Source organism: Apis cerana, linkage group LG13 (assembly GCF_029169275.1).
Source record: "Apis cerana isolate GH-2021 linkage group LG13, AcerK_1.0, whole genome shotgun sequence".
NCBI lineage: Eukaryota > Metazoa > Arthropoda > Insecta > Hymenoptera > Apidae > Apis > Apis cerana.
In genome coordinates, this window is record NC_083864.1 from 7,096,583 (window position 1) to 7,240,761 (window position 144,179).

General features: G+C 44.0%; 1 protein-coding gene and 1 long non-coding RNA gene across 4 annotated transcripts; both read right to left on the bottom strand.

Annotated features, from left to right (window-relative positions):
- Positions 1 to 49,565: 49,565 nt before the first annotated feature.
- On the bottom strand, positions 49,566 to 99,169 carry LOC107996183 (uncharacterized). 2 transcript variants are annotated; one of them, XR_009832417.1, is made up of 5 exons: positions 97,016 to 99,169; positions 60,582 to 61,076; positions 59,011 to 59,150; positions 58,485 to 58,795; positions 49,566 to 51,257 (listed from the first exon to the last, which is right to left on the bottom strand). It is a non-coding gene; the product is annotated as an uncharacterized LOC107996183 (long non-coding RNA). The 2 variants fall into 2 exon arrangements; XR_001765743.3 differs by lacking the exon at positions 49,566 to 51,257 and having other exon boundaries at positions 55,283 to 58,795; positions 97,016 to 99,167.
- A 4,147-nt stretch (positions 99,170 to 103,316) lies between these two features.
- LOC107996178 (protein escargot-like) lies at positions 103,317 to 110,385 on the bottom strand. 2 transcript variants are annotated; one of them, XM_017054101.3, is made up of 2 exons: positions 109,424 to 110,385; positions 103,317 to 109,212 (listed from the first exon to the last, which is right to left on the bottom strand). In XM_017054101.3, the coding sequence occupies exons 1-2, from the start codon at positions 109,536 to 109,538 to the stop codon at positions 107,801 to 107,803; spliced, it is 1,527 nt and encodes a 508-aa protein (XP_016909590.1). In that variant the 5' UTR covers positions 109,539 to 110,385; the 3' UTR covers positions 103,317 to 107,800. The 2 variants fall into 2 exon arrangements, with proteins under 2 accessions (XP_016909590.1, XP_016909589.1); XM_017054100.3 differs by having other exon boundaries at positions 103,317 to 109,215; positions 109,424 to 110,370.
- Positions 110,386 to 144,179: the final 33,794 nt, after the last annotated feature.

Consider the following 144,179-nt stretch of genomic DNA (forward strand, 5'->3'; position numbering starts at 1 on the left):
ATAGAAAAGTCTTACCGAGAAACGTTATGGGAGAAAAATCGATACGATCCCCAATTATACTTCAAATTTTTGTATTCCTCGTCTCGTAACAACTCGTGATCCGTGCGATCGACTGTGATCGAATCGAAATAACCGCGTTCGATACAGAGGATTCCTTCAAGAGGAATCGGATTCTTGATCTCAGAACAAATGTAATTACACGCGATGAACACGCTCCCGATGTTCACACGGGGATCCACACCGCTAGAGAGAGAGACTTGGTTTCCCAAGCACCCATTCCTTCGAATTCAGGCCGGCATGGCGCAGCTTCGACCAGAAATAAATTCGACCTCGATCACCTTGCATGTAATCTCAATTGCAAATGCTCAAAAACGAGCCGGCTCTACGCCGCTTCGCGGTTACCCTAACGGGGCAACGCGTCGATCGCGCCGCTGCATCGATTCGATTCAAGGTGGAGGGGGCTCGATCTTTCGTCCTCGATTACGGATTCGTAGCGCGCGTGACCCGCGTGACGCGTATTTTCGGCTCGTCAAAAGAGACTCGATAATCCCCCTTCCTTCCTCGCGGTCCCGTTTCACGGAATAACAAGCACTCGTAATCGCACGAGTGAATTTTTCCCCGTTGCGGTGACCGGCGATAAATCTTCCGCGGGCGCATTACCGTGTACATTTTTCAACGCCGTCGTTTTCGTTCCCTTTTCTCGCCGCCCGTGAGAGGGAGGGGAGGAGGAGGAAGGAAAAAAGGAAGGAAAAGAAAAGAAAAAGGGGAGAGAGGAGGTGGCCGACCGAGAGAGAGAGGAGAGATGCCGTCCGGAAGGGGGAGGAGGACGGGTACGTGTACGCACGCGCGTAGAGCTGGCTCCGTCTCTTTGAGATTCAGCGTATCTGCTCGCGGGCCGGTGCCTCGCGCAAGAAAAACGCCACGGAGACGGTAAATTTCGCGAGAGCCGGTGAACACGTCACAATTCAAGATTAGGGAGCAGGGCGAGATGAGGAGAGCGGAGGAGAGGGGCCAGTGTCGTATCAGTGGCGCGCGAGTGCCCTGGGACCGCTCGACCTCTCCGCTATCGGTTCCCGTTAAAGAGGAACGAGAGAGAGAGAGAGAGAGAAGGAAGAAAAAGATCTAGGGTTACAATCGTCCAGAACGAATGTCCGTGATAATACGAGAGGCCGACTACTACCCATCCCATGGCTCGCATTCCCTTTTCTTTTTTCCTCTGTGATAACGCGGGGAGCGTACGCAGAAAACGTAGAAACTAGGGTCGGCTCGTGCTCGAATCGAGCGTTCCCGACTCGAGTCGGGAATTCTTCTCGATAAAATCGAATCTTATTTGCGGGATCGACGCCCTTGACTCGTTACCCAGGGTGTGCTGAATGCGGGAACTCGTTCGTTTACCTTTTCTTTTCCTTTATCGTATTTTAATGCCGGCCGGTGAATTTGAAATGTTGGGTCTTGAACGAGGACATTCCGATTTGACGGCATCTGATTCTTTCTTATTTGAACGGAAGAAGAGGAAAGAGGAGAGATCGTGTGGCGATCGAACACGTGGCTACGCTGTTTCGTCGTGGCTACCTGTCGTCGTGAAACACAGTAAAATGGGATCTAGAAGGTTATGGTACTATTCTCACTCTTGCTAACCTATTAGACTTTATCTTCGTGTGAGGTAAAAATGGCGAGGGACGTAAAATTTAAATCGCTAGGGTTTAAGAAAAAATTCGTGTCCATATCTCAGAGTGGTCAATTACAGTCAAGTAGAGCTCCTCGAGGGACAACATTTTCTTCGCATCGACACCTCCGCCAAGCTTGTTCCTTGTTGTCGCTTTTGGTAATCGTGTAAAAACAATTAAGAGAAGGGAGGCCATTAAAAATGTGATTTCGGAGCGCGACGAATCCTCTTAAGTCTCGTTCCCCCCGCCGATTTCACCGGGGACGTTGCCTTTCCCCGGGCCAAAGCCACGATGCAGAGGTGTTCTCGCGCTTTTGTGCAGCTGCGCTGCGTGCCGCCTTGTAACGACATTATCGAATTTACGAGAGGAATTCGACGACACGGGCGTTAGGCGTAAGAGGGCTTTAATTGTAATTAATTTACAGCCGCGTCCACACCGATTCACGACTCTAAAACGACGCTAAAAACCGTGTTTCGTGACGCCAAATACGCCGGATAAATCACTCGTGAAGCGCGGCCGGCGTTAATTGGAAAGTATTAAATTATACTCCTCGCCGATCCTCCTCGCCTCTTCCCCTTTCCTTTTTCGTTTCGTTTCGTTTCGTTTCGTTTCACGCGCCGACGCACAAAGTTGCGGACCTGCTTCCTGTTCGCAGTTGTTTAAGACCCTTTCTTAAAAATCGCTTTCTGGAAATCGTGATCCACGCATTTATTTTCCGTCTCACCTTCTCCTCAGGAATTAATTCTTAACCTGTTCGTTTTATCCGAATCACGTATTAATAAAATTGTAATGGGGTATAAATTGTAATTACCACACAAGAGCGTAACAACACGTAGAGTCGAAAGTATCATTGTTATTAAATATATCGCGTTATATTTCACAATTGTACAGATTGAAATTACGTCAGTTATTCACAAGTACGTGTAGCAGAATGTTGCAAGTATTACGTCTCGTTCGTTTTTATTCTCGGGTAGCGCGATTAAAACACCGAAAACTTTCTCAATAAATATCTTTTTTACTTTATAATCGCCTTTCTCTCGAGCTTGATACTTTTAAAAAAGCACACGCGCTTCCGAGAATTGCTTGACTTTTACAAGCGAATGGACGAAAGTTACTGCCCGGCTCGAATGGTTCTTTAACTTCACGCTGTTTTTATACGACGATACGTCAAATACGAAGTTGACTCGCCTCGTGAAACTCGACTCACGATCCGCCGCCAGTGTTCGTCTCGCGAAAATTCATCTCTCTGACCCGATTTCCACTCATTTCTCCTCTTCCTTTCTCTATAATTAAAAAAAATATATATATATATATTCAGAATAACTTTTCAACGAACTTGTCGCTTTCAATCTTGTCACGACGATCCAGCTCCATTTTCGAAATTATCCATATTTCCAGCGATCGGGAAACGAACTTTTTTTTAATCTCTAAATTCTTCTATTCGGACGAGTAAGGATATTAATAGCATCAGCTTCGACTCCATACCCCATAAATCTCGACAATCCTCGACTACCTTCTTTTAATCCACTATTAAAACAAGAGTAACCAGAAATCCCCCTCCCCTCCCTCGACCCCGCACACGTACAACGTACCAACACGCTGATCCCCCGTTCCAGTTTTAGTCATTGTTATTACCGTCGCAGCTTCCTCGACGTTCCTCTTGAACTCGTCGAGGAACAATGTTTTACATACCCGGTTCCGTAGCGGGAGGAAGCCGCGGGGAAGGCCTTGGTCCACGGATTCCCCACGGTTGCACCGTGGACTGGTCCAAGAAAGGCGGACCACACGAGCGTGTTTGGGTTCCAGAGCACGAAATCGAGAGTGGCCGGTGATCCGGTGGCGTGCGCTGGAACGCCGTCCGGAATTCCAAGAAGCCGCGTGCTGCACTGATAAAGAGTAAAAAGAGGAGCGAAGAAAAGGAAAAAGAGAGGAACTGGGAGAGGGAGGGGGAAAGAAGAGAGAGGAGAGAAGTGGAATAAGGAAACGATTCGTCTGGGCGATTCGATTGCGGCGGTGGTCTCTCGCCAACGTAGAGAAAGAAAAAGAAAGAGAGAGAGAGAGAGAGAGAGAGAGAGAACCGAAAGGGAAGTGTTTATTAACTGGAAAGCGAATTGGCCGAGTAAGAGCGAGTAAGAGCGGGAAAGAGAGGACTGCAACGGACTCGCGTGGTTGGGAACGAAGGCGACACCGATGACGTAGCTGGACCCACCGCGTTTATGATACGCACAACTGCAAATTGTACGCGCTATTTCACCCGAACCGAGCCGGTCCAACAGTTTATGATCGTACTCGCCATATTTGCGTTGAATAGGCCGATAAATACACGGTCCACGAGACAATAGACTTATAGTTATTGTCACCCGCGTACACGCAACCCGTTGCCTCTGTTACTTAAGCGTTCGAGGGAGAAAGATGGAGAGAGAGAGAGAGAGAGAGACACCAACGCGAACTGGTTCTCTAGCGTACATTGTGGTCCACGAGCTTTTAATTTAATGCTCGAATTTGTATTTGTGAAAAAATGCGCATGCGGTGAAGGCGGCCTCGTTATTCTACTACTTACAGACGCGTATCGTTTCGAATGGAAATCGTAAACGATCGCGATCAATAGGCACGGTTGGTGACCTGGTTCCCGTGGACAGTACAGCCTCGTGTAATCGTAAAACTTTCCCCCCCTTCTTTATTTTTCTTATCGTTTCTTTTTTTTTTTTTCGGAAACGCGCACGCGTGATTAATCGTAGCCACGCAGATAAGACCGCGAAATTAAACGAGAACCGACGAGGATTGCGCGATCCGAGGATAATGTCCGAGGATCTTTCTTTCTCCTTCTTCGAGGGAGATAAAATTTTATTCGATCGGTGGCCATGATCGGTCCCAGGACGATGCAACGATCCGTTTATAATCCTCCGATTTCGAAATGCCGTTTTGCGTCTGTCCGGACTGCGTGACTTACGTCTTCTGCGAAAGATTGAGTGGCCATTGACGAGGAATATCGGTTTCGGTTTGATTAGGGATTACGTATGGCCAGGTATTTCGATACAAATTCGTAATTAAATATTTCAAAATAACGTCGACCGTTCGTCTCGAGGGATCTCCACGATCAATTCATCGAGTCAAGTTTCGCGTCTCCTCCATTCGCATCACTCATTCCATTCATTTTCTCGCAACGTTAATAAGCTTATCTCACATTTTCTACAGGATCTAACAATTTCCATAATCGCTCCACGTCTCTCAAAGATGATCCACTAATTGATCCAGCCTTGATCTCCTCTCGCATTTCCATTCGGACAATCACCGTTCAAATTTCTTTTACAACGCCTCCTTCCCCTAGCATCTAACGCTATAACCGAAGCTTCGATAGGAATCGGTCGGATCGGTTCGAGGCGCAGGAACGGTTTCGTGCGTCCATTTCCACGATGGGGCCGAGATACGCCTGTTATCGACAGTCGTCGAGCAACGGGCCGATAATTAACTGCTAATTAATAGCCAGCGTTTAAAGTTACGCCCACGTTTTTCCCCTTTCTCGTGTACGTGTACGTTTTCGTGGGCCTCCGAAAACCTTGTTGGCTCATCGGCCTTCGGAATCGTTCTTCGACCCGTTTTTCGATAAGATCGCAACGCCCGAGTTCCAGATCGACGAGAGACGGTTTTGTCGAAAAATATACAGAGATTCTTATCCGCACGATTTTGCCGGGCCACGGAGCTGGTCCTCCCCCTACCTCCCCCGTCCCAACCCCGTATAAGGTCATTTCTGTAACGCGCGACGGTAGCTCGATGGCGTCACACCAGATTCGGCACGCCCATGATCCGTCTTATTTATGCACCTGTTTATATCTGGGACAAGAAGCTCGGGAATTCTAATAAATTCCCCATCTCCATCCCCGATGTAATTGCATCAGAATCCAGTTTGGTTGGGAAAAGATACGAGGTATTGCACGATATTGATCGCGTTCGTAGAGGCGTTCGTTTCATTATCTTGTTATGTTATAGTTGTTCGAGAGTCGAATCGAAGATAGATACCGTGAGCAGGTAATATCTGCATACTTTACGATGTCATTAATCCACGTAATGATCTGGTTTATAAGGGAACAGTCGGGTAGCAACTGTTCGTGATAGAACGGTTCATCGTTACCTTTCAATTCGAAAATTGTGAAAGGAAGGAACGATAAGGATTCGATTTCCAAGGATCGAATTCCTGGGATTATTCTGGAGTTTTTTTTTCAGCCGACGAATATACAATTTTTCTAACGGATTTAAGTTTTCTTTAAGAAGAGAAAAAATATTGTATACTCACGTAAGTTGTTATTGTTGTCGCAATTCGTAAAAAGAATCGAGGAATATCAAATTGAATTCTAAAACCATGGGCAATTCTAACGGATTTAAATTTTCTTTGACGAGAAAAAATTGTATACTTGTATAAGTTGTGATTGTTATAGCAATTCGAAGATAGAAAGAATCGAGGAATATCGTGATTGAATTCTTAAATCGAATAATATATGGATCTAGCGAAACGGAACAGGATTTTTACCAACACGAATTATCCCAACACTCGTGACAGATCAATTTCTTTTAAAAGTGGTATACATCTTCAGAAAAACTGTTACCATCCATATACCATCGTGGATGGTATGTTATTACGTTGCCGAAGATACTCGTTCGATCGAACATCCATACTCGAGACTTTTCTCCGTGCCCGTTGAAGCGAGACGGACAATGACAGCTGGAGCCTCGAGCCTCTTAATGACCGTGGAATACATAATTACTCGCAAAAAAAAGCGCATTGGACGCGAGATCTTATCGTTCGGCCGGGATTACTTTGACCCGAGCGATGAAAACAACAAATTTACCGTGCCCATTAATCCATAAATATTAACAGGAAGTGAGAGGGGATAAAGGGACGAGCAGAAGGAAGAAATGGATTAAAAATACGCGGTAGATTTTACCTCGCAAACCTCGAATCGAAGAAAGTCGAAGATCCGGATCGAGGAGGGGTCGCCGCGGGAATTTATGCCAATTTGTTTGGACTCGTCGCACGAGAGGCAGCCGGGGCTACACGCTCGGCTCTTGCTTTTGATTTGTGCCCTCGTTATACGCTCGGCGTGCGTGGCTGGATCGCCTAATTTCGTATTCCCGGGCCACGAGCGCGTAATTCCACGTTAACGAATCTCGCGAGCGGTAGAGAGAGAGAAAGAACAAATCAACGAGGGGGAAGAGAAACAAAAGAGAGAAAGAAGGGAGAAGGAGGAACCTTGGGTAGGTAGCACGGACAACAACGGTATCGACGTCTGAGGAAGGAGGCCTGTAACAGCGCCAACAGAAGAAGAAGAGGAGGAAGAAGAAGAAGAGGAAGAAGAAGACAAAGAAGAAGGAGAAGAGGAGGAGAAGGAGCGCGTAACAAGAAGCGAAGCACGGGGAGAAGAAAGGGAGGAGAAAGAGAGGATGGAAAGAAAAAGTCGTGGCAAAAAAGAAGCCAGAGGGGGTGGGCGGAGGAGAGGAGGAGGAGGCGGTGGAGGAGGTAAAAGGAGCTTCCTGTTCGGAGGCTCGTTAAATCCCGTCCCGGCCATCCCAAGAGGCGAGCGTTAACTCTGGCCCAATTAGCATACACAGCGCAGGCTACATCGCGGAATACACCTGCTTCTTGCCTCGTCTCCGCTTCTTCCTCTCCGTCTTTCTCGCGGCCCCTAGCCCGTTCCACGGCTCGCTCGCAGGTTGCCGCGGTCTGGGCGCGCAGGTGCCCCACCTGTTTCGTCTCGCCGCGTATGCGGCGAAGCGCGATGGGCCACCGATTTACGTGGTTCGAGGAACAGCGAGGCCGCCGTTCCGCAACCTGTCATCATTATATGCAGATATCAACGACTCCGGGAGGAAAAAAGCTTATGAAGTTGTCGGGATCGCAGCTGAGAATTCGCAGCCGATCGAGAAACAACGTAAGAGGAAACGGCGCGTTCCTCGGAGTTACTGTTCCGCTGTCTTCCCTCTCTTTTCTTCTCTTTTTTTCTCTTTTTCTACGTACACGGTCGCAGGTGATTATTATTCTCGGCTGAATTCCTCGAGCGACTCGCAGGTGAATGCGAAGGTCGGGGCGCGTATATAGGCCGAGTTAAATTGGAGCAACGGAGGAACCAGATTGCAGGTTACCGCGATCGCAGCAGGTGCATCGGCTCGATGCGTTTCGCCTCGTGCCCGCACTGACGGGATCCACGGTTTGCGTAATTGCGTCGGGAGAAAATCTTGAGCACGTTCGTTCGTGATTTCACTTATTCGAAATCGTATTATTATCGAATAGATCGAGTAGAAAAATAGAAAGAGAGAAAGGAAAAAGGGGTGGAAAAGTAATAATCGATGAAAGTATCACGATGGGACAAGAGCCTCGTCGTCTATGATGGAAGGAAGGAAGGAAGGAAGAAGAGAAAGAGCGGAGAAGACTGGTGATGCCCGAGCGGAGCAAAGTTGAACTCGCTTGACCCCGGTGTGTTCACCCACACCGACGGTGCCCCAGGCCCCGTGTCCACTTCTCCTCTCGTCCCCGTTCCCTCTTTCTTTCTTTCTTTCTTTCTTTCTTTCTTTCTCCGCGTCCTGTTGGGCCGCGTTCGCCAAAGAGAGTCCCTCCTTGGCCCCCTTCTTGTTCCTATTTCTTTTTCTCGGCCGCGGTTTCAGACACGTTGGTTCGTTTGCTCACTTTTCATTCGCCTTTAATTCTTCGTTTTCCTCCTACTCTTTTCTTTCCTTTCCTTTCGTTTTTTTCTCCCCTCCTTTCTATCCGTTTCGGTCACCGCGAGCACTACAGGTGTCTGCCGCGCCTACTATGGCAGAAGAAGAAAAGGCGGGAAGAGGAGAGGAAGATAGGAGGAAGGGGTCGGGGAGATCGACACTGGGAAGCACTGGTGGGACGGTGGACGCGAGGGAGGTTGAAAAAAGGGCGAAATAGAAGCGGAGAACCGGACTCTGCCCACAAAGGGACCTAATAATGAATCATAATGAGCGCGCGACCACGGCACCGTGGGTTTTGCACCGTCTCTACGGCGAGGGGCGTCACTTTCATATGCAAAACGCGTAGAGGTGAGGCGCGCGTCGCGCGTTAAGCTCATTACACGATGAAGAAACTCGAGACGTGAATTTTAGTTGTAGAGTCGAGGAATGGAAGGAATGGAATTTGGTTTGAAGAAACTGGTGGAATGTAGTTTAAGGATGGCCGCGCGTTAAATATATTTATGATTATTAATTCCAGACCAATTATTGACGATTTTAAAATTGATTAAGCTTCGCATCAAGTATAATTATTTAAACGTTATCCTTATATTTTTTCTTATTGATTTATTTAACCTTATATAACAATAATTGATTACCTTGTGCATAAAAATTAATAACATCTTTAAGTTACATCTTTCCACGTGTAATCTCAACAACGTTTACTTATTATTTTAAATGAAACGACTCGAGGCGACTCGAGCGAACGACTCGCGATAAGTGGCCGCAATTTCTTCTACCTCGGTTAGTGCACTTTTCGAACGAATTACACGGAAATATAACCCGTTCCAAGAATTTCGTGAAAGCCTCGAGTCTCTGATTATGCGTCCCCTGTCAGCAGAGAAAACGGTCGAATTGTTCGGAAGCCATGTCGCGTCTCGAATTAAACGGCGAGCTTAATCATTCGATCTACATCTCACGTTGAAGAAAGAAAAAAAAAGAAGAAAAATTCAATGACAACAGCCATCATCGATAGCATCGTGAAATTGAGGCAGCAATGATTTCCTAGATCCTCTAGGAACGGGAGGAGGACCGGCGTGAGATAAGATCGACGAATTTATTCAACGTTTCCACGGTCGAGTTCTTCCACTGAATCGGAGAGGGAAGATACACACGCTAGATTACATTCCGACCTGTGTAATGAGCGGATTTAAAATCATCCGTGTATCGTTTACGCGGCGTGTTTTCGTGACACAGTCGAAAACTGGCGGATCGAGAGGAAGAGAAAAAGAGAGAGAGAGAACGAAAGAGAGTGAGAACGGATCGTTTCGGTTATTCTCTCGGTAACGATAATGCCGATGATGCATGGTTTAATACGTGCTGTGGGCGATTATCGATTGGCCACGCGTCTCGATACCGCCCTCGAACCGATCCGCCAGAAACAATTCGGCCGTAAGCCCATAAAAATTGAGAGAGAGGAAGATAAAGTATACCGAGGAAATTGAAGGAGAGGAAAAGAAAACAGGGGGTTGATAAACGGGATGGGAAGAGGAGAGAGCGACGAAGACGGATAGGTAGACGAGGGAGAGAAAGTAACCGGTGATGAGCAATAGGAGAATGAAAGAGGAAGAAAATATTCGAGTCTCCTAGAGATCTTACGTTGTGTTTCTGGGATTTACCTTGGATATCGTTCTATCGATATCGAATAAACTGATCGAAGGAGATAGAAATTTTCTCGATTACAAAAATGGGAATGTTACGGGAGAAAGATTTATAGATCGGATAAAGCGTGTTCGTTCGAGAGGAATTGTTTAGATAAAGTGGTGTTCAAAAATGGAGAACATCTGCCACCCCTATACTCGAGTAACGCGATCGTGTGATTAAGATGTTACAGGTACAGCTGATGTACGCACAGGTGACACGGAATGATACGTATTTCGTTCACGAAAGCGCGCGTGACAGATCTCTATCTTTATTTATTCATTTATCCTTTTTAAAAATTAAAAAATCGAGAGAATTCTTGGGAAGCGATGGATTTTATCGTCGAACCAAGTTTAAGGTAAGGTGCACGATCCCATACCCCACTGACGAGAGTTTATTATTCCCGACGGAATACACGTTGTCGGTTACACCGATCTAAAATATCGTCCAATTAGTCTTCCTCGATGGGTGAAAGGATTTCTCGCGTCGCAATAAAGAAGAAAAATCTCGTTATCGCCATCACCGTCCCAAAAATAAGAACGGTCAGGCGAGCGAATTGCGCAATCGGACGAAACTCGGTTTAAGGATCGGGGCTAAAAACGGTAGCGGACAAGTCGGGATAACCTCGAAAAATCGCGTGGTCGTCCGCTTTCCCTGAGCCGGTAATTGGGGCCCTGGCAACGCTATGGTTTCGTGGTGGCCGTGTGTTGGCCGGCTCACGCCGTGCCAAACTCTACCTCCGGGCCACACTTAGCACCTTATCCACTTAGCCGCTTCTCACGGGCTGTTCCTCCTCGTCTCGTTGCGCTTCTCCACGCCGTGTCTCGTTTTATAAGGATTTTTGCTCCGGGGGACGTGACACTGTCATGCCTCGGCGAGGAAGGAGGGAGAAAAGAGGAGCGAAAGAGAGGAGAATAGAGCCGTGAGCCGAAAGTTGGAAGGAGACGAGGCGAGGGCACGAGGAAACGGGGAGGAAGAGAAAAGGGTTCGACGAGAGATCCTCGTGATTGCTGGCGTGCTCTCTCGACCGTCTCGAAACGAGCGCGGCAAAACCGGGAAAGATCCGGCCGACAAAAATTTCTCGAATTAATTCTCTGCCCGCCTTTAACTCCCTCGCTTATATCACCCCCTCCACGCCCCCCTCACTTGGCGCTTCTCTCTTTTTATTATTATTATTTCCATTTCGCTTCTTTTTTACACGTTATCTTTCACCGCATTTCCTGCGCTCGAGAATCGGAGAGGAAAGAAATCTCCTCGACTCGCTGTCCAGCGATCGCCCCCGGGACACCCTGTAAGTAATTTTACTTACTAACGTTTTAAGCACCGTGCACACCGAAATTGTTATTTAATTTTAAACGAGCCCAACGTTCGGCAAACTCTCGTCCCTCTCCCTCTCTCTCTCTTTCTCTCTGCTCGTCCGACAAAACTCGAAGCATCGAGGGAGGAGAAGGTATACAAAGCGGAATCGAAAGGAGCGAGCGTTGGTTAACGAGTTAAGAAGCGGTATTCGAGTTTCGTCGAACGGAGAGGCGAGTTGCGCTCGTGTTCGAGAACCGCACGAGGGAATCCATTACGGCTGTGGATCTCTCTGCGGGAATAAATTTCCATAATATTTGGCAGGTTGACACGCCTCGCGAAGGCTGAGTGACCCCGCTCGAGGCGATCGGTCGATCGTTCCTTCTCTCGTAGGGGCAGCCAAGGGGCCACGATCGCACCACGATGCCTCGATGATCGTTATCGAGAAATCGCTGGCCCTTACTCCTCTCTCTCTCCCTCCCTCCCTCCCTCTTTCTCTCTCTCAACCGAATCCTTTCGTTACTCGAAACGATATAACCGTGTGAGTCGTAGCGGTGTGGTCTCGCATGCGAGGATTCATCGAGGTCCGGGGAATCTCGAGGCGCGGATAGAGAAGGAGCGTATGATTACAGCCGGCCAGATATTCATAATCATGTTGGTTGGGTGGCGGGAGGAGGGGGAAGATCGGCCAGGGGGTGAATTAATAAGCAGAAAAGAGAGCCGCGAGCGGCGTTTGACCGGCTGGTACCCCTAATTATCCGTGGGGCACGGTCGCACGCGGGGCCCACTTAATGCACGTTCCGTGGGCACACAAAGCGTGTAAGAGCGTGTTGGGGCTGGCGAGCGCGCGCGTGGGCAGGACGTGGCGGGCACGAGGAGGACGACTCTGAAGGGCCCCTCGGTCCCTTGTGTTCGGATGTTAATAATGTTAATGGGCCGGAGGTTAAGCTTATCTGTCATGCGGGGCCTCAATAGAGAGACGAGACGCGCGCCCTCGCCCGCTTCTTCTTTGCGTGCCCGGCGAACAACGGGCTCCGTGGTGGAACGCCAATCCGAAACACTCGGTGGATGGTATTAATCTTGGCCGGCATTCGCGTGGACCACGAGCCCATTAAGTGGACACGAGTTTCGCGTTAGGGGTGTGTTTTGTGTTGCCGGAGCGAGAGATTAATAAGCGTGGTTTTTCTCTTTTTTTTTTTTGCAGGTCAACTGGATCCTCCACCGAGGGGGTGGCTCTCGTTGAGCGATCGATAAGGCTCGCGGCCTTTTATCGGGAGAGCGTTCTCGTGGGATGAATGTTTCGCGAATTGAGGAGGTTAATTATTTCGTAAATAGGATTAGATGTGCTCGTCCCAATTCCGAGAAACGAGGACGTAACAGTTTCTCGCTGTATATTAGTTAGCTACGTTCGTTTGCGTTTATGTTTATAGATACGCGCGTAGATGAATGCACAGTTTTGATATTAATTTGCGTACATATAAATATTTCGCTTCCTGGCAAACATACCGATCCCAACCCAAGCACGCATTTTATCTCTCGTTCTATCATCCGTTGAATCGTTTCTGGCATAAATCGCGATAAAATCTTAACGGTGTGAATCCGAAATGCACCGCGGCGAGGCCCCGTTCCCTGGTTAACGAAATATCGATGTTTTCCGCCGAAGCCTGGGGGAGTGTGTGGTCATCGTCGATCGTCGAGTTCCGGTGATTCGGCGATTCGGCGATGGGCTCTTTGATCGTGCGTACCTCGCTCGGCTCGTTTCGCCCTCGAGGCGTCCTCGTCGCAACCTCTGAGACCTCGTGGGCCCATCAACGACCAAGGCGAAAGGGTTGCACGGCCCGTTCCAATCGTTCCACGATGCACGATGGACTCGTGGATTCACCCGGAATTCGCAACGATTGAAAAATCGTGCTTACGACCTTGCCTCGTGGCCGGCCGTGAATCAGCAACCCCGGCACCGTGCGCAAAGCTGAAGATGTATCAGTCTTTGCGTTCCAACGAGATCGCTTAATAGTGGCCATTATTTATGTGCGGGCCGCGTTAATGTTATACGAAATCGGCGTGACCGTCGACTTGCTGCGATCTTCATACCGATCGTTCCGGGCAATCGTGGTTTAATAACCACGCGTGTTGTTCTTTTTCATCCCGAGGAATTCACGTTTCCAAGAGAAATAATTCTTTCCATTTTATTATCAACTGAATTGAAGTCGAATTGAAATGGAAGAATTTGAATTTAATTCGGGATAAATAAGGAGAAAGAGAAGGAAATAAAGAGTAAATTGCCCTATATCTGGAATAAAATAAATTATTGCGCATGGACTTAGCTCGGATCTTACCTAGATAAGAAAGCAGCAGTAAGAACAAAGAGATTGTCGTCGAGGAACACCTGCAAGAGCGGTAGAGATTTTTTAAGAGAGATAAAGGAGGGGGCGGTTACCGATTTCTTCCCGAACTGTGGCGGTAGCCAACCGGTGCATTAGTCTTGCATGTGTCTCGATACTGTGTTACAGTTACAGCGGTTCGCGTATAATCGAACGGTTAGCGCGAGTCGAGTGCATAAATCGAGAGCTAACGGTAGAGCGGCTGTTCTCAAAGCTTCTCGACGGAGAAACACCTTTTACGCTTCGCTATTATTTCCAATTTCTCGTTTACTCTATTTACCAACCTATAACTAGAATATCATTCCCATAAATGTTTAATTAGAAATAACTGTGTTCCACTGCTGTAACGATAACTATCGCAAGATCGAAAGGTTATTTTATTTTCTCGATTACTTTCAACACCGCTATATTTTTCTCTTCGAAATTCTCTTTCCATTATTCTTCACCACCTCCTCGATCACGTACAAATACTCCACATTTAACTCCTAATTAGTCCAGCTTCCGAAAAAACAAATCTTTCTCCCGAGTCGTGAACGGATCTGCGTAACCTCTTCGCCTCCTCACCGCATGCTAATACGAATAATTCCGAGCCGCACGCTTGGCAGGTAATTAGAATGGCGAAGGATGTCCACGAGCCACGTCCAGCCGTTAATCGTCGCCATCGCCGGACGACTAGATCACGCGCGTCCCTGGAACCTTGTTTTAATCTGGTCTCCATCTTGTGGACGTTGGAGCGGCGTTGAACGTAATTCCAACCGGTGCACAAAGAGGCGACGGGTTGCGGGGCGCGTTTTAAGAATGGCTCGTAAAAGGAAAAAAAGGCGAGGAAGATCCCCGAAGCGGAGGAGGCGTACGGCGCTAAAAACTCTGCTAAAAGGCTCGCCAGGTTGTACGAATTCATTCGGTAAATATATCTTTTGCCGAAGAACGCGTACACGTACTTGTCCCCTTTTTGGTCAGCCTTTCGAAAAGGCAGAGGGGATATTTTACACGTTCGGTGAAGGAAGACCATGCTAAACGCATTCCTCCTTGAGACATTCTTCCTCTCACCTTGTAAACGTTTCTTTACCTTCTTTGAGAAAGATTTTTCTCTCGACGAATTCGACCAAATTTTCAGGTACTCGCTACTGTTCGCGTTTCGTTCGTCTTCTCGGAAAATTGTACGTCTTTCCCCCTAATCTCAGTTTCTAAAGCAACGAACGATATTTTCTTTTTCCTCGAAATCTTATTTCCTACACGAATATAATGCAATTGTCATTTCATCGACGCTATCAAAAATCTTCTTACAATAAACAAAAAAGATTCGTACGGAAAATAATAATTTCATTCGCTCTTTTATATTAAATGAAATTCTGAGAAAATTTGCCTCGATCGAAAACAGATCGTTAAGAAACCTTTTTTCTTGCTTCAAAGATCACCCAAAAAAGAAAAAAAATTAAAATAACCAACACAATCGTACAAACGCTTCAACCATCCTCTCTCTCTCTCACCTTCATCTCTTGCATTGGTTTCGCGAAAGGGAGCTCAGGTGCGAACGTGGAGCGTCGTAGATCAAAGGTGGACAGCTTAAAGGACATCCGCGGCGATCGATTATCTTGGTGGGTCGCGCGCGACCGTGCCGTTGGCGGGTGGAGGGGGAGGAGGGGGCGAAACACGGGGTCCCGTCATCCGTGGAATGTATAATCAAGATTCCGCGGGGCAAGGCACACACTTGTTCCCCGGCTGCCTGTTTTGTCTCGTGCCCCGATGATTTTAAATTACGCCGGTATCGCCGCCCGATCAGTGCCACGGCCACGGAGGTACCTGCTGGACCCGGGCTAAGAAGCCCGGGTATACGGCTCTTTCCAGGCCGGGATACCACGGCCCGCGATACCAGCGACGTGTTTAGAGCCCCGTGGAGCCCTTCCAATGACGCATCTCGTTTGTCCGCAAGCGGACTTTGATCGAGCGTGCTGTCCACCCGCACGAGGATCCAAGGAAACGTTGGCTCCGCGCTGGCATCGCGGATTTTCGAGCCGTCCTCTTGGTCCTTTGATCGATCGTTTGGAATGTTGGGCCGGTCCAAGAATGTGTTCGTTTCTCGCCTCTTTCTTTCTTCGACGTTCTGATGTACGGGGTGTCTAAGCGTACTAGGCGCCCAGCGGCATTGAAATATCGTTGCGAAATTGATTAGATGCGCGCAACAATTCTTCTGTCTCGATTTGATGAATTCCAGAGGCACATTGCGATGGATCTCCTAGATGTGAATTTTTTCCCGATCCCTCCTTTCCCGCTATTGGTTCTGGAAAAAATGTTGAATATTCGAATCTTCTTGCTCGAAGAATTTCTTTAAGAAACCAAGAAAACTGTAGTGTGAAATTGTGTGCAATATCGATTAGAGGAGGAATAAGATAATAGATTTTCATGTAAAATCTTAATATTCCCTTTAAGCTTATATTTTTTTACGTTCTCTTTTTTTCACATTTTTAAATTATTATTTTTCCCTCGTCATCGACCGGTGTTGGAAGAGATCCACGGAGAGAAGGGTAGGTACGCTCCTGAAAAAGGATGGCTGGTACTCTCGGATCGCGGTGGTGGGGGGCGGGGGAGTCGCGAGTAAGAGAGGCAAGCGAGTTAGGTATGTTGTTTAAATAAGAGCAACGCGAGTCGCCCAAGGGCGAAAGTTGTTGCAGCTCGGCCAGCCGGTGCATACCGCGTGGCACGCTCTTACGGCCTAGCAAATATAAATGCGGCTGCTATCGGGAACAAGTGGAATTTTCGGTTTCGAAGGATGTCCCGTTCAAGGGAACATCGTCCAAGGGGAGATCTGATTCATCGCTTGGATAAGCGTCCACTTCGCGTTCCGACGAGTCGTTCAACGTTGATTCTCTTATTCCTCGAAGTCACTCGCCAATTGACTTGCTACTATATACGCGTAATATTACAACTTTATACCGCGCGTAAGTCGTTCGAGTAATTGAGAAAAATGTGAGAAAATTTTATGCGCGTCTCATCTTCGATAATGACCGATGTCGGGATGAAAAACATGATCACCTTCGGATCACCAGGCTCGCAATCAAGGAAGGTCAGGTTGCGATCGTTAGTCGTCTCATGGGTAATGATTTTCCCGTTCTTCTAATAACCCTGTGTTGACTTAGATGAGATTCGTGAATAATTATAATAGCATACCTGTTGCGAGCTTCGGTGAAATACCGTGTAAAATTCAACTTTGCTATTAAATCACTAACCCCCTACTTCGTCCGCTATTTCTCGATATATCGATCGTCTTTTACTCCATGCCTCGTCTCGAAAGAGACACTCGAAGAAATTTTATAATCTTGACCGAGCCTTGACGCTCGAGCTCGACTCGACTCGAATCGAGCCACCAGGCCGACCAGTCAGCTAATTAACGCTCGACGATATACAATCGCCGGTAAAGCACGCCAACCCGTGACTTTCAGTACGAAAGTAAGATTTCATTATTCGTTATATGCCCTCGGAGTGGTTGCCCCGAGGTTTCGTGAGCCGGCCGTCGCCGTTTCCGTGCTTTGGCCGGGATGATAAAACATTATGACCGTTTTATAGGCGGCCACGACAGTGCGGCGATAAATCATTCGGCCACGAGTAACGCGAGGCAGGGGGAGGAGGAAGAGGAGGAGGAGGCGTCCGATCTTTAACGACGATGTCGCACCCGCGACGTCTTCGCTTCTCTCGTCCCGAAACTGGCGAAGAAAATCAGGGAGCATATTCGGAGAGATATTCGGCGAGAAGGGAAGAGGGGGTTTCTCACGGTGTACGTGGTTCGTGTGCAGGACCGGTCAAGTAATTGCGGCGGAATCGGGGAGAGATCGCAAACGAGGCAGCAACGAGGCAATTCTGGGCATAACTATGTCCGAGAGCCGCGTAATAGAGTGGGCAACCGCTCTCCACTTTATCGGGCATACCGTGCGTGCCTGGATTATTATACGTCATGGCCGAGGATGGGGCTCAAATTACCTCGTACGCGGAGGATAATTAGCGTGCACGACTCGATCACCGACTGTCGTCCCAACCTACTAATGACTTTATCAATAAAACGACAGGGCCAGTGTGTCCTCGCGTATCGTGGAAGCCACTCGTGTAATTGCCCGGATGGAAATTCTTCACGTGGCTCGAGTTCTTTCTTCGAGTTTTATATATATATATATTGGTGTTCGATTTTAATAGCTAGGGGAGGTTTACAAGAATCTTTCGCGCCGGTCATTGAATCGTACGATCTATATCAATAAGAATCTATTATAGATTATAGATTTAAACAATTTGAATCTAAAAGTACAAAAAGAAAAGGGAGAAAGGAAAAGAAAGAAGTCGTGGATAAATTTTTATCATTTTAACGTCGGAACGATCCCCGCGGAATGTCTCGATTTAAACGAGACATTAAATATCTCCACCAGTTTTCCCCACACGACCTTCGACGTATCGCTTCTTTATTGTCACGCGAATCATTAAGCAGGGATTAGAGGATGGTCGTAGGACCTGTTCCCTTAAGTACGCGCGTTCAGGTGTACGTTATACTGGTCCCTACCCCCTATCAACAATATCACCTAGCCGCATTCCCAATCGCTTTATCGCGCGATCCCAACGTCCGATAACGCGACTGGGTGGACGGCGGCAGAACCGATCGCGACGCCGCTAGTTAACCACGGGATAACTTACTTACTTCTTCCTCCAATTACCCTTGTACGGGGTTTGGACGGCCCATTTTTGCATGACGTATCGGCCCATTCCTAACACCGATACTCGCCATTGCTTTTAGTATCTCCGGTTCTCCACGGTTTCTCGGGTCACAGTGGTCCCTGCCGCGGGAGGTAGTCGTTCAGATATTAAAATTAGCAAGATAAAATCTGCGGATGGATAGAGTGGTTCAATTGAGCGGAGTGGTTTAATGGTGCCGGGCGGCACCGGTCGCAGTTGCGACTCAATAAGGAACGGGCGAATCGTGCTCTTGTGTTCTTGCGAGAGAAACGAGGAAGGAGCGTCTTTGTTCGTAAATCTGGGAAAATTATTGAACTGTTGTTAATTAAGTGCCGGGTTTACGACTGCGGAAGAATTATTCTTTTTCGGTCTGCGGTTATTTAACATTGTGGGAAGTGTGCAACCAGTGTACGTTAAAACGGAATTACACAAGACCGATAATTATCGATGGCAGGCGGATTCTCTGCGAAGATTCTCGTTAGTTAAATCCGCGTAACAATTCTCAAGTTTATAATCGAAATAATAAACGACGAGAAGAATATTTCCATTTATCATCCGTGCATTTACACGGAATTGGATTACCCATTCTTATCTTCGAAACCTACGAAATCGAGCGATTTGTTAAAAGATCTTTCACGTATTTTATCCAACAAGCATCCTGATCCGTGAAAGCATAATCGGGACGATCGATCAAACGACACAAAGACGTCGTGTCTCTTTAATTCGCGCAACATTGTGTGGTCCACATAAATCAGGACCCATTTTTCGAGGCGTAGAGAGACCTAGGACGAGGGTCAACCTAGAGGACTCGCGGACGCTTCGTATTCCTCCTCTGTCCAACCTCCCCTCCAGTGTCGTGGCACTGTTCTCGCGGTTATGATCGGACCGCAGACCACGACCATTGTTCGAAAGGCAGCCGGGGTCGGTTCGTCTCGTTATATGAGCGCAATGCTGGCATAGTCGAGAGATAAACAGCGCTATGGGGGCTCTCTCCGCCACTATACGGAGAGAGGAGCGAAGATATCCATATAGCGGGCCGTGAGAGGTGCATCTAATGGGGCGACAATCGCATATCGTTAGGGATACAGTCCCTGGCAAAATCTTCGCCACGTCGGAGGTCCGACACAGAGTCCATTGATTTCCATCTTCGACTTTTTTCCTCTCACTGGGAATTTTTGGTAGTTTTTTAATTGCAATTTCGGATTTATTATTTTTTCTTTTTTTTGCGAGGTCGATATGGGAGTGCAATCATTCTTTTTTTTTGAAGCTAGAAGAACGTTTATGTTCGAAACAGGATCACTAGAACGTACATTGTTTTACGGTATTTTATTAAATAAAATATCGAAGTTGTAATTATTTCAATTTTCTTTTTTAGCTACTTTTTTAAAACTGCGTTTAAATAAACTTATCGATAGCATCTGAATAATAAAAATTTTTCTAATTCCTCTCTACGCCATTCGATTAAACGATAATAAAATATATTTTCCAAGCAAGTGGAATGATACTCGGGACAGGAGTAGGATAGGAAAGTTCAGATAATGAGATGCTAATGAATACAAATAAAGTTACACAGTTCGTTAAGATTGACAAATAATTCGATCTTTATTAAATTGTTTCCCGTTTCTACAAATGTTTACGATTACAAAATGTCTTACAAAGGAAATATAATTCTTACATAATATACGATACATTTCCAAAGTTTCGCGTGGAAAAGTGGAAATGGGGGAAATTCCAATCGATCTCGGTCCGTGTTGGAACACGCGCATTCCACGATCGCGCACAATTATCCGTTCTCTCCTCCCAATTGGCAAGCCGCGTCAGGCATATTAAAATCGCGGTATCGTTTTTCGAGAAGGGTCGAATGCCGATCGCCGGCCCCTCCCTCGCTCCTCTCATTAAATCACATCCGCATCGTCCACGGGGTTTACATAAGTCAGGCGAAGTGGCTCCGCTAACGATCCGGAAGAAGGACCGCATCAGCGAAATTGCAGTTAATGGCACGGTTCAACGCCCACCGGCCAGCGTTTTTGCCCCGGCGAAGGTGAAAAAGACGGTGAAGAAATATGAGACTTTATTCCCCACCCCGCGCCCCGGTGTAACTTACAATTTAATGAACCTCTCACCGTGGAATAAAAGGGAACGTTACTTTAATAATAGGGGAAAATGCTAATGTTATTAAATCCACTTTCCGTGTACACGACGAATTTACAAGATAATTGATACGAGGATGGAAAAGAAAAGGAAGGAGAGGAGGAAAAAGAAGAAGAAGAAGAGGAAGGAGAAGAAGAAGGAGAAACCGTTCGTCGAACGCGAGTAGATACTTCTCGCGATCCTCGCTGGCCGGAGGGAAGAAGAGGATGGGGCGAAGGTGGGAATGGTTTTTATGAAAAAGAGAAGGAAGGGCGGGAAGGAAAAAGAAGGGGAAACGAAAACGAGTTAGCGAGGGAACTCCGTCGAAATCACGGTGATCGTTAATCACGCCGCTTATCGATGCACACGTGTCGGCACAATAAGCGGCTATCGAGAACCTTTTCTCGATCTACCGATGCTCGCCAAGGTGGGAACAATGGTGTTGTCCAATTATTAAGAGAAACGGGGCCCCCATCAGCCGCAAAAACGCCGGCGGAGGTCGATCAAGTTTTGATAAACCGTGTAATTTCGCGGTGTATCGCGCGAACAAAGACGTGCACTTATCGTTACCAACAAGGAAACTTGCACCTCCCGCGATTCCCCTCTACCTGTCTATCCGTCTAATTTTTCTCAACCGCGTGCATACACCCTTCGATCCTTCACCTTCGTCGCCCCATTATTCAACGATTTCTCAAATCTTTCGAGCAATCGACCGCTTAATTAGAAACCCGCGAAAGAGTCGAGCGAGTCCTGCTGGCGCGGCAGCGTGCAAGAGCGCGGCCAAGAGCGCATCGCCTGGCTGTGGTTCCGCCCAAGAGTTACAGCAAGAGGCAGCGAGTCGAGCAAGTCGGCCGGGTCCCCTTTTGGCGGGGAAACACGATCCAAAAGCAGCGTGCAGGAGCAACTAATGACCGTCGTAATCGTGAATCGCGCGGGAAGCACTCGCCGCGGTTAGGAGCGCGCACCACTCGACACTTTCTATTATCACATCGACAAATCCAGAGTAGGTCTACGGTGGCAGGGGGTTGTGCGGTTGCAGCGGCGTGTAAACGTAACGCTAGATAAGTTACGATCGGTTTTGCACGAAGCGGCTTCGCGCGGCCCGCGGCGAGGATAGAGGCGAGCCAGCTCGCTTCTTAAAAGAGGCGGCACGGCCACCATGTACGGAATATCTGTATGGCCGCCGCTTACCTTCTTCCTCGTTGGGTGAAGTGGCCCCACGTGGGAAAAAATGTCACATTATTCTCCTATATGGTGATGCAGCACGCCGCTCACTTAGAAATTTATCCTCTCGGAGGTACGTGGCTCGTCCAGGAGCGAAACAGAGGGGGAGGGAGGAACGATGCTTATACGGTCTTGTGGGAGTTACGGGACCCATTGCTACCGGCCTCGCCACGGACGGATCGTGGAGATCGCCGAGAGATCGTTTCCCTCCTCGATATATTCGTTCCACTCGCGAGCAATACGCTTCCTGACACTTGGACGAGAGCTTTCTTCTATTTCGAGCGCTATTTCGAGAACTGTTTCGAGATGTTCCTTTCATGTTTTTCTTCTGGATTAAATATGAGAAATATTTTTATTATTTTTTCGGATGGCGAACGATAATAGCAAGGATTGTGAATCAGCGAATACATAATTTTTTTATTTTTTCTTTTTGGAGAGTTTAATTTGTCAGAAAGATGACAGGTTGTGATAGAATTTTAATAGAGTCAATATGTTTTGGCTACAATTAGAATTGTAAATGAGAATGTAATTCAATTTATATGTAGAATTTCTTCTTTTAGGAGGTGTACGATTTCTAGATTGAATTTTGTGCTAAAGTTTTGATAAGAATCTCGGTACTAAATAGGAGGAGTAATTTCTAGGAAGAGAAACGTGACGTGAAAGTCAATGTGAAAATAGTTTAGACTGTTTCTCGCTACGATTGGGGAGTGACAGATCGGATTGCAGTCGTCCCATATCATGTACTTACGTCTCGATACAATCGAATCACAGACAATGTACATCCTATATCTACAAGATAGATATGATATTATATGGTATTTCTTATCCCGTACTGATGTACCAAAAAATACAAAATGTATTTGTACTCTTATTTTTTTATGTATTTTTATATAAAATATTCTTACTTTAAATATAGAATATTTTATTTGGAATTATTATTTCGATTTACTCGTTTAAAAAGTGTTCCAGATAAAAATTAAATATTTTCGAAAAAAGTTACATAAAATTTCGTACATATAATTTCTCTTTAATAACACTTAATTTTCTTTTGTTTCCTGAAAAGATGACAGTTAAAATAGCTAAGCTTGTAAGTGATAACTATTAAATAGAAAAGTATAAGTAGATTTAAGTAAAATGATGATACAATTTTTCCTTTGTTCTTGCTGTTAAAATAAGTAAATATAGAGGTAAGTATAAAAATAAGTATTATATCTTTAGAATACTTACGTGTTATATATAATAGAAACTTGCAAGAAAAATTTTTTCAAAAATTTGGTAGTTCTTAAAAATGATTAAATTTATAAAATTTCTACTTGAAGAAACGAAATTTTCAACCAACTTTTCGATTTTGTTTCAGGAAAACATAAGTTAGAAAAAGAATTGCTTAAACAGATTCAACTACTTGGAGAACAAAATCGACCACCAACAGGATTTTCAAGATTCATTTGTCAGCAACCCTTATTTAGCTGCCATCATTTCAACGCGAATTCAGTATCTCTAAGTTGAAACTGAATCACTGGAATCAAGACAACGTAAAATTGGGACCATTCCAGCATATATGATATATAGTTATACAATTATGAATTATGTAATGTATATGTAACACAACTTTAATATTTAATAAACATAATATTGAATATATATTTTTTATCTTCTTTTTATTTCTTACCTTGTTTCCCCTTTCCTAAAAATATAATAACCTAAAAACCATAATTTAAAAGAGGTAACTAAAATATAGTAATTAAGTAAATAAAAAAGTAACTTAAATTTTATAATTAGTTTTATGTAAAAAAAAATAAAAAAAATCTATTACTAGAAGCTATATCTAAAGAGTAAGTATAAAAAAATAATTATATAAATTGAAAAATTAAAATTCCATCAATTCATGGAAATGATGTCAAATTCTTGGAATTTTCGAAATAGCGAACTCGAGCAAAATTTTTGGTCGAAAATGCGATTTTTTATTAGGAGAACATAAGTTGAAAGGAGATCGTTCCAGGAATTTTTCCAACAATTTTAATTTTTGGCCAATTTTTCGATTTTGCATTAGGAGAACATAAATTGGAAAGAAGTCGTCCGAGGAATTTTATTTATTCTGTAATGTTTATTTAAAAAAATTTTTGAAAATTTGAAGAATTCCGGGCCAGGGAGTTAAATTTTCGGTTTGTTTACAAACATTGGTTTGTTTATTTACATTTTCAATGTTTATTTACATTCTGGGTTTGTTTATTTACATTTTCAATGTTTATTTACAAAAATTTTCGAAAATTTAAAGAATTCCGGGCCCGGGAGTTAAATTTTCGGTTTGTTTACAAACATTGGTTTGTTTATTTACATTTTCAATGTTTATTTACATTCTAGGTTTGTTTATTTACATTTTCAATGTTTATTTACAAAAATTTTCGAAAATTTAAAGAATTCCGGGCCCGGGAGTTAAATTTTCGGTTTGTTTACAAACATTGGTTTGTTTATTTACATTTTCAATGTTTATTTACATTCTAGGTTTGTTTATTTACATTCTGCAATGTTTATTTACAAAAATTTTCGAAAATTTAAAGAATTCTGGGCCCGGGAGTTAAATTTTCGGTTTGTTTACAAACATTGGTTTGTTTATTTATATTTTCAATGTTTATTTACATTCTGGGTTTGTTTATTTACATTTTCAATGTTTATTTACAAAAATTTTCGAAAATTTAAAGAATTCTGGGCCCGGGAGTTAAATTTTCGGTTTGTTTACAAACATTGGTTTGTTTATTTACATTTTCAATGTTTATTTACATTCTGGGTTTGTTTATTTACATTCTGCAATGTTTATTTACAAAAATTTTCGAAAATTTAAAGAATTCTGGGCCCGAGAGTTAAATTTTCGGTTTGTTTACAAACATTGGTTTGTTTATTTACATTTTCAATGTTTATTTACATTCTGGGTTTGTTTATTTACATTCTGCAATGTTTATTTACAAAAATTTTCGAAAATTTAAAGAATTCGGGGCCCGGCAGTTAAATTTTCGGTTTGTTTACAAACATTGGTTTGTTTATTTATATTTTCAATGTTTATTTACATTCTGGGTTTGTTTATTTACATTTTCAATGTTTATTTACAAAAATTTTCGAAAATTTAAAGAATTCCGGGCCCGGGAGTTAAATTTTCGGTTTGTTTACAAACATTGGTTTGTTTATTTACATTTTCAATGTTTATTTACATTCTGGGTTTGTTTATTTACATTCTGCAATGTTTATTTACAAAAATTTTCGAAAATTTAAAGAATTCCGGGCCCGGGAGTTAAATTTTCGGTTTGTTTACAAACATTGGTTTGTTTATTTACATTTTCAATGTTTATTTACATTCTGGGTTTGTTTATTTACATTCTGCAATGTTTATTTACAAAAATTTTCGAAAATTTAAAGAATTCCGGGCCCGGGAGTTAAATTTTCGGTTTGTTTACAAACATTGGTTTGTTTATTTACATTTTCAATGTTTATTTACATTCTGGGTTTGTTTATTTACATTCTGCAATGTTTATTTACAAAAATTTTCGAAAATTTAAAGAATTCCGGGCCCGGGAGTTAAATTTTCGGTTTGTTTACAAACATTGGTTTGTTTATTTACATTTTCAATGTTTATTTACATTCTGGGTTTGTTTATTTACATTTTCAATGTTTATTTACAAAAATTTTCGAAAATTTAAAGAATTCCGGGCCCGGGAGTTAAATTTTCGGTTTGTTTACAAACATTGGTTTGTTTATTTACATTTTCAATGTTTATTTACATTCTAGGTTTGTTTATTTACATTTTCAATGTTTATTTACAAAAATTTTCGAATTTTTCAAAAACTGTTTATAAAGTACCTTTACTATATACTTACCATTACTATACTTACCTTTAATTACTTACCTTTTTACAGCTAATATTTTTTGTGGTATTATATTTTTTTCAACAGTTTTCTTAATTCTAAAAATACTTATCACTACTTACCTTTTATTTATTCTTATGATTATTTACAATTTATGTGAATTTTGTATTAGGAGAACATGAGTTGGAAGGAGGTCGTTCGAGGAATTTTTCCAAGAATTTTAATTTTTGCCAATTTTTCGACTTTGTATTAGGAGAATATAAGTCGGAAGGAGGTGGCACGAGAAATTTTGCCAGAATTTTAATTTTTGCCAATTTTTCGACTTTGTATTAGGAGAATATAAGTCGGAAGGAGGTGGCACGTGAAATTTTGCAAGAATTTTAATTTTTGCCAATTTTTCGACTTTGTATTAGGAGAATATAAGTCGGAAGGAGGTGGCACGAGAAATTTTGCCAGAATTTTAATTTTTGCCAATTTTTCGACTTTGTATTAGGAGAATATAAGTCGGAAGGAGGTGGCACGAGAAATTTTGCAAGAATTTTAATTTTTGCCAATTTTTCGACTTTGTATTAGGAGAATATAAGTCGGAAGGAGGTGGCACGAGAAATTTTGCAAGAATTTTAATTTTTGCCAATTTTTCGACTTTGTATTAGGAGAAAATAAGTCGGAAGGAGGTGGCACGTGAAATTTTGCAAGAATTTTAATTTTTGCCAATTTTTCGACTTTGTATTAGGAGAATATAAGTCGGAAGGAGGTGGCACGTGAAATTTTGCCAGAATTTTAATTTTTGCCAATTTTTCGACTTTGTATTAGGAGAATATAAGTCGGAAGGAGGTGGCACGAGAAATTTTGCAAGAATTTTAATTTTTGCCAATTTTTCGACTTTGTATTAGGAGAATATAAGTCGGAAGGAGGTGGCACGTGAAATTTTGCAGGAATTTTAATTTTTGCCAATTTTTCGACTTTGTATTAGGAGAATATAAGTCGGAAGGAGGTGGCACGTGAAATTTTGCAAGAATTTTAATTTTTGCCAATTTTTCGACTTTGTATTAGGAGAAAATAAGTCGGAAGGAGGTGGCACGAGAAATTTTGCCAGAATTTTAATTTTTGCCAATTTTTCGACTTTGTATTAGGAGAATATAAGTCGGAAGGAGGTGGCACGTGAAATTTTGCCAGAATTTTAATTTTTGCCAATTTTTCGACTTTGTATTAGGAGAATATAAGTCGGAAGGAGGTGGCACGTGAAATTTTGCAGGAATTTTAATTTTTGCCAATTTTTCGACTTTGTATTAGGAGAATATAAGTCGGAAGGAGGTGGCACGTGAAATTTTGCAAGAATTTTAATTTTTGCCAATTTTTCGACTTTGTATTAGGAGAATATAAGTCGGAAGGAGGTGGCACGTGAAATTTTGCCAGAATTTTAATTTTTGCCAATTTTTCAACTTTGTATTAGGAGAATATAAGTCGGAAGGAGGTGGCACGAGAAACTTTTCAAGAATTTTAATTTTTGCCAATTTTTCGACTTTGTATTAGGAGAAAATAAGTCGGAAGGAGGTGGCACGAGAAATTTTGCCAGAATTTTAATTTTTGCCAATTTTTCGACTTTGTATTAGGAGAATATAAGTCGGAAGGAGGTGGCACGTGAAATTTTGCCAGAATTTTAATTTTTGCCAATTTTTCGACTTTGTATTAGGAGAATATAAGTCGGAAGGAGGTGGCACGTGAAATTTTGCAAGAATTTTAATTTTTGCCAATTTTTCGACTTTGTATTAGGAGAATATAAGTCGGAAGGAGGTGGCACGTGAAATTTTGCCAGAATTTTAATTTTTGCCAATTTTTCGACTTTGTATTAGGAGAATATAAGTCGGAAGGAGGTGGCACGAGAAATTTTGCAAGAATTTTAATTTTTGCCAATTTTTCGACTTTGTATTAGGAGAATATAAGTCGGAAGGAGGTGGCACGTGAAATTTTGCAGGAATTTTAATTTTTGCCAATTTTTCGACTTTGTATTAGGAGAATATAAGTCGGAAGGAGGTGGCACGTGAAATTTTGCAAGAATTTTAATTTTTGCCAATTTTTCGACTTTGTATTAGGAGAAAATAAGTCGGAAGGAGGTGGCACGAGAAATTTTGCCAGAATTTTAATTTTTGCCAATTTTTCGACTTTGTATTAGGAGAATATAAGTCGGAAGGAGGTGGCACGTGAAATTTTGCCAGAATTTTAATTTTTGCCAATTTTTCGACTTTGTATTAGGAGAATATAAGTCGGAAGGAGGTGGCACGTGAAATTTTGCAGGAATTTTAATTTTTGCCAATTTTTCGACTTTGTATTAGGAGAATATAAGTCGGAAGGAGGTGGCACGTGAAATTTTGCAAGAATTTTAATTTTTGCCAATTTTTCGACTTTGTATTAGGAGAATATAAGTCGGAAGGAGGTGGCACGTGAAATTTTGCCAGAATTTTAATTTTTGCCAATTTTTCAACTTTGTATTAGGAGAATATAAGTCGGAAGGAGGTGGCACGAGAAACTTTTCAAGAATTTTAATTTTTGCCAATTTTTCGACTTTGTATTAGGAGAAAATAAGTCGGAAGGAGGTGGCACGAGAAATTTTGCCAGAATTTTAATTTTTGCCAATTTTTCGACTTTGTATTAGGAGAATATAAGTCGGAAGGAGGTGGCACGTGAAATTTTGCAGGAATTTTAATTTTTGCCAATTTTTCGACTTTGTATTAGGAGAAAATAAGTCGGAAGGAGGTGGCACGAGAAATTTTGCCAGAATTTTAATTTTTGCCAATTTTTCGACTTTGTATTAGGAGAATATAAGTCGGAAGGAGGTGGCACGTGAAATTTTGCCAGAATTTTAATTTTTGCCAATTTTTCGACTTTGTATTAGGAGAATATAAGTCGGAAGGAGGTGGCACGAGAAATTTTGCAAGAATTTTAATTTTTGCCAATTTTTCGACTTTGTATTAGGAGAATATAAGTCGGAAGGAGGTGGCACGTGAAATTTTGCAGGAATTTTAATTTTTGCCAATTTTTCGACTTTGTATTAGGAGAATATAAGTCGGAAGGAGGTGGCACGTGAAATTTTGCAAGAATTTTAATTTTTGCCAATTTTTCGACTTTGTATTAGGAGAATATAAGTCGGAAGGAGGTGGCACGTGAAATTTTGCCAGAATTTTAATTTTTGCCAATTTTTCGACTTTGTATTAGGAGAATATAAGTCGGAAGGAGGTGGCACGAGAAATTTTGCAAGAATTTTAATTTTTGCCAATTTTTCGACTTTGTATTAGGAGAATATAAGTCGGAAGGAGGTGGCACGAGAAATTTTGCCAGAATTTTAATTTTTGCCAATTTTAGACTTTGTATTAGGAGAATATAAGTTGGAAGGAGGTCGTTCAAAAGATTTTTCACGAATTTCACATAAATGTATCATTATTAAAAATTCTGAGTTTCACAGTTAAAATTTTGGTTTAATTACAAATATTGGAGTGTTTATTTACATGCTGCAGTGTTTATTTTCAAAAATTTTCGCTGTTTTCAAAAACTGTTTAAAATACTTACCTATACTTACCTTCATTTACTTACCTTTTTATAGCTAATATTATTTCTATTTTTTCAACAGTTTTCTTAATTCTAAAAATACTTACCACTACTTACCTTTTTTGTATCATTATGATTATTTAGAATTTTTGTGAATTTTGTATTAGGAGAACATAAGTTGGAAGGAGGTCGTTCGAGGAATTTTTCCAAGAATTTTAATTTTTGCCAATTTTTCGACTTTGTATTAGGAGAATATAAGTCGGAAGGAGGTGGCACGAGAAATTTTGCCAGAATTTTAATTTTTGCCAATTTTTCGACTTTGTATTAGGAGAATATAAGTCGGAAGGAGGTGGCACGAGAAATTTTGCAAGAATTTTAATTTTTGCCAATTTTTCGACTTTGTATTAGGAGAATATAAGTCGGAAGGAAGTGGCACGAGAAATTTTTCCAAGAATTTTAGCAGTTTTTGAAAATGACGTTAAATTCTATGAATTATCAAAACTCTTGAGCGAACGAAAATTTCGGCAATTTTTCGACTTTCTATTGGGAGAACATAAGTTGATAAGAGGTTGCTCGAGAAATTTTAGCAATTTTTGAAAATAATATCATATTCCTGAAATTTGAAAATTTCACAAATTTTGGGAATGGGGAAATAAATAAAAACTTCGGTTTGTTGATAAAATATAATATGTTTATTTAAATTTTTAATTTTTACATTTATATTATTTTACATTTATTTTATATTATTTTTTAGTGTATTTACATTTTCAATTTTTGGACGTCAATTTTTTAGAATTGTCGAAGCTCTTGTGCAGATGAAAAATTTTCCCAATTTTTCGACTTTATATTAAGAGAATACAAGTTGACAGAAGATCCCTCGAAAAATACTTCCATGAATTTCGCCAGTTCTTGGAAATGATGTCATATTCTTGAAATTTCTGAAATTCGAAAAATTTACTTATGTATAATTATGTATTAATTTTCTTTATTTATTATTTTACTTACTTACCCTTTTACTGCTATTTTTGAGACATTAAATGTTTTTCCACAGTTATGTACCAGATAATCATTTTTTTTTACTGCAATTGATGTAAATCCATCAATAGTAATAATAATAAATCATTCTTTGTAAAAGAATATTGAAATATATGTAAAAATTATATTATATAAAAATTAAAGAATTATTAAAATTAAGAAATTAATACTTTAAGAAATAACTAAATATTTTCTAAATCGTAAGAAATAATGAAAGATATGATATGACATGTACAAATTAAATATTTGTATATAAGAATTTATAAAAAGAATATGTACTGTAATATTAAATATAATATATAAAAAAATATAAAGTAAAGCTATCATGTATATGTACAAACATAAAAATATATACTTAAAATTAACTAATTTAATAAAAATTAGATAAATTAAATTCGTTTAAAAAAATTTTAATCAACTAGTTGAATTAACTAGGAAAAATAATAACAAGAGCTAATTAAAAGCCCGCGGAATTTCTTTAATCGATGAATGTTACAAATTGATAGGAGATCGTTCAAAAAATTTTTTCCAAGAATTTCGGTAGTTCTTGGAAATGAAATCATATTCCTAAAATTATCAGAACTTTTGTACGAACGAAATTTTTGGTAAATTTTTCCATTTTGTATTAGGATAACATAGGTTGACAGGAGGTCGTTTGTTTCATAAAAGGTATCTATATTCTATGGTTGAAAATATCCACGGTATGCATATACGCCTACGCAATCACTGATGTCTATTCTTTCTCATATTTTTCTTTCTTACATGATCCTCCATGATTGCAGATTATCCATTATATTGTAAAATGATCTTTAATTCTATTATTTTGTTCCTTACCTCCATCTCTCCAATATCTTCTACACTTGCTTCATATTACCACAATGCACTTTCAAAAATTAAATGATCCAACATTATCAACGATCCTTCGTCATACGCGTAAATCTCTAGAACCACCAGATCGAAACGCAATTTCCTCGACCTGTTCCCTATACTGTTTCGTTTGTGCAACAATAACGACCTCGGATGGACGGACAGGCGATAAAAAGCGGAATAATTTTCGTTCGGGAACGGATGACACCCGACCGACAAGTAATTAAAAGTCGGAAGGGAGCTTGTCAGTCCGATACAAATTCGATTGCGTCACTTGTTCGTTCGAGGGCGTCGTATCGGCGGGATCGATCGATCGATCGATCGATCGATCCGAACCCTCGTTCCACCGATCCGTCGTCCCCTCGATTGCGTCACCTAAGCGCCTGAAGAAATCATCGCCACCTTCTACCCGTGCTCTCCCGGCAAGACAATCTATTGCCACGATCAAACCGCTCGACAATTATCTCTCGTCCGTCCGCCTGTCGACAGAGGATCTCGACAGAGGGAACTGGCCAGCCTCGAAACACCGTTCGGGATATTTATTCCTCGCGGAGGATATCCTCGGATCGTATCTGTGAACCGAGGAGAAGTTGGCGCTGCTTGGCAACTCGCAGATCGCATCGAGAGGAACGTATCGCCGACAGACGTACGCGAAAAACGAACAGGCTGCCTATATATTTGCTCGGATGATTTTCGATGATGTATGCGGTCGAGGGAATTTTAGCGTTACGGTATCGCAAAATATTCGAATCTTTATGGATAGATATTATGATATTATGAATATTCGATGAATTGTTATTTTTCGATTTAAGAAATATTGTAAATCCTGAAGGAATCGGAGAAATTGTATTTGACACGTCTGAAGTATCGAATGTATCGAAACTGATCTTAATAGTTAATAAATAATTTTAAAATATATTTTTTAACTATATAGATTTGAAAAATTGGGAAACGAAGCGATTAAATTAATATTTGAAGGGATAATTTTTAGTATCTGATAAAAAGATTGAAGAAATTCCTATGTAAAGCATCTATGGCATATCCTGGATCGATGGAACGATCGAGACGAATTTCGTCACGGATATCGCCGAATCCTCACGATATAAAATTCTTATATTTTATTAACCATTGCTTTTTTTCGATTATTGGCAAGCGAGGAGACATTGAAATATTAATCGTTACGCCCGCGCAAACGGATCGAATTTATTAGCAGATTTGCATTATCGAGCCGATCGCTATAAATCTCGGCCACTAATTGCGATTTCATTTCTCGAAGGTAACGATACACCGGCGAACCGGTGATTGCAATAGTATCACTCAACAGACCGTACGATTTATGCTTGAGTATTCGCGAAATCGAAACTTCACTGAATCACAGCGCGTTGTGGATATTGCCTTCGAAATAGTGGCAATTTTTTGATAATATTGGAGAAGAAATATTGAAACAACGGTAACATTGAGTTATTATGATCGATTCGATGCCGAGGCGTAACGAGCACCGTGATAAATTGTCGCGATATCGTAACATACTCTGTACCCATTGAATTTTTTAACCGACATCGATAAATCGAAAAGACCTCTTCATTTTTGACCAAATACCAATTAGGTTTGCATAGATAATTATGATTTCTTAACGCCGTGTCCACGTGTAAAATCAAATAAAGTATAAATAAAAAAACAACAAAGATTTTTCTTAACAAATCCTTTTAACGAAAATTAATAATAATTTTGATCGATAAAACTTATTTCAACTAATTCCCAATTTCGACAATTTTCGGCAACAAAATTCTAAATTTGGAATGGAACAACAGGACGATGATATAAACGATGATGATCGATTTTACCGAATTTGAAAAGAGAATATTTATTTCTCCAATCGATTAGATTAATACCAAGTAATTATTTACCGAGTCGAATTGAAAATTTAGCATCGATGGAATACGAAGCGATCGAAAAGCGGACGCAATTTTTCACCGATCAACGCGCAAGGTGCACTAAACCATCGAACGAACGTCAACGCTGAGTTATTACGATAGATTCGATGGCGAGTGGCAACAAAGCGACGTAATAAATTGACAGGGGCACCGTGCCACTCTCGATCTGCCCCGTGGTGGTCTACCGCTTCGATATATCGAACGATCTCTCGCTTATGTAGGCGCAACGGTCGGCAGGCCAGCGCCGTTTTGCATAATACGACCAGACGGCTGGTCCCGTCGTCCCTTTACGCCGACTGTGTCACGGACCTGCCACCATACTGCAACGTATCACCACGCGGATCGAATCGAAATATTCCGCGCAAACGTCACACGAATCATGGGAGATTCGCTCGTTAACGTGCACGGTTAATGCTGGGTAAATACAGGAATTACGTTGGACGACGTGCACCGCGTGATCCGCATTTAGATACGGATTTGGATATGAGAGAAGAAAAATATTTCTTTGGACATCCGAACCTCTTTATTATTTTATTTTATTTTTATTTTTGTGTACATTATATTGGAATAAGTGATACGTGCGTCGATTACTTATTGGTATTTTATTCTTTTCCTTCCTGTGATTCCTTCCTCGACTTCTAAGATTTTCTGTCTAACAAAAAGGACACAAGTGTCGTCAGGAAAAATGAATTAAATTATTTCTACATCTGTAAAAATTTAAAAATAAAAAATACTATTAGAAAGAGGGAAAATTGTTGGACAGAATATATTTTGGATATAGATGAAATTCCTATGAACGAACTTGACTATTTATCTATGACAGTGATGATGAATAATATGTTTGTTCATAGCTAAAGAACTTAGCTTTATCTTTCAGATTCCTGAATGAGTCAAAATTGACAGAGAGTTGGTCACCCGACAATAGTTTCAAAAGTGAAGGGATAAATGTGAACAGAGCGTGAATAATTTTTCGATCGTTCAGGTAGAAGCGATTCTTCGTAAACGTAAAATATCTCCTAATACAATGTATACCATGTATACAATGTAAAACAATAACTGTTTCAAAAATAATTGACGAGAAACACAGGCGCATCAACCTTTTATTCAACCCTTGTGATCTCTAAATTACCCAAAGTTCAATACTCAAACTTTCAATATTCAAACTTTTCACCTTTCTACCTGCCTAGGCTTACCTACTTTCTCATCCTTTTATATTTCTTATTTAAACATTTACATTTACATTATATATATATCATTATATATATATATATATACTCGTCCATTTAATTCAAATACCTCGTACAAAACAAAAAAATACCTTGAAAGTTTCTCTCTGATATGCACAAACACAGGCCCGAACCATTATCACGTTATCGGTATCGCCATCAACGAGCGACTATCCTGTTACCACCCAAGGCGTCCTCACGTGTTAAGTCAACGCGGATTCCTCTCTTCGAGTTGAAGTCTTATTTATCGTGGCGCGCGAACGGCCGGTATCAGAGGCCAACTTACGTCTCTCTCTCTCTCTCTCCTCCCCTCCATTATCCTCGCGGCCGATTATCGCCGCGAGTTATTACGTCGGTTCTTTGAGCGGCGGTGAAAGGTCGCGCTCACGGGCTCGATAAGGGTCACTCGAGCGATCCACAGAGCTTACGGTGCGCCGCTCTGGCCGAGATACGGCCGCAATATTTCAGATAACGCGGCACGGCTCTCCTCGGATCCTCTCCTCTCAAGATCACGGGGCCCCACTCCTCCAACACACACCGCCGCCTATGTAAAGTCACGGACTTGACACGGGGTTTAACTCCCATCGACGAGCGCGAATACCCGCACCGACGAAGACCGAGCATGATTGCTCGATCGTATATGCACGTATTGTATTGTACGTTCCCTATTTATATTAAGGAGTCTCGATGGAATGCGGCAGTGAGTGGAGCTTTTCGATAACAGCGAGGAATGGGGGAGGAGGGATGCATCTTTCAACCGATTGTTGTTGGGACGGAAGTTGAGGAGGATTTTGATCGTTTCGCGTTTCGAGGGATCTCTAGTTGTGCGGAGACTCGATTGGAAAATTAAAGATCTGGCGAAGCTAGAGAAATTTATTCGGGATATTATAGATCTTCGATGAAAGTCGGTGGGTAAAAGTGATACGAGGGATTCGTGGGAGTACGTTTTATTATCAGGATTTAATAAATGCAGAATCCTCGTAACCGATTTCTAACGATCCGGTACCGGGATCCAATATTCGTCGTTTACTATTTCGTAGCTGTTTCCATCCGACCGATTTCGAATCGTTCGAATAAAGATTTCCCCTTTGCCATTATCGTTAATGCGATCCCGAGATTGCGGATGATCCTCGCGGGCCGAGCGATATTCCTCCGTGGGAAGAGGAAAGGGGGAGGAAAGAGGAAGAAAGGACGCTGAAGAGATGTGCATAGGTTTTGAATCGCGGCAGGAGGCTTAGGTTTACGGGACGTGTGCGTGATACTAGTTAGAGAAATCATAACGTACTTACCGAGCCAATACGAGCGCCATTAGAGTAAACCGAGCGGAGAGGAATCGATTCTGGAGGGTTTTATCGACCGGCGATCTATAGATCTGCTTCTCGTTCAAACACGCGGCAAAGGATACATCGTATTCCTCTTTCAGGCTTGCCCATTTTCTTTTCTCTATTTTAGATCTTGTTGCAACGGCGGATAGAGATGCAGAAACGGTACAGAACTTGAGCATAATCGATTCAGATTGGAGTTCCGCGTCATCTAACTCAACCTGACATTCGTGGTTAGGAAACTGGGTCTGTTTCCTGGTTTCTACTAGGATACGGATTCTTTAATTGACGTATCTAGACCGATTTCATATTTGTTCATTGGAAATCGATGATCTTAAATTCGAAATAAAATTCGTTATAAAATCCTTCTTATCCAATATATTATTTATATGAATAGTACGTATAATCGATAGACGGCGTATTTTTACGCTAAAGCACGATCATTTAACTGTAAAAAAATATGTCACACACATAACATAAAATAGAGTCATAAACAGTCAAATAGAGAATAGAGAATATCGTACCATTCAAATCCCTTTTTGTTTTATCCCGATATCTCAAGCCGTTGCTGAGATATAACGATTCAAAGTTTTCGCAATGCTTAATATAGCGCGAAGGTAATGAATGGGATCGTGACCTATATTTTTTCCTGGAAACGCGTACTACGTTCTTCCAGGAATCGCGTACTATGTTTTTCTAGGAATCGTGTCTCTCGCTTGTCTCGAGTTAGGGGTAGGTCAGTGAGACGAGGTGCGAGCGAGAGGTCCGAGTAAATGGCAAGGACGGAGATAATAAACGATTAAAAATTATCCTTTCCTTTACACGACGATATCTCGGGAACCGGAAGTCGTATCGTGACGAACGAAAGAGCATTTTAAAGAGCAAGCTTCCGCGCTTCTAATGGTCGTTCACTCATTGACCGGAAATGATTATCTTTGGAGTTACAGCGATTCAAAGTTTTCCTAATTTTAATAGCGTTTAATCAGATTCGAAGCGAACGATTAAAAATTATTCTTTTCTTTGCACGATGATATTTCAGAAACTAAAAGTCGTATCGAGATGAATCAAAAAGCGTTTTAAAGAGCAAGGCTTCGCGCTTCTAATGATCGTTGACTCGTTGTCCGAAAGTTATTATCTTCGAAGTTGTAGCGGTTCAAAGTTTTCCTAATTTTAATACACTTTAAACGAAGTTTTAAAGTAAATTAAAATTTCTACAACTCTCCAAGTAAATCGATGACCGAAATAATTCGAGAATCGCGCCAAGACCGAGTCAATTTCGACGATTTCTTCTAACCCTTCACGAGACAACATGAAAACAACCGAATAAAAATTGCTTTCTGCGTTCTTCTCATCCCCTTTCTTTCTTTCTTTTTTTTTCTTTTTCCTTTCTTTTGATATAAGTTTCGAATGAAGGCGGCGGCACGATGACGGATAGCTGTCGCTTATAAGACCCCTTCTATAAGGCCCCCCACGGTCGCCGGGGCCATTACGATTCATTGCCGCGTGATAGATGTCCCTCGTTTTGCTCTCGATGGTTGATTGAGTCTAACCTGCGCCTCGCCCATGGGGAAAGATCGGTTTGATTTCGTGCGATCATATTTAACACGCCTTATAGTGCCATTCACGTGTCTCGCGGCTTTCGTATGTACCACGATGCAGCTCGCAATTCGAAACGATTCGGAACGAACGATTTATGGCCCGTTTGTGGCAACTGTCACACTTGCGCAACACTTTCGCTTGACGGAGGAATTTCTACGAAAGGTCATCGGGATTTTTTTTAAGAAATTAAATCACTTAACATCGATCGAAGATCCGAATCGGTTCGATATGCGAGATTGCATCTGAATACTTAAGTACGAAGTCACGATAATTATGACGGTGAACTAAAAGGGGATAAGTTACATATAGCAACTTCTAGTAACGTCAATCAATATCTCTGTAACAAATTTACAAAGTTCATGAATTTAGATAAATTCAATATTCTTGGCGACTTGAGGCGAATATTCTCTAACGCGATAAAGTTCAATCTCAACAAAAACTCTTCTTCTCGCTCAAGAAATTAAATTCTACCAAACACTCGATCGCCACTCGATACGCTTCGGAATCACCTGTGCGTTGATGGTCAACATTTAATTCGAACATCTCCCGTCTGACTGATGCCAGTCTCTTATCGAACCGACGTTTGAAATGGATTGAAATATGTCCAGGTTCACGTTGCGCCAGGGTTATTGAACCCACTGTTAGTCTCCACTCGAATTCCTAATGTTCGGTTATGATAGCCGGGAGAAGTTACGGGTCCGGTCGCAGCGGGACGTCACGATGGGTGGAGAACAGTCAGCAGCAGCCATCATCGGGAATTAGTGGTGTTCCAAGAAGCTTGTCGAACTCGAGCCACGTATCGGGTAATGTCCGTGGATTCTTGTCCCAACCCCCGTGACGATCGCGCAGCTTTATGCCACCAACTGCCGATAACGTTTCTCCAAAGGATCCCCTTTTACGGCCGGAGAACAATTGCTTCGTTAATGTCGCGATCGTTCGTTCGAAAAGGCGGCGTTCTTTTTTCTTTTTCTTTTCATGTTTCGTGCTGGACGCTTCGATCGCTTGAGCGGACGGACCGTGGAAAAATTTTCACGATCGACGGAAACGAGAGACGATTAAATTACTTTGCCCTTAAATTTTTAATTTTCCTCTCGAAACATATTTTTTCAATTCGATCAATTCGAGGAAAGAATTAGAGAAATGAAGTTTAAACGAGAGGAATCAACGAAAAGCTTTTGTTTCAATTCGAATCTCTCGAATTTCGTTCAGTTTACCCTTTAAAGTTAATAACCCGAAGTGGAATAAATCGTGCGAGAAAACATAAGATATAAAACTTGATTGGCAAAGTTTCGTTCGCGGTTGGATTGTCGTTAAATTTGGAACGGCGCAATGATTCCTCTCGATGCACTTTGGCTCGGTGTATTTGGTAACAACATCGGTTTCTTGGCAAACAAACGCTCGGTACATTGGATGTCTCGGGGAGAGATGGTAGATCGTATGTTGCAGCGTGTAATGTGCTAGACGATTCGTAAAACCGTTCATGATACTCGTGGCTTTAATGGAAATACCAGTATCTGAATGTACTTGTTTCAGCACTTTGTGGACAAGGTAGATAGGCGAATTTTTCCCTTCCTTATGTCTTTTCTTCTCTTCTCCCAGCCACGCTAATATTCCTGAGAATCTTGTTGCGTTTCTTATTCATTCACAGCATTAAACCAGTCAGGGGATAATGCCTCTTAAATTACCACCGGGTATGGCGAATTAAACTGATCGTTAATCTTCGAGATATTAGCCAGAACGATTTTCATTTTATATCTCATGCGCTATGATTGCATTAAAAAAGGAAAAAAAAATTCCTATCGCACGATTCTTCCGAATTAAAAACGAACCTTCTTTTTCTTCGGAAGATTGAGAAGATTTTAAAAAAAATGGTTTCCATTCTACGTTTCCCTGTAAAACGCTGTAAAGCACCGTCAATAATGGTTCGACATTATCGAATATCCACCTCTTTAATTCTTTCTAATTTTATTCACAAAGTAGTGCGTAAAGGATCATAGAAGCAACGTGAAAAATGCTCGGGAAAAAGAAAGAGAGAAGAAAGAAAGAAAGAAAGAATATCCATCTAAACCTTTCCATTCACGTTTAAGGGATCTCTCGTAGAGAAATATTCGAGTTTAATGCGAGCAAAATAATCGTCGGCACGTAATCGTACATTGTACCCCGTGCGTCCATTGATTTCGAGAACGAGCAACCCCTTTGGATCCAGAACGCGTGCGCGAGCGCAGCGTGAATAATAAGACGATTTTTCAGCGGGCATTATCGCGGTTTAAGTCGGTCTTTTAGGCCGGGGGCCGGTGGTGGAAGGTGGTGGGGCCCCCGGTGACCCGCCGTTCCTCACAGACGATCCATTTGTACGTTCAGCGGACTTGTCCCCGCCGGTGTAAGGACCCCTGCGGTTTCGCCACACTTGTATTTGCATTCGGTGGGCCGAAGCTCGCGCACTGGACCATCCGTAAATTAACCCGCGCCGTTCCATTCGCGTTTCGAATGAGATATCGAGCGGCCGCCCTCCGCCGGCCTGCCCTTCGATAAACTATCTCTCGTCCCCGCCGTGAAAGGGCGTTCTTGTCATTCTTCCCGGACCGGTTCGCGCCTCCACTCCACTCGCTTCTTTATCTATCCCTTCCGGTAGCTTTTTTTAAAAGGTCGCGTATTTTCCACGGGCCCCTTCACCCTTTCGCCCTTCAAGAGGCCGTTTTCGGTGTTTTCAGTGTAGATATTTTTACTATTTTTAGAGGAGGAACCGAAGATTTTCAGGATAAATTAAATTGTCCAGTATCCTGGAAAATATTTTCAAAACGATGGAAGCAATCACACGGGTGTTTGAACGACGCGGCATCGAAGGACATCAGCCTTAGGAGTCCAAGGATCTTTTTCCTCAGCTCCTCGTAGTCGGCGACGAAGATCCTGGCTCCTGTCGTGACCGGTGCCACGCGTGGTATCTGATGTCTACACGTGTACGTCCGTTTGGTCGCTGCTCACGCGATCCTCCTTTATACCGTCCACAGCTTGCCAACCTTAACCACCTGTGCCATCGAACTGCTCTCGACTTCGTCCCTCGTTTCGTCCATTCTCTATTCGCCCTCGAATTTCCTCCGTCCAAGTTGCAACGGACATGCCTTACCTTACTTCGAAGAGAAACTTCACAAGGAATCGTATATCTTGAACTATTTAACAAACTTGAACTGTTTGCCACAGATCATATATATCATATACCGAAACGGATGTTTTAATTTCCAAAAAGAAATGTCAAAGACTGCCTGTCTTGAATTTTTAGCTAATCGTCCGCTCTGATCCTAAATACCAATAACTTTGACATTTCGTTAAGCCTTTAAACGAAATCTGGAAAGTATAAAAAAAAAAGAAGATGAAATGAAATAAATATTCTCTGGCAAATGAAAGAAAAAATCTCTCTCTCTCTCTCTCTCTCTCTTTCCATATTTTTCGCGGGATATTTTCACCACGGATGTTTTACCATTACTGCTCGTGGATGCACGCAATCCACGAGGATAAAACGAATCGTGACACGGTTAGCACGGCTCGATGGTCTTTTTTCGCTTCGTAACGATAATGCGGTGGCATGCGTGTAGCTTGCGCAACGCGTTCCACCTCTATACTTGCGCCGCTTCTTTCTTACGCCGCATCCATCCGTAGATATATTTTTCCTCCCGTATCGGCGCCGCTCCTGGAATCGATTCGCCGCGATCCCACTTCTTAGCCGTTCATCCCGCGAATACGCTTCTTGCGCTCTTAAATTCGCTGCTTCCTCTCCCGCCGGGGGGGATTTCCACTTGGTCCACTGGAGGATAGGACGTAAATGGTACAATGGTATTCCCACCTTTCACCGCGCGGAAGACGCAGAAACGGTCACGAGGAGAGGACGGCGAGCCCATTACACCACTTAGCTTCGAAATCGCGCCGCGGCCAAAAAGGTCAATCGTTGGCTTGCTACCAGGCCGACAATAGTCGCCGTGATTTCGGCCTTTGATCGCACACCTGCTCGTACCGCGGCCCTTTATCTCGCCGGGGATCGCCCTCCCCTCGGGAGGAGAGTGTAACGAGCCACGATTAATGCGACACCTCCGGCTGGCTGAAAGCTTTTGCGAGTAGGTGTTTGGTGAAACGTGGCTCGGCTTTTTCCCGCGGTAATACTTGCTTCTACCTTCTTCTTTACCCTTTCCGTTCAACGATCGTGGTAGTAATGTTTATGCCATTTTGCCTAATGGTAAGTACTATGTTCGAATTGGCTAACCCGATTCTTTATTCGAGATTAATCGGGTTGTTTCTAAATGCCACGCGTAAAGGCCACGGGGTAATGCTAATTTTCACAGAGCGAAAACGATTCCGTCGAAGGGAATTCGAACGGTAGATGAAGCGTAAATCTTTTCAGTTACGAGATTAGATTGGTTAAATCTCTAAAGAATAATTTGTAAAAAGTGTACATGCGTGAGAAGAAGAAGAAGAATCCGTCGGAAAAATAGGGTAGAAGAAGCGTTTTCCGGGCACTTTGATGGGGTGTAAACGAGAAGAATAAAGAAAAAAGCGCGAGAAGATATTTTCTATTATCGAGAATGACCGCAAGTGCGCGATTATTTTCAATCATAGGGGACGGATTAGCCTTGGGGCGCAGTACGTATGAAATTATGATATATAGGAGAAAGATCATCCCACGGATTCGTGAGATCCACCGAAAGCCGGGAGGATCGTTAAGCGGAGTTGCGGAGCTAGAGACTGGGACCACACCCGTGGTCGATCTCTGCGGCGGCAGAATGCCAGGTAAATCGCAATTTCACGTATCAGCGATTGGAACCAGGTGCATAACGAGTAACAACTCCTTCGTCGACCTTTCCACGAGGGAACAACCGTCACGCATCGCGCCAATCAGCGGCCCGTAAAACAACGCCGTGCCACGTCTTGGACATCTCCGACTCCGCGACTCTGGGAAATGCAACGATTATTCGATGCAAATGAGCGGCCAGTGCTCGGGGTTACGTCACCTGTGCGCTGCATAAAACGAACGCCGAAGTGTCGACAGAAGATTCATCGATCAGCCTCCATAAGGAATTCCATAATCTCGTTCCACGATTGTTAAGTGGGTCGAAGAAATCCCAGTGCCGGGATGGGTATAATTAAAGTAGTAGCGGTTCTCGATCATTGGTCTACTTGCGTCACGTATCGTCTTCGTCGAGTATTCCTAGCGATCGACGCGAGCAACTCATAGATGCAAACGTAAACGTGTCGATAGGGATTTTTACCTGCCGCATCCCTGATCGCGTGGCGTCGCGATACTTCTCGTTGATGCACGCATCTTGCAAGTCGAATCTTCGCTTTCTCGGAGAAAATGCACCGATGGATTCGAAGGGGAAGAAAATGATTCATCGTAGAAATTTATTCATTCGGAATTAACGAGCACAATTTTCTTTTTCCGTACAATTCATTCCAATTGAAATTTCACTCCAATCCATTGCTAAACCTCTTTAACGATATTTCTTGCGAGAATAATCGATTCGAGATGCAATATTTGCCATCGAAAATAGTTCTTTGACAATATTAGAAATTTATCCATTTAGAATTAACGAGTACGACTTCATTTTTTCCCATTCTTTTTCCGATAGAATTTCATTCCAAACCATTGCCAAATCGAAGAAACGAACCCTCTGCCTTCGTGATGCTCCTTGCGAGGATAATCGATTGGAGAAAAATATTTTCCAATATCGTTGACAGTGAAATAGAAATTTACACGTTCGAAATTAACACAGTACGCGTCAGGAATATTTCTTTTTCCATTCTTCTCCCGATAGAATTTCGTACGATCAGCTAAATCGAAGGAACGCCCTCGAGCCCTCTACCTTCAACGGTACCACTTGCGAGAACAATCGATCCTCGATGCGATATTCGCCATCGAAAACCGATTGCGCGCAAGACAGAGGAGGTTCTCCACCTCCTCCACTTGCGGCTGAGCCATACGTTTTCCATCGCCGAGACGTTTCCTCCGTGTTCTCCACCCACGTGGCCCCGCCACGTGTTACGTAACCTTGGTGGATAGGGGGCCGAAAGGGGCGAGCTTGGAAGGGAGGCAGAGAAGGGGGTGCCGATAGAGAGTTCGCTGACCGATTAGGACGCAAATCATTCAGGTGCTGGTTAGGTAAGGCAAGACTCGGGTCTGCCAAGATGTGGGATGGGCCGCAGTCACGTGTGGCGATGTAGGTTCGCGTTAGGCGAGCGGAGACCACGAGGAGGTAGAATGGTGCTGACGTGGGGACAATCCAGCGGAGAGAACCAGCTCACCGGGTCCGCGATCGTGACAGAGAGGTCCGTCGTGAAAAATCGCGCCGGTGCTACGCGGCCAGACGTCAGACGTCGCAACGCATTTGCATCGTTCTAGTAATTTTAACGAAGCTAGGGAACTCTACGTCGATCTGGAGAAGGTGGTGACTCTCGGCTCTTGTGGAGAAGATCCTCTATTTTTGTGGGGCTCTCACGCGAAGAGTTTTAAGAGAAGATTCTTTCTTCTTCCTTTTTCCTTTTCTCTCCCGTGAAGAAGATGCTATCGAAAATTTATATTTAGATCGTACTTATTAAACTAGCCAGCTTCGAATTCCTTGCATTCGCAATTATCGAAATTAATTACCCAATATCTAACGCAATACGTTCGCACGAAGAGGAAAATTGGAGAATTATTTGTAAAATCAATTTATATTCCGAATACCTTCCTATATATACATATATATATCTACCCAGCCATCTTCCCATCGCGTACTACCATGAGCACGGTGAAAGGTCGAAAATCGACACTTCGCAACCTCGAGTATATTCCCAGGATCGATAAATCGTCTCGCGTCGAATCTATCTGCTTCGATCGTCGACTTCTCCACGCGTTCCTTGGTTCAAATCCAACTCCCTTCACGAGGTTAGATAGAGAGACTGAGCAGTGGACGGAGTGGAATAAGAGGAGCAGAGGCTTGAAGAGGCGAGAGAGGAGTAGGAGCCGAGAGGGCCCTCTTTCCGGCCCATGAATCACGCCCACGCGACGCGCGCCCGCTCGATAATTAATGCTCATTTAATTCGGCGTTCATCATCCGGCTTGGAAATATTTACAAAAGTCCGGACAACGCAGAAACGAAAGCGGAGGGCCTTACACGAGCTAAGGGAATACACGTCCATGGCCAAGGAAGAGGAATGGCCGCCGTGCGATTCGCCATTCATCCTGATTGTCACCGAACCTGGCGCGCGCTGCCTTTTAATGCTCTCTCCCTTGGACTCGAATCAACGATCGCCAACGATGATCTATGCGCCTTCGTAATGGCCGCTCATCGACAACGATCGCCTGTAATGCTGGTAGCGGGACCGGTTGGAGAGAACCAGGGTGGAGAGATTATCACGGGGATCGAGGGATTCCAACCAGTGTTCCTTGGAATTCCTCTCGGTTTCTTATGGGATTTCGAACTATCAGTCTCGCGTACCATTCCAACATTATCCTTGTTTTAATTCCTTTTTCCAGAGAATTTGGATTTAGAAAGAACGATCGTGTCACGATGTAAAACACGATAATTCGAATCGAGATGGAATAACCCTTCCTCTTCTGTATTAAACGAATTAATTTCGAATAACTATCGAACGAAATAAAAATATATATCTTTCGAGAAAAATCAAATTAAATCGGAAAAAACTGGGAAAATTTCAAAATTCGTGCGAACGTATCCCCTATCCGATCCAATCGAGCGGAAACAGCATCATAAAACAACATAAAACAACGAGCATAGAACGAGCATCGTTCGTAACGACACTCGAGCGAGCATCGTGCCACGAGATCCGACAAAACGCCCCTATTACTCCGCGCGAAAGAATAGAATTCCTGTTAAAAACTCCTCCTCTTGCAACACTGTCCCAACAGCATCCATGCCCCTGGTGTCCTGGTGTCGCTGGAATCGTTCCAATCCCAGGAATCGGGGCCGTATAATATAGGAAGAATCCGCATGTAGGTCGATAATAAATTGCGCAAAACGTTGCTCGCATTCCGAGGGGCACGGTTGATCGAGGGAGTGAAAATTCCACGGCCGCGATAACGAAACGAGACGCTTCCCCTCCCCGAGTGGAAAGCGCGCAAGGATGCACTCAGCTCGCATCCATCCAGCCGGTGGTGGACGATGAACCTGCCGCCCGGAGATGACAAGTGGAGCACGCATTTACGATTCCGTGCGCGTCGCGTTCCACCGTAGAACGCGTCTTTTAAGTTCCCTCGAGCTGTCCCCCTCCCCCTCCGCCATCACCGGCCGCCTCGTATCAGGAGGGAAGAGATAGAAACTGGTTCCATCCTCGCGTGGTGGACGCCAATGAACGCTTTACCGCCGCCTCGATAACAATGGCTCACTGTGCGTGGAACCGGCCGGTTCCAAACTGAAGCCACTTCTGTCTCCTCGATACAGCTCGCGTTTCCCCCCAACTCTCCCCCATCCTTTCGATCGTTATTGCTTGTCGGAATGCGCGGAATGTTGCGGCGCGAGGCTTCGCCAAGGATTCGCTCTTTTCGGACGAGGCAACGGGGGTGGTCATAGATACCATTCATTATTTCGATCGATTCCTATTTTGGTTATCTAAATGTTTAAAGGGAGAGGTTATTTTCCATCGATGATTAAGTGACTCGATGAAAGTTTGTAAAGAAAGGGAAAAAATATGTTCGCCAAAAAACGATTAAACTTGGAAAAAGTGGAATAGAAATTTCTGGCAAACCAACACGGTCGAGTGAATATATTTAAGGGACAAAGGGAGAAGAGATGGGCCATTAATCATTAGAAGAGTTGTGACCTCCTGGCAGGGACGGTTTATCGGCCAAGGGGAGCATCGTTTTCCATGGGAATAGCGTAGCGTTTCTCTCGAATTTAAATTTATGATAAATCCGGGTAAATTCCTGCGATGGACGCGTACGCGTGACAGCGGGGAATTAGCATAAGCAACGTTGAACGAGGCGACTGTAAAACGCGTTTTATTCAACTCCTCGAGAAAGATTCTGTTCGGGAACGGAACGGAAGCGAGAAAAAGAGGAGAAGGGGCGAGAGAGAGAGAGAGAGAGAGATGAAGGGGGCGAAGAGAATACACGGTTGGAGAAGTCGCGCTCGTGTGAGCGCGAACCACCACGGTTCCAGAGAGAGAGAATGCATTTATGCAGGCTGCTCGGTATGCACTGCGTTCCGAACAGATTCCAGATAGGGTCCTTTGTCAACGTTCGGCGCTCGTTATCGGCGCCGATGAATTTCGATCTTTCCACCGGGTAAATGTTTTGAACGCAACGCGTATGATCGGCCGAGAGAAGGCGGATCGAACGCGGTCATTGAGCCCCCACCGGTTCGGCAACGCACAACATAGAATTAACATACTTCTCGTGTCACGCGTGGCAAATATTTCGAATGGAAATCCAGATAAAGAACGAACCAACTTGTCGAAATAGAATAATCGATTCCTGTGATCCACCATAATAAAGCGAAACGGTGAAATCCGAGCGATTTTATCAGAATCCTCGATTGATTAGCAGAATTAATCCTTTCGTTTATATTTTCCCCATATAGGGAATCCATCGCGAGTATCCATCGTGGAATGGAATAACGATATTTCTTTGTTTCATCGCAATAAATTGCAATGAATTAAGATTGATCGCGTGGATATTCGAGTTGAAAGGGTTAAATATTACGAGACCCATTTGTGACAATTAATCGAAAACCGATGGCAGATTAAAATTACGGATGATGTCAAAGTGTATCGAGGATAACGAAACATCTGTTCGGCGGGTTGTTGATCCTTCTTAGAAAGTGAGGGCCGATCATGAATCGCCTATGAACCGTGATGGTTTTCGCGAGATCGGCGCCTTCGTTGAAATCAATGGATTGGGACCACCAGCCGTGAGAGAAGCGCGAGTTTCGTGGAGTCTCGACCCTGCGACCTCCTCGCCTTGACGTCCTGTCTCTCGATTACGCTCGGCTTCGACCCTCGTTGCGCTACACATCTGCTCCCATGGGCCACGTAACCACGATTTTAAGCGTCTTTTAAACGATGTACGCGGATCATCAAAGGTACCTCGTTCATTTGTCAATGGCCCGCGTGATTAATCGCTAGCCTCCTTCGAAATTCAATATTTCTCGTCCCCGATCCTTCAACGACCGGCTTTCGTGTCCATTGTGCAATCACGGCCGAGTGAAAAATTCCCGTCCAACGATCCTTTCGATGCACAATGGCGAAATTTTCGGCAATTGATTTGCGAAAGATGAAAATTGCGTAAAAATCTTATTATCATCGTCCCAATTACGAAAATGTCAAAAATGTAATTTAACCCTTATTCAAGTATAACTTCTCTCTTAGACGATCCTTTTTAATATCAAATTCGAATCCTTATATACTCGAGAAAATTATCTTTGCTCGAAACTTTCTCCTTTTTTAATTTCGTTGTTAAAAAAGAAAAAAAAATTACCAAAAATCTTACAAATACACACACGGAATGTAATTCGAAGCGCACTTGCTCGATCGACGAGATTTCCTGCCGAGCAGCCTAACAGACTATTAATCTCCCCCGAGGGTGGGAACACGTTAGAGAGGAACGGAAGTCGCGGGCGCAGCCGTTTCCGCAGCGACAGATGCAATCTCGCACTTGGTCCCCTGGCTTGATCTCTTGGCCTACTCCATCGTCCGCCACCCTTTTTAAAAGGGTACCACTGTCAACAGTAAGAAACTTCTGTTGATCGAACGCACGGAAACGACGACGGAAGGGGAAAAAAAAAAAAGAAAAAAAGAAAAACTCGATGGATGATGTCGCGCGACGGGATTGGAGAGATTAAGGGAGAATGAAAAAGAGGACGAGAATTGGGGAGGAGCGGGGGAGGGATATACGTGTCGTTATTGAAACGAAAGCTGCAAAACGATTGGGATCGGACAATATTTGTCCGAAGTCTATGAATGGGATTCAGAAGTGGCTCGCTCGTAAAATAATATTTAAGACAAACACTTACGCGCGGGAAAATCTATCCAGTTAGATCTTTCCTCGATGACGTCCGGTTACACTTTTTACTCGGCCTCTTTCTTTTTTCCTTTTCTTTCTTTCTTTCTTTTTTTTCTTCATTCACCCTTTGTGGGAAATCTTCGACTCCATTACTTTGATTTATCTTTCCTGACCCTCCTTGCGAACGAGGGGACATCGTTCACCACGAATTTCAATAACCGCATCGCCAAGTAATAAAAAAAATCCTACAAAAGTGCATATTAATTCGATCGCGCCTTTTTAACGCGGTAAAAAAAAGAAAAGAGCTCGCAATAATTTCTATCCCGTGTGCCTCTGTGCCCATGAAAAGCGGAACGTAGGACGATCGAAAGAGATGGAAGATGGCGAAAATCTCGTCCTCGCCTCTCGTTCGTAACGGGAGAAATCAATATCCAAAGGCGAATTTCACGATACTTTATCGATACTCTCCCACACGCTCGTAACGGGCCACCTTGGCGCGCACAGGCGCGGCCGGCCGAGGAGTGTTTGCGGAAGGGGGTCGGTTTTTTGTGGGGTGTCGTTTCCAAGTGGTCGACATAGGCTGCACTGGGTGCAGCGAGCGAGAGCGGTTCCCACAGCTTCGTTCGTGTGAAAACGGTCGGGAAAGTGGACGCGACAAGTGCAACGCTGCTCCGCCACGATCTATCGGAAGTGAATCGTCCAGTGGACGAGGAAAAAATATCGTTCGAGAGGAGAGGGAGGAGGAGGAGAAGAGGAGGCCCGTTGGAGAGCGGGGCTTCGAAATGACGGGGACAAACGGTGAAAAATCGGGGGAGGGGAAACGGGCCGGTTTCGCGCAAGATTGCGCGGGCCGCCGCCTCGTTTTCATCCGCAGCGTGTGCGTACACGCTGTTTTATCTGAATCGTTTCGATGCACTTCAACGGCCGGCTCGTCGTGAATATAGCGCGGCTAGACCGGGACCGGCTATCATACTTAGCCCTGTCCACGCAATAAATTCTGTAATAGAGGTCTTGCAACGGCTCTCCCCTCCTCCTCGAGCGGATAGCGGAGAGAAAATTATGGACATTCGGTTTTACACCTGGACGGTGTCTACGGATTATTAGGCATTACGTTATCGATATCGGTTATTGGGCAGGTATTTACAGGGTGTTACGGGATCGCCGTTTCATGAATAATTCATCCACGATTAATTGTAATTTAAAGAGAGATATGAGGCGGCCCGGTTTTACAATCGTTTCGTTTATTATCGGGATGTTATGCGTTTCGTGGTTGGCGAGGTGATTCCGCCTAAAAGGTAGATTGCTTTATCGAATGCATCGGATCACACGTGAAGCGAAACTTTGAAAATACGTAAAGCGAAACGGAGGAATCGTTGTTCTCTTGGCGATAATTCTCAAGATAGGATGCATTGTCTCGCAACAACTTGCCACTTCCAAACTAATCTTTTTTTCAATCGACCCAATGTAATTGCAAAAATTCGCAATTAATTCTCTTCTACATATTCTTTCGACGGAATTATTGTCTTGCACACACACACACGCGGATAGAAGCAAATATTGTTATTAACGGGAAAAAGTTTCCGTATCAAAAATACGTAAATTTTTCTTAACACCTTATCGTGCACTTACGGCTGGAGAAAACACGAGGTATCCGATCCGTTCAACCCCACGATCGAGAAGAAGACCATTGGATCGTCCTTCGTGAATTCTGGGCGCGAAAGATCGGCGTCGCTGAAACGCAAAGCCGAACATAAAACCGCAGATAAGGGCCACTGTGTGTAACGCGTGAAAGAGGCTAAACAGCGGAGCGGGAACGAAGGAAGATGGAAAAGCGAGCGTGGATAAGGGGGAAAGAAAGAGAGAGGCGGCCGCGGCATGGCTGAATTACGAGCGGCCGACGGGCATTAACATTTTTGCTGGACGCGCAACAAATTAAAGCAATCTGGTTCGCTCGTGTCCCTCGTCTCTCGTGCCCTCGGCTGCCTGACTGTCGTTTGTTCTTTCTCTTTGCTCTCTCTCTCTCTCTTTTTTCTCCTTTACTCGCGCATCGCTCTTCTTTTGCATACGATTCAACGGTGCCCGCTGTTCCACCCTCGTCGTGCTCTTGATACACGAAGCCGCGTATTTACGTGCTTACCAGAGACCTCCTTCCAACCATTCGATGGATTTTTCTATATACGTGCATGCGCGTGTGTGTATACCTGCTGATTCTTCGAACGCGACGATTGAAATATTTCAGAGAATTTCATTCTCTCGAAATCAATTATAACATTCCAATATAGACAATATCTTTTTTATAACAATTTCTTCTTTGCAATAATTATCATAAATTATTAGAAATTCACCGTCCGGAGGAACGAAAGACATTAGAAAGACGATCGAGTAATAAAAGAACGAATCAAAGATTTGCCAATTACGTTAATTTATTCGTAAGGGAGGCGAGCGAAAAAACTGACGAGAGGGGGGGAATACTGTAGAAGGGAGGATGGAACGGGAGGAGTACTCGACGATGGCAACGTTTCAAAGTGGTAAAATACGAATTATGCGGATAAATTATATATCGGCGCGAGGATGAATAGCCGGTTTACCGAAGTGCATTTACATACTGGTGGTACGTAAGGCCACCGTAACAGAAGCGAGGGATCTCGGGCCCTGTGTAAAAAGTCGGAGGCGAGGCAAAGTAGAGCGAAGCGAGGTAAAGAGGACGAGAAACGTCCGTGGGGGGGATAGGGATGTGGTATATCGGTCTGTCGCCTCTGTAAATCCTCGGTGCCCTGTAACGCCGCCACCGTCGTGCTGCGGGCCTTATCATCGTCAGGGCCGCAGGACTAGCGAGAGATTCCTGGAAAGCACCTACGGTCCTGCACGCAGTTCCCCTTAATATTAACATAACGTTTCCGATGCATCTTCGCCCGTGCGCGCATCTGCTTATACCGGATGAGACAAACTTTTTCTCCTCGCCCATTTTACTCTACACTCTTCTTCTGATACGTGGACGATAGAACGGAAGATCGATAGAATGGAGGAGCGACGGTTTCTAATGAAATTGTGGTAAACGGGCGTCTTGGTGGTCCGTTCTTTATGGCAAATTGTTTATCTGAAACGATCGAAGTTAATCTTAATCCTTTGCAATTTCGTTTTTCTCGAAAACTGTGCTGGAAAAATGGAATCATTATTTGATTTAGTCACAAGTAATTCTGGGGCTAATTTAAAAATTGAATCATACACGTTCGTTCTTAGCTTATTGTGGATAGAAGGAGGATGATCTTTGAATAAGATCTTTATTTTTTTCTATTTTGGATAATTGATTGAGGAGAATTGAGGATTTTGGTAGTTCTCGGCCTTATTATTCGACAAAGTAGCGCGAAGAAAGAACAGTGTAAGAATGTCTGCATCCCTGGTTGGCGGGAGCACAGTACCGGACCACGGCGGTCGTCTCCTTGTATCGTTTGATCTCGTTAATAGGACCGCATTGTCCTGAATCTACATACTCCTCTACGTACCCGTTCTCTGGTGCGCACTTCGTTGTGGCTACAAAAAAAATAAGAAATAAAAAAATGAAAAAAAAGAATTGAAAAAGGGGAAGCAGAGCTCCAAGCCAGTGAAGGGAGAAGAAAAGAAGAGGAAAGATAAGCATGCGCGTATGGCTATTTATAGAACTCTTACGTGTTCAATCTCTTTAAAACAAAAAAATATATATAGAAAATGAAGAATCTATCGATTAATTGTTCAAAAGGTACTTTCGAATTTCCATCCGATGCCATTTTTATTTCTCGACCACGTCACATTCATGTTACGTGAGAACGTGAAAGTATGAACGTTTGAAATTGAACGAATGCCAGCGAAGAAAATCCATATAAGAAAATCCTTTACGAGGCTGTTCCTCACCATACACGCGCCTTTGCGCTCCTCTCCCTTCCTCCTTTCTTTTTATGCCTTCTTCTCCTTGTCCCAACGTCTCGAGTCTGTTACAACTCACGGACTGCACTCATCATCCTATTGTTCTCTAATGAATCCGTAGATGCTGACGGAAGCGCCCCTGCCCACAAGATGCATGGGACAGGTTGCGTCTCTCCGTTGCCTCCTCTTCTTTCTTCCCTCCACACTTCTTCTTCTTCTTCTTCTTTTCCTCCTTCTTTCTTTCTTCTTCTTCTTCTTCACCTCCTCGTTTCCCTTAAATCTCTCCCTTCCACTGTTCACCAACCGGTGAACGGGGGAGGAGAGCGTGTTCCACACGGGGATAAACGACGAAAAAAATTATTTAGGCATAACGAGTCGGGACTCTAACTCTCCGGTTCCTTTGTGAAATCACTCAGCCGCACTACATCACCTAGCCCGGGGAATTGTGGCTAAGAGAAACGGCTGCTGCCCACCTTGCTTTCGTTAGAACGAAGAATGCCTGTATGACGATGATGAAGCACGATATCGCATCCCCGTCATCTATGCTTGTCAACGAGGAATGTTTTTCAAGACGCCTTGGGAGGACGTCCGGTTACCGCGAGGCGCTAAATTTAACTCGAGAATCGAGGATCGATGGAGATCCTTTTCTTTGGAGGAGGTGTTGATCCACTCGAAAATCTTTCTATCCGAAAGATTGTGAAATTTCTTCAACACTTCTTCGTTCGTTCGTTCGTGGAATAGGAAGGAAATTCAAAATTTTAGATATTATTTCCTTCTTAAATCTGAGCTTCGAGAAATTTCTGAGAGATTCCCCCCAAAATTCATCCCCGAAGAAGGAATCGTTCCGAAAATCATCCGCTCCATGTCCACGTGTCACGAGTCAGTTTCCCATGCACGAGATCCGGTAGAAAGCATTATTTACGCGATCGATACGAATTTACCTCGACACGAGCGGATCTCGATCTTGATCCGGGGGCCAGGGTTGAGGGATGGGACGGCGACCGATGCGGGACAATACCGTATATCTCTGGCGGCCGTTTTATGGAAATTCGTTCGGCGGTCTCGTCTCGATACAATGATCGGTGGCCTCGATACGATCGGGCCGTAGCACCTGTGCCCTACGTGTCGCTCGGTGTGCCACCTTCCACCACGTATGCGAGGCCACGGCGTGTAAGGATCTGCGGGTCACTGGCCGGAGCTCCTTTAAATATGGAAGAATCGGGGGAGATCACGATAAGGAGGGTCAGAAGCGGGTTACGAACCAGAATTTCGTTGTCATGTAAATTACTGTCTCTACGCGGCCTCCTCTCCCTCCCCGTCTAGGGTCTAACTAACCCGGGGAACACGGTGAATTCAATCTCCGTACACGATTGGAGAAACCTTCACGACACCTTCGAGTTCTTCCCGTGTCCTCGAGAATGCACCGTGAGAGATCGTCTCGATGCTGGATCAAATAATGACGTCTCCTCGTAACGAAGATATTGTTCGTTTCTAACAGAACCTACTTCTCCTTCTTCCACCTCCTCTTCTTTCATTTTCCTCTTCTTCTTTTTCTCCTTCTTTTTTTCTCTTTTTTCTCCGAACGTGTCAGAGAAATTCGAGGGAGGAGTGAATCGTGGGACCGATCGGTGGCACGATTGAACATATTGATCGAGGATGTGATCGAGGTTTGGTTCGATCGATTGAATTTGATGAAAATTGGCGAAACAAATTAATGGAAGTAGGATAGATATGGATTTTTAAAATTGCGCGCATATATTTCGATATTAATATATCCTCGACTTAAATAAATAACCCCTTTCGTTCTTTCGATATCCTGCACATACCTTGCTTAGAAACAGAACGCGATATAAAAGTGAAAATTTTTACAAACTCGTCCTAACACGAATCCTTTAAACGTACCAGTTGAGACAATAAAACGTCTCGACTCGAGAATACCCCCTCCGTATCCATTCATAAACTCGTACCACTTAAATCCATCACGCGTCAGATCGACCGCGAAGGGGGAGGCCGTTAAAATTTTCCGTACTTGAATCCAACAATACCCGGAGAGCTTAAGATCTCTAAGGAACGATCGAGGATCACGGCGATCAGGCGTATTTCACGGTCGCCCCACCCTCGCGAGAGAACGATAGAAACAATGAACGCATAGAAACAGTAACCGAACGAACGAACGGGTATCTCCGCAAGATAAACAACCTTGGCCGATGAGACGAACGATCCTGGACGACCACCTTCGTGTCCAGGTTGGATCCAGGATGGACGCGGAGGCGGGAAATAGAAGCGTCCATTTTCCTTTTAATCGGGAAGAGGGGCCCGTGATAGCTCGCACGCGTCGTCTCATCGTCGAGTCGACTTGTCCTCTTCCTATAAAACGCCCGTTTTCTGCCACGGCAGTAAAGAACCGTGCGTTTTGGCCGAGGCGTGGCTCGTGATCCGCCTAGGTGGCCCGTTGGACACGTCAACTTACCACGCTGGCCAGACCTATCCGAATAACGCCGCCGCTATCTTAAATATACGGCAATTTATGCGTTTACAAGGATTATACCTCGCCATCGCTTCACGACTAGGTAGTTATTTAATCACGTTAGACACCGTTGGATACGCGCTTCGTGCATTCGGCTCCGCAGTGTGTTTACGCGATTTTCTTCGAAGGGGAGGAGGGAAGGGATTGTTTGAAGGAGAGCGTTGAATTTTTGGAAAATAGGGAGGGAGAAAGAAAATACGATTTACAAAATTGCTATTTCAAGATCGTGTTTTAAAATTGAAAATGTTTTGTTGATAATTGCTCGATGGTTATCTCTGAGAAATGAAGTTTAAGCGAAATTCAGGCTGGTAATATGAATGCAGGCATAACGGATAATGGAATGTTACGGAGTAAAATCTAAGGTGGGGTCACGGAAGATGATAATTAGATACTACAGGTGAATAATACTCAGCGTGCGCTGTGTTCCACGAGGTGAGGATAAAATGAAATTTCTTTGCGTTTATGTTTGATTTATGACAAGTTGCAGCCTGCCATTGAACGTCTATCTAAACGATTCCACGCTCCAAAGAATTTCTTCCTTTCCATTACCTTGAGACCTTTTTACCGAGTTATTTTTCGCCACAATATCGAATCTACTCATCAATTCGATTTCTTTCCCACATGGAGACTGGATAGATATTATAGATCGTAGAATGCCGGCAAAAAACCACTTAAACGAATACCAAGTTTTTCAATCATCGATCATATATTTACCATACCCATAACGTTAAATATCTCTCAATTCATTCTCTCGAGTTGCTTTAAACCGAAATAAACTCGAAACCGAAATTATCCCCTCCTGAGAATTTTCCAAGTCACCAGGGGAAAAGAAAAAGGAAAGAAAAGGAGAAGGAAAAGAAAAGAAAGAAAGAAAGAAAATTCCACGAAGAGACAGGTTGGTTTGAAACGACTACAATTCCGGGAATGAAATTCAATTTTTCCCGACGATGGTTTTATCACGTAGCGAGAAGAATTCCCGAAAAAGGAGAGACGGAGAGAAGAGGACACGGAGGAATTCCGGATGATGCGGCCGAAACGGGCTGGTTGGCCTCACCCGTGGCGTAACGAGGCGAACAAGGGCCGAGTATATCACGCAGCCGCACGCTTTGGAACGCGTGTGCGTGCGACACGCGCGCGCATCCACGCGAAGATACAGGTTGCCAGCCGCACCTGTGAACTCCATCTCGTGGCGTGGGCGTCACGGAGACCGCGGCCAGACGACAAGAGAGAAGCTCAATTTTCCATTATAAATTTCGCGCTGTGGAAAAAAGAATTGCGACCGTTCCGTGTCCGAAAAAGGGAGGAAAGCGATGGAAAAGAGAAAAAGGGAGAGGGAAGAGAGGAAAAAGGGAGGCAAGGGGGCCGCGCACAGCTGTTCGCTTGTACTAATCATACATAAATCCGTGGCGGCCAGTCGCCCGATTAAGGACACGCGCGCATTTATCGGAAGAACGAGCCGCGGAAAGCGCGCTTTCGCAACCGAGCGACGATGATTCAGCCGCGTTTCTCTCTCTTTCGTTCTCTCTCTCTCGCTCGATCCGAAGAGAAGTGCGGATACGCGAGTTCGTTGTTGCATTCTCTGGCTTCTTGAACTGGCGTGAAGGCCAGAAAGAGAGAGAAAAGCGCGTCTTCGATTCGAAAAAAAATGGAGCCTTGGAATGTACGGTGAATCGGCTCGAGTAAATAAATGTATGCACAAAGTATCGTTAAAATGTTGCTTGTTGTACGTGGAATGGAAAAGTAATTTTTAATGAACTAAGAAAAGAATAAGAATTTAATCTTGACTTTCTATATTTATATATGCATATATTTCTTCTCGACGCGAGCAGCAAAATCTATGCGTAAAACTGGAAATGAAAGTTCAAAACAACGGCACAGGTGTGTTAAAGAGTAAAGTGGATCTCGAACAAGGATCTTTAACCCAGCCGAATCCGTTCCAAATTGCTCGATTCAATTTTGCACGAAATCCACCGCGCAAAAGTTGTTCTTTTTTTTTTTTGCGGACAGTTTCCAGAAGTGTAATTGACCAGGGGAGGAGCGTGGGCAACGGGACGGAACGGTCGAAACTTTTTCGTGGCGAGAAACGTCCGGGTTGCAAATATCTTGTCCTATCGTGACGGTTCTCTACCGTGCGACACGTGCAGCAATAATTTTTCTCCGAACGGGCCAGCTGGACGGGATAATGGCCGGCATAAGTTAAAATTTCGGCCGATACACGCGAAAACAGGTGAGTTACGAACGGAGTTATGTGACTTAAGGCCAGGTACGTGCGTGTCGGTCCATCGCGGCGGACGCCAATTTTATTGGCAATTTGTCCCGTACGATCGAATTTATCGCCACTGCCCTCCAATCTCCACTCTCCTCTCTCTCTCTCCCTCCCCATCTCTGCTCCGTGTTATTCACGCGAATCTGTATTTCTCAATTAACACCGTCCAACCTCCATTTACCGCAATCTTGCTCACCGGTATATTTAAACATTCTCTGGCACGGTTACTTTGCCCACGATGATTGGGTTTTATGAGGAACTCGTGCGAGAAGCCACGTTCAAAGTTACCTCCCCCCCTCCTCTCCTCCTTTCCCCCTTTAATCGAGGAGAAAATTTGCAAGTCGAGGAGAGGATACTCGCGATACGAAGAATCCATCTCGAGGATGGATTCAATTTTCCTCCATTTGCATAATCCTTGAATCGAATCGTTGAAAGGATCGATAAAGGAATCCCTCGTGAACGCCATTCGAATTTCTCGTTTCAATCTCACCTCCTCCGTCCTTCGTGCCGTCCCTCGTGCCTCGAATTTTTAATACATCCCAGTGTGTAACTGTAAAAACTGACACCTCTCCCGTGGAATGAAAATTTCTCGACTACCCCCTTACGCAACGATACCCAGCGACCCCCATCAAACCAATTAACCTTCTGAAGCCGGGGGGAGGGAGAGAAAGAAGAAATTCCAGCTCGAACCAGCAGTTGGACGCGTTCGAGGTAACCGGTGTTTCGGTGTCTCGAGGCCCATTTCACCGAAATGGAACGAACGTGGATGGGCCATCGTGGAAGCTGATCCACGCCGCGTATATATCTGTCTACCGTGCCACTCTTCTCGCCGATGCGTTTTTACGCCCGCCTCCTCCTTTTTTGCCCCTCGCCGAAATTGCCAGAGATCCAAACAGGCCTCGTGCTCGCGCACGCGCGCGCGCGACTTTTGACGGCCGCGGTTCACGATGGGGTCAGCGAGGGCCCCGCTTTCTCGCAAGGCCCTCCTCCAAACACCTCTGTCCCGTGCTGGACGAGAGAGCCTCAAGCTCGTAATGACCCATCTCGGACAAATTACCACTCGAGTTGCGACGCGCGTCGCTACAATATCCTCGAATCCATCCGTTCACGTAAGTATCGTTACGTACACGATACATCGATTTTAAGAAGATTTTGAGGAATTGTTGAAAAAAAAATTAACGTTTCAATCCGTAATCCGTAAGATAATTTACATTGAGAAGAATTGAAGAGATATTTACTTGGAAACATCTGTTCCAAACTTGGAGTCCGATACTCGCAGAAACTCGCAATGAGAATCAATCTTCTTACGAGAATGGGAAAGAGTGGAGCAAAGCGAGAACGAGGTACGTTTGAGAAGCTAAGAAGTTAGGATTTTTTAACCTCGATCGGAGAATTTAATAATCGTGGAGAATTACGACGCGGCGTGTCGCCTGTAATCCTGTGGTTTATAGGGCTCGCGCCGATTCTACGTGTTGGAGCGGATTCGAGCCGGTAGGCACGACAGCCGTCGTCCTCGGAAGCCGACGTTGCTCTCGCGGAGACTCGTCAGGCCCTACCACCACGGAACGAGTTTCAGCAGGTTGAGACGCGGTTCGTGCGCCCACGCCGGTGCTCAGGTATTGTGCAGGTACCTTCGAGAGGGAATCAGGGTATCCCTCTTGCCACCATCTCGTCCGCGATTTTACTCCGACAGGCTGGGCTTCATTGTTTCAACGCGATATATCCTGTCATCTCGACGATACGCGCTCGATGTGCTTTCTTTTTTCCACGTGGATGGAGTGGATTGGATATCGTCCAATGGCTTCTGTTTCGTTGCACATTTGTTTGAAATTTATATCGAGAAATTTTTCTTAATCCTTTTGTAATTTTTTTCTTTCTAGATCGATCCTCAATTTAATTCATTCGGCCGATTAATTCAAAGGAATTTTTCTTCCGTAAAATCCTGTAAATAAGGATCATCACGGTTAATGGATTATCCGAATAAATTCTCCAACGAGAAATTGAACGTGATCGATGAAAAATCGTAAAATCGTAGAATGAATTTGTAAATTTATTTCACGATATTAAATATAATACGTTAACGTTACTTCCCAATAATCGAAATTGTCCGTGTAATTTTTGATATATATATATATACAGGTTTGCTTAATATCATACCATTAGCACCATTGTCCACGCAGCAAATTAATAGTAAGTTCGGCGTAGGTCGATATAATCCTCCGCAAACACTCCACATTTCCTGGCCAACGTTCCCTCCACGATGAATCACTCTTCGTTCCGGTGAAACGATATAGTAACTGGATGGAAAACGATTTCGTAAATTACACGAGGCTCGTTTGTGCAACGAGAGAAAGAGAGAGAGAGAGAGAGAGAGAGAGAGAAAGAGAGAGAGAGAGAGAGAGACGACTCTTTCCTCCCAGGAGGAAACGTCATCGTTACGTTCCAAGATTGATCGTCTTTCCGGATATCGATCAATCGAAACGCGAAAAATACGCCAACGTTTCCACTTCGAATCACCTCTCGTAAACTCTTTCACGACTCCTCCGATAATTACTCGTCTCATTATATTTTAATTAATACCGATATATCCCTCTCGATTCATTAATGTTGTTTACGAGCCGCTCATTAAATTTAAATATTATTGAATAACGCTCGTTAAAAGGGAGACGAGCCGTCGCGATGCGTAATCGTGCGCTTTCCGTGCCCACGTACCCACACCGATCCATCGATGATCCACGATATACGTATCGAGAAAGGCTCGAGGGCAGCGAACGTGCTTGCACGCTCGTGTGCGCGTCAGATCTCGACACGACAGGTTGATGCAGACGTACGACGTAATCCGTTTTGACATTAATATATTTCCTCTAATAAGACAAACGCCGGGCCCACCTCCGCACGCCTGGGATCATCGCACGATGGGAAAACTGTTGGAGCTATCGTGGAAACTTTACGTCTTTGTTCGGTCAGGGTCGAGGCGCCTCGAGCCGGTCGATAAACCTCGAGTGTTGATGAACCGAAAGGCCGTGAAATTTATTCCGAGAAATTCTTCCCCGTGTTTATTGTGGCTTACTTACTACCGATCGTACTCCGCGTTTATTGATCCACGGGGATTTCGAATTCAATGTTTACCTTTCGATTCTTCTCTCTTGCAGAAGAATCGACTCTGCCATTCGACAACACGAAGTAATGATAAAAATAATAATTTTCATTTCTTCCGCCGAGACATTTAAGTTGGATCGATTATCGCCCACTTTGCTACGTTGTAATCAACGTTTAATTTATCTTTTCCAAAAATAAAATCTCCTCCAAGTGATTGAGCACAGCACCGTTCAATTCCGCTCTTTCGAGAATTCTCATTACACGATCCACCCAAGGAACCAAAGAATAATGCCGTTTAATTAGAATGATTACCGAGTCGCAGCACGCCCTCGCGGTACACTTTTGCCACGGCGCAAGATTTACATCCGCGGTTTTTTGCTTATCAACGGACGCATCGTGGCCAATTACCGAAGCCGCCGGCTTCCAGCGTTGGCCGTGGTTCATTTAAGAAGATAATAAGTATTGCGAAAGGCAACGATGACTAACGCAAAAGGAACCGAGGAAACGAGCCACGGATAAGAAGAGACGAACTGTGGAAGAAAGACCGAGACGAAGTTGTAGAATCTCTCTTTCTCCCTCTGTTCTTTCATCTTCCAACGTCTCTTCCTCTTCTCTTTCCAACGTCTTACCTGTCTCGCAGTCAAGCGCGTATTCCCTCTGTGACCCTCTCGAGAGATTCAACAGGTGGTGCGTTGCCTCGTGGCCGTTCTATGATGTCCCACACGTCGTTGCCCACGTAATCGCGTACACGTATGGGTACCCCATAGGCACAGCGTGTAGGAAGTACTCTGACCCCTCATCCGCTTCACGGCCTCTCCATATGCGCCGGTTCGTGATCTTCGGACCTGCGACGTCCCCATACGAACCTATTTTTTTTTCTTTTTCTTTTCTTTTCTTTTCTTTCTTTCTTTTTTTTTTCTTTTTTTACTTGTTCACACGATACGACGGAAAATCTAAATGTGGACCGGTTCGTTTGTATTTGGAAATTCCGACGGTGGAGTTTCGTTATTAATACGTGAAAGATAAAAATATTCCAGCGTTTGTAGAATTTTAAATGCAGCGGCCGATGTTCGAGTGAAGTAGCATGGACGAAGAGAATCTGAATGATCGTTTGCAGAAGGAATCTGAAACGAAGAATATGAATGGAGCCAAGTGTACCAAGCGAAGAAAATATAAATGATCATTCGCAAAAATATCGAAGATGTATCCAATAATAATAATAATAATAATAACAACGACATAAAGAAAGATTTTAGGCAAAGAAAACTTTCTCGATGGAAGGAATAGAAGAATCTTACCTGAGAGATGCAAAGGCGATAGAAAGGTTCAAAAAAAAAAAAAAAAAGAAAGAAAAAAGGAAAAAAATGGAGAAACGCAAGGAAGAGGTAAAGGAATTCGTTTCGTGAGAAAGGAAACGGGAATTCTGGTTTCGTATCGAATTTGGCGTAAAACGACGCCCACCACCCAGCGGCACCTGCCAACCATTCCGGATTGCCCAACATCCGTTCTATTCTACGAATTTCATCGCGCGCGATCTTTACCTACGCGCCTCTGATTCACCTATACGAAACGACGGGTACGAAACGCCGGCACTTTTCGAATGAAAGTAGAGATCGTGTTCTCGAGGAGGATCCTCGATGGATTTACATATTTGATATTGTTGATCGTACGTTATACCTGCCTTTTCTGTTATACGTTTTTTTTTTTCTTCGCGGTGGGCGTACGCTGCATAAACATTGGTATTTCCAGGAACGTTTCGAGATACGATTCAATTAAAAACCGTGAAGGAATTTCCGTGTATTTCGTCTCGTTCCACGAGTGTAGATACGTTTCGTCGTATATACAGATTGACGTGTCGTGAAGATAAACGAAACATAGCGCTTGAGATAATGAACAATCGAGAAATTGATTGTCTTTTCCTCTCTCTTTTTTAATTCAATCCTTAAAATCCGAGAGAGATTTTCGGTTTATCCTTCGAAGACATCGAGATCTACGAAATTCTCGGATTTACTAGAGATCCTCGCACGTGTTTTACGCTTTAATGGCTCGCGCACACGTGTTTCACGAGTGAATGACAAGGGGTCCTCTTTTTCGTGGCCGATGGGTCGATGGGCTTCCTCTTCCGGTGTTCGACGACGGGTCAGGTGTCGTTGATCTTAATCCCGATGGATGCCCGGGTGGTACAGGATGCGATCTCCACTGAATTACTCTCGATAACAATGATTCAAAAGAAGATACATAATTCATCATAACTATTTGCAACAGTTCTCGATTCAAAATCACAGAAATCCGATTTTCCTCGGGCGATTTATCTCATTGTATGCTCGTAAAAAATTCCATTCAAACTCCACTTAGCCAGGAAGAATAACGAAAAAGGGAACGGGAAAAAGAAAGAAAAAATACGAGAACAGGTCTCATTGTAGCTCGATAAAGATGTTATTTCCTCTGGGCAAAATTGTCCAGAAGAATCTAATAATATTTCTGATATCCAAAGAGATATAACGAAGAAGAAAAGAATAGAGAAAAATAAGATGGAAATCGAATGTGTATCTTCTCCAATTTTTCCGCCACTTCGAAGGCGTGATATCCCGAGGAAGGAATCCGTGGTTCCGTTTTCAAAAGGAATTCGAGGCGTCGATATAAATCGATTATCCCAAGATATCCGTGATGTATCGTGACGGGGTCTGGTTTGTGACAGGTGGGAGGACCGATTTCGAATTCCTCTTCTTGTCTCCGTGATATCTACGCTCACACGAACTGCTTGGAATCAATGATATCGTGAATCTGTATATACGTATATACACACGCAAGAAGGGAGAATAAAAGAGAAGGAAAGGTTGGCTCGACGAAAAGTCGCCCACGACAGATCGGGAACAGATCTCTGGATTCGATTTGGAACGCCACGAATCCGGCCGACCGTGTATACGACAATGTGAAACGTTGAAACGATCTGGTAAGTTTCGTTGTTTCATTGACACGCGAGTGATACACGGCCCTCGACGAGAATACCACAGGTGAGGCAAGAAATAAGTTACAGGGGACAAATCGTGGGGGACCGTTAGGATTCTCCTACAGGCCAATTAATAACTGACAACGGATGGCCTTTTGTCATCTCGTATATAGTATTAATTAATTCGTCATCGTTTTGTACTAATGACGCATCAAGTTCCTTCTTCTTCAGGATTTCAAGGATCAAATTAGATACCTATTCATCGTTCTCGATATAGACGTGCCATTTTTGGGATCGTTCGACGGAACAATAAAGTTCAATCACCTGAGAAAGAAGTAAGCTTTCAACGACGAACATTTTATTCGCGTTAATTCGATTTTGGCACCCAGGATCCGGAACAAACAATCTTTTCCTCGATTGAAATTTTGGAACAGAGAGATCTGGACAGATCGCGGACCAGGAAGCGGTCGATAAGCGGTGTATAATAAATTCACGAGGATCATCTAATTTTCTCTCAATCAAGGTCCAAGTTCGCATCTATTATAAACGGCGTGAATTGCAAATGACGAATATCTTTTTTCTTTTTTTTCTTCTTTCACCTAAGACTCATCGACCCACGGCGAGCCCTCTTCCCCTTTTCCCCCCATGAAACGTACGGCCTCCTTTCTCCTCTTTTCTTTCATCCACCCCCACGACGAGCAGCGTAATAGCTCACTTCGTTCACTGTTACTGTTATGCAAGATATAATAGGGTAATAATGGCACGGTCTGGCCTCTCTCGGTCGGTAACGTAGGGTGGAGCCAGTCACGATCAGAAAACTGACGTAAGCATCTCGCTCGTTGTTCCTCTTCCCCTTTGTCCCCCGCCTTCCCCATCCTCCGTTCATCCTTCTCTCCATCCCGGCCTCGTGATTGCCTCGGTGTACGAGCGGCGACGTGGCCCGTTCGAGCGCGACCCTGCGCCTCCACGTTCGACTTCCGCGCTGATTACTTGGAAATTGTTGATAATATTTCGTGGCATGCAATAGGAAGCACCGGCCCGGCCAATTTGCAACCCGAGGATTGGAAAAGGAAACGGGACGATCGCGTGGTGTACACGGGATTCCTTTCGGGATCTCAGATTTTGCTAATTCGTTGCTCCGACCGTAGTAGAGTTCGTTGCACCTTTGGGCTGAAAACTATCCGATTGAGCGGTGGCTTATGCGCCACTTGGCTATACTTGTTTCTCCTTTGACGCGAAAGGAGTAGATGCAATGGAATAGATCGATCGTTGCGATCGATTTCGCGTGATTCGAATCGAAAAATTGTCGTATCGTAATTGTAAAATTGTTGAGAATCCTCGAGGATTCGTAGAATTTCTTTGCGATTCTTTGAAAATTCTCGGTCTTTTGTCGTTTTATTTTTTTTCCATAGAAAGCATCACAAGTTCGGGTGAAATTGGAAATCAATATCCGATTCTTTAGAAAAGTATCGCGAATCTGTATTTCGTTGTTTCCAGCCGACTACTGCGTAATCGAGCGCTCTACCTGTAATTTAAAATGGGCGTAAACTGCTACTTGAGTCGACGGATAATTTCCAAACGTTGCGGTCGTTTCGTTCGGTAATATCGCGGGTGGGGTCGGTCACGACTCTTCGTTGACGCAAGACGACCATTTTCGAAATTGATTCGTCCCATCGATCTCGAAAGCGTTTGACTTTTAATTAGCCCTGTGGTCTGCGTTTCTTCAACCCAGTCGATAACCCCCTTGCAAAATCATATTTCGGATTAAAGTTTCTCCTTCCAAGCAATTTCTTCCTTTATTCTAATTTCTAATATCATTTTCTTCTTTATAAAAATTTTCCTGCATAAAACGTATCCATATTGAATAATGATAAAATTGATGAAAAAATATTTGGAATTAACATTGATATATGGAATTTCTATGAATAAACAGATATCGATATTTTCAAAATCGAGTGAACGAATCGTGCAAACTTTGCGAAGATATTCTAACGAAAGCAAAAATTGTAGCGGCTTTGAATTGAATAGACGAGAAGAGGTTCACGGTCACGGCTGCAAAGGTAATTAAATAAGCTTAATTAAGGCGCGTGCACATTGTGCACCGTGACTCGACACCTCTTGGACCATAAGGTGTGCGACTGTTACAATCGAAGGCGCCTGCTGTCGAATACCACCGCTTGATTGCCTCCAAACGAGATCGATTTCGATCCCTTTGTCGATCCTTCCGATTGGTAGGATTCGTTTCGAGTGCACTCGAGCCACAAGACGATTGCTCCGATACTTTTTTCAAAACTGTGGGTGGCTCCACGATGATTCGACGATCCACGATCGCCTTGGACCAAACACTCGACGATCGAATTCTAACTCTCGCATGTTTTCTCAAACAACTCTTCTCGATCTTTCATTTTCCTTGTATTTAATTTGTTTCTACGAATGGCTCCGCGTTGTATAATCCATATATAAAACATTTAATTTCTCCCCCTATCCTTCAATAGATTTATTTTTCAAGAAAAAAAAGAAATTAGAAATTCGGTTTTTAACCTTACCTTCCCTCTTTTCTATTTATTCACTCGACACACAGTCAAAGATCCATTGACTGTGCACACTGTGTACTCCACGAACAGCGCAATTACCCTATCGAACTCTCGCCTCGAACGATTAGTATAAACCACAACCAATGCCGAGTAGTTTGCCTTTCCATCTCCAAAGCCCACCATGCCCCGTTAAATTCACCTTCCCTTTTTACACCCACACGATCGTCCAACAAACACAGAGGGAGGGAAAAACTCTATCGATCCTCGCTTCGAAATAAAGAAACGATGAAATCGCAACGCGAGAATGGAAGATCGTACGAGAGCTAGAGTACTGACCTTGAGTGACCGCCTTGAGTTGGAGGCACAATGATGATGATGATGATGATGATGATGATGATGATGTTGATGATGATGATGATTATGATGATGATGATGATAATGACGATCATAACCAGGCACCAGCTCTCGCACTCCTCGGTTGCTTCTTCCTCCTCGACCGGTGGAGAAGCTGGTCCCTCGTTTGCCTCGGTAGCGAGCAAAGTGATGAGGCGTGGTCGATCACCTGGTAGCCACCGGGTTCAATCCGGTCCTCCGTGAGGGGTTACGACCCGCACGACCTTCGATCGTTCCTCGATAGAGCTATTTCGAAGGCGTAGAGAAGATATCCCTGGATCGGTGTGCTCGCCTCTGAACGCCTCCTTATTCGGGCCTCGATGTAATTCTCGCTCGCGAGGCAACGGTGGTTACGGGTACTGTTTGCGGTATGAAAATTCGCGTCACGTGGAACGATCGAGGGATCGATCGATCTTGGAATATCGTGCTGTTTATTTTCCTCGAAGCAATCGAGCAACCAGATTTGAAGGAATTTCTTACAAATAGAAAATTTCACATTTTTAAAAAATTTCTCAACGATCGAAATGCAATTTCCGATGCAACTTTAATTTTAATCGTGCATGAACCTTAACCATAATAAATCAATCGATGATTTGTGTAATCGATGGATGAATCGTTTGAAAAAAGTTAGAATAAAAAATTAGAACTTGTAACTTGTTGCTCGTTTAAAAAGAGCAAATGGAGGAACGCTTGTTAACCGCTGCCTTTTCCTTATTTTCATTATCCGAAGACCACCCACGAGGGCTAAATATAATAATATATCCCGCACGTACAATTTTACAGAGTTGGATGCAAGAGGGAGGGAACGGGAGAATGAATCGTGAGCGTTTATCGGCATCGAGGTGTTTCTCCTTCTCCCTCGGAAACCGTTTCGCAAGCCGATCACGGATGGTTTCACCGCGTTTTTTCCAATTACAGAACTCGAAACCCGAGGGGAGGGGGATCGATAGCGGCGCGCCTTATCAGCCCGATCCCCGTGTTAACCTACCGCTTCGATTCTTCTTGCCACTGTCCCGAACGATCCCTCGTAAATTCCATCGCGACGGAGAAAGTCCGGTTTCTCGCGCGATTATGCAGCGGCCGTAATATCGAATTTCTGACATTTATCGTTCGTCGGTTATCCAACGATTAACCAATTCTAATTAATGATTTTTCGAGGCTCGGTTGCGTGTTGTATCCTTCTCGAGCTCGACGAACCAAGTGTGATAAATATTCCATTACGAAACCTCTTTGTCCGTCCTTCCCTTGTCTCCAAACAGAAGGCTTTGGATTTCTCTTTTCATATACGTAAATATACATATATATATATACAAATGTATCGTTTACTTTTCAATTATACAATATCTCGCGAACGAAAAGTATTCGTATAACCGGATAATCGTGAATTTTATTCGAAAATTTTGAACACGAAGAATGTACATGAAAAGAAAAAACGAAACAATATTCGTTTCTTTGACATCCCTACGAATTTTACATCCAACATCCAAACTCGATTCATCGCCTCGCCTGCTTTTTTGGATCTGATCGTATCCAGAATGGCGTCTGTTATTCCTAATAAGACGTATAATCCTTGCCAACGTATCGAGCAACATTTCCACGCGAGGCACCATTAACCACGACCACGCGAGTCCATACCATACGAAACGATCCACGCCGGTAAAAGTAAATCCGCGACAAGGAAAGTCGACGCAACCGACACAATCCACGAATGAGAAACGATAATTGGCGGGCAGTAGGGGCGCGTGAGAGCCACGCGGGACGAATGCAAATCGCGCGGGACAGGCTCGTAAATAAAATTACCATCAAAGATATATACATACACACACACATACATACATATATATATAGATATATATATATATAATTCCGTGGCCGAGAAAGAAATCAGCGGCTTCCTTTTAACGCCCTATGCGTCTATGGAAATTGGCCACGGCCTGTACGGGAGGTTGAGGTTGGTGCATAGATGAAGCTATTCCCCGCCGTAATTTATACAGGGCCTGGTGGAAAGTAACGAGGAAACCATTCGTTAAAACGTCGCCTCCCCGAACCGTGCACGATTACGATCTCGAGAGGATTCCGGCAGCGAATCCCCCCCCTATCCGCGAGAGCAAGCGCGATAAATTCTCGCCGTAGCACCGCTATTACCCCGCTATTACGAAATAATTATTGCCGATCGTATATAAACGCGCAGGAGACAAAGCACTCCTCCCTTGGAGCGCCGGCCGTGACGTTTCACAACTATTATCTCGTCTGATTTGCGACGAGAGGTGTGAAAGGTGGGCGATCTCCCCTCCCCTCTCACAGGATTTGATGGACCCGCGACCGTTTCCTGTTCCGAGGAATAATCCAACCAGATTTAATATTTCCTGTACGGACGATTGATTTTACGAGCATCTTTGCGAGGGTGGAATCGTATTGCGAATCACCCGGGTGAGCTTTAATTTATGGACACGCGTCTCCTATCAATTTTTCCATTCTCTTTTACGAGTAATATGTACAAGAAAAATGTAACTGTACTTTGGTAGATGTTATACAAAATGTTATATTCTCTCCTGCTTCGTGTAAAAATTTCTCCCCTCGAATGATCTCAACGAATCGTTACATTAATATCAATTTATAATACACCGAACATTTATATCGTATACTGGACGAGAGAATCGGAACGATCGTTCACGAGAGGCCTTTCCAAGGAAGGAAGGAAGGAAGGAAGGAAGGAAGGAAGGGAGGAAGTATGGAGCAAGAGCTCATCCGTGAGCCAAGGCACGCGCGAGGGTTGCACGCACACCACGGTGCACTACGTTCGTTTGCACGCGTGTGGCGGCCCTGTTAGCGTGTATCGCGGCGAGATTATATCATCAATGTCGTTACCGCATTACGCCTGTTTGCCCCCGGGCCCGGTAGCCGCAGAAGAAACTCGCTAATGTCCCGCGCGGCGACAACGCGCGCACGTACACGCGCGCTGGGAATAATCCTCTTCCTTCCTTGGCGCCACCTTCCGTCCCGCGATCGACCTTCTTGTCGAGGGAACGACGGGTGTCCGTCCATCCGTGCTCGCTTCGGCTAATGTCGAGGGCGATCCTCTTCTATTTATTGCTATTTTGAAAACCTGTGAAATCATCGTTCCTCGCAGAGATTCGCGAAGAAGTGAATTCTCTCCTGTGCGGAGAACTTACTGGGGGTAAGTTTTCGATCGCTTTGAAATTTTTCAGAAGAAGAATTGTGGGAATTTCTTGGTGCGAAGGTTAATCTGAGAAGTCGAACGAAAACAATATTTCGTCTGTTGGCGCTAAGTAAATGGCACTTTTGATTCCTCGCGTTTCGAAAAAAATTCCGAGGTGTATTATTTGCAAAAAAGGAAGAAAAAACTTTCCATCGTTTTGTTCGAATCGCAAAACTGGTGTTTCAAACAGGGTCTCAATCAGTGCGGTTTTGCGTGGATATTAGGTGTATCGATGGCTCCCCCACGCATACGCGCTACACCTGCTACGACTCGAGCCCGAGGTGGGCCAAGGTCCGGTGACCTCACTTCCTTCCCACTCGCCTAGGCCCCCAAGTCACGATTAAGTGGCTGTCACCTGCGAATCGACTTCCTTGCAGCCCTTTTTTCCGGGGGCTGGTCGAGGGTTCGCCCTCCGTGATCGCCCTCGTTTCTTATCTGGCTGCCCCCGCAGACCGCGTCACACCTCGCCGGTTTCGCGCCACTTCCAGAACAGGTGACGTAGTGGTTTTGGTAGGCTGTGGCGGAAACGGATGCGTGAATACTCGACTCGAGCGTACGCGTGGTGCTTCGTGTTTTTAAATCGGTTTTAAACGAAAACCGGTTTCATTTAATGAAAAATTCTGGAGGAAAATTCTCGATTTTTCTCCGTCTATTCCGACATATTGATATAATTACACACCTCTTATAATATTACAAATTCTTTTTCTACGCGATTAGATAAACAAGTAGCAAAGTTGGTAAGTATGGCGTGATTTAACACCATTTAAGAAAAGAAAAATTCACACACACGCGCACATATATGTGTATATGTGTTCGATCATTAAGGAAGCCCGTAAAAGGGGCATTAAACGCGGTCGCTCACCGATGTGCCGCCGCGGAGGGCCGGGTAATCCGCCGCGAATCAGCATGAAATATCGCATTGGCTCGGTCGTTTTATTCGAGTGACGCGTCCGTTTGGAACCGTGGCAGGTTGCGGTTACCTTAGGTTACCAGTTTTTATATCGAATATGTGGGCCATGCACCTGCCACTCCGTAACACAGCGGAGAAGCTCGCAGTGTGCGGAAGCCGGGACCCCGAGTGTCGCTCGGGTTTCACGGATCTGGTTTTTAGCCTCGCTTCCTTTGCTACACGGGGGACGGAAAGAAAGAACGGTGTCTGTTAATGAAATTACCTTTGAACGCGATCGACGAATTTTCGCAACATCTCGTTCTTGTCCTATCCTGTACTCACTCGAAACTCATCTTAATCTTAAAGTAAAACGATGAATCGTCTCTCCTTTTTTTTTTCTTTTTACAGAAGCCTCTTTCGCGGATAAATATCTATTAGCAGAAAAAAGGAAGGAGGAAGAAGATGGAGGGGAGAGTAGCTGATCGGATGGTCGCAGCTGCTGGAACCGGTGGAATGTTTATGACGGCGCGTTAAACCGCTCAATTAAAAGGACGTGGAGAGCACGAAACGCGAGGAAGCCGGGGGCCTGGCTGGAACAGAAAAAAAGGTTGGAACGGTCCGTGGAGCGGCGGACGATCGTAACTTACATTCTTATTTCAACGGGAGTACGTCTTCGTACGTACACGCGAAAGGGGAGTAGGTACACTGGGCGTCCTACCTGTCCCGAATATTAGCCGCGATATAGGGGACGTTAAGACGGTGGTTTACGAGTTGCCGAAACGGAAATCTTTCTTATTAACGACCGTTTTATTCTCGGCCGATTGTAAATCAACCATGGATTCTCGTCGATCGTGCGCGCCACTTCCAGGAAAATCGCCGCGAGACGGGCGTTTCTCATCGAGTTTATGCGCGGCACCGTCAACTCGTTTATTAATAATTAAAAAGTATTCTGACGCGTGCTGCGTATCGGCGGTAATTAAATTTAACGAGTTGTCCGAGGGATCGGATAACGAGGACGAATTTTCTGAATTATGGCGCGATGATTCGCGCGCGATGTCGTTATACGAAATCCCTGGATAAGTTTTATCGGGGTGTAAATTCTGCCGCGGCGAGGTTACGCCGAGAACTTCCGCAAAATATCCTCGGTGAACGAGTTTTTGCGATAAATGTATGACACAATTTTAATTTTATATCGCTTCCCTGTGTAAAATCGAATCTTACCCTTACTCATCTATTATCTATCTTATTTTATTTTTATTTCGACTCTCCTCCGAATTATTCCATTACGTTTATACAACGATAGACTGCGAGAAATATATGTACAATTTTTTTCTTCGTCCCGAAAATAGTTCCATTCGTCTCCACCAAGAAGAAAATGTCCCGTTTTTTTTCTTTTCTTTGATCCTATCCTTTAAACCGATGATTCCTCTTTCGCCCTCGTAATTCCCCTGTTACGGATCGCCTTTACGAAACTTTCCAACATCTTTCATCGGCGCGTAGCAGCCGGTTGACGACAAATTACGTCCGCCTCGTCCTTTCGCGGCCTCCTCGCCATCCGCCTCGCGTCCTCGCCCCGAATCTCACCCGCATCTCTCTGCCTCGGCCAGGCCGAGTAAAAACGAGCACGGCGATCATTTAGACGGAGAGACACGGAACGGATAAGAACGAAAGAGCGAGATCCCATCGCGACCCCGGTCGCACTTTCTTTCGCTGCTGGCGCCAGTCGTAGGCGCCGTTTCTTCACGCACACGCGCACAACACGCGCACGAGGACGTGCACAGGGAGCAGAGGTGGAGGAAGACGGTTGGATAATTCGGAGAGATCGACACGGATGGAGGAGGATCGATATCACTTGTGTCACCGGTACCGCTATGTGACCGAGATCCTCCACGAAGGTCACCTCGAAGAAAGGAATAGTAAAAGTGATGATAACAACGTGGTGGACCGGATGGCTCGGATTCTTTCGACGCCGTCCAAGAGATCGGATAGAATTTCATGATCGATTTGGAGAGAGAGTCGGTGGCGGATTGCTTCGCTCGAATTCGCTCTTTCCAACCGTTCTCAAATTATTTACCATATAAAATCGAGATTCTTTGTGCGATAATTCGTTTTATATATATATATTCCACGTATATTCTTCGTTTGAATTTAATCGATTGACGAATACGAAAATTTTCCATGACATTCCTCGCTGTATTCCTTCGCTTTCCAAAAACCTCACACGAAGAGTGTAATCATTGCTGAGTTGATTGAAGAACAAACGCGAAGAAAGAAATATCTCTAGCTTTATCGTCGCTGGATCGCCTCGAGTAAAAAGACATCGGATCCAAAAGATTTGTTGCCGGAACACCTCTAAGTTTAAGAGGAATAAATGTCAGGATCTCGCGTGTAATTTCTCGATGGCGGCGATCCTCCTTTGCCGGAGGCCGATTGTATCCAGTTTACCTTACGGAGAATCTGCGGCGCGATCTGTGGCGCCACCATCACCTCGAGAGATTTATGGAACGGGTGAACAACACCGAGGCCGTATCGTCCGATTTCGGGTGAAACGATCGAGATCGATGTACGTCCTGGATTTCAAGGAAGCAGAAACTTCGTATGCGGCACGCACGCTTTACTTGGGAAAACTTGGAGGAATCGCGCAAGTACGAGAAAGTCGTTGTCGATACGATCTCACTTTCGTCGCTTCGATTTAAATACCGGTTTTCCTTTTTCGGGATAATTTGACGCGTAGAAATAATTTTCGGATGATTAATTTAGATTGAGATCTGTCGTAAAGCGATACCTTGCGAGACGATCCTTGTAACGATCTTGACAGTAGGATTAAAGCTGCGAGAGATTACGTTTGAACAACTTCGATCCCTCCATTTTTTTTTAACTTCAACTTGTTTCTACAAACTTCTGCTGCTGGTTGTTTCGCCGGTTAACTAAACGTAATTCAACATCGTGATTTAACGCATTATTCGAGAGAAATAAAACGAATCCCTGATCCCTGATCCTTCCATCGTTTCTCACGAAAATTTGCATAAAAATCCGCAGTGCTTAGGTTAAAATTTAAGATTGCTCGGTTTAAAAATTCCATCGAACGCGTCCAAATTTCTCGAAAGGGGAGAGGAAAGGCAAATAAAAAAAAAAAGAGAGAAAAATGACTCGGCGAAGGCAGGTCCCACGCGGCGAAACAATCGAAACGAACGATCCATCGACGTCCAGGTAATGGCAGGATCGATAGGAATTTGCGATAAGTACACGATTTATTATCAATGTGATAAGCTCGTCCCAGCACTTCCTAGTTGAGCGGCTATAATGGCGGTCGTTGGACGAGGAACAATGGGCAGAGAGAGGGCATCGGGGTAGGTGAAGGTAGGCTGACAGGTAGCCGTAACATTCCCATCGTAGCCTCGCACAAAACTCACCTGCTACCGGTTACTTTGGCCCATTGTCGCCATATGCCGCCAATCCTGCCTTTCCCAAGCCGACCTTTCAAACAGGGCTGTTTTCAGCTTCGTTTTCACCGTTTCGTCCATGTGTATCGCCAATTTTCGACAGGTATTGTCGTAATGGCAAAACTGTTTACCGAGAAAGGAAATGCTCGTCGAAGAGTGTCGCGCACATGGACGGACCGTTGGTGGGCAAATTTTTCGAACACGAAGTGAAAAATATACGAGAAAGAATCGAAAGATCGGAGTCTGTTTGCCGATCGAAAGATCGGATCGAGTCGACAAACTCTTGGTAAAACAAAGTTTTCGTCGGAGTCGAAATTGTAATGCGTTGAAATTGATTAAAAATGATCGAGAATGGAAAAGGAAAGGGATTTTCGAGGATACGAAGCTTGGATACGTGACTTTTCCAGAGTTGGAGGGGTGATCGGGCTGAAACGTGTTGCGCCCTGTTATTCGAGCGATTTCCATTTTTTATGGTACCGTTAATCGACTATAACAATAAGGGAGTTGTTTCTACTTGCACATGCTGAATATTTCTTTCTCATCGTCAGTTTTCGCAATTAGAGTTCTGGAAAAGGGAATAAAAGAAGAGAAATAAGAAACGAATTTAAAGTTTACGAGAAATTATTATTACAATAATATATAATGATAAGTTTATTATAATAATAATAATGTAATAAACCTTTCCTTTCTTTTGTGTATCTTTCCCCATCTCGAGGGACAGAAATATTAACTGCGTCTTTAGAATATTTAAAGGGATTGCTTTGAGATTGAGCAGAGAAGCGTGTCTAGCCAACGTTTGTTAAAATTTAAAGTACCTGTTGCTCGAATTTCGAATATCTTGAGAAAGAGAGAGTTTGAAGAGGAGTTCGATCCTGGGGAAAACCCAAGGAGTGCACAACAATGCGCCTGATAATCGAAAACAGCTGGACAGTCATAATCGTAAGGTGTAATTTTGTCCCTTAGGTACGCTTTTTTGTTCAACACGTGTATCGACTTTGCTGGTGGCGCATACTTTAAGGGTGTTTATGGGATAGCTGGTGGTGCACATAGTCAAAGTTACCTTTTACCGGCGATAATCCCGTACTACAACCATAATTATGGGGAAAACCCAAGTTACAAAGCTGTCCATCAAATAGCTTCAAGGTTAAACTTGGAGCCGGGTAGAAACTTGGAAAAATGTTTTCAAATACTTTATTGCATTAATTTTTAATATTTTTAGCAACGGGACTGAGCAAAATTTTATTTCTATGGCAAAACTTTGCTTGAGAAACTAAAAAAGAAATTGGCAATATAGAAAAATATATTGTTTTAAAAAAATAATTTTGCCAAATTTTTTTAAGCAACACTACAATTTCAATATTTTTAAGATTTCTCGATTCAAGAGAATCAACATTTTCGATTCGAATCGAAATATATAAAAAATTAACCATTGGTACACCTTTATCCTTCTCCTTTCTCCCTCCCCCCTCTCTCTCTCTCTCTCAAAAATCTCTTCCGGGAAAAGGACATGCACATATGCATCTCACGAACGTTGCACGCGACAAAAGGAATCGGTTGTGACTTTCACAAAAAGTCATCAACGAAACCTTCTCGTCGAGGTCTCGAAATCGAGCGCGCTCTCGTGTCGGGTGCCTTTTAAACGCGTTTTAATTCAATCGTCCGTCCCCGGCAGGGTCACCGTACAGGGTCAATCGTATGCTAATTGCCAGCCAAAAGACGAGCTCGCGCTCGTCGAAGCAGGAAGAAGGAGAAGGAGGAGGAGGAGGAGGTTGTAGCAGGAGGACGCGATCGAGGTGTAGCCGGCTCGCGACCGCGGAGGTCTTTGAACCCCCTACGCCCCGTAATGCACCGTTGTCGTTGAATTGTTCTGCATAAATTGATGATGAGCGAACGCGAGACGTGCGAATACACGCACCGTGGGACGAAGACGAATCGTCCTCGGGATGCCCCCGGGGGCCACGCCTCCAGTCCACGTTAATTATCGAGCTGCGAGCTCTCGAACGCGCACCTCTCGATCGAACGCTCGAGATTTCATTATCGGTAATATCGCACGTTTCCCCTCTCTCCGATCGAGTGGATGCATTCTCTTTTTACAGGCGAATCCGTGTTTCGAAAAAAAAGAATATCCATCGATTTTTTAATTCTTCCGTATTCTTTCCGCTGATACGAACCGAAAACTATCTCGTAGTTCGACGGCCAACGAACCTCTCGACCCGTTTTCGAAAAATTTTTACTCGGAAAGTTTCGAATATTTGAATTTGGGATCAATCGGACGAAACGCAATCTCGCGTTGAAAAATTTGGAAGATGAGAAAGGGATTAAAAAATATTATATCTTTATATATTCGAGGCAATGTTGAACGTGTTAACATCCAACTTGTCTCCTTGCCAAAAACGAGATGATGGGCCAATATTATCTCCGGTCAATTAAACGTGGCAACAAGCCAAAACGACGCAATAACCTCGACGCGTCCGAGGCGAGATAAAAACAGCCGGTACCCTCGAATGATATCGAAACAAGGTGGACGTGTAGTCCCGCGAGGCCGCTTATAACCACGCCGTTATCCACCTTCTCGATTTCCTTCTTCTCTTGTTTCATTTTTTCCCTTTTCCTTTTTCATTTCTTTTTCTTTCCTCTCCTCCTCCCCCTTCCACCCCCCCCTCCTTTCCTTCCAACGAGTTTGTAGCTCTCGACATGTGCAGCACGATCACCTTCCGCGCGTCCTTGGTGGTACGTGCCCGAACACAAATCCTGCATCCAAGTCCCGGAGGCTGGCCGTCACGTGTTTTCGGGCCCTTACCTGTTCGCCCGTAATACCTGCGACACACATGGCGCGCACACCGTCCAATCCTCCGAAGCGTGAGTACACGTTACGTTCCTGCACCTGCATTAATGAACCGGGCGAGCATTAATAAACCGCGGTGCCGGGGAATCGCACGTGGATCGCATATGCATCCCTCTCTGCCGGCTTGCCACCACGTGAAAGGAAACAAACTGGGCTTCCTTGCCAACATGCTTCGACAGAAGAATTTGTCTCTCCTCGTATTTTCCAAACCAGATTTATGGAAGGTGAAAGACGGCATTTAAATTATTGAAAGGGGAGGAGAAAACGGACAGTTTTAGAAGCATTTCCGAAGCTTTAGATTCGGCTTTTCTTTTCTAACGATATACAGATTCTTGAAGAGATAATCGCGTTTTTTCTCAAATATCGATGAATTTTTAAATTTTCTTTTTATTTTATTAAACGAATGAAACGATACGAATGATCCTTTTTCACCACGAATTTTTAAACGATAATAATAATAATAATCCGTTCGCCTTGGGGATCTAGAGAGAGAAAAGAATTCATCGTTAAATACATTTACTCTTCTCCGTAAAAAAAAGAAAAAAGAAAGAAAAAAAATCCGCAAGGACTTCGAGAAACGAGTCGCTCGCAGATTTGCACGATTTCATCGAGAAACCGAAACGCTTCCGCGAAAGTGCTTTCTAAAAAACGAGGAAAGAGATCGGGCAAGATCCGTGATCTCGTTAGAGCCCGCGATATCTGCGCCCATAAATACGTTTTACAATGGCGGCCCATATCTCCATCCTTTACGATTCATTTCGCCTATCGAAACTTTCTACGTGTGGCGAGGCTATCGAAGACGCATCGATGATTCAGCCACGAATGCGCTCGCCAACCGGATCGTTGACTTATTACTCATCGATCGTGGCAATTATCAATCAACACCATATTTCTTCCTCTCGATCGTTCCGGCCAAGAGGCAAAACGAAAGAAGTGGAAGAAAACAAGCATCGAAGATCGATCGAGAGTTTCGCCGATGCAAATGAAATCCAATTGCTTATCCTCGATCCACGTGTGTGTGTGTGTGTACGAGTGCGCGTCTCGCTCCACGCGTATTCCAAGATATCTGCACCTGTGTGCGCTCGTGGACGACCACGAAGGACACGCGCGTTAAAACCGGTACGAAGTTTACGCTCGTAGACACGTTCTCCGCGACGAAATCGCGGCGTCTGCGGTTTCGAGGAAGCCCGTCGAATCCAAATACATCGGGCAAGGAATGGTATTGACTCAGGAAATGAGGTCATCGGGTGTGATTTCATTGCGTCGCGATGGTGCATCGGTCGTTGATAGCGAGGACGTGAGCCTTGCCCGATCCAAGCCTTTTAAATTCCCCGTACGAGCTGTCGAACGTTGATACATTGTAGCACGTGTCCGCGGCTGCGACGTGCTAGCTATTGACTCGCAAGCAAGTGTATTTTCATTCGATCGAGATTTGGATAGACGGACCTCGTTGCGTTTCGCTCGATCGTACGGCTTTTGTCGTGGCTATTGTTCCTCCGCGCGATCTTAATAATGAATCGAAATGAAGTACAAATATTCGTATATTCGTCAATCTCGTTCTACTATATCGATACGATCTAAACTCTTGGCGATCGTGCACGAGAAATGAAATATTAATGATAGACGAAAATAATAACGAGGCGTCGCGTTAATCTTAATTTAATCGGCGATTACAAAGTCAAATTCTGCGATGGAATTTTATTAATTCAATAAATTAAACGCATAGCGTAAAATTAAAACGAAATGAATTAATGAAATATTCGCCAATCTCGTTTTAATCCTTACATCGACGCAATCTGAAGTCCAATCTGAAACCAATCGTGCACGAGAAATGAAATATTGATGATAGAGGAAAATAAAAACGAGGTATCAATCGAATTACAAAGTCAAATTCTACGATGGAATTTTATTAATTCGATAATTTCGACACGTTGATATGGAGAATCACGTTGCACGAGGGATCTTGAAAATATTCTCGTCAAATGTGCCAGCGCTCGTCTTATTCACTTCTCATCAGAGAACTCGCGTGCACGGCAATTACGTGCATCCAGGGACGATTTACGAGCAAACGAGAAAGAGGAAGAGAGAGAGAGAGGAAAGAGAATCGGGCTTTACGAGAATAATAAAATCAGTCCCATCATAATTCAAGCACGAGCATCTCTATTCGATCTATCAGACCCTTTGCGCCGAGCAAATCGATATTTCGCCCTGAGATATCCCACGGTGCAAGATTTCGATTCTCGTCATTTAACAAGATCGTTTTGTCGTTCGGAACGCGGTACGTATCATAAAGTTCCTCTTTCTCGTCGTCGAACGAGTTCTCGATGCTAATATTACTTGAATATTTTAATAACTGGTACCGCACAAAGGTACCGGAAAATTCTTCTATTTCAGCCGATAATCAAATTTAATTTATAAATTATAAATTAGAAGGATCGATTGCACGATCACTAGATTTATGGAAAATATTAGGAAATATTGCAAGTAGCTCAAATTTGAATGTTCGAAGAAAGAAATTAATTTTCTAATTCTTCGAATAATTTTGGAAAGAAAAATTTGAAAACTCCAAAGTTTTTATATTTTATCTGTAACAATGAACAAAAATTGTAAGAATTGAAACATTTCGAAGCGTCTGTTTAATTAACATCTTAATCTTAATCTCGCAAAGATTCTGCATCTCTTTAAGATGCTGTTTACAGCTTTACGCTGTAAAAATAATACGATTTAGCGGAAATTACGTAGAACGTCTGGATTTTGGTGCGATGGAGACAAGAGAGAAAGTACATTTTGTCTCTCCCACGTATGGTTCACGCGCATCCCGAACACGTAACCCACAATTCATCGATTCAACGGTTTCGTAACATTGCCGGATTGTTTTCACCTCGTCCATGAAACCCTCGTATAACTGTGAGGGATCTTAATAAGATGTAAATCGTTAAAATTAACAGTTTAAGTCCGAAGTCTTTGAATTCCTGGAACATGTCCGTCATACATCTTCAAAGTTTACAGCTCGTAACGATTCTCGTCTCGTTTCAATCTAATCCCCATAAAAACGACGGCCCACGGTATCGAGATAAACGAGGGACATTACACGCCTCGTTTCATAATTGTAACTCTTCCGCAACGAATATTTTCAATTTGATTAATGAATTCATTCATTTAATGCCTCAATTAACACTTCGCCACAAGATTCGAACCACTTGCCCTTCTTAACTTTTCGACCCTCTGAAAATTACGACGTTTGATTTTCAGAATTTAGAAAGTGAAATTCGATCCAAGAAACGGCATCAATTTCTCAAAAAAAAAAAAAAGAATATGAATATTATTATTGAATAATAACATTTAAGAAAAGGGAGATTTTTTTATCCATCCTTACGAATGTTGAAAAGCAGAGGGGGAGATGGTGAGCACCTCTGATTCCGCGCTGAATGGAGCGAGATCGTGCACGCGGGTGGGCCCGATGGGCCACGAGTCCCACGCGGGTCCGCGTTCCCGCACCACACACGCACCGGCATTAACACCTGACCTTACGCTATCTACGGAGTGTAGATTCATTATCGGGCATAAATTACGCCGGAAAAACCTCGAAGGGAACTCGATACGATGCCGAGCTCTCGGTTTCGCGTTTTATTGGGCGATCCCGACTTCTTGCTCGGTCCTCGAGTCGGGTCGGCACGCTCGCTATTAGACGTCACTCGAAACTTGGAGCCGCCCGTTCTTTTCCCCATTCTATATAATAATTCCGTGTAATGGCGCATAGAAAAATTTATAACGTGATAAATTTTTTAGAATTTATTTTTTGTCACAAATCATGGAAGTCGTTTCAATAAGATTAGAAAATTGTTTTATTTTTCTCTTGAAACAATTTCTTCCAAGAAATATTCATCGTAATAAAATTTTATGAATTTTACATATATATATATTTTTCGATAAACTTATGCAAACGTTCGAAATATCGTTGTGTAGAATTGTTCAGCTATGTTATTCCCCCCACCCTGAAAATTTTCAAATTTCGTAGGCCATCAAAAAATTATGGGGAAATTAATTTTGCAGATATTCGAGGCAAGGATAACGCGGTTAAAATCTAACGTGCAACAATGTTTGCCTGCAACGATCGTTGAACCGAAAACCGGTGCAATTAGCGCATACTCCCTTACCGATAAATAAAACCGGAGAAAGATTTTACTGTCTCGAGGAACCGATCGTATCACGCTCGTACGCGATGAAAGAATCGCGCCACGCTTATAAACGTAAGCATCGATCGGCGGTGCTCGTGAAAACATGGAAATTATGCGAGCCACTAAACAATCGGACGTATCACGCGGAGCGGTCTTTAATGTCAGCCGGAAAGGAACAACTTAATCTCGGACGAGATACCGCCCTCCCTTTGCGCCGTGAATCACGATCGTTTTCACGATCCTCCTTCTTTTCGTGAAAAAAGAGAGAGTGCGGAGAGAATTCCAGCACAGTGATCGAAATTCGACTATAAAGGAGAACGTTGCAGAGGCGAGGACTGATCGTTCCAACTGAACGTGGATTCCCATCGAAAGCAATAAAGTCAATGCGGCGCATAAACACCCACGTCCTTGTCCAGAAGAGGCGTTGCGCTCTCCCTTTCCCCACGTGCATTTTCGAGGAAAGCCAAGGATTCCTTTCGAATTTTCCCAAACTAGGACATCGTGGGACGTGCCCGATTTTCCCGAGGACAATTTGCCGAGCTCGTTTTTCGATTGGTTTAGAACAAGTACTGACCTCCCTTCTCTTCTTTTCCTTTCTTTTCTTCTTCTTAATTTATCTTGGAAGGAATTACCGCCTCTTCAGAATAATTTGGAATAATTGGATTTTTTCTCGGATTACCTATACATAAAAATAAGTTTTTACGAGTGTCCTGTTATTTATTTAGATAATAATTTTCTAGATTTAAGGTGTAAAATTTTGCCAATAATTAGAGAAAATGTTCAATAATGCTACGAATCATGTAAGCAATCATTGAACAAAAAAAAGAAAATTATGAAATTATTAAAATTGAATTATTCTCTTGATTTCTCTTGTAAATTCTATTAATATCTCTTGAAAAAAGGAAAAAAAAAATTTGAGCAAATTGCCGTTAATTATCCTCATACAAAACGTAGACATTACTTTGAAATGCTGTCAAAACAAATTGCTTAATCGAAGCTGCTTAAATGCATTCCTACCTTCAAAAAATCGTATATAGAAAGCGTATTATTTCGCAAACCGACTTAAATACCTTTCTACGTACCTTCTATACCTGCACAAGTTTAACGAATTTAACGATCCACCATTAATCGAGGATTAAGTTTCCATCCTACGTCTCCTCACCGTTCCAAAATCGTTGAACCATGATAGGCGCAGTTACACCTTTTAAATCCCATTGATCATGATTTATAGACTCGATCGATTAACGCGTGAAATCCGTTTCGTCGATTAGGTAACAACAGGTAGCTAGGTTTATCAAGAATGGAATAATAAAGACGTTCAAGCATCGATCAACCGACCGACCGCCCCGTCAACGCCTCGACTCGCAATTTTTACAATTTCTCTCCTCTAACGCGTGCACGATTTCTCTCTCTCCCTCTCTCTCTCGAGAAGGTCCCTAATAAGAAGATAGGCCCATGGACGTTGCCTCGTAAAAAAATGATTTTTCGTTCTCGGAAGAAAAAGAAGAGGCTCGAAGCCGTTCCTCGCGTCGCGTTTCGGTCGCGGGTCACAGCCTTTCGTAAAATCTTGCGAGCAGTAAATCCTCGCGTGTAAATCACCTGTCGGACGTTAAGTGGGGGACGCGCATGAGGAAGAAAAGGAGGCGAGAGGTTGGCGAGAGGATGAAGCCGGTGAAATCGTAGATGCGTGACGACGGTGACGACGAGCGGTACAAGACGAGGACAAGAGGAGGACGGACAGCCAAGAGTTTCGAAAGTTGTCGACGCACGAAAATCTCGCACGCACCTTTTTGCGAGGGTTTCGCCCGTATGGCGAACACACGTTGCACCCGCGACATTATTATGTGTACCTAGCAGGGAAAACGCAGCAACGCTTTTCCGAAATTACACGTAAATCCCATTATTCCCAGTCGGTATCTGGAGAGCACATGGCGTCGGACTTACGCTCCACCAAAACCATAAAACCCTCGTCCCTTTATGAATTTTTCACGTGTACGTGACTTTTGTTCGCTGCGTATTTTGACCAACCATCTTCCCTTCTTTCCAAACAAACTTTTCCGAATATATGCTGATTTTCAATGATGCCAACTTGATCTTCTTCAAGTAATTTCTTATTTTCAGAAGATCAACTTTGTTTCTTAACAAGCATGACAAGTTTATAAACTCATTTCCTTATTATTTCGTTATTATAGAAATTAAAAGATCCCTCGATCCCTTCTCTTTTCCATTGCGAATAATCGTGCAATCTAAGAATCTCTATGAGCTTTTAAAAAAAAGAAAAAGAAAACAGTTAAAAAGGAACGAGAAGCTATTAATAATCGATCGAAAAGAAGGAAAAAAAAAAAAATTGCACGATTTGACACGAGAAAGCAAAAGCTGTCATCGCCGCCCGATACCATCTCGGCTTTTAGCATAAATTTGTGTGCACCACGTGGGCGTCAATTAACATAGCAAATAACGCGAGAGTTTTACAGCTACTCGACGATTCTCCTCCGCCACACGGACGTCTAGAAAAGCAGCGGATCGAGACATTTTCTCGTCGGCTACTCGAAACGGTTTGACGAAAATAGGTGGCCTGGCATCGGCCACTGGGCAAGTGTGGATCGCCTCGATTACCAGTCGCGATTTAATGGAGCGGATCGATTAACTTTACGACCCGCCCCGGAATCAAAACGTTCAACGGGAGGATCCTCGGCTGAACGTCTGAATTAATGCGGACGGAGATCGTCTCGATAACGAGGAACATGTCCAGAAGGCCTTCGGTTATTCCTTTCGACAGTGTCTTGGTCGACGACTGGATTTCGTCGTTGGTAGCGCGTAGATTGATAAGGGATGGGAATTCGACGGTAAAGAGATCTTTCGAATAATGGAATTTTGGAATTGGAAAATCCGTCGAATGTTTCAATAGAATTTCTTCGGTTAAGTAATTTCGAAAGGGTAATTGACGTATTCAGACGTTGGAATTAGATGGTGTTTTGTGAATAGGGAAAGAATCGAGATTGAGGTGAATTTTTGAATAGAAATCATGAAAGGTTGAAATAATAATAAATAGTTAATAATAGGGAGTAATAGTTGAAAGAAGATTAAGGAATTGTTGAATGAATGACGTGATTTTGTCAGGGATGAAATTTTGTAATGGGAAATAAATAAAATAAAAGAATTTTTACTTGAACAAGAACTATAAATCAGAATTATTAAGGGATTTAAACTATGACCATGAAATGATATAAATTTAGAATAATACCGTTGGGTCCATATTGTTTCTACAGGTATTGCAACTTTAATATTGGCTATTGTCGAAAGCTTGGAGAGAAAGCAATTGGAAAATGTAATAAAATTTCAGAAGTAGCCAGTAATTTCAAACGATTTTGAATATATATGTACAAGCAAAGAGAAATTTCAAGATAAATTTTCAAGAAAAATATAGAGGAGAAATAAAAAAAAAAATAAATGAATTTTCAAAATTTATGACTTGTCATAAATAAATAATAACAAAGATTAAACACTATTATTATCTGTATTGGAATAAAATAATAAGACAATAAGAATAAAAAAATATTCGAAAGAAAAAAAATTAAGTTTTAATCGAAACAAAGATTGTTAAAGTTCGCATCGAACAGGAAGCATTATTTACGATTTTTACGATTCATCGTCGATATTCCCATACAATATTATCGCGATATTATTTCATTCCAGAATACTATGGGAATCGACCATCTAGGGCAGGTGATTCGAATCGATTTTTTTTTAAACATACTGTTGCGTGAGTACGTTTATAGTATTTTTGTCAGCAGGTGTCACATCGGCCTGCTTGGCAATTTGTTGCAATTTTCCAGCTTCATGCGAACCAAAGTTACGTAACTATAAAAGAAAAAAAAAATTCCAATCCATATTCCATTTGACACGAGTTATTTAAAATTATCGTAATAACGGAAAAGAAAGAAGAAAAGAAAAGATATAAAAAAAACATCGAGAATTCAAAGTTTTGCAAATATTTTCTTTCTTTCTTTCTTTTATTTTTTTTTTATTTTTCACGAAACCATTCCGCGATCGAAGGCGCGATCAAGCGTGTATAGAGTAATTAGCGGCCGTGAAATCGGCCAGAGACGATGTGGTCGATCTTGGCTTCCCTATAAAAGCGACTGTGGTCAAGGCGCGTCACAGTTGTTAGTCCTTAACCACTTTAACCGCTGCTGCGCCAGGGACGGTTTCAAAGATCGAGTTATCTTACCCCTTGTCCCATTTCGAACCGAGTAACTCCATTTTTTACATCTTCTCCTCCGCACGATATTAATTACTTAAATAAAATACTTCGATCAACCACTACCATCTTGTACAAGCTTCACGAATAAAACGCACGATTCACGATCCTGGCGTATTCCGTAAAATATTCCGGATGGATAGAGAAAAATTGGATGGAGTTCAATTATTTCCAACAGCCGAGAACGATTTTTCTACAAACGATTCCTCTTCAACGTTCAATCTCTCTCTTTCTCTCTCTCTTTAAATCACAACTACTTCAAGACTAACACTAAAAATTCCAGAAAGAAGCACGACCTTTCAACCCCTGCGCGAAGCCTTCTCGCCAAGCTAATTCAATCTTCGCGAGGTGGTCACCTTGCATCCATCCCTGAAACCGCGAACAAACGTCGGGAGGGTACCGTAAACTCTAATCCCCGGGGACGTTGACTGATTTACACCGGCGACACATTCCCCGGCGCATGCACGGAAGAATGAAAAAAAGAGGAAAAAAAGGAAAAGGGAAAAAGAAAAACCTTTACTCGCCCTTCGCCAGGTTCGCCAAAGAGGCGAGAACGCGAAGAGGTTGAGCGAGAGTGAGTCGGCCCCTCTCTCTCTCTCTCTCTCTCGTGTTCCCGCGCAAAAAAACCTCGCGTATCCGCGTTTAAAACGGCCGAGGCGGAGGTGGAGCGTCGAGAGAAGGAAGAAGGGACACGGCTGGTGAAAGAGAGAAAGAGAGAGAGAGAGAGAGAAATGGAAATCTCGCGGTAAATCACCGCGCTTTTGCCTGGTCGGTAGTATATGCAGTCGGGAGACGGACAGACGGACTTAAACGTGGACGTGCAACGAAACGTAACCGAGATCCAGCTTGTCGTTAAACGTCCACGAGGAGGACGCGGGCCTGATGATGGTGGTGGTGGTGGTGGTTCCGCGGGCCCGAAACCGCAGAACGAGAAGGGGTCTGGTTAATTTTTATTGGGCATAAATTTGCCAAAATATTTGAGCGTGACGTGGATGGCCCGTAACTCTCGGGAATGTCCCTTCTCCCTCTCCCTCCCCCTCCTTCGCCTCCTTACTCCAGGATCCACCTTTCGTCCTTTCGGTGTCTCGATCGTTTCCTCCTCCACCTCCTCTTCCTCCTCCTCTCCCGCCTTTCAGGTGTCTTCTTTTCGCCTCGATGCTTCTGTCAGGCGCACGCTCTGCCTCCTCCAATGCGACGCGCATTTCCACGCCAACCGATATATATTAAACATCGTTCGATTCCTGGAATTCGTGAATGCGCGCCCATTCGATGTCTCGGGTGTCCACTCCATTCGAGAGCTTTTCAACTCTCGAAGGTGTACGGTATCCTCTATGGAACGAGAGCAGGATCGGGATTTCGGGCAAAGTTGATTAAATTGTGTGATAGATTATTTTACATTGCGCCGATTCCAATTCGAATCGAATTATAGATAATTAATTAAGGATTAAGCATTAATTTTCGCGACGCTTTTTGAATTGTTACGAATGGATCGTTGGTTTGCGGCTCGTTCCAATCAATCCAAATTAACGAAGATGAAATACGTGAATATTCGGAATTTATCGATCAGATCCGTTTCATTCGTTTCAATTTTTTCCAATTTCCTTCACTTCAGAATCAATCTTCCTTCCTCTATCTAATCTCACATCTAATTTTGATTTTTCCTTGATTTTAAAAAAAGTTCTCTACCCGCATCGCATCGATTAAAATTCAAATCAACGACTGGATTGAAAAATTCTCTCGACACGGTCGTATCGCGTCGGTCATCCACACCCCCGCGAGGGTCTCTCCTCGCCGTATCGCGGGATGGTAGGTGGTAAAATATGAAAATCAATAAACATAAAAATTAACACGCCCCTAACACCTATAATTTCGACGTCGGGAACGTAACCGCGCCGTTAATACCAACATTATTACCCTGGCCAGCACTGTGGCCGCATTATGGGTGGCCGGGCACTGTAATTTGGCAGCAGTATAAACCCCCACCGGGTTTCGTAGCGGGGCCGGCGAGCGTGTCTCTTTCGTATACTCGAGTTCGAGTACATCGGTAACACACGTGCGACCACGCGATTCGTTCGTTCCCCTTCGCGTTGTCGCGTGTGCGTGGATACGCGTGTAATAATGCCACGAGATACTTGCCGCGGATATTTATGCTCTTCGTGATTCTGCTCCCTTACCCGGACGCGATCGACGTGCTTGCAACTCGAGAGAAAGCTTTGGTAACTAGAAGATTTTTCAGAATCTCGGGGAAGGAGACAGGGTGATTGTTCCATTTTCTCGATGAATTCTTTTTCTTTTTTCTCGAGAATTTGAACTTTGAATTCACGTAACGAGGAGAAATCTCTTCTTCCGAGAAGAAGTGAGAGAAACGAGAGTTCTGAAAGTTTCGGAATATTGAAAAGAATATTGAAATAAATTTAGTACCTCGAGAAAAGGAAAAGGAAGAAGATCCTCGGAATCCTCTGGCTGAATTTCGGAGCTCTAAAAAATTCAGCAGCCCCGAACAATTGCGCTTTCTTCGTTTCGAACGCCGTTTCCTCCCATAACAACCCTTTTCCAAGCCGCGTATAAACAGCCGGAACGACTTTTCTGGGAGTCGACGCGCCCCCGTCTGCCAAATTACACGGTTAAACGTCCCTGATTTATGCGTGCATTTTACAACCGCGATTCGCGCTGCCGTGAACCACGACAAACAAGGCACCGTCGGAACAGCACCGCGCGGACGTCAGAGACAACGAGGCCTCGTTGCTCTCGGTCGCCTCCCAGACTTTACGGCCGGCCTTAATTGCGAGCATTATCATCCCCTGGAACGATAACGGCGTCGCAAACGACCTTAGGTGTCTACGAGCTGCTGCTCAGCTGCCCGCGTAAAATTTCGTCCTCCTCCTTTTTCGAGGGTACTAAACGCGAAAAGGAATCGCGTTCGCACGTTGTAATTTCTGCCCGTCTTTATTTTTCTTCCGTGAAAATCGACAGGACCCCTCCCGGAATTACGAGTTCTCGAAAAACGCACGAAGCCCTCGGTATTACGATATTACGGCATTCGATAAAATTTATGTAGGTATATTGGTAATGAGTTTAAAAATTCGTATGAATAACAACTACGGATATTGGAACTTTCTTTCGCCAGTTTCTCGAATCACTCAGAATTTCAACTGCATCATATCGAAATAATACACGGACGAACGATGGAATCTTGTTGCCTCTCGTTCCAGCATCCGTCTCGTGCTACGCGGAGTATTTTATGATCGAGAGTGACAGAGTTAATCGGCAACGAAATGTCTTTGCCTATCGCGTCCTTTGTTCCCATCCCTCGTCCCCCTCCCTCTCCAATGGAAAATCTAAACGCGTCGTAAACATATACAATGTACGCAACTGTTAGAATCCCCTCGCCGGATTAAGATAAGGGTCTCGTGACTCGGCCGTATTCGACTCCGCGACTTTTCGGGCTTTAAAGACGAAGGAAAAGTCCTTGTAAAAGCAACGACGAAAAAAAAAAGAATTCTCTCGACTCTTGGTTACGTAGAGAAGGAGAAAGAGAGAGAGAGAGAGAGAGAGAGGGGTCTTACCAAGGATCGTAAAATACGTATCGTTACAACCGGCGTCGGGGCCTTGTAAGCCGAACAGAGCTTGTCGTTTCGTACTTTCGAGCAACGACAACCGCGCGTGTTCTCGTCGTTGGATGCGAGGAGAGAAAGGGAGAGAGAGAAAGAAAGAAATGAAGGGAGAGGAATAAAAGAGACGAATTCTTACCGCGAGTCGAACAAGAGTAATAGCAAAAAAGTTACACCCGTTGGTTGGCACGCGGTGTGCCATTATCCTGCCATTTCATCATTTTATCTTCGAGCCCAATGGCCGGCCTGATGAGCCAATAAAGCTCGGGGATATGACTGGTCCGGCAAAAATGTCGCTCGGCTAACTTGCTCCCAGGCCACCGAATAATTCCACATGCTCTGGGAATGAGAAACGGCTTTCGTTATCTTTCGAATGGAGAACGGGAGGATAATCGCGGCAGGCTCGTGAGAGTACCTGCTACTACTTTTCCGCTAGACACCACGATTATGGATCTTCAACGATCCATACGAGCTTTCGATGGATAATAACCGTGATTTATTCGTCCAAGATATATATTTTCGAAATTCGCTAATTCGAAGTTCGTGAATTCTAAATCAACTAATCCCATCGATTTTGTTTAATCAAGTTTCAATTTTCGATTCCGCGCGCAAAGCGAAAGAAAAGAGAAAATTCAATCACCCATTAGCTCTATCCCAAAGATAGACAAGAAAGGCATGCGAAAATGAGAGCGTTAAGGAAAAGGCATAACGATCGACCCATAGTAAAGCTCGTCAAATCGTTGCTGTGGCAAAGTGTACCGTGGCAACCGGTCGGTATCGGGCGGATAATATATACGTATTACGTATACAATGTGCAGTATCTTATCAGCTAATCGGGGAAGGAAGGAAAGGAGCGAGTCGGGCCAAAAGCGGAACAGAGACAAAGAGACGTGGTCGGGAATCTTCTCGCGCGGAGGCCCGCGTCCGAGTTACCGTTGCGATCGCATTAAAGCCGAGCGTGCACACCACCAGGGTGAGATGTATGTACGACCCGGCGATCCAACCGCCGCGGGCACCGTTGATCTACATCGGTAGTGATCTACCGATCTTGTGTATAACTCGCGCTTGAATCGTGATCAGCCTTCGGCCATCAGAAGTGCAATCGTCCGGAATGGCCGTGGCTAGCTTGTGCCTCGTTCCACGATATACCGTTTTATCCGTTGTACCCGGTCCGCTCTATTCCGCGGATGGAAACCGGAGAGGAGATCCACGATCCATATTCCCACAGAATGTGGAGCCGAGGCTCCACGGATCCGGAGGCCTCCTCGATCGTTCCCACTTTGGACTCGATTGCTTTTTCCACGGAGGATTTTCCTCTCGGATTCGAGACGAGGTGCTAAGTGGACCGATTTGCGCCGATTACTGTGATTCGTTCAACGACGGTGCAATTCGTTTCGATGCTTACTTATTTTTCGGATCCAAAGCATCGTAGCGGTTGCGGATTCTCGATGATGAGAGGCTACTTGCGAATGAGAGGCGTGGAGATTGTTCCTTTTTTTTTTAATATAGGGAATTGATCTGAATTGGTTTGATCGGAGCAGTTGCGATGGAAAATGAAATTTTCAACCCCTCGAGTTGGTATCTCCTTGAATCTGTTTGCTAGGAAATCTAATAGGAAATAACTCACAGTTTTCATCCCTCTCCTCTTTCCTTTATCTTCGAGATTATTTAAGCGCCTTCGAGTAACGTGACGATCGTATCCTTCTGTTCGACGTTTGAATAAATGTGCTCGTGAAAGTGATGCGAAGGTTTGGAAAACCGAAAAACAAGCCCCAGGGGACGATTAACCATTTCCACAGCCACCAAGTTTTTCCACGGTGCAATGGTGTGTATATATATATATCTTCCCCACGGAGGAGGATGTCGAGGCGTTGAGAGGAATCAGGTGGAAGAGAGGAAAAAGCAAGGGAAATATGGTAACGAATGACGCTCATCAATAAGGAATTAGTATGGTTATATATCCGTTCGTTTGTGAGAAGCACATTTATTCCATAGTCATCGTCGAATCAACCGGTGATTGTTCGAAACAAATGGCCAGATATATTCTCTACTATTAACGAGAATTAACGTTCAAGGATTCGACAATCCCCATTTCTGACCCAGTTTCTAAACAGACGAATTGATTTGTATCGCTTGATTGAAATTTCGAAGAGAACTTTCGAAAAAGATATCGCGCTTTTACTTTCTATAACCTCCATGGATCAGAATTTCAATTCGTCGCAGATATCTTTCAATTTTTAATTTTAACTTGTCTCTTTTTCTTTTTTTTTTTTTTTATTACAATTGTAGAAAAATTATACACTCGGCCAAAGTCGGTCCATTAATCAACGCAGTGTCGCGGAGAACGGTGAAGAAGTGGCACGGAAACAGTTGTTCGAAGCAGGCACGGGTGTCTGGAAGAAAGACGACACCTAACGCCTTAAACACGGGGACATTAACCAGACAGAGAAACGTGGCTCCTTTCCAGAAGCGAGCGTATAAAATAACACTATGTCATTTTAAAGTAGAATCTTCGAGACACGTCCCGCCGTTTGGCCACAATGGTCGGTCCAAAAGCAGATCCGAAAGGAACACTAGAAAATTACTTGTCTGCCCTTGAATAGTCGCATTCTTCGCGTTCTTCCCTCATCTCTTCCTCTCTCCTTCCTCCCAGCTTATCTATGACACTGCTTCCAACCAATGCGTCCCGACTTTTACCTTCTTTCTCCTCCTCCTCCTTCTTTTTTTTTCTTCTCCTTCTTCTTATTGCCTCTTCTATTCAATAGGAAGCCCATTAAGGCGTCGGTAAAGTGGCATTAATTCTTGCAAGACCACCATCGTGAACCGAGAGGTGAGATATATATATATATATATACGAGGTGGTAATCTCTTTCGCCGTGAATGCCTCACCATGGATAATCAAACGTCGCTCGATTCTGGCTCGTGCCCACGCCTCGACGAATTCGGCCCGTCGACTTTCGACGCTCTGTCTTTCTCAATCGCGCTTGGATTTTAATGAAGCGATACGACACGGAAGCTTTTTTGCTGCGAACTGAAACGTTGTTGAATGAGAAATTTTTCGATATATATATATGTATATACAGTTACGTTCTGTGGGAGGATCGTATTTTATTCGTTCAGGTAATCTTCTTTTCGATTAATATCTTCGATTTTTAAATGCTTGAGTTAATTTTTTTTTTTTTTAATATAAGTCGCATTACTCGTAACGATAGAAAATTCGTTAAACTTTCTTACATCGAATCGTGGTATCTCGAGAAGAATTGTGGCTCGTAATTATCGTTATTCGTTTTAACATTGTCTTGTAATATGATACCGATTGGGGGAAAAAAGGAAAAACACGAAACGATCTAATTAATCAATCGTGACGAGTCATCGACCTTCTCGAAACCAGAGAGAGATTCACACTTGGCGATTTTCTTCGCGACGCTACCCACTCGATATGAAGAGGCCGCCTCGAGTGTCTTCCACGGACATTAGTCCTCCCCCGGTGCATGTAAATTGTGCATGTGCATCGCACGCCACTCGAGGGCTCGTCTTACGGAAGGTTGGCCGAGACGAGTTTGCCCGCGAGGTGCAAAACAATTCATTACCGCGTGACCTTCGACCCCAAAGCGCGAGCCGTTCATTACGCTACACTTTCACGATCCCGAACAGAATGTCCCATCCCCTTGGACAAAATCTCCCCTTTTCCAACAACAAATTCATCCAACGATAGCGTTTAAGTTTTTCCAAAATTCCAATGGATGAAACTGAGAAGAATAATAATCTTTCATCAAAATAAAATTAATCAAATCAAGAGTGAAAAGTAACTTCTCTTGCGAAAACCAGGCTTCCTATCGTTTCACAAACTGGCGGTGATCCTCGACCAGGCATCGAAGTCACCAAAAGAGACGCTTTCCAAACTTTCCAATGCCTCGAATGATTCTCGACCAATCTACCTCGAAAAGGAGTCTAATCTGGCAACGCGTCGAATGAAAAAGATGGAACAATGAGCGAAGTTAATTATCAGAAAGGACGATAATTATTGGCTATTGGATAAATCACGCGACCAACGTGAGAGGCGGCCCCTGCCATTGGTACGAAAAATGGCCGCGCGCCTCGGTAAGTGGTTACGTTCGATTCCTCGAAATATAATGCAACGTGGAAGGTGGGAGGTCGCATGATCCTGCTGCTTCTTACCTGTATACAACGAGCGTGATAACGGTACCGACTCTTAAACGCCACGTTATTCCGTCAAATGAAATCCTCGTGACCCCTTGGCTCCCGCATTCTTTATCCTTCGTACGGATACTTCCCTCCTCCTCTCTCTCTGCTTCTCCACCCACCTTTCCCCAACTCGTGTCCTCCACCCCTCGTCGTCTCCTTCGCACGCGCGCGCGCATACACACACTCTCTCTCCTTCTTCTTCTCGGCCCATCCACCGATGCCTTATAACATTACAATTGCTAATTCCACCGTTGCGGTTGCTCTTACCGCAGTAAAGTTCGGCCGTCGTAAAAGCGAGGGCGACTCGCCTCGCGCTGACACGAATGCGCGTGATTACGCGCGCTTGTCACTGAGGGAACACCGGCCCCCGGCACCCTGTCCTCTTTTTCGTTCCTCGATACTCGTTGACAGAGATTTAATGCCGATTTTAATATTTCGAAATGGACGGAACCGCGCTACCACGATCGTCCGTGGTGATCGTTCGTCGATCGCGGCGGTTCGATAGGAAAGAGGTAAAGGAAAGAGGTGAGGGGACTTCCAGTTTCTAGCAACTTGGATGTTCTCGGGATAAAGCTCGGAATTTAAGAGGCGAGGTTCGATTAAACTCGCGCTCAGATGGAATCGGCGGAATTAAAATGAAAGAATTCGAGGACCACACACAAGAGCGAAACTCGTATCGTATCTTCGTTACCCATCGACATCGGTATTCGCGCGACAAAGTTGTCGTACGCGATCGAGTTCTTATCTCGAGAAGAGAGGCAGGCGTGAAAAGCGTGAAATAAAAATAATTTGGGCAAAGTGGACGGATTTAATTTCCATGGAGGGGAGGAGGGGATTTCTCGCCGCTCGATTTAATTTCGAGATGTCTGCCTCCATTATTCGGCACTGTTGTTTATGCCCGAGACCTGTATCCTCGGCGAGCACCCACGTGCGCATTATTTCATACGACGGGGACACGTACGTTTCGGAGGACTTTTAAACGAGCGTGCTCTTCCTGGTGAGCCGATAGTAGGTCAAGTTAATATGCCTTATTGTGATTTTTAATATCGTACCCGCTGTCGGCCGTACCCTCCGCCCCCCCTCTACCGCCCCCTCCACCTCCTGTCCCTCGTCCAATTCCGACTGGGTACTCCTCCTCCGCAAAAAAGGAACGAAAGAATTCAAGTACCGGTGGAACGACTCGTTTCGTGGCGAGGGCCAGACGGCGAAAAAAGCATTGTTGGGATTACAATCGTGTCGCTTAATATAGAAACAAACGCCACTCGTTTTTACTCCTCACCGTACATGCTGTCCGCTGGAATTTCTTCTTCGAAACGCTGTTCGACGCGTGTCACTCGCGATTACTTTCAAGATAAATCGATCGTTGGATAAACGGCGAAACTTAGATGTTTAGAGATTTCGATTCGGTTCGAGCGAGTTGGAAAAGATGTATATTCATCGTTGGGTTGGTATCGTTGGATTTCTTTCTTTCCCGATAGACGGGCAATTTCGTTTCGAACGAGGAGATATTTCGGTAAAAATCCGCAGGCCTTTTGTAAGTGAAACCTCGAGACGCCCGCCACTTCAGACTGTTCAAACACACTCCAACTCGAGCTCGGCTCGAGGACGAGCGCGGTCGAAGACATGGAAACCGAGACACGATCCTCTCAGCGGGAGAACTGATAAACTTGTGTTCTGAAAATTCATTCCGTCAACATTAAGATCTCTCCCAACCAGTGATCGGAACTCGACTTTTAACGACTTCTAACGAGAGTCACCTATACGTAAATATAGACGTAAATATATAAACTTCTCGAGAGGATTAAATTCATTAAGACATCAATTTAGGGATCGATAATTCGTTTCGTCCGTAGAACATCTTTGTTTTCCAAACTATTTTCGTTTTCATTCGCAGGTTCGCAGAATCGAAATCGATCCGATATATCTTCGACTCATCCAATATTCCTCGTTTTACATTAGAAATTCACGTTCTACATTAAACGGACATGATCGATCGTGATCGATGGGACGATCCCATGGTTTCTCGAGCGATTCAACTCGAACCAAGACACGTCGCGACAGGTTCTTACGCCAAAGGAAGCTTATTAGAAGACACGGCACGGTTGCATAACCGGGGGGCGTTTATGGGATCTATCAGAGCCGACTGTTAACCCGGCAAGGCCCTGCCTTTGCACCGGGGCCCGCTCGTGACCCGATCTGCCCGATCTTCGCCGACCGTGCCATATTTCGCGCTCCAAGATCGTTAACCACTTCCGTGCTCCGTCTCTCGTCCAAACCCAGGGACGATCTTCTTTTTTTTTCTAGATCCCAACCTCTAGATCCGATCCAACGTACACGAACCCTCTGATTGCATCCCGGTCAATGTTTCTCGTTTTGGTTCTCGATGAAACTCGCGGCATCCTACCGATTTGATCGGAAGATCGTTGCACGATAAGAAGGAGAAGAAGAATCTCGGGAAAATAATCTTCCAAATCCCTCTCCCTCTTGCCGCTTATTCTCAACTTATCATCGTTCTTTATCGCGCGAACGATATCGATGAATTCGAAAAATTTCAATATCCGTTGATATACCAAGTGAGTCAAGTTTCGACTCGAACAGACAACTCGAAAGCGATATAATACACTCAAAGGCAAATTAATTTAACGCTCCTTTCCCCGCGACTCCCGGAATCACTGTAAATCTTCCACCAAGTGAATTTATCGCTTCTAATCCTACCTGTGTTCCACCACGATACATTGTTTCCCATTCAATCTCATAAATCAGTTAGGTACAGCTCCCGCGCGCGATTTATCAGCGTGGCCTTAGCAACCCACCTTCTCGCGTAAACCACCACCGATCGAGACTCACGATCGCGGGCCAAGAGAGCGGCGTCGACGATCTCGGGATAAAGAAAATTCGAAAATCCAGTTCTCATTGGCGCGCCACTCTTGCCTCTCCGATCATGCAAATCCGCGTGATTAGCCGGTCGATTGTCCGCCCGAAATGTCCGCCTCTCTGTACGGAAGCTGATCCACACGCGTGTTGTACACACGTGTCTTTGGCAAGCCGCGTCCTCGCGGTCGAAACGGTAGCGGCGGCTACGTGGGTGCAGCATTAGCGGCCCTGTCAGGTCAATGAATCATTAGAGGCAGAGGGAGACAGGTCGGCAAGGCGCCTATATCGACCACGCGAATAAACGTTGACCGCCATAATTCTACGTCGTGGGGCCCGTGTACGGGGCCTGTCCGTCCAATCACCGGTGTCGCCCTTGCGACCAGGCGCCTCGATTTTCACCGTGGAATAATAAGTGGGACGCCCCTCGACGGGATCGAGATATCGCATAAATCAATCGATCGTGAATTGAGCGTGACAATGACACGCCGGTGGTGGAAACGTTCGGTGGAAAGATATTCACCTTCGTCGACACGATTGTGGCAATTCTCTGCGATTTCCTTTTTTTTTTGTTTCTATATTCGCGCCTTCTTCGAACACGAAAGTCGAAATATGATTTCGTGGATTCGTCACGTTCTCCGCGTCGACGTTCGTTTCGATTAGAAATTAGAGGTGATTAGAGGGGGGAGCAAAGGTTGGTTCGGGGGGCACGAGTTGTTACGATCTTTCTACGAGTCGATTGCGGGCGTCGCGCAATTTTCTCCATCATATTCTCGGGCCGTTATCGGTGATTTATCGGCCGGAAACCTCGATTGGATTTGTTGGAGATATCGAATCGAGGGTGACAAGTAATTGCGGAACCGTGGGTGGAATAAATGGTATCGAGAAATTTTGTTGCTTGAGGGAGGGGATAATCTGGAAGAATGGTTGTAATTGATTTTGAAAGAGCGTTTGTAAGAAGAATGGTAATTTTGAACGGAAAGTATCCGATCTTGTGTAATTTTTTTAACAAACGAATCTGTCGATGGATGATCAATGGTTGCGTGCATTCTTCAAAATAAATAAATTACCTCGTAACTGCTACAAATTGCCGTTTCTACCACGCATCGAAATCGCTGCTCTTCTATCGACGAAACAATGTTTCTGTGTAAATCAAGCCTGCTAATTAAGACAAAATTGCCGCTCCTTTTTTCTTTTTCTTCTTTTCAAACACGATTATATAACAAGCCCATAAATTAGACGTAATGTAAACCATAAATTAACGAATTATTATCTATCCTGTCGCAATTACGATAAATTATATCTTCCGAGTTGGACTTCCAGCTTACACGGCTTTACTAAAATTAACATTGTTTCAACATTCCAAACGGATCCCCATTAAAATACACCCACAAATAAGACATTAATCACCCTCCCATTCGTCCCACGCGCGTTACGCTCGGCCACGTATCGATCCAAGATTCGCATAAATTGGCAAAAATTCGGGAAATTAACGTATTAACCGGGGATACGGAGTAGGTATGGAGGTGTATCGATGTAACGGAATTAAGAAGAATTCGCGCGTATGGGCGGACGCACAAGCCGCGTAATTGTTCGTGTTAACCCACTTGGGCGTCTCCGCACGCGCGCGCGACACACAAGAGGAACAGTGGTGGTACGAACCAATCGTGTGCCGTCCTTTCGTCCTACGGTATCCGAGCCGTGGATATCCCGGAGAGGGGAATAGTGAACGTTCCTCGTTGGAGACCGCTTCTGAGACCACGTGCACCGGCCTACCTGAAAAAATTCCCTCTTTTTTCCCAGCAATTCCCCGTTTCAAGCCGCGTTTTCACGAATGCGGAGTCCTACGAATTCGGAGAGAATCGGCCATTCTGAAACAAAAACGAATATTGATCAGCAACGCGATATCGGAGGAACTTCGATATTGGCTCTTTCTCTTGGAGATTCGCGTTTCGGCACGCGTTTCCACGGACAAGAGTCTTGGAATTAGGGAAGAATATTCTGAAACAAAAACGAATAGTTATTGGTTAATAGCGCGAGTATTTGGACGAGTATTTTTGTTTGTATTTATATATATAATCCAGGAGAAAAATTAATAAGAAAATTCATTTGCTCGAAGGATTGTCCCTTAAACTTAGATATGCGAAATATGATGGCGAAAGATATTTAAATCGAAGCAAAACTCTTTGCATTTCGGGAGAAAAGAACAAATCAATTGGACAAAGATTTCGCGATTATCAATTTCGTTCACCTTCGATCCCTCTTACCACACCTATAAACCAATTAACCGCACTAAAAAAGAAAAGGAAAAAAAGAAAAAAAGGGGAGCAGAAACTGGTCTCTCCCCGTCAAAAATCTCATCCGGGGCTCCGATCGGCGATCGATTACCGTTTCACGGGCCGGTGAGCGTCCCGGCATTCGAGTAAATCACGTTGGATCGATCGAGCGATCGAACGATCTGCGAACGGTCTGCCGCCGCGAAAAATCCTCCGCTTATCGCGATGGTCTGCATTCGCCGCACGCAAGCGAGGCGAGGTAACAGGTGTTGTTGCCCCGACTATTCCCGGATTACGACACACGCAGGGTGGCACCGCTCGACCCGTTCGAAACGCCACGTTGGAAATCTTTTCAGTCGTTTGCTATTCACCGTGCTCGCCGTTTATCGGCCCGATCTATCGATCGGATCGATAGATTCCGCGGCGGTCGGCCGACAAACGACGCGAAACTCGTGTCAACCACGCGGTGAACGCGATGAATTATGTGTAGAAAAAAATCGATAACAGCCCCGCGATAAATTGTAAAGGTTCCCGTCGTCGTTCCGTTTTCCAAGTCGAGCGCGACCGAGGTTGGATCGTTATTCGATCGGCAATTAGCGGGCATCGCCCGTTGATCGATGACCGCGGTAACGCGGACGATTCTCATTACCTACGATTCTTCTCGCCTTTACCGCGCCGGTTTCTTCGCCTATAATTAATCACATTACAAAGCCATCGTTTCTCGATCTGTCCAGCCGAGGGGAAGATCCAAGTTCCGCCGATGGAAACGATGGAAGCGAGAGGAGGAAGGATTTTACTTACGGTCTCACTTAGCCTGTTTTATTCTCATTTTTCAAAGAATCCTCGTTCCTTAAAATCCAAATCCACGATCGATTGTCCGATCGATCCTTACTCGCTCGTAAAACCACGTCACCGCTCATTAACGTGTTAATTATCCATCGATTAATCACGTTTCATTGAGCAACAATATTTCGTCCCTCCGTGCACCTGGTCGATCGCCCTAACTCCCTCCCCCGTGCGCAAAGGCACCGTAACGCAGGTGCAAAATCCTTGCCGATAGAATTGCATCGAAGGTGAAACAAGAAGCTGCACCTTCGAGACAACGAGCTGCCCCTCTGCCTCCGATCGGACGAGATATCGTACGAGATTACGGGAGCATTATCTTAATTGCCGGCCGCAGGAAGCCGCAGCACCGCAGTCTCCAAGGGCGCGAAGCAATGGAGGGGAAGGGGACTGTCGACCCGATATATATCGAAGAGATCCGTCCAGAGATTCGATCGATGACAAGATCAGCCACGAACAATCACCGTGACTCGCTTTAATTACCGACGGCATCGTCGGCCATCGTCTCCCCATAGAGAAGTGGCACCGGACCACCGAGCTGACAGTATGCCAACTATGTATGCCTCGGCTGGGCTCTTGCTTTCGACGATGACGACAATGCCTCGTTAGCACGATCGATACACACACCGCTCTTCTTCCGATAATTAAAATCGGAATTCGATCGATGACTCGTTGCGTAATTTTGCGTAATCTCGCGTAACGATGCTCGACTCAGATCAGTGACTCTCGATGTCAGACTCAAAGTATGACTCGTATATCCCTTTCTCCGGATATTACGAATATCCTTGGGGAGAACGAAAGATTTGGGGTTTCATCGAAGAGGATGGTCAATGCACTTGGGGATAGGTTAAATCGATCGTGGAATGGGAATTATTGGTTGGGCAAATAGAGTTGATAGTTGAAAAGATACGATTCCTGTGGCGAAGATGATATTTGATATTGAAAGATGGAGTTTCTTTGTGTTCGATTTGGAAGATATGTACTTTTTAATTACGTAAATATAAAAGAATATCTAATCGTTCTGTGGAATTCTATGTTCTATGTATGTGAAACTAATTAACGAATGATCATTAAGAATCATTATCAGAATATTATTTTATCTATATCTATATCAAAACGTAAAAAAATACAATCTTCAAATATTTTAACGTCTTAAATCGATTCGTGCAAAGACAAAATATTACAAATATTAAATTAAAAAAGAAAAAAATATCAAAGGAAGCGTCCCTCGAAATTTCTCACTGCACTACGAGAGAAAAATTCTTCCCTGCTCTGCCCAACAAGGGATCGAGGCGGGTGGATAAATCAAAGGTTAATCGTTCGAGTGTAGTCGGAACAGGAAGAAAGTTGGAGTTGCCCGTGGCGCGAGAAATTAATGTTCGTGACACCTACACGCGGCCTCGGTGTCGTTGCACGATGTTCCGTGGCATTGTGACACACTCTTAATCGATGTCTATCGAATGGTAAGGTCGTTAGAGGCTTGTTACACACGTTACTCTACGTCTAAATCTCCACGGGAAAATTCGGCCCGGGGAAACGATTCGTTAATTAATTCTTCTATATTCGAACAGATTTCTTACCTCTTCAACTGTTATGTATCCGTGATTTCAACGAATATAAATCTTGGCCGAAACGAACATGGCGCTCGTGTGGAATTTCCGTGCGCACACGAGGCGGATGTCACGGAGGATTCAGAATGCGTGGAATGCACGGGAAATGGATGGCGTAGAGCAACACTTGTTCGAGGCCATGTGCTCGCTGCTCGAAATACTCGTGTCTTCTGGAAGGAGGGGCGTGAAAGAGAACGCTCTCCGTGGCTTGCCTCCCTTTAATTGCCACTCTTTCGTGTTCAGTGATAACGAAGCACGAAGGATTCTTATATATGCGTTTCCAAGAGAGAAGAGGAGTTTGATGGGTTAGCTGCTACCGGAAAGTAGTTTCGGTGATAGGAGATAATTCCTTGGAAAAAAAAAAAGAAGAAATGAAATTCTTGAGTAGAGAAAAGTCGTGTGAATTTCGATAGCCCCGATTTCTTTCTGGGCTATCGAATGAATTTTCCTCGCAAGCCAACTTTAACTTTACGTTTAAAATTTGCTTAAGTTCAAAATACATACGATTAACAATAGTCAATAATTAAATATTGGATTCTACGAAATTTTGTTTCGATAAATTTTTCTTCGATTTCCGAAGCAAGTTTTGTTTTTTTAGATTTATTTTGTTTTAACAGATTCTCGATAAAAGAGGAGAGGTATGATTAGAAATTGAAGGGAAAGATTTAGTTAAGAAAAGAAAGAAACGGAATTGTGCGTGAGCGTCCAAGCGGTTCCCAGCGGTTATTATGCTAACCAGTCATCAAATGGAGTCAGCGAATTCGAGTAATTCGCCTCGCATCATTATCCAAGGTGTGGCGACGTCCAGGCTCGTGGCTGGGTGGTCCACTGATTGCAAACCACCGCGTGTGAATCGTGCTTTTGTTCACGAATCCAACCCCTTTCGTCGAATTGAAAAAATCACGGAACCAACCACGTTTGTTCTTCTCGTCGCAAGATAAATCTCAGTTTCGTTGAAAAACGAATCTCTTAAGATTTTATCGTTTATCTATCATCGTTTCGCTCTCTAATTACAACGTCTTGGGAACGATTATTTGACAAAGCAGTAGTCCGCTTGATCACAAGTCGCTCGAGTCAAGTTTATCCTTTCTAATATAAAAAGAAAAAAGAATCTTAAATTACACGTTACAAGTGAAATACAAAATGAGGCTGGCGGATAGGTCAAAAGCTTCCGAAGCATTGGAACGGTAGCCATCTGACGCGGTCGGGATAGATAGGACAAGCGTTACTGATACGAAAAGGACAGGTCTCGAAAGGGTGAGGTTGATACCTGTCGTTAAAAAAAAGAAGAAAATTATCGGAACCGGCAATTTTCACAGATCGATCAAGGATCGAATTAATTAAAGTTGCCCAAAACTTGCCTCTCTTCTAACGATGATGTATACGTGGAAATTTATATTCATTTTCTCTCCAATATTTACCCCACTCTTTTCCTCTCTGCTAAAATTATTTATATAATTTCCTATACAAATTTTCGCTGTCCAAGGGAACACTGCTTGTCCAAGGGAATAAAAAAAAAATTCCATAAAACCGTTAAAAGCAAAGCGTCTCGAAATATCTCGAACTCGCCCATTAAGAGGTCATCGAGATAATACGAAAACCATCATCCATACCGACCAATTTCGAACTCTATATTTTCGTTCGAGCGTTTCGTAACCGCGTTCAACCGGGGGAAAGAATCTAGCGAATCCGCGGCAGGTGGAATCTGCACGGCCATCCGACCGTGGGCCATCTGTTGTGCACGCCACCTTAAGGAGGCGAAGGGCCCGGGTAACAGGTTGCCCGCTCGCGGCCGAGATTGTTTTGTCCAACCCGCTCGAAGATCGTCCACGGGCTAATGAGCCATTCTCCGGTATATATTGGAACGAACGAGCGAGCCAGCCCGGCCTGTGGTGTCTTCTTCTTCTTCTTCTTCTTCTTCTTCTCTTTCATCCCCCATCACGATGCTTCGATGCTCGATCGCGTGTCTCCCTCTTTTTTTCCTTTTCCTCCTTTCATCGTCGATGACTCGTCGCTTTTTAATCGTAAATTAATCATCGATAGGCGTGTTGATTTCAAACTGGATCGTCGCCGTTGGAAGGATGGATCGGGCGATCATCTCGGTTATCAGCCGATGGAGGATCGGGAAAGTTGAGAGAGGGGTGGGTAGATATCGGCTTGATCCGTGCACCTGGTACTGGATGAAAGATCGAGCATCTCGTGGACGTTGGCACAATGGGACACGTAGCAGCACGGAGTAAAAGGGTTGCAAGAAGACGAGAGTCTTCCGGGAAGCGATGAAAGAGGCCCGGGATCCTCGATGGTCAGGTGTGCCAGGGGGACCAGTTTTGTGCGCTACGGGTCGAGATGTGCCCTATGGCTTTTTTGCCCGGCCTTTGTGCCACCATCGTCATTCAGCTCGAGCTGATAAGAAGGCGACACGGATACGTGGTAATCAGAGTTAGGCTGGGAGGAAAATTAGGATCGCGATAATTTTCTTCTGAAACTTCCTTTTTTTCTTCTCTCAGCTGCTGTAACTCGATTCTTCCCTCTCTTGTATATACATTTCACAACGTTGCAAGTTTGAATCTCTGTCACGATCAAAACCGTGCAATGGACACGGTTGCATGTTGCAAACGGTAATCGATACCGTTCCGTAGTGAAAGTAGAGAACGTCCAAAAATAAAGGGAGAGGAAGCAGGTAATTGTGAACCTCTACCTCGTCCGAGATCCGAACAGGGAGATTATTCTTCTTGAAGGAACGACCCCGTTTCCTTTTCGCGACGAAAAACTCTGTTTCGCCTTTCCTCGCGGTCGAATACGCGCGACGTTACGACCCTTTGTCGCTTCGGCCAGCTTTGCGCGTTCCGACTTCGCTTTTCTCCGAGACTCTTTGCACGCCATATTCCCCGAGCTGTACACATCGGCGCGGAATAATGGAACCTCTTACCCGAGTATACACACGAAGCGGCGGGGCACCTGTTCGATCGGACCAGTCGCCATAAAAGCCCAGGGGCCAAGGTAGCTTTTGCTTCCACACTTTCTTGCACGGACACGTATACACTCGCATAAGTACGAGGAGCATACGAAGGGCCGTACTTGAAAGTAACGACCACCTGTCCGCCCGAACGAGAAATTTCCTGTCGATTCGGGGCCCCGTCATCCGGCGGACATTAGCCACGGCCAGATTTCTGCGGGTGAATCGGCCCAGATTTTACCTGCTGCCTTTAAACTTTCCTTATATAATTTTATTCCTTTCTTTTTTCTTCTCTTTCTTTTCTTTTTCGAGGAATTTGAGGAAATCTTGCGTTTAAGAAAAGAAAAAGAAATTTACTTCTCAGTGGCGGTTTAATTTTTTTAGACTTTTAGTTCTGAGGAGAACCGTCATGATTGTGTTTTGGTTAAAATTTTTATTTTTGTACGAGAGAAACACCGTGTTCGTAAAAGTTTGCGGATGTATAGATATAATATAGATCGTAAAAATATGGATGATCGAAAATGACTACGTGATTATTGAATATAAAAAAAAAAATAAAAGAAAGAAGCGAACGTCATTTTATTAGACGTCGTGCAAAATTTCTTCAATTTTGACAAGCTACCCGCTTTCGTAAATCCTCATAAATCCACGATCAAAGGATCCGCAAAATTGTCAAGGTTTCGAACCCGCATACTATGTAGCCAAATTTCCGTGACAGGCTGCTTTCCGCCCACCTTTGACTTTCACCGCCGATTTTGGCGCCTCGTCGTTAACCTCGTCCGAAAACAATACACTGCTCCAACAATAATAAAACAAAATACTACTCCAACTGGAAAATTTTAAATATAATGGAATATTCAAAGGGACATCGACACAAACTATTAATGTAAATATTTGCGTTTGTAGCAAAAAAAAAGAAAAAACGTACCCACGATAAAAAATATCCCTCGAATAATATCCTTTCTCGAATATTGCAAATTGTATTGTACCTACCTTCGTAGCACCACGTACCAACGTTTAAACGGACATTTAATGGGTAAGTAGCCTTGAGAGGTTTTAATAACGCGACACAGTGTGACCAGGGAGGGAGGGATCGTAGTGCGATTTAGCGCATCCATATGGGCGAGACGATTGGACAAAAAGCTCGGATCGAGGGCAGGCATAGAGCGGTGATTCAATTGCTGGTACGTGGCAAAAGCGCGTGGGATTTAATACGCGGCGCAGGTAGCCCGTTTGCGCTTGCCAATGAATTGAACGCGTTTCGAACACGCGTTTGCCCGCCATATGTTGTTTGCTTCGCTAAAAGACCATTGTACGCCCCGCCAACGGCTATGAATGAACTTATGTGTGAATAAGTCGGACGAAGAGACCGATACCTCGTGCCGATCGTGAAAACCGTTTCCTCGTCTCTATAACAAAGTGGTAAATCAGATTTGTATCGTGATTCTTTTATCCCATCCCATTGGATTCTATTTAAACGCGTTAATGCGAATCGTGCCTTCGCTTGCTATTCCTCCTCCCTCTTTCTTTTCTCCTTTTATTATCGAAACTCTGCACGTTGATTTTGGAGCACTCCTTCGCGAATTTCACATTTTCTCTCTTTTCACGAATTGCACGATTCTCCGTGAAAAGTCGCATTTTTAAAAAAAAGGAGAGGGGGAATATCGTTATTAAAGAATTATTAAACGCACTGGTATTTCCATAGGTGGATAGAAAACGCTAGAACTGAAACAGATTTATACATCGTCGACGAATCCGTCGTGGCAAGTGCGAGTGGTGGATATTTAATCCTAGGCCGGTTGCCATCCCGCCACGAATCGAATCGATTCGATTCGATTCGTCTCGAAAGGCCCCAGGCTGGCCGCTGGCAACAATCGCTTTTATCGTGGTATCCTGAGCCTCCTTCGACGATCGCACTCGGATGGAGAGATAAACAGGATCCGCGTAGTCGCGTTGTTTGTCGAAAGACAAAGCGCATTATTATGCACGCCGTCGAAAGTTATGCCGTTGTTCCGCGATAACGAGCCCGTTCCGATATTCGAGGTGTCCGCCGAGATTGCATCTCGCGCTCCCTTCCTCGCCTCGAATCGCCGCCCAACAATATATATTTCGATTGATTCCTTATCGCTGCGCGGGATGAAGTTTCATTAATTGCACCACTGCTTGATTCTAGGCTTGTCGGACTTGTTATTAATACTTGTTGGAGGGAGAGGACGATGGGTTAAGTCGTCGTTCAAATTGACGATTGGGCTTGGAAGCAATTAATCTTTGGCGTGCATAGATGTTGGATAATAATAATAATGGTGATGATGATGATGATGATGATGATGTATTTTTTTAAAGATGACAAATTTTTCGATGGCACCGAAAAATTTCTGGATATTCTGAAATTAAATTAACGTCTAATCAGTGTGAATAAATATAGCGATGCGAGTAAATATGGAGAATATTAGAACGCGATGGTTTTCCTTTATCGAATAATTAATCGAAATAATCGTAATAATCGTATATAATACATAGATTGAGAAAAAAGTGAGTTGGGAAAAATGATTGGGATTGAATGACGGGGTATACGGTTGGTTTCCAACGGCTCCGTTTGTAAAGAAATGAGCCAGCCAACCGGGTAAGAGGATATACGTGTATTGGCTTGGACAACGTGGATGAAAGGCGTCCGTTCTTATAATTTAAAGAACGTTTGCGTTTATTTTATTAACGATTACAAAGAAACAGAGTAAGTACTCTGAAAGATGCAACGGCATAACTGAGTTATATTCATAATAAAAGTTAAAGGAATCGAAATTGATTACGGTAATTTATTTTAACGTCGATGTATTTTGAACGAAAGATGGATATGGATGTCGGGTCTGATAAAATCGTCGTAAACTTCTGTAAGATTTTAAAATTCAAGTAATTTATTTCGTATAAAATATCTTTATATATAAGTGATATCTCAAATAGCAGTTATTTTTTCTTTATAAAAAAAAAAAACTAGAAAGAGCGATAATATTCGCCCTGAGCCAGTCAATGCTTCTCATTTTCTCTCGTTTTTCTTTTTTTTTTTTCTTTTTTTTTATTACAGAAATATATTTCAAATATAAAGAAAAAAATATACCACGGATATATCGTTCGACGGCTCGATCATTTTAATTTATATAATCTTTTTGGAGCGATCTCTCTACGAGGAATGTATACCAGCAGACCAATCAAAGTAATTCACCTCGCAGCGAGCCTCTCATTCCTTATTCCTCGCACAAATTAGATTATATTATACAATGACTAGTTTCTTCGAGTAACTTACAGTGATTTACAAGAGAGGGGAGAAAAAAAAAAAAAAAAAAAAAAAAAAAAACGCAAAGAAAAAGGTACAAAAAAAAGGGAAAAACGACAAGACAAAATGAACCGTAAAATATTAGCTTTCTCGCTCTCTACCATCATTTTGCCTCGTTCTCGTTTCATCAAAATCCAAATCTTATCTCGAAAAGACAAGTAAAAAAAGAAACGAGAAAACTCAGATACTGGATCGTTCACATATGTATTTTCTCGCTTTTATTTCGTTTCACATTCTGACAATTCAATAATACTTCGTTTTCTCGTGCGTGCCTTTCAAACAATATATATTTACAATCGATGCTGGCACACGATCTCGGAAAAAAATGGCACTTTGCTGCACGATTGCGCAATATACGCATTTCTTATTTATTCCATTTTCTCCTGTACGTATATATATATATATTTCTTTTTTCATTTTCAAAAGGAGCAAATGAGCGATGTCAAAGATCACTTTTTCCGCGTGTACATATATCCGCTCGAATCGATCGAAAACGGAAATCATCAAGGAAGGTAAAAAAGGAAATAGGCGCGGAAAAAGAAAATTCAAAAATGGCACGTCAGCTTCACGGGACCGCGTCAAGCGGTTAACATCGACTTTTCTCATCCGTTTCCTGTGATTCTCTCATCGGCAATATTTCGCTCGATAAATCGTCTCTTCGTGTATCGTCCTCTAAGTACAATCGTTGAAACTCACCCATTCTCACCGATTTTCACACACGCGCACACCGAAACTATGTACAAACGGGATGACGAAGGAAAATCGACGAAAAGAAAAAGAACGAAAGAGAGAGAGAGAGAGAGAGAGAGAGAGAGAGAGAGAGAGAAACATTAAGAAATGATCAATCATCTTTCATCAAAAGAGAGAAATAAATTCGAACGATCGTTCTAATCGATCCAATTTTTTTCCCTCCTCCTGTAAAAAAAAAAAACCCTTCGAGAGAGCGCGTATCTAAATGTGTTCGAATTCAGTTCCTCGACGTCGTGTTGTATCGATGATTCCGTTTAAAATTCACCTCTTTGTTTCACGAGCGTGAATTTTAATCGAAAGCCAGGTACTCGATGTGTCCTCCATCTTCTCATCAAGTCTCGGTCAAATTTTTTTTTTCCTTTTTTCTTTTTTTTATTATTCCCCCTCTAAATACAAATTTCACCGAGAAATCGAACCCACCCCCCTCCCCCCTCCTGTTGATCGCGCAAGAAATTTCTCCGATCGATTCTATATAATTCCTCTACTCTACTTTATTTGTTTGTACTCCGTAATCAACGCGTAAGGCACTTGGATCAATCGAAACGTTTAAAAAAGTACATACTATTTCTTTTTTTTGTGTGTTTTAATAATAAAGGAACCTGTCGGAAGGAATCCGTCGAAAGGGATGCGCTCGTTCGGTACGAGTGAGCGCACACCGCCCCCCTTTCCTTCGAGTCAATGTCCTCAAGAGGCATAGCCCATCGGAACGGTTATGCCCGGACATCCACCCTCCTGATGTTTAGTCAACAACGACATTCTGCTAAACGTTTTGCTGCACGAGGTGCAGGAATATTTCTTCACGTCGCTGTGCGTCTGAAGGTGCGCCCTCAGGTTACTCCTGTCGGCGAACGCGCGGTTGCAATGCTGACAGCTGAACGGTTTCTCCCCCGTGTGCGTTCTGATGTGCCCTTGGAGAAGCCAAGGCCTGGAGAACGCTTTCCCGCAGAGATGGCACTTGCAGGGCAACGTGTGCGTTCTAATGTGCATCTTCAACGCGCCCAGGCTCACGTACACCTTCTCGCAGTATTTGCACGAGAACGATTTTTTCGCCTGGCCTTCAGCGGCCGCGCAATGAAACTGTTGGTGCTTGGACAACCCGGAGTAGGTGGAGTACGATTTACCGCAATCCGGGCACTGGTATCTCGGGGACGTTGACGAAGAAGAGGACGAGGAGGAGGAGGAGTTCGAAGACATGGACGCGGTCGAACTGCTCGACACCCCGGATTTCTCGATTTTCGGATGGACGATCGCGCTGCCCGCCGACGTGCTCCCAGCCGATGATCTTCCGCTGTCGCTTCCGGGAGAGGATAGATCCTCCGGCGTGACAGGCGGCGGCGACCTCAACGATCCCGACCCTAACGAGCTCGTCGGGGACAGGCCACAGTGGTCCGGACTCGCCCAATGCGCGTAACTTCTCGCGATCGGCCGTTGTATCGTTGGACAGGTGAGGGCACTGTGCGGCGGCGGCGAGACCGCCTGATGGTGCTCCGGGGACGAGTGTGGATAAGCGGGTATCGGGTAGGACGGGTACAGGTCCGCGCCCGCGGGATGGTGATAACGATGATAGGCTGCCGGGTAGGGGAGATAGTGAGGGGGGTAAAGCGGAGCCGTCCGCGCCCACGCTGGAGCCGCGTAATGCGGCAACGATTCGACCGGCGTGTTCAAATTGAGAGGTTCGAGGGGCGCTTTGCTCGCCATGAAGTGCAGGGGGGCGGGCGCGGCAGTCACAGCGCCCGTCGACGACGAATTATCGTGTTGGATTACTTCCACTCGCGCCTTCTTGGCCACGGGGTGAATCGGCGCGATTCCGACCGGAGGCGTGATCACTTTTGTCGGGTAATGGTGATGATGATGAATATGATGCACGGGGTGGATGTGGCTGTGTAACGCGTTTGGAGAAGTCGGCCTGGTGGTCATCAAAGGGGGCGAGGATGAGATTTTCGGGAGCGACGAAGGAGACTCGTTGGACGCCCGTTGCTCCGTTGCCTCCTGCTCCTGTTGCTGATTACGTTCCGCCGTTTTACTCAAATCTTCCGGCTTTGTACTCAGGTTCTCTGGCTCGGGTATATCGTCCATGACGACATCGATTTCTATTTCTTCTGGAGAAGAAAAAAAAAGGAAACTTCGTCTTAGGCGAGATGATTTTCTTTTTTCTTTCTTTCTTTCTTTCTTTCTTTTTTCTTTTTTTTTTTTTTTGGATTATTTTGAAATTTTTTGGGGAGTCGAGAATCGGAGAGAATTCAGGGGAGGAGAGTTCAGGAGGGGAATAGAAAGACGAATAAATAAATCGAAGCATTGGAGACTCACCTTTGACTTCCGATACTTCTTCGTCCAGCATATGGACTGGCCGTTTTTTCAACGGACAGTGGCTGTAATTGTTGTTCTTCTTCACGAAGCTTCTCGGCACTTCTTCGACCAACATCTTGAAATTTTTTTCACCGTACTTTACACTCTTTAGAAATTAGAGTCGGCAATTCACAGGTATATCGAATATCCGCGAAGCGGACACTACGATATTTAATCCCAAATTGTTCCCGATTGTTCGACACTGATTCACACCAAATCTATATGTATATATATATATATACACGTATTATATGTATACACGTATCTGTATCGGAGATAAAACGAAATTGTCAGGATAATCCTCTGGGATTTGATCACTGCACTGTCACATTTAGTCCCGAATAAAACTGCGTGAAAAACTGTCCTCCTTTCTTCTTTCTCCTTCCTCGGCAATTATCCACTTTCTCGTAGCAAACACACGGAACGATGGTTTCTTCTTCGAGCGGGAAATTGATGTTCACCGTTCGCTCGTCGGGAGTGAACTGAACTGTCTGTTCGACCGGCACCGGAGGTTAAACGTGATTCGATGTCACGAGCGGAATATAAAAGAAAAGGAAGAGGATAGTAAAGGTGGAGGGAGAGGGGAAGGAAAAAAAAAAAAGGAAAAAAAGAAAAAAGGAAAGAGATAAACGGTTGGCGGGTGAACTCGAGTGTACAATGTTTGAAGGAACGTGAGAACTCCAGATTCTAAAAACAGTTCGGCTGCAAGCCGGTCTCTGACTGGCAGGGGGGTGCGTCTGGGCCTTTTATAACCCATCACCCCACCAACCAGGTGCAGGTGGCCCGCACGTGCTGCCTGGCCAATGCAGGCCTGCGGGCCCCGCGCTACCCGCCAATAGGGGACGGCCGGTCGCGGGCCAACGGCCAATCAGAGGTAGGGCATCTGTTCCGCCGACTTGCGTGTACCCCCACTCCCTCTCCGTGCAACAACAGGAGGTGCAGGATGCGACGTGAGTGCGACGCGATTATCCTGCTGCGCTCCTCTCCTGCCTCCCCCCTCTCGCTCCCACCCTTTTCCTTCTTTTTTCCCTCCCCATTTCCCCTTTTTCGTACCACCGTCCCTGTCCCACTTGGAAAGTAACAGGGACACCGCGTCTCGCTCTCTTCCTCCTTCCTTCCCGCGTCGCGTCGTTGTACGGAGAGCAGATGCTGGGGCCCCACCGTGACACACACACACCCTCCCCTCCAGAATTACCACCCCTCACTGCTCGAGACCTGGCCCAACGACCCGTCACCTCTACGCGTTGTCGTCGGTGCACATGCACCACCGATTCAACGCCAACGTGTTTCCCTTCTCTTACTGGTTAAACCAACTTACTCGCTCGTTCCTGGATACGTTTGCACCCTCTCTTCCCCCCTCCAACGTGCCGCTCTCACATTTTTCTATTCGAATTTCCGTTCGGCCTACCTGAATCTTCCCCTCTCGCTCTCCTACTTCTTTTTTCCTCCAATAAGTTGTTCTATAAATGTGTATTTATATATATATATAATATATATATATATACTCTGTGTGTGTGTGTGTGTGTGTGTGTGTACACGTATAAGAGTGCACGTTCTCGAGTGTCGCATTGGCTGCTGCGCCGTTTTTTCTTTCTTTTTTTTTCTTTTTTCTTCTTCTTCCCCTCCCTTTACACGACAGCCGCCTTTTCACGTGCTCACCGACGAGTAAGAGGCATGCACGTGTTGGTGCATATACGCAGCAATCCGCCCGGTTCCCCTTTCAGAATTTCACCCCTCGTCCTTTCTCGCCGCCCCGCCACCGTCAGTTTCGAACGTGTAACGGTCGTGTCGCGTGCCACAGCATCGCCCACGCGTGCTGGAACCCACACACGCACGTGCGTGCAGCGAGGGATCAGCGCGATTGTGTGCGAGCACCCCTTCTCCTCCTCCCCCCGCCCCCCTAGAGCACGATTCACCAAGGCATTTTTGCGCCCGAGAGAGGGAGGATTGATGCTCGCGCACCATTAATGATCTCGCCACGCGACCTCTCGTCCAATCGATAGCTTGATCTCTCTCGTGAACATCGCAGATACAGTTCGCGATCCACGCGTGATTTCCGTTTCCTTTCCCTTTCGATACGTGTCCCGATGTGACAGAGAATTTCGTAAATTCGTCCTCCAGGTGTCCAGATTTTTGGATATGGAACAAAGCGATCACGGTCCAACTAATTAAATAGATTCGAGGACAATTGGAAGAAATGTTGGTGGAAGAAAAATTTTGAAGGATTTCCTCTGAATTTCCTCTGAAAGATCGTCCCTTCCTTTTAAATGCTAAGGATAATTCTTCCGTAAATATATATATTTTTAAATTAATTATTTTCGAGAAAATTCCATTTTTATGGGCTGGAAATACGTTTATTTGTTAAAAGGAATTTTAAAAGGAGAAATTTGCTACGAACGATTATCGAAATTATATTCATCTCTTTCTGTAATATTTCTTCTGTAATATTTGGGAATATCTTATTACATTCATTTTCGAAATTCTATTTCTGTTTCCTATACCTGATCCCTTTTCACTTGATCTTTCATTGTTCTCTGCGAATGCATAACGGTGATCGATCGTAAACGTGGAAATATATTCTTCACCGGCCGAAAGTGATTAAGATAAGAGTGGACTCACGTTAAGGACCGCACAGGGATTTGTCGATAGATTTACGGGACAAAGAGACGCATTCCGCTCGATCGATTTTCCATTTCGTTCGCCGATGTGTCACCGACACATGGCGTTAAATCAGGTTATCACGGCGGTCGAATCGATTGAGAAACGATAACACGAGTGGCCCGAGACCGGTATTGGCCGGTCGAGGAGGGGCCCGATTTTTGACCGAGGATCCTTGTACTTGTCCTCGTAAACAGCTCGTTCGTTCCAACGCTTTATATTTTTCGAGCTGCGATCCCGCCACCTTTTTTTCCCCCGATTATTTCGCAACATGAAGGTGACAACATGTTTCTCGCGTTGGCCGTACTATTTTTCCACCAGAATTTAAAGAATCGGTTTTCGATTCGCCTCGCATCGAAAATTTCCTCGAACGGCTGTGTGTAGAAGTGATTCTTCTTCACCGTGCACGTTCAGCGGTAAGACAGGCAGCTGAATCATCAAGCTGGTCGGTAGTGATGATTCCAGGGAATTTGAGATGAGCGAGAAGTCAGTTATTCACACGTGTGATTGTTTTTTTCTTTTTCTTTTTCCATTGGTAAGATGATAGCGTGCTGCATTTGAAGCAATTGCAGTTATTATCTACTACTAACGTGTACATTATTATTCGTACAGGTAATATTTCATTTTCCCCTTTCATTTAATCAAAATTATATTTGTACATTCCCCCCCTCCCCTCTAAACTTTAAGCTGTTATTATTAAAAGAGATCAATTTTACTTAATATCTCATCTATTCGACTCTGGAATCTACTGGAATTATTATCTACGAGAATCTACATTATACACCGTACGTCGTATTAAAAATACGAGGGGAAAGCGGATAAATCTTTAAAATAACACGAAACTCGATCGAAACGCCAAGCCTGTAAACACAACTTTCAACTGTGGAGAATAAAAACATCCGTAATAGTCCTCTGTTCCTCATTTATCGCGCCCTCGTTCCTCGAGAGGAATACCGTGGCGGCCGTTCATTATCGACGAACGTCTCGAGCGACGTTTATACAGGACGTATTAGTCGAAATCGCCTCCGTGTTCGCCCCCTCGCGTTATAAATTTATCCGATCGTTAAGCGCGACAGAGAGGTCGATTCGTCGGTCGATAAACGTGGCGAGTCCTCGGGGAACTCGTGGCCGCGGGACGATTCGAATCGTCGGCCTTCCCCTCCTCCTCTTCCCGCCTTTGCTCCATTTTCTCCGCCGTCTCCTCTCCCCGAGTTGCTTATCTCATCGACACCCACGAACCGAAACTGTTCGCTGTTCGCTGAACGCGAACCGTGTCCTTACACAATACGGCCAGGGACAATAAGTTTGGAGGGTGAAGAAATCGGTATCGGTATTCTTTGGGGGTGAATAATCGCCAAGGAGATAGGATAGAATCGTGGAGTGTCAGTTGCGCAGAAAGTATATGTCGTGAGAAAGAGAATTTGAAGAATTTTCAGGAAATTGGAGAAATTGAAGGCGAGTAGTCGGTATTTGAAGGATGAGTAATGGAACGAAAGAGATTTATTTTTGAAAAGGCGATATTCATAATTCGGAACTTGTGAATAAGAATAGGAATTTTGAAGATAAGAAATCAATGAGTAATGAGAGGTTGTTCAACGAAAATATTATCGGATGAATTTAAAAAGAGAAAATTTTGTTTCACGAAAACTACGTTTTAGTGGTTGGAAAATATATGAAAGGCATTTGACTCTCTCGACAGGAGGCCAAAGAAAATCCAGGTCGAAAACAGTCCTTTCGAAAAGAATGGAGTGAGTAATAATAGAGAAAGAGAGAGAGAGAGAGAGAGAAAGGGATGAAAGTAATGCAGGTATAATCTGGTTTTGATAAAGCGAAGTGTTAAGAAAAGAATAGAAGAATATTGCATTTTTTTTATTAGGGTTTCTTGGCGATATTTGCACGTTCGAACAGCCGGTTCCCATAGCGTTTGCGATTTATGCTTGGCTAACTCATTGACTTTCAAGTTTGCTATGCTGAGCGTGGCCATACGTTCGAGCGAATTCAAGTAAGTGTGCAATGGAAAGGAGCTTGGAAACCGAATCATTTCACCATTTTCCAAAAATGGAAAAAGAAATTCAACACATTTCGCTTTTACGAGTTCTTCTTGACGAGACGGAACGGAATAATTTTGATCGAAGAAATAAAATAAATAAATAAGTAAATAAAATAGATAAAAATAAAAAAAAATATCCATATCCTAATACGAAAAAATAATGCGTGATGCAAAAAAAAAAAAGAAAAAACGGAGAAGGGAAGCGCAGAGCGTTCATTATGCTATTTTCACCGCTTCCTCGTGTCTCGATCGTTCCCCGGAGTCACCGCTTATCTCATCGACACCCACGAGCGGGGATACAAGCGGTGTAAAAGTGTCCTGACACTCGACGCGCGGACAACACGGCCGACGATCAAAGGGACGACAAACAAGAGCAGTGGTCATCGAGTTTGAGCGGGGCCGACGCGGCGGATATGCCGCGTTGACTCAGCACGCGTACCACGAGTCATCAAACCAATAACAATTCACGTCTCGTGCAACAAGTAACTCGATCAACGCGAACAAGACAGTGACTCGATCCCAAACTTCCCATGCTGATTACACGTTCGAGTTTCTCTTGTCATCCGTGATAAATCCACCGTATAACGACTATAATTTATCCCCTTCGTCGTTCCATCCATTGTCGCAACAATGGGGAGGGGGAAAGAAAAAAATATTTATCATATACATACATCTAATTCTAATTCTAAATTTCAAGCAACGTACGCAAGTCACCCACAGAACAGGCAGAAATTTTCATCCGTGAGTTAAGGAGACGGCGTATAAGGGAACGGCATACCTGCACACAGATTGGCCCATATTTTACCGCAATCCTATTCCATATCCTCTTAAATACGATGCGTGGAGGAAGGGTGGTACAGCTATGATTCTTCGTAATCCACCGTCCGGGAACACGAGGCTTCGGTTACACGATCTCTCTTTTTACTCGTGATACGCACGACGCACACTCGTATCGAAAACGATGAATCGTGCACCGGTTACCATCGCCAAATGATCTACCTGCGCCTCGACGTGAACGCGGCCCGACGTGGCCGCTTTTAAACGCTACGTTAGACCGAGCCGTGTATACCTACCTACGTGTATCTGTCTTACCCTTACATCAACCCCTTTTTCTCCCGATTTCGCGGCCCGATGGAAGAAAAAAGCGAGAGAAAGAGAGAGAGGAAGACGGGAGGAAGACCTGTATGCGCAGTGGCAGCCGGTTATTCCGGTAGCCGCCACTGGTTCCGCTCTACTGGTATATTTCGTTGAGTCGCTCGTTGCCAAGGAGAGCATCCACGAAAAGTGGTGGTAAATTATATCAAATAGCGAGGCCGCGTTAACTCGCCTCGCCCGCTTTTGTTTGGTGTGGTATACGTGCGAAACGAAGGAGGGATAAACGAATTGTGTCCCTCCTGTATGCGTTTCGTTCCTGTATTTCGGGTATGTATTCGCAGGTTGTTCGAAAAATCGCATTTTTTAACGCGGCAAGGCACGTTGCACCGGTGAAAGCAGGTCTCGGGGACGGGATCTCTTGATACGAGTTTCTCGATACGTTGGTTACGAAGGGGTGGGTAGATTTTTTCTTTTTTTTCAGTTTGTTCGAATCCTGTGTTGTTCTTTCGCTTTTGTTGGAAATAAGCGCCTTGAGAATTTTCGATCGGGCCGGTGAGCAGTTTCCAGTAGGGAGATTTTTGCAAATTTTTCGACGAACGGAAGGAGAGGGGTCGAAGCTTTTGTCGAAGTACTTGTAAGTACAATCGGGCATTGCAGGCATTCAGCTGCAGCGATTCGAAAGCCTAACTTTTTCGATTTTTCTATTTTCCATCTATCCTGACCTAATAAATTAATAATCAAACGATTATAATTATTTAAACGAATAAATAAATAAATAAACAGAATGAAAGATAAAATAAAAATCGAGCAATTGGCCGCCAATTTACGAACAATGGTCGAAACGAAATCCTTAATAGGCCCAAAGTAGTAAATTACACGGTAAGAGAAAGGTAACGAAAGGTGTGACCGATCGAACCCGAACGATACGAGGAACGCTCGTTCAATTCGAAACTTTTAACCACGTCGTCCGTACAGATTTCTACCGGTCGTGATTTCGTCCAGCCGAATAAATCTGTATAATTATTACGGATCGTACGTGTGTATAACGGTATGGCCTCAGCCCCGATCCGAGCGTGGAAGGTAGCCCCATCGGAAGGAAGCTGGTTTATTTTTTTGTTGTGCCGCCTCGAGGAGCGAGGGGCACCCCATAAGCCTCACCTTTGAAACACCTGGCTATTACCGCTCGATGTTTTATATATATATATATATATATATATCCGTGTGTTATATTATATACGTATGCCACCATATGCGAGCATGGCCCCACCGAGACTAGCTAGGATCCATTTTCGGGGCCTCGTGGGTCCCCAGACATGTGCAAAGTACGTGCGTATCCTGGTTGAGGGGAGAAAGGTCCCGTTTTCTTTTCGTCACGTTCGATTGTGTCTTCGAAAATGAAGAATTTTCCGTGAAAATCGGATGGACACCGATTTCGTGTCCGTACTTGTGAAAATACTCGAATATAGTTGATTGTGATCTTTGGAAATGAATCATATTTGAATACCGATAGCGTTTATCGAAACAGGGAAATTCTATGAAATTTGCTTCCTAATACTTTTCCTTTTGGAAGGCCACGATTATGAAATGTTTGAAAAGTAATGGAAATAAATGATCGATAAAGAAATTTCGTGGAAGCGTACTTTTCCATATATCCATATAGCCCCTGTCAGGAAATCTGACGTGACGCGATTGTTCTGTAGTCTCTCTCATCGATAAAGTAATTAGCCCCGGACCGCATAACTAAATTTGTTTACACTGAAACCGTCCGTCGAGCGAGTTGAAACCCGCGCTTCGAATCTCACGAGGCTCAAGCCTTATTTTATCTTAATCTAAACTACCTAATCGGTAGTTGTACAAGCGAATCAATATTGACTTTACTCGCGGCCAACTTACGATGACAGTGCCGCTAGCAGATTCTCCGATGACTCAGAAAAATGGTGAATTGCAAATTGACCTTTTTCTCTCGCCTCGTTTGCTCGCGACAATCTTTAAAAGTACACGCCATTTAACCATTGTTTCGAATCGATTAAATGTATCGAACAGTAATATTTTCTTCCGTTCCTCTTTCCGTTTCTTTTTTTTTCTCCTTTCTCGTCCTCGGCGTTTTTTCCCTCCCTTTTTTTCTTTTTCGAAAAGCTGCGAGACGAATGAATGAAGAGAACGTTGAACGAGAGGCACTGGTTCCGTGACACCACAGTCACTTACATCGAAAGTGGAGGGTTCCTTTTTTCGCCAACGACTTAAACAGCGGGAAATTGGCAAGGTAACAATGGCCAACACCTGCGTTTCTGGTCCTGCCTCAAGGTTCTCGAACTGTTGGCTAATTAGGAACAATCATGCAGGTACTACAAAGTATGAATGGGTTGTCCGGTCATTCACTGATCGCTGCTGATTCATCCAACCATGGTTTCTGGAGAAAGTTTCGTTTCATAAATTATTTAGAATGATCATTTGTTCTTCTTCTTTTGTTTTTAATTTTTAAATCCAATTATTCGAGTCGAAAATCAATAATGTGGTGAAAAATGTGTTTTTCGTGACAAAGGTCCTCTTTTCCTTAAATTTCTCCCGTTCATAATCCCTGACTCCTCCGATTCCTCGAAAGATTTGCCATGAGTAATTTTGATCAAGAAGGAAGGGTCGTTTAAATTTGTTTGTCCTCTTTGCACCGAAATATATCGGTCGGCTTATCTCTATGACGCGTTATAGATTTGTTATTCTACCTATCGCTTATCTGCATACCGTTATGCCTGGTGCATTCTCTGCGATGCGTCACTCCATGGCTCTGTTTACGAGTAGAAACTTTTGAATTTTCCAACGATGAGTGCCGGAGTATCATTGTACTTGCGTGAAAAAAAAAAAAAAAGAAAAGAAACAAAACACGGAGAGAAGGATTTCTATCCGATTTTAAAAAATATCTCCTCTATCGAATAAATATTAACATTCTTAAAAATTTTAAATAATTTATATATTTTTCATAAATCTTTTTAATAAATAAAGTCTTTAAAAATTATCATCTCCCTCTTTCATCCGTGAAATAAAGAATCGTAATTGTTGTTTTATTAAAATTTCAAAAAATTTTATTATTATTATTCTTCCGTAGATTATAAAAAAGTAGTTCATTTTCTGGAACAAAAGTTTATTATCTTTTCCGAGAAAAGATAAACAGCACGTGACACACTTACTATAGAAATAACATCTCTGCATCAACATGGAACGTTCTTTTTCATTCCATCGAATCGTCTCACTTCCAACGTGTATTTTAGTTTTGTTTTCCTCGGCTTGTTTACAGGGTTATTAACAACTGAGATAATCAGGTTGCAAACAATGTACCTGAATAACCCGACAGCAAAGACGCGGCTTCGAATCCTTCGGGATCCCGCTGGCCCATTGTTCCATATTGCGTACATACCTGGCCCATGAATCCTTTTGTCCTGCAAGCCTTCGTCCAAACTGTTTCCAGACCTCCTCTTCCATCGTTTATTTTTTTACTGCTTCTCGTTTTTTTTACAACCGATGTGGTTAAACGTCTGGTGATATCGTGACATTTTTATTTAGAAAATAACCGAAGAATGAAAACCGAGAATAAATAGAAATATCAATATTTTCTTTCAGAGATTTAACGATATTTCTTTCTTTTTCTTTTTTTTTTTTCAATCGACACTCGTTGAGAAGTATCAACAAATTACTTTTGCTCGTATTCTTGAAATTACGTCGATAGATTTTTGATGCAAATTTTGATAAAAAGTTCAAGATTAGTCTTCAATTTTTCTTCACTTTGATATCTAGTAAGATATTTGATCAATTCAGCGATAGCAAGTGAAATTTACAGAGATCTCGGAATATTTTTAAAAGTTTCACTTTGAAAATAAACGACTTCAAACTAGCGATGAAAATCGAACGTTTGCGGTTTTTCTCTGTTTCGATATTTTCTTTAAAAAAAAATTGTTGATGATTTCGAAGAACCGCAAGTTCTCGAAGAATGAAACGTTTCATTGAAAGTTAACCATTGCGGGTCGCGAGAAAAATTCCATGACGAATGGCGAACAAACCTCGTTCGCGGGGGTTCCATGGCGGAAGGTCCTTAAAGTGTCTTTAGATCGCAGTTTCGCTCTTCTCTTCTCGAGACTGGTCCATTCATCGTGAAAACGGATAGCTCACCAGGACAGGTGCAGATCCCTCAAAGTGTACGTATTCCAGCTTCGTGGAAACCACTCTTTGATCATTGAATCGACGAACCTGTCTCACTTTGAAGTGAACGAATACAAAAATCTCGACCTGCCCTTTCACCCACTTTCCATTCAAATTCCAAAATCGTCCCGAAATTCTGAGTTTAATCGACTGCGCTACTTTGTCCTCTGGCTACTTCCAATTTAACCAGATCTCTCTATATATACAGACGAGTAATTCTGAACAAATCCACTTACGAACGATTCGGATGGACACGCAAGTGTTTCTAATCTCACCGGCAAAAGTTTCTCATTCCTTTTGAATATTATCCTCTGAATCTTGTGAACTTTTCTTGGATTTGGAGAACCACTGTTCGTTCGTAGAACGAAGGATATATGTATTTCGTTGATCGTGAATGGGGAATAGAATGGTAGAATTTTTCCTTTTTTCTCTTCGAACCATGAATAGCCGCGTAAGGCCCTTTTCATTGTGCTCAAATCTCAAAGAATCACTGGCTCTTCTTAAGTCCGCCTTTTTTTCTTCAGATTTTAAATTCTCCACATAAATTTGAACGAAAATTTTTATTGATAAAAATTTCAGAAACGCAATTTACTCTTCGATAATACTTTTCTGATAAGAAATCTTTTTTTTTTTTACCACTGTTTTTAATTGAAACCTTTGATCCAATAGAAATTGTAATTATCTTCTTTAGAATTATATACTCCCGATAATCGTAAAATTTAGTTCCTGGTCTTCATAAATCGAGAAAAATTTCAACGACTATCTAAAATCATATACTCCTGATAATCGTGAAATTTAGTTTCCGGTCTTCATAAATCGAGAAACTTTCAACGACTACCTTTCGCATCATATCACCCTAATACAAAACTCTCCTGTGCCACTTCTTGGTAATTTATATTCACCTGATCTCTAAAAAATCTATAGTAATGTGAAATTTCTTATTAAAAATCTCTCTCTCTTTCTCTCTCTCTCTTTTTTCTCTCTCTTTGAAGAGAAATAATTGCAAGGGAGAAGAATAATAACTTAACATATCTTTGTTCGTTATTTATTACTTCTCCTCCAACTTCGATCCAAGAAACGAAGAACATCGAACATCGGTTTCTACCTCGAATTTATCGAAGAATTCTGCAAGATTATCGATTTTCCAAGCTCCCTGTTGCAAGTTCGAACCTGCTCGAGACGTTCACCTGCGTGCACGGGCGAGGAAAAATCGACGGGGATGAAAGGAAGGGGGATGGCGGGGTGCGAATCCTGAGGAGCAACGAACGCGAGAACGCGGTAGCGCGGCCAACATCTGTCCTGGATCCAGGACAGCTGATCCTCGATGGGCGCGTGGCAACATTCCGTTTTCCAGAAACGCACGGGAAAGTCCCCCTCGAAGCTAAACGGATCTCCCTACCGGACGTTTCATTGCGTTCGGGTCTATTATTAGCGCTTTAAATGAAAACGTATTCGCTATCCGTATGCCACGGGTGGCGTTGTCTGCTCCGTCTCTTGGCGGCTCTTGGCCGCTCTCCATCTCCGTTGTTAATTAAAATATTTAACACGCTTGTTTAACACGTTTAATCTCTCAACGGTTCCTCGACACTTGGCGTGATCTATCAATTTCTAAATCTTCCATTTCGATAAATGGATTATATTAATTGCTAATAGATAGAAATTGTCCTTTTCCCTAAATTTCTCATCCGTGTTATTTTTCTACAAGCTGGTTGTAGGAATTTTTGTACTTTTTAATCTCTGGTTGAACAGAAGATTTGATTTGGAACGAAATTTTCTTTCTTCTCTATTCAAGAGGATATCGTTTGATGGATAAATTTGGAAATTATAGTCATTTTTATTTTTATTAATGTAGAAGATGTGAAGTTTTAAATATGAGAAAACAATAGGAAATCTTTTATAGATAAGAGTAGCACAGATCACGTTTCCAGGAACAAGGCCATATGGTCAGTTTGCCAGACGATTTTCCTTTGCCAGAAGGTCGCGTGCTCATCGGGGGTTCGTTTTAGGGGCGGGCAGGTGACGGAATGGACCAGATGACCAAAGCTCTGTCAAATTTTGGTCTCGTAAAATTGACCTAGAAACGAGCATCATCTGCGGAATCCACTTATCTCGAGCAGGGAATCATTAATCCCTGACAAATTTTAAGACCGCTTTTTCTCAAAAATTTTCCTCAAAAATCTTCTCCCTCCATCTTATAAAATACACGCGTAAAAAATAAATAAATTTAAAAAAATTAATTTTCCTATTTTAATTTCCATTCTTAATCACTTCAAGAACAATTGCACTGAAACGAGTGCAAGTTTCAGCTTTCCATTGTTTGTACGAGAAAAATAGATCACGAATGATCGATTCAATAATTATATGTATAAAATATCAATATTAAAAAGAAATACTGTTCCAATAATGATCGCGCAAAGATTAATCCGTAAGAAACGATAAAAGAGAAAGAAATAAAAGAAAAGAATATATATAAGCACGCACAAGATCCCATATACATATACGTGTGGAGGTCGAATGTGCTCAATGTCAGTCGTCAATTAAGACACGTCCGATCCAGACACTCGGTTCCAAACACTTTGGCGTCAACCTCTTATTCAGACAGCGCGTTTACCAAATCGTTCGAACCCTATAATGACATCACGCACATCCCCGGGGTGTGAGAGCGTGCGAACGCGATATGATCTCTCGAGGACCACCGGACAAGGAGCCCTTATCTGATCGGCCATTAGGGTGAGACACAGGCCACGGGCGATGCATCACAAACTTGCTTGACTTTTATATTTTTCGTCCGCGCCCTTGTTTCCCTTCGTCCCTGTCACACGCTGATCATTATTGTTCGCCGATCAACTAACTGCTCTTCGTCTCCGTTTTGACAGGACCTCGCGCTAAGAAAACCTTATCTCATCTATCCTTTCGCGTTTGTTCTACGCTATCGTTTGTCCCTATTTTCCAATCGATTTTTCGAATCTCAAGAAATTCTCGTGAATTATCGTGAAAAAGGAAAGAGGCGAAGGTGAGTTAGATTCCAAGCAATTTCCTTGGAAAAATTTTGCGATAAGTTCTTCCACTCGATGGAAGTATAATAATATTATTTCTCATCGAGAAATTTAATCGATGAATATATAATAATAAATATATGTATATAGGATCATGATTAGTCTCGAAGATCTTTCTAAACAAGTACGAGGAAACATTAACATATGTCTTTCTTCGAGATAAAAATGTTAATTAAATTCGACGATGCCTTCTGCTGTTCATCAACTCGTAAATAGTAAACGCGATCTCGATTTAATCGCATGCTCTTGGCTCGAATCATCCACTTCTATCATCGAATCGGAAGACATACAACGGCGAGCACTTTGACTCGCGTTCCTTTCTCCGTTTACCTCGCTTCCCCATCTGGCGAATAGAATTAATATTTTAATCGTTACTCGTAGATCTTCTAAAATTGATCAAATCATTTCTTAAAAATCTTTTATTCCTTATCCCTTTAACCCAATTAACTAAGAACCCGAAAATATAAATAAAAAGAAGAAACACGATCGAATCAAACGGTCTAATCGACCGAACGAATTTCGTCACGAATCTTTCGACAAAGCCCATTATTCTCCTCCTCTTTGTCCTGTCGAAAAAACGAAAAAAGAAAAAAAGAGAGAGAAAAAAAAGAAGGGGAAAAAAATCGGCGGTCCACGTGACACGCGGCTACACAGCCGGGCAGCACCGATTTTTCACCGACCACCGACCGCGCTCGTACCGATCTCGATTATGATCAAATCGACTTTACAAGGCGCGCACCGCGTCCGGCGCGGTCGCAGGTTCGACGTGGCCGGTACTCGACGTCTCCACTCGGGGCCTTGCTTAATTAAATTAATTTCAATTGGGCTCTTGTATCGAAGCGGCGTGGTGGTGGGGGCGGGAGGGGGGAGGGCTCAGATACACTTTCACCGCTTGTTGCGACAGTGCCTCCGCCCTGGATCGGCTATCTCAATCTGATACAGGTTACGGCCGTCCGTTGATAACAATATCTGGATGGCCCGGGGCGAGTCGTGGGTGCACCACGGTGTACGTGCGTTACACGTGCGTCCACGCGAACCTGTATTATACGTTATTAACCGTTGTTCGCCCGGTTGTTACGCGTCGCGCTTCGAAATTTCAACGATTTATCGACACGAATTGAAACGCGGCCGATCACCCTTCCGTATCCACGCCGAGATCTCGGCTGATTCGTTGAACCGTAATGGGATTACGTCTCTCGCGTGTATTTGTTTCGAAATATCCCAATAGTTTTTCTTCTCTCATTTCTCCCCCACCCCAATTCTTTTTGCCTCGAAAGATCTTTTTCAAGATCGCGAGTCGAAGATACGAATTTCTTCGCGAAAATTACGATCGAATTATTATTCTTCCAGATTCCATCAGAATCGTTTCATCGATCCGTCGAAAGGAACGACAACAGGAAAATATAAAATAATAATTCAATCTACTTGTTCCGTAGAAACTTTCTCCCGTATATATATATACGTAACGCGTACGAATATTCTGTTATCGAAGGTTTCTCACAAATCAAAAAAGAAAAAAAAAAAAGGAGAGAAGGGAAAAAGAAGGAAAAAAAAAAAATCCACGCTACTATTACCGGACGTTGGCTGGTCCAGTCGCAAGATTCTCTCGTAGAACCCCCATCGAAAGAAGCGGGCCGAAGGAAAGGAAAGAAGAAAAAGAAAAAGAAAAAGAAGCGGTGGAACCCGGTTATAGGGTTGAACGACCCTAGGCGACGTCCCCGTCGTCGTGTTGGTGCGCAGTCAGCGAAGCTTACGGGTGCGTTCATAATCAGCGTCGACAAGGCGTACACGCATCTCGTCAATGGTACAATGAGCCCTTTCCTCGCCAGGCTACGGAACAGCGGGGGTGAAGAAAGGTAAAAGAGAGGGAAGACGAAGGTAGAGAGAGAGAGAGAGCAAAGAAAGCTAAAGAGGCGGAGGAGGAGGATATTCAGGATCGTGAGGATCGACCGCAGGAGAGGAGAAGGAAACCGGACCTGTTCCCCGATTCAGGAACGTCTCGAGCCAGTTAGGAATCCCGGTTGATGCGCGTCCGGTAGAAGGAAGGAGGATAAAAGGAGGGAAAAAAGAATGAAAAGACTGGAAATCTTCCCTCTGGATTCGTGTGAAAGAGGAGAGGATGGAAAGGGGGAGAAGGGAGGAGGGGGTCTGGAAAGGAAGTTTTTCTCACATGGACGCGAGACGTCTAAGACGATCGTCGCGAGGACGAGCACGTTCCACGGCTCGAGTAGGTGGAGTACAAGTTTCAGAAATAAGAACGGAAGGGTGAGGGTGGCGAGAGTGGGTCCCGTTTCGTGTGTCGATCGTCGGTGTCATAAAAGGGTGACGGGGAACGGAAAGCGTACGGCCATTGTCGCGCTTGTAGGGAAAATATAATAACAGTACAGCTATTGGACGAGTTTGGCGAAGGAGTTTTTGACTGCTGTGCGTATCGTGGTGAACTACTGGTTGGGTTAAGTAAAGGTGGGAGGAAGATATTTCGATGCTGGAGATTGATATTCAAATTGAACGAAGGATGATGATGATGATGATGACGATGGTGATTCGAAATTTAAATTCCTCGCGCGTCGCGAGAAATGTTTGCGAGATGATTTAAATTCAACATCCACGTGGAAATAACATTTCTCGCTCTTCTTGTCGTCCCACGAAATTAAAAACAATTTGATCCATCGACGATCGATCTTGGAATTGTAATTTAAATTATATTGCTATCGAGATCTTACCACAACTATCCGATACGAGCTATTTTAATCAAACGGTATCAGATTATCCTATATATATATACATACATACATATACCATTGTAAGATAAATTCGAATAAAATTTCCCAATCAGCCATTTCTATCTAATAATTTCATAAATCAACTTCCTCCTTCTTCGAATATTTCCAAACTTTTTCTCTCTCCAAGATTAATCGCTGCACAATGTAACACGATCGAACGATCAATTCTTCTTCGATTCATCACAAATTATTCTAACTTTTCGAAATAGACAAAACGGATTACAACCTCTTTCTCTTTCTTTCTTTTTCTTTTTTTACGCGCGAGAGAACAGCTCCGTTTAATTCTTTCGTGGTTCCTCGTAGAAAGTAAATCTCTGGACGAGAGGAGGAGAGGCTGTTGCGCGAGGTCGCCGAAGCGAGCGTAAACATCCGTACGTGTACGACCTGGAATCTCCGTTTGATTTACTGCCGCTATCTCGCCGCATTAGTCTTTGGTCCCCCGGGGGCCGATATCATCTGCTTTAAAAAATGCTCCCGTCAACGCGGCCCGCCAACTACCGTGCTACCCATCCTCCACGGATCGACCCGTCGTCGTTCGCCAACCCGTTTATGGCCTACCGTCGCCTCTCTTCTTCTTCTTCTTCTCCTTCTTCTTCTTCTTCTTCCGCCCTCCTTCGTCCTCGAGGACGCTCTTCCTTCCTGTTGCGAGATAGCGTTTCGCCACCGGGAAGATATCGCCTTACGGCCACTCATTCGAGGCCGAGATCGACCTTTGCCAAGGCAACAGGTAGCCTTTGCAGCTCTCCAAACGGGAGGATGAGAGATTCGTCATACGCAGATGCATTACTCGGATTGGAACAAGACGCGATTACCTTTCGCCGTGCAACAAATAACAGAGAAAAATTCGATCGGAACTTAAACACGCGAAAAGTATTTCAAATTAAAACCATTTCGAATTAATCGCGCGAAAAACGCGATTCGTCCCTCGGATCTCATTTCCATAACTCATCCCGAGTGGTACAGGCGCCGTGCGTTTGATCGAGCATACCGATTCCTCGTTTAAATCGAGAAACGGTCGCACGGGGTTTCTGGGAAGAAATATCGCCGAGGTGAAAACTGCTCCGTTTCCGCCCGATTAATCGTTGGGATGCGTGTATGTATCGGCCGGTCGATACGCGTCCCAAAATGAAATTAGTGCGCGAGCACGCGGGTGGGTAGCCGTGCACCCCACTGCTCGCGCCGGTCGGTGGTCCCTCCTGGGCATACATTAAATAAATAATCTCGATCCCGAGCCACGATATAACTTGACCGCTTAGAACACACCGGCGAGAAGCTACTGCCGGTACCACCTCCTCGCGCGACTGTCGGCCGCTCGTTTCAATTAATTAGCATCGGTGTATAAAAGACGAGTCTCATCATCTTTCCGCTCTCGTTCAACGTTCGTGTTGCTCCCGTTGCCGCCACCGCAAGCCTAGATTATTCAAAACGACTTTGCCGAGGCAACGGTGCGCGACCATCCTGCGTTATTCAATCGCGCGCGCGTGTATCGTGTGCGTGCTTCGAGTCCTAGGAAACTTATTAGTAATTCATTCTCGTTGGCCAGTTCGTACATTTTACGGGAGCGGTCGTTAATCGTGGCAAATGAACCGGCCGCCATCGAAGCGGCGGACGTCGTGCTCTTTCGTTTTTGAAAAGAAGAAGAAAGAAGAAAAGATCGTCAATGGTGAGTTGGAAAGACTTGGAGGGATTGGAATGGAATTCTGGAAATTGTATGTTGCTGGAAATTTGGGAAATTAGAACTATAGAGAGATATATATATGTTCAATGATTTTGGAAAGTTGAGAAAACACTCGCGCGAAAATCAAAGTTTTTCTCTTTTTGCAATCGATTCTGAAGGAGAAGGAATAAAGGAGGCGCAACACTCGACGACGTTTCGATTACGCAGGACCTAGAGGATGACGCAATGACTGCGAGACCCGTTTCTCACGCGGACGTATCTTCGAGACAGCCACTCGAAATTCCAGATTCGGATCTGCGATTCAACGTCGATCGTTAGTCACTGCCTCCCTCCTCCATTCTTTTTCTTTCTTTCTTTCTTTCTTTCTTCCTCTTTTTCTTTTCTTTTCCTTTCCTCCCCGGCCCGATTTTCGCAACCGACGCAATTTCACCCGTCGACGCACGCGCGTATGCACGCAACTCGCGCGCACTCGCATGATCGAGCCCAGAGCCATTGTCTCTGCGCCGCTCGGAGAAAGTGTGACCCTAATAGCCGAGGGAATGATTAGAGGAATCGCGGCGCTCCAATCAACACGCGCCGTCGCACCCACTCGTACGAACACGGCTCCTTTCTCTAAAACCGCGAACACGTACGGTCGTGCGCTTTTCTTCCATATTTTTTTCTCTTCTTTCCCCCCTTTTTTCATCGAGTGCGAACCCTCTTATCTATTTAAGTAATCTTCAATCTTTGTCGACATCTAAACGATTCGATTGCGCAGGCAAGTTTTTTTTCTTTTTTTTAATAAAACTTTCCTTTTCTCCCTTCCTTTTAAAGATAGAACGTAAAGAAGATGGAAGCAGGATCGAATTAAAATTTTCTATCGAAAGGTGAAGTAAAAGCAGCGAATCGCCTTCTGACGTAACGTATCTGGTGAAATAGAAAAAGAGAAAAAGAAAAATTGGGAAACGATCCAACGTTTTATTATTATAACTTCTCCGTAATTTGCTTTGTTATCTGGTAATTGAGATCTCGAAGGCTTCGTCCTGGATCCGAGCAGCTCGGGCGACCAGCGAAAGTGACTTTCGCTATTCAAAGATCAAGACTAGCTCGCGAGAATCAGCCGGCCGATCTTTGCAGGATCCCGGTGATAAAAATGTCTATTATGCTCGTGGAACGTCGATCCTTTTGACACACGGGGGTGTGTCTTGTATATCACAAGTACTCTCGAAGACACTTGGCGGAATGCGTTCTTAATGAACCCACGTGTCTGCCACTTGTCAACGGTTCGTGTACACAATGCTACTCTGACATATAATATTGACGTATCACGTCCACCAATCCTCTTATTATTCATCGCTCCTTCGATAGAGAATTTCCATTTCTCCATTTTTCCTCTACGAAAATTATCGTCACTTGTCATTTCTTATCGACGGTTGACAAATATTCCTCGTCCTCGTTTTACGGATCAATTGTTATACAATTCGCAACTTCTCCAAATCTCTCAACCGCACTTTTGTCGAAATGAAATATCGCGTAGCGAGACAGAGAGAGAGAGAAAGAGAAGTTCGTTTACATTCACTGTACTTTTACAACGTTAACGACAACAAGGAAAAAATATTATACATGCGCGCTTCTTTAAAGGGAAGATAAAGAGGTTGTCGAGGAATCAAAATTAATTATCGCCGATTTAAGGCTTCGATCGAATACCTCGGTGCGTAATTCCTTCTTTTCATAGTCGAGTAACAGAATTCTAGCTAACGGAACGGTCGTCAGGTGGCGCCGTGTATAAGGGCCCGGACGATGCCGCGGCGCCCGGCTACGTGCCCCGGGGCACGATTGCAAGAGAAAATCGTGTAATTTACGGGCGACAATACGCCCGGTTCCAGCTCAATGAAGCACGAGCCGCTAAACCTCTAATCGCCACTTTATCGATCTTAAATAGCCATCATTCCCTCCGGCCATGCCATTCTTCTAAATCTCGCCAAGCCCTTAATTACGCGAGTCTATGCATCAAATACCACCGCGACATCTCGAACGAACGATCGCGTAGGAACTGCTGTGCCGTGCATTCTTGAAACTCTCGTCGATGCAAAAATGCGTCTCTTTTTCTTGCGTTTTGTAATTACGATCCGTTACTTATCCCCGATTCTGCCGAGAAACTTTTTCAATTTACGATCTTTCCGATTATTCTCTTCGATAGTTCGTTATTTCGAACTCTTCTCGCGAACTCTTCTTCTTACTTATTATATTAACCGTATAAAATAAAAATTATACGAGACAGATTTTGCCAATTATCTCGTATCTGAAAAGGTTAGATATACAGGTTTCGATGATTTTATCTCAAAGAATCCAAGGTGGAATGTTCTCAAACTTACGACAGACATTATTATTGATCATAAGCGTGCTTCAATCTTAAATTTTTAATAATAGAGCGGAAACACGCATCGCGTATGAAGTATAAATAACTCGTTGCTGGTGGCAGTGGTCTCTTAACGAGGTCGAACGAATTCCACCCGCGACGAGCCGATCGATTCGAGCTGCCTCGCTCGACCCAAGGCGCCAGACCCTTTTTTAACGTTGGATCGCCGCCGCGACCGATCAATTAACCAGCTATTGATCTTAACCGTGCCGCGTATAAGGCACGGTGCACGATGACGATGCCTTGGAAAAGTTCCTGCCACCTGGCCAGACCCCACGAGCAGATGCGATTCGATTCTTCGATCGATCGATCGCCTGATTTTTCCTGCCCCCTCTGAAGAATCGTGTTCCATACAATTCCTCCAACGAGCTCTTCATTCCACCGTTTCATTTTCGCGTAGTAATAATCCGTCCACCGATTAATTTTAATTTCAACGCATTCTTTTACTACCTCCTAGATAACGAAAATTCGAATATTTCAATCCCTCCAATTTCGCTTACACCTCCTTAACTTTGAAATTTAAACTATCGAATAAATTCATCCCCGTCCATAATTTTCCGTTCCAATCGGAAGGAAAGCTATCCGAGGATACTGTTGGCATCCCTCTGTCCCTTCGTTTCCTCGTTCCCCGTCGGGGAAAAAGGCGATTCGAAAGGAGAGGAGGTTTTCTGCGACGTACCGTCGTCAGTTTTTCACACGTCCAACGGTCCTCCCAAGCGAGATCGGGCTCAACCTGTCCGGCTCTCAACGGTCATTCCCACAGTCACCTGTGCCCTCGTCCAAGACACTCGCTCGCCCATTGTAACGATCCCTAATACGCGTTATCCCTCGACTCTACCGGTTCGCCGGTATCACGTCTCTCTCTCTCTTCGTCCATCGTTTCGCTGATTCCTTCTCGCGACGACACCTTGTGCCCGCTCGAGACAAAGGGATCGCGGTCGCGGCCAAGCTTGAAATGCTAATCCCTGCTTCGGCAGGGAGATACGCGTCGCGCGAAGATGAGAGGCGAGGCGTAGAAAAAGGATGAAGGAATGAAGGAGCGTGGAACAGATATATATATATATATATGTATATACGAACGGGGTGAGAGAGGTTGCGACGGGGCCCTGTGAGTTACGGGACAGTCTTAATTTCGTCATTCATCTCGAGTTGGTGCGAGAGGAAGGAGAAGAGAGAAACGAAGCGAGCCCCATTGGAGAACGGTTGCGCGTTCGACGACCAGTTTTCTCCTCTTTCTTCCTCTCCTTGAGATCTCTCGTCTCTCGTTCGAGGCGTAAAAACTCGATGTGTGCGTCGTCGTCGTCGTCGTCGTCGTCGTCGTCGTCTCCTCTTTCTTTCTCTCATTCTCTATCTCTCGCCCCCTCGCAGCCACTCGCTGTGTGAAATTGTTGTTTACTCAACGGACTGCTACGTGTTAGCATATCGGCTGATTTATACGCGCGCCGCAGGTCTTGAGAGATTGCGCTCCGTGGTCTTCTTGTTTCGCCATCGGCCGAGGAATAGTCTCGTTTGGCCACTCTTTTAGCGGTCGACGCGGTGGATGATTGTTCGAGCCTCGAGAAAAGGGGCGATGGGTCCTCCTGATTGTGCTTGCCACGGAGGGGAGGCTTGTATAGGGTGTCGTAATTTTAACGTTTCGAGTATTTTGTCTGTTGTTAGTCGAGCGTTACATTGGTTAATGGATTAACTTCTGGATGTCTTTGAAATTGTCCGCTCTCTTTCTCGCCCCGGGAGAGAGAGAGAGAGAGAGAGAGGCAGAGGGGAACCCCTCGCCTTTTTTGAATTTGAAATATTTCAATGGCCGCGATTAGCGTGTGCAAGTTGGCAAAAGATTCACTTCGCAACCCTTTGCGGGAATTCGGCCTCAACTCTTTCGTTTCTTCTTCAGAGTTCTTTTGACAAAAAGAAGAATAACCCCTTTACAGTCACGGATGAGATACCTCGCGATTCAATGGAGAATTATCCGATTCTATCCGAGGAGGCATCTAGCGTGGTCCTTTTATCGAGATACAAATGTATCTTTCTTTTTTCTTTTCTTTTTTTTCTTTTTTTTGAAGGATTCGAATAACGAGATCGAATTCAAAAATTCAAAAATAATATAACACGATGATAATAATACACGGACGAAACAGATCGAAATAACCTCACACCGACCGATCTCGGAAATTACATTGCGAGCGATTGAAATAGCAAAAAAAGAAGAAAAAAGAAAGAGAAAAAAAAGAATGTTTCCTCGACGATATCTTGCACGGTATCGTGTTATTTATAACGGGTAAAAAGGATGCAGGAAATGAAAGGAGGGGGGGAAAAAAAGGAGAGCGCATCTCGCATCGACGTTGTCCGGAAACGGTCGATTTCCTGGATTATCCAAACACTTAAACACTGGAGCAGAAGTACAGAAGCCTGAATGGCGTTATTAAGTCGCGCTTCAGCGTACAGGCCGCTCGGGCGGACAGGCGCCCGTTCTCATGAAAGCCCAACATCCTATCTAATGCCACCGATCCATCATCCTCCTTTGGCGGAGGCCGGTGATACCGACTCTCGGCCAACTCGAGGCCGTTTTCCGTGTGGCTGCTCGTTCGCGGACCGTTCGTTCGCGAACAAACGAGCCCTAATTAATCCGGCGATCTCTCGTTTTTCGACGAGGCCGGACGATCTCGATCTTACGTTTCGTTGTAACAGCCGCGTTCCTCTTGAAAATGGAGCGTGACGATCGCACGCTGCAATCCGACACTTTCTTCTTATATTTTTCGCATAACGAGATCGCCGTCGAATCGAACGTGCAACGCGAATTTATTTATCGTCAAATACAGTTTGGAATTTTGAGCTCTCCGATTTTTAACCGATTGACAATTTGTCTAAATAGACGTGTTCTTCTTCTTTCTCTTTTGTCACGAAGCAAAGATCAAACAAGTCGACGAGAAGAGTAAAAAGTTGTCCTTTCGAAGAGGTTAACGGTTGTTGGTGGTCGATAGCAGGATGAAAAAATCGACTCCATTGTATTCGGCAACGAGCGTACAATTCTAATCTACCACTCTGGATACGTATATTATATTCTAACGTAGGGCGTTGAGTGACGTTGCTCCCCAAAGAAGCGGAGCATCGTAAAGCAGGATGCAAACAAGGGTTCGATCGTTGTAACCGATGACGTCGAACGTGATCCAACAGAGCGCCGCTTTCATGGCCCCTTGGACGGGGGCTGCGGAACAGTAGTATTTTTGTTACCCCGTTAAACCACATGCCGGCTTGATGAAAAAAGCGTGCCATTGAAATTGACGGTAACGCGGGCGTTATCGGGCAGATCGATAAATGCCGACAGAATGAACGGCATGGGAAATACGTGTGTCGCGAACGGTGTTGGCCTCTCTGATAAAGAGAGAAGCCCGACTTTTTATTGCTGACAGCCCGAAAGGGTGAATGGTACCTTGTACCATTCGAACAACGACCTCTTCACGCGCCTCCCACCTTTCTACAACGATAATCGACCCTTTAATTCCCGATACGTATTTTCGGCCGGCCAACTCCCTTTCGAGCGCCATGTGTTTCCAAAATTGTGGGAGTAGATACAGCGATTTGTGGTAATCTTTGTGGTTTGTTCGAACAAAGGTGTGATTTTGGCAACCGTTGGAGCTATCTAACGATCGTCGTGCGTGTTTTTCGAAATAATTCGCAGAGAAATTGAGTTTTTTTTTTTTTTAGGGATTCATAAAGTTGAGATCCGAATCCCTCGACCACGTTCTATTCCGAGCCGAATGGCGGCTCAGTTTCGCAATGATCGAAATCACGTTAACCATCTAATTTCCAAACGGACGATATCTATCAGATTGGGATCGGACAGTCAACGCGTCGGAGACAATGAGAGACGGCTCGTGAATCCCTGCGGCAGATTACGTTTTCACGGGTGGAGATTAAGGAGAAATTAAATATACGGTGGCCAAGGATGATAGCCTCGCTCGTAAAAACGGCCGAGGTAAATATTAAGTCTGCGGTTTTGCGGACAAACGAGCTTGTTTTCACGGTTTCCATCCCGTACCTGCACTCTCTGTCTCTCTCTCTGTCTCTTCCTGTCTCTCTCCGGGTATTAGGATTAGCATTTGGACGGACGCATCGACGATCCCTGCTTCTTTCCTCTCTCTTAACGCACGTTTTATCGTGGTCGCTTGCCAAACGAGCTGCGCCCTACCTATGAAAAACACGAATGGCAGAGGACGAGGGGGATTAACGTGTTTAATCTTGCGGTTGAAGAGTAAATAGTGCGAAAAAGGTATAAATGATGAAGAGACTGTGGGGCTGTGGTTTAAATCACGAAGCTTCGTGCTGGAACTTGCGGTCTTGGAATTTCCTCGATGTGTAATTACGCGAGTCGATAACGAATATGCGCATAATAGGCGATGAGAAAATATTTTCCTTCCGACCAACGAGAAAACAAAAAGAAAATTCTCAACTTGGAACGAAACGTCACGAGGATAGACGAATTTTTGGATCTTTAAATTCGAAATTCGTCCCACTCTATCCCGATATAAAATTCAATCGTGAATTTCGATCGTGTTATTCGTTTCATTTTATTCGTAAAAGAGAACAAAATCGCGGTCCCTAAACTTATTCGAAAACAAAGTACAATAGGAGGCCGAACGTCGTACGGATTAACATCTAACTATCTCATGAATCTTTGTAAAACCCCGAATCCCGGCGATAAATCAACGGGGGAAACGGTCTTAATGAAGGTTGCGAAACGCCACGTTATTGTCTTACAGCCGGGGATAAGACGGAAGTGGGTAATGGATAAAATGGATGTTAGATCCAACGGAACGGTACCATTTACCGATCTCATAACCGCGAGTGGCTCTCTCGAAGAAAGAGACAACGTTATCGAAAACTCGATCGTCTAATACTCGCATTAGTTAAATGCTCAAAACCGGTTATTAGCAACATTTAGCCATTATACAAGCCGGCATATCTTACAACGGTGTCTAGCGCGGCTCGAGGATTATTAGGCTTTTTCCAAGTGAACGTTTAATATACACGGTGTACCGCGCATAATAATCGCGGTATGGCGCCCTGATCTCGAGGACGGCGACAATTTCAAACGTTTATATCGTGTTAATCGTTGCTTCGCGAAATTGCACTTAGCAGCTTCTATTAATAATGCATAAGAACGTTTTATATGGGAGCGCGTGGATCGGTTTACCGATCTGACGCTACTTTCATACAGATTTAAATATTTAAATGGATATTCCTTTTTATCTTGATAGAATTGTTATTAGTAATTATTGACAAGGATATAATGGATAATAGCAATATCTGCATCGAATATGTAATGACATGAGATGTAACGATACGTGTATATATATGTATATATATATATATTATATATTCGATGGCTACGATAAAATTCTTCCTCGATTCCAGATATCCACTAATTTTTTTTTCGCTGTTAAATATTCATTCCGCGATTTTATCGCCAATTGTCAACAATACAATATAATATAAACATCTGAGAAAACGAGTTCAGCTTGTGTTTTCTATTCCTATGAGAATGCATAACAAATTGGAAAACAACATTAACTGAAATTAAAAAATTCTTCCGCAGAAAGTAGTTATCGGATCGACTGGATAACTCGCGAGTCAGATAATATAACGTAATGTAACGAATACGCATCATTATCGTACAGGTATTTTCCCAAGCGCTTCGACGAGGTGCTTCGTCGAGAATTTCAAAGCGACGAAATTTTTCCCTCCCTTCCGTAAAAACCTCTCCCATATTATCCAACGACTTATCTATCATCTTATCTGTCTGCCTTGCCGATACACGTATCCAACCGATCCTTCCCCGATATCTGAGGAAGGTAAAGATCGTGGCCGAGCACGTACACGCATGTCAAGTGTGTGCACAGACAGTTCCTTTTCTATCTGTAGCGATTTCCATGGGATCCGCTTCGTATTTGCGTTTGCCACAAGGTGCGTCGTCACCGCGTGCGACGATCGTCACGAACGTGTCACGGCCTGTCACCTGCCAAATTGGCAAACACTCTTATCGAGGAGTCGAGGAGGAGAGTGTCGCCCCTCGTCGATCGTCCCAATCGATATTCCACCCGACTCGCTCGTTATCGGTCTCAGAAAATTCCACTGGTTCCGCGTATGGCGCCTCACAATTACGATTCACGTTAACAAAAAGAAAAAAAAATTAAATAAATTTCGAAGAATAAGAAGAAATCGATTATTGGCAAATTTTTTACGGATTATAGAAAATATCAGAACGTAGCTTCGGTGTATTTCCCTTATTTCTCTGGTGTAGTAACGCGTGATTTTCCGAAATTGATCAGCCAACCGAAGAAATATTCCACGCGTAAAAATCGTTTGTCACCAACCTTGAATTCCACTCTCTTCCTCCACTCTCCTTTATCCTCGAAAAACTCACGTATACACTTTCGACGTATACACGTTCCAATGCCTTAGGAGAGGACGCGACAGCAAAAACTGGCAAGACGAACGGTTTTCGGAGTCAAACGGTAACGGTTTCAATTAAAATTCCACGAGGAATTATTTATCACGGCGAAAAACGATTCTCCGTGATACTCCTCTGTCGTTGAATCGGCGCGATCCACGCGTGAATTCTTCTCGAAGAAGGGCGGAAGGACTTGATGTCTCTTCCGTTTACTCGAGGATCCCACCGACCTGTCGCGACCTCGTTTATCGGGGGAGGGACTCGGTTTTCCCTTTATCACGCGGTGTTTCCAACGTGGCGAAACACGAATCCAACCGCACATTCCACGGAACCAAGGACCCAAGCCGGGATCCGACGTTTTATCGCGTCGTTTGTCGTGCCTTCGGATTAACCGGTGTTTAAAAGCGATACGGAGACCCGGACGATCCTGGCGAAGGATGATTCGTAACCGCAGGTCGGTCAAGTCCCCTCCTCCCAACGTAAGCCCTCCTTTCCTTCGAGGGGCCGCTTTTTATCTTCGTTGCACGTGTTCCGTGCGACGAACCGTGCGCTTTTCTCCGCTTTTCCACGCATCTGTCTCGCTTGATCCGCAGACCTGCGATGCGCAAGTCGGCGGAGCAAGGAATTAAGTTTCACGAGGTTGGAACTCGTGATCGTAGAAATTTCTAATTCTTTCCTTTAACTATTCTTTAACTATTCCGACTTTATTCGACAGCGAAGAAAATAGAAGAAGAGTGGAGAAGAGGTTTTAAAGTTTTAAAATTCAAATAGGCTAAAAGTGTATGCGTGTAGAGTAAGTATTTTAAATTAGAATCGCTGCTTGCGATTAGAAATATATTTATACGAATCCAGTTACACGATACGCGATATATTTCTATATACAGAAGAATGCAATGTCTTTAAGCTTGTAAAAAGCTTCAACTTCTCTAAACTCGGTCTTATTTTATGGTCGATATTTCACAGTCTCGTAACAGAAAATCCCACAAGATAATAGTATATATATATATTCTCTACCTTGTCTGCGGTAATAAGGAAAGAAGAGAGATGTTTATCGATCTCTGGCTGGAGGATTTTTCAAGTGGCTCTCTAAACACATCGCGTTTCATACGAAACACAAAACGGTTCGCATAGAGGAGGGTCAAAATCGCCTTTAAGACCATTACCAAACCGGTCTTTAGTCTCACACAATCTTTGCTCCTCTCTCTCTCTCTCTCTCTCTCTCTCTCGTAGATGAGCGAAGCGATGAAGAAGGGCCATGAGGTTGTTCAGGGTAGTCAAGGTGTCGGTTACGTCGGTGTCAATTAGACCTCGTGCTCGGAGGCGTGATCGACCGTGAAAAATGCCTGCGGTCACTTTTGTTGGATCTTGTAAATCAAATCTTATTGATTTCGCATCTCCTTTCTTCGGCCCCTTTCACCCCTAGGCGAGGCCGCTGCTGGAATGAGAAATTCTGTCAAAATGGATCCCTCATCCCCAATTTATTCCTCTCTTGTCTCCTCTTAAATCATCCCCTCGCGTTTCTCGCCACGAAAATTTCTTTCTTCCCCTTCTTCCTATTCACTCGCGCGCTCAAAGAAAACTCAAAGATCCGTCACGGGCTGGTCAAGTGACATTAATCTATCGAAATAATCAATATCGAACAATTGAATAATTGTTCGAAACAAATCTTGATCATCAAGAAGCTTGATCGTTGTTAAAATTTTCTCTTTCTCTTTCCAACCTCAAGGGCTCTCTCGATCTCGATCGATCCATTCACCATTCGGCACAGAGTTGCAGAGAATGGCGCACGATGAACGGCCGGCACAAAAACACCGTCGTGAGTGGAGCACATCGTATCGTGACCCTTCTTAAAAATAGTTCATCGACGAAAAGTACCACCTGCCGACCCACGCATCGCCGCGGTCGAAATAATCAGGTACGGAGTCTATTGGCCCATTAGTGCGCATGATACATCGTATTAGCTCGTGGCAAAAGGAACACGATGCCATTAGGGAGATTGAATCGGTTAGCCTCGTGCGGAGCCAAGGATAAAGAGAGGAATAGAGAGAGAGAGAGAGAGAGAGAAAGTGGGAAAAGGAAGAAGGGTACGAGTGTGTTTATCCACGTCATATAAGCATACGTAAGATGGGGTAGAATCGTGACCATGGGTGTAACCGAAAGACCACGTGGCCGAGGAGCATGTGTTTTCTGAGTGAGTAGCTACTTTTGTGCCATCTGCTTCGGAAGCTTTTGGACCGATAGGTGTGGCGTGTGTTTGATAAATATTTTCGACGAGGGGAGGGGAAAAGTGGACGATTATACGAATCGCGGTTAAGATTAATAAAAACGAATTGACGAGGAGTTAACGGTATTCGAGGAAGCGTTTCTCTCTGTTAGCAGGGCAGTGAAAACAGTAAATGTAAACGTACAAGAAGGAATATTTTAATTATACGTGATTATACGTGATTGCGCGTAACAACTGATCTATACGTATCTAAGAGAAACAAATAGGTGCCAATCATGAAGTAATTGCTAGCAACGTTGAATAATAAAATCATAAATAAATTTTCAGTGAATTTTAAATTCTTTAACACTCTCTTTTAAGATTAGGAAAGTAGAACTGCTGAGCAACGAGATTTTAAATACTTCCTCCTTTCTTTGGAAGAGATTTCATATCGAATTGTCTATGCAAAATTAGTATGATATTTAGTGGAATAGAAATTTTTTTTTCTTTTCGTTTCGAGTTTGACTTATTTGCGCGTAGTTGCGAGTAGTTGTGGAGAGTTTGGAGGATTTAATAATCCTTGGGAATACTTCCGAGTAGAAAATAGAACGGAGTTTTCGAAATTTTTGTAGGAAGCAGGAAACGTAGGAAGCGTCTCTTCGTGTTTCGCTTTCTTATCCCGAACATTTCTTTCTTCTATTTCCGAACTTGGGTGAATTACGTGCTCCACAAACGTCGGCACCTTAAAGCGTCGCCGAACGTAAACACGGCGTGTTGATGTTTTGTCGAAATTCCCCGATTCGTGAGTAAAAGGGACACCCTTAACTATTCCTAAAAGGGGTGTCAATGCTTCTAAATATAATTTCCAACCTCTCTTCAACTTGACGAGGTCCGTTCTTCATCAATAACTGTAATCTTAAACTCACTTTCTTCGTAGAATTGACAAATTATAAGCGAAAACTAGAAGTGGAATAGAACAAGAGAAATTTTCACCCTTAATTTACCCCAAGCGGAATGATCCTCTTCACCATAAACACCACGAGATAAAAAAAAAAAAAAAAAGAAAAAACTACGAAATTCTCAGAAGATTCTCCAACCAAATATTCTTTCGTTGGACCACCGCTCCTCCATCAACCTGATCCTCCGCCCCCAACAGGAAGCGGCCTCATCCTCGCCTCTGCGCACCAGCTGCGTATCAAGGCTTCGTCCATCGTTCCATCGATCGCATTTCGCAGAGTGGAGAAGAGAATCTCGCGAGTTAAAGAAGAGGAACCTCTCTGGAAAAAGATGGCGTTGAAAGCTTGATCTAATCGTCGTAACGCCGCCCATGATTCCCGAACGCTCGCCTGATTGTTCTCGTGGTGGCCAAGGAGGAAGGGGAGGAAGGGTGGACAGAGGGGGGTGTTTAGAATTTCATTTCCGGGCATTGGAGGAGAGACGAGACGTCTCCTCAAGTTCACGGGAGACGGCCAACAGCTACGCATCTGTCCGCAGATGCGGAGCAGATGCACGCGCGCGCGATCAACGAGGCCGAGCAATGCGCGTGCGGTCTAATTGCAACCCTAGCATCAAAGGGTGAATTCGCATTGTCGCGAAACTTCATTCATGCCTCCGTTGTTGAACGAGTCAGGGGTGACGGTCGAAGACCTTGTTCCCTCCGGAAGTGGCTGCCCCGTGGACGGAAGCAACAAGTATAAAGAATCGGAGGAATGTGCCCACCCCTTTCAACCTTTTTTCAATCGAACGTGCATTAATTACGCAGCTTGAGAGAGAGAGAGAGAGAGAGAGCTCTTTCATTTCCTGCGAGAGATCAAACGTTGAAACTTTTTCCCCTTCTTTTCTTTTTAGTTACATTCGTAATTCGACGAATTACAAATTTTCTCTTCTTCGATTCCGTTCGAAGGGACAGAATTTACTTCGAAAGGCTTCCATCGGCGCTCGTGTTACGCCACGAAAAAAAAGGAAGGCAACCGTAAGGAAAGTAAGCAACGATGATCCAATCTGGTTCAACGCAGAAGATCGTAAGAGGGACGAGATTTTTTCCGGTCGACGAGATCGACGACATTGCGGTTTTCCTTTCATCGCGGTTCCTCCCAGCTAGACACACGAAAAATCACAGGGAGATAGGGGGGCCGTGCCACCTCTCGGGCACGCTTCTCGGAAAATAGGTCCTAAGATCAACCTACCGACAGATGCAAAAATTCATAGGAGAGAATCAATGCGAGGCCTGCCTCACCTGTCCACACACTTCTTCGTCTTCTTCTTCTTCTTCTTCTTCGCCCTCTTTTTCTTGTGCTCGCGTCCGTGACGGAGAAATGGATGGAGCAGGGACGCATTCCGCAGGTTGAAGGAGCTGGCATCGATCCACGTAGGTTACCGGAGGCTGCATCGTCTCCTCGGGATCCGAATCCGTACCTGTGTGTCACCTCGACTGCTAGACCCTCTGACAAAAGAAGTCCCGGGCTTTCTTTGTCGGTCCTTTTGCCCGCTTCTTTGTGAATTCCTCTCTATTCAAGGCCGTGGACCATTCATGCTACGCGCGCCGTCCAAGAACGGAACGCGGCAAGTGCGTACTGGCTTGCGTAAATGGCGCACAAGTGTAGAGAAAAAGGACCAGGTTCTCTGGTGGAAAGAACTTTTAAAGTCCTGCTCCTACAATGGTGTTTGAACTTTAAAATCAGCTGTGCTCCTTATTTCGTCGCCGTTTCCTTTCACGTTGTAACGATTTCATACGATCATTTTTATTCAACGTATATATATATATATATATTTTTCATTTTGGAAACGGAAATCCATCGTGAGTGTGAAAATTTCTTTTTACACGCGTCAAACTTTTGCGCTTCTTTTACCAAATATTATCGTTCAATCACTTGATAAATCGATCCTGATATAAATAAAAGCCTCATTTTAATTCGTTTTTTCACGGTTAATTGCGGTTCTCTTCAATTATTAAGAGAAGGGGGGTACAATGCGCGAGGCGATTAAGAGGAAAGGTTTGAGAGGCGTTTACATTTGAAGCACCCATCCGACAAGCACGAAAGATACTTCCTACTACTCGATGTTTAGAGACGGACCCTTGGCCTAGATGGGTCCTAATTTCGGTGGGCCCTTAAAAGAAAAATATGTACTCCCCCCTGCGTGGAGAAGGGGCTAGAGTGCGCAAGGGGCAAGCCACGTGTCTCAGCGCGTGCCGGAAATGACCAACCGGATGCAGACACATGAAACGGTCCTTCTCGTTCCGTCCAATCGGGTACGCCTTCGCTTCAATCACCTTTGTTCTTCCGTGGATCTTATTCCGCTGATCTCCATTTTTTCACGACGTGTCTCTTCGACCCGTCCCGAAAGATTGCTAAACGCTAGATGTACCCTCTTGATAAAGCGACATCTGTTGCGTTCTCTTTAGTATCTTTAAAGAAGAAAAAGAAAAAAAAAAAAAGAAAGAAAAGAAAAGAAAAAAAAGGACAACGAAAAATACAATTCTTGAAGAAATAAGCATAATTCGTCTTTCGTTAAATAAAATCGAATCTCAACGATGTAATTAAAAGGAAAAATTAAATAAGATTTGAGGAGAAAAGATTTTTTTTTTTTCTTTTGGAAGATTAATTTTCAAGGATTGACAGGCGAGGATTTATTTGGTGCACTTGTACGAGGGAAATTAGGCTCAAGAGGGAAACGCGGAGGCACGACACGTGCAGCCCGAAGGAATCTCATGGAAACGCAGAGAGGAAGAAACAAGGTTGTTTAAAAAGGCGAGAGTGCCACTCTTGAACATTTCAACGGAGATGTAACACGATCCTTGGCCTCGGCCTGCGTCGCTTTCGGCGAACGCTTATTAGCAAAGTGCTCGAGGGCGGCTGTACTTGACCGCAGGAAGCGGCCATCTTTTGTTTTTCTTCGCTGGACAAACGAATCCTCACTCGTCTGCGATCTTGATTCCCGAAAGAACCTAGAAAAAAGCTAAAAAAAAAAAACAAAAAAAGAAAAGAAAAAATTCGCCAAAGAGAAGCGGCGAGAAAAGTAAGAGTACGAAAAAACGTATCGCGGATTTTTAAACGAATATGTAACAACAATGTCGACAATTTTCTTCCAACGACAACTTCCTCCGTGGAATTCAATACCCATCAGATCGGTTTTAAAGCGAAATTAATTTAACACCACGAGTTTAGAATTAAGCGGGGCGAAGCTGAACAAATGTGAAAAAAAAAAAAAAGCAGGAGGAAAGATAACAATGAACCCTTTGAACTCCGACGCAAGCTGGCTGTCGAAGAAGCGAAACCTTTCACATAGAAGGCTGGACCTATTTTCGTCTGAATTCAACCCTTGTGCGTGTCGTTGTCTCTGTTTCGCTCGGTCCAGATCGACTTTCACCGATGGCACGCGTCCGTTTCTCGAAATCTCTGACTGAAAGGGGGAGTTGGGAGGGGGGAGGAGAGGTGACGCACACGCCCCGCGGAAATGCACGCGTCTCTTACCCTTATTATATCGTCCGTGTGCACATGCTCCCATCCCCCTCCCCTTCCTCTCTCTCTTTCTCTCTCGCGGTGACCGTTGAGTCTCGTATCGATTCGCGACGTTCTCGAATCGATCTATTCCCATTTCTATGCCTCGACTTCCTCTAAGGGAGGTCTTTCCTTTAAGGAATTCTTCGCAATTCTTTCAATCCATCCACACGGATTTCGAACGAAGGGATAATAACGCCCACGTGACGCAGCCGGACCGCGATGGAAACTCGATATCATTTAGATTCGCATTTCGCGTCGGTCCTCGACTCCTGCTCCTTTGTACTTTTGACTCGAAAGCTCCAAGAGAAATCCAACGCCTCCTCTTCCCCGAGGAGAGGAGAGAACTTTAAATAGACATGAAAAGATAATCGTCGTTCTCTATCTCCAACCCTCGTCGGGAGTAAGAAGTCTCTAACGGTTCCTTCGACACCTTCCTTCGAAACTCGATCTTATCCACCCTTCTACCATCGAGAAACAATCTCCTCCCTCTCCCTTCCTCTCATCCTCCTTATTCTCCACGAAATCTTCAACGGTTCCGTCTCCATCCGTCTCGATCCATCCATCGCACCTTTCGATCCGTCCCGACGACCCCCGGCCAGAAACAACGCCCATTTCGCCAAAATAGAAATGAAAAGAAACCCGATCGGGGCGAGGCTTCGAGAGGAGAGAATCGATCGACCAACGATCTCCATCCCTTCGACGCCGACATCAACCCCCGAGAAGCAAGAAGTCTCCGGCGTTTCTTATTCACAGCCGGTAATCGGACGCGAGCCTCGCACGTGACCTCGACCTCCAACTCGAAGGTTTTCCGGTGCGCGAACAACGAGAGAGGGGCGAGGATCTCGTCGCTCGACGTCGAGGCAAGACGTGCCGTCCCGAGACGTCTTCTCCTCTTCTCCTCGAGGAAGGAATAACGGAGGAACAAGGGAGGATGATGGCCTGGGGTTGAGGCCAGACGGAGAAAGAGGTACCCCGCCCCCGCTCGTGTGGGGCACGCGCCCGCCACGAACCGAGGGGAGTCCACACCTGCCGGTGCCGCTCGGCATTGTGAGCGAGAAAAGCCGGCGGCCAACCCCTCCTAGACAAAACTAGACCCCCGTGTAGGGGCTGCTCGAGCCAGCCAGCCAGCCAGCCATCCAGCATCTGCTGGAATCTGCGACGAGGGATGCGACGAGGGCGATAGGTTATTATTGGCATTGTGCCGTTGGCCCGTGTACACGCGCACTCAGACACGTAAAGACAGGGGGGTGACATGTGTGCACGTACGCGGAATACGCTTGTTACGCGCGTGTACCTGGGAAGCGCATGTGTCGCAGCCTGCCGATGGATCTAAAAAGGTGCACATGCATCTGTCCGCGTTTTGCGTGCATCGGCACCCAGAGGAGGGCTACCCCCTCACCGATGATGTTTCACGGTGTCTAAAAGCCACCCTCTCCCCGAATCGGTGTCTATCGATGCGTTCTCTGTATCGGCTTTTAACGGTCCCGCTCTATGGCTTTTAGGGATGTTTGGGTTGGAAGGTGGAACGCGGAGGGGGCTGGAATTTTTGGAATGGTGCGCGTTGACAAATCGGAGGATCTGTTGGGTTGCTTTTTTTTCCTCTTCCTCTTTTTTTTTTTGTTTTCTTTTAGAAGAGGGGTTACCGGGAATTTCTTGGAAAT

Excerpts from the sequence above, each read along its gene's own strand:
- LOC107996178 (XM_017054100.3), bottom strand. The coding sequence starts at position 109,538 with ATGTTGGTCGAAGAAGTGCCGAGAAGCTTCGTGAAGAAGAACAACAAT. Across the intron at positions 109,216-109,423 it reads AGAAGTATCGGAAGTCAAAG|AAGAAATAGAAATCGATGTC; the intron begins GTGAGTCTCCAA and ends TTTCTTCTCCAG.